The sequence below is a fragment of the Eptesicus fuscus genome, chromosome 12 (assembly GCF_027574615.1).
Source record: "Eptesicus fuscus isolate TK198812 chromosome 12, DD_ASM_mEF_20220401, whole genome shotgun sequence".
Classification (NCBI taxonomy): Eukaryota; Metazoa; Chordata; class Mammalia; order Chiroptera; family Vespertilionidae; genus Eptesicus; species Eptesicus fuscus.
In genome coordinates, this window is record NC_072484.1 from 12,565,788 (window position 1) to 12,708,439 (window position 142,652).

General features: G+C 44.7%; 5 protein-coding genes and 1 long non-coding RNA gene across 10 annotated transcripts; 2 read left to right on the top strand and 4 right to left on the bottom strand.

Moving 5' to 3' along the window:
* The first annotated feature begins 6,529 nt into the window (after positions 1 to 6,529).
* CST11 (cystatin 11) lies at positions 6,530 to 9,317 on the top strand. The gene is made up of 3 exons (XM_008141302.3): positions 6,530 to 6,751; positions 7,367 to 7,471; positions 9,234 to 9,317. Exons 1-3 carry the CDS (start codon positions 6,530 to 6,532, stop codon positions 9,315 to 9,317), a joined length of 411 nt encoding a protein of 136 aa, XP_008139524.1.
* Positions 9,318 to 10,773: 1,456 nt separating this feature from the next.
* CSTL1 (cystatin like 1) lies at positions 10,774 to 20,124 on the bottom strand. Its single transcript, XM_008141301.3, has 3 exons — positions 19,763 to 20,124; positions 11,592 to 11,705; positions 10,774 to 10,897 (listed from the first exon to the last, which is right to left on the bottom strand). The coding sequence occupies exons 1-3, from the start codon at positions 19,979 to 19,981 to the stop codon at positions 10,811 to 10,813; spliced, it is 420 nt and encodes a 139-aa protein (XP_008139523.2). The 5' UTR covers positions 19,982 to 20,124; the 3' UTR covers positions 10,774 to 10,810.
* A 410-nt stretch (positions 20,125 to 20,534) lies between these two features.
* On the bottom strand, positions 20,535 to 25,318 carry LOC114231416 (uncharacterized). Of its 2 annotated transcripts, none has more exons than XR_008557610.1 (4): positions 25,213 to 25,318; positions 22,845 to 22,917; positions 21,146 to 21,213; positions 20,535 to 20,660 (listed from the first exon to the last, which is right to left on the bottom strand). It is a non-coding gene; the product is annotated as an uncharacterized LOC114231416 (long non-coding RNA). The 2 variants fall into 2 exon arrangements; XR_003617374.2 differs by having other exon boundaries at positions 21,128 to 21,213.
* NAPB (NSF attachment protein beta) lies at positions 24,857 to 62,089 on the top strand. 4 transcript variants are annotated; one of them, XM_008141144.3, is made up of 11 exons: positions 24,857 to 25,014; positions 36,903 to 36,982; positions 40,604 to 40,720; positions 43,836 to 43,882; positions 44,023 to 44,100; positions 50,954 to 51,009; positions 51,183 to 51,267; positions 59,284 to 59,388; positions 60,051 to 60,119; positions 60,487 to 60,537; positions 61,495 to 62,089. In XM_008141144.3, exons 1-11 carry the CDS (start codon positions 24,917 to 24,919, stop codon positions 61,603 to 61,605), a joined length of 897 nt encoding a protein of 298 aa, XP_008139366.1. In that variant the 5' UTR covers positions 24,857 to 24,916; the 3' UTR covers positions 61,606 to 62,089. The 4 variants fall into 4 exon arrangements, with proteins under 4 accessions (XP_008139366.1, XP_054579755.1, XP_054579754.1 ...); XM_054723780.1 differs by lacking the exons at positions 36,903 to 36,982; positions 43,836 to 43,882 and having other exon boundaries at positions 24,966 to 25,014; XM_054723779.1 differs by lacking the exons at positions 24,857 to 25,014; positions 43,836 to 43,882 and having other exon boundaries at positions 36,950 to 36,982.
* Positions 62,090 to 68,084: 5,995 nt separating this feature from the next.
* GZF1 (GDNF inducible zinc finger protein 1) lies at positions 68,085 to 76,109 on the bottom strand. Its single transcript, XM_054723777.1, has 5 exons — positions 74,738 to 76,109; positions 73,248 to 73,342; positions 71,687 to 71,854; positions 70,132 to 70,289; positions 68,085 to 69,730 (listed from the first exon to the last, which is right to left on the bottom strand). The coding sequence occupies exons 1-5, from the start codon at positions 76,099 to 76,101 to the stop codon at positions 69,374 to 69,376; spliced, it is 2,142 nt and encodes a 713-aa protein (XP_054579752.1). The 5' UTR covers positions 76,102 to 76,109; the 3' UTR covers positions 68,085 to 69,373.
* A 16,087-nt stretch (positions 76,110 to 92,196) lies between these two features.
* On the bottom strand, positions 92,197 to 95,418 carry NXT1 (nuclear transport factor 2 like export factor 1). The gene is made up of 2 exons (XM_008141142.3): positions 95,099 to 95,418; positions 92,197 to 92,925 (listed from the first exon to the last, which is right to left on the bottom strand). The coding sequence occupies exon 2, from the start codon at positions 92,863 to 92,865 to the stop codon at positions 92,443 to 92,445; it is 423 nt and encodes a 140-aa protein (XP_008139364.1). The 5' UTR covers positions 92,866 to 92,925; positions 95,099 to 95,418; the 3' UTR covers positions 92,197 to 92,442.
* Between the last annotated feature and the right edge of the window lie 47,234 nt (positions 95,419 to 142,652).

Here is a 142,652-nt window from a genome sequence, read left to right on the forward strand (position 1 = left end):
TACTACGTGCCAGACCTTGTGCTAGCCTTTGTGCTATAAGGCAAAAATCTTGTGCAGAAAACATTGTGATCTCTTTTTTTCAAAAAAGCCCAGCCAGCGTGGCTCAGTGGTTGAGCATTGACCTATGAACTGGAAGTCATGGTTCGATTTCCAGTCAGGGCACATACCCGGATTGCGGGCTCGATCCCTAGTAGGGGTTGTTGTGCAGGAGGCAGCCAATCAATGATTCTCTCTCATCATCGATGTTTCTCTCTCTCTCTCCCTCTCCCTTCCTCTCTCAAAGCAATAAAAATATATTAAAATAAATAAATAAATAAATAAATAAATAAATAAATAAATAAATAAATAAAATTTTGTGGAAGATTTTACCACCAACCGGGCAGGTCATTTGATACAAAGAGAACAATATACACCTAAACTCCCAGGACAGGAATCAAAGCAGTGGGTTAAGAAGGGGAAAAAAAGGAAAGAAAAGTAAAATGGTGATTGCCAGGGATTGGGGAAAGAATGATTAAGGTGTTATTTTTTTTATTTATTTTTTATTTTTTAATGAATCTTTATTGTTCAGATTACAATTGTTTCTCCTTTTTCCCCACATATCTCCCCACCACCCAGTTCCTACCCCCCCCTTCCCTTACCTCCCCCCCCCCGCTGTCCTCATCCATAGGTGTATGATTTTTGTCCAGTCTCTTCCCATACTCCCCACACAGACACCCCTTTCCCCCTGAGAATTATCAATCCACTCCCATTCTATGCCTGATTCTATTAAGTTCACCAGTTTATTCTGTTCCTCAGATTTTTAATTCACTTGACTTTTAGATTCACTTGTTGATAGATATGTATTTGTTGTTCATAATTTTTATCTTTCTTCTTCTTTTTCCTCTTTTTAAAGAATACCTTTCAGCATTTCATATAATGCTGGTTTGGTGGTGATGAACTCCTTTAGCTTTTTCTTATCTGTGAAGCTCTTTATCTGCCCTTCAATTCTGAATGATAACTTTGCTGGGTAGAGTAGTCTTGGTTGTAGGTTCCTGCTATTCATCACTTTGAATATTTCTTGCCACTCCCGTCTGGCCTGCATGGTTTCTGTTGAGAAATTAGCTGATAATCGTATGGGAGCTCCCTTGTAGGTAACTAACTGTTTTTCTCTTGCTGCTTGTAAGATTCTCTCTTTGTCTTTTGCTCTTGGCATTTTAATTATGATGTGTCTTGGTGTGGTCCTCTTTGGATTCCTTTTGTTTGGGGTTCTGTGTGCTTCCTGGACTTGTAAGTCTATTTCTTTCATCAGGTGGGGGAAGTTTTCGTTCATTATTTCTTCAAATAGGTTTTCAGCATCTTGCTCTCTCTCTTCTTCTGGTACCCCCATAATTCTGATGTTGGTTCGCTTGAAGTTGTCCCAGAGGCTTCTTACACTATCTTCAACTTTCTGAATTCTCTTCTCTTCATGCTTCTCTGGAGGAGTGTCCTTGGCCTCTTTGTATTCCAAATCTTTGAGTTGATTCTTGCAATCCTCTAGTCTGCTTTTGGGTCTCTGTATAATATTTTTTATCTCAGTCAGTGTATGTTTAATTTCTAGTTGGTCCTCATGGAATTTATCGGCCTTTTCCATGAAATTCTTGAAAAACCTTATAACCGTGGTTTTGAACTCTATGTCCAGTCGCTTGTTCTCCTCCATTTCTTTGGTTTGTGATCTGTTTCCTTGCCTTCTCATATTCTCTGCTTCCCTAAGTTGGTAGGGTAGTTTTGTGTACTAGGTGTCCTATTGGTTCAACGGGTCAGCCTCCCAGTTACTTGAGGTGGACACTCTTGGTGTACCCTTGTGTACTGTGTGTCCCCCAGCAGGAGCTACAGCAAGGGTAGTTTTCTCCTCCTTTGCTTGGGCGGTTTTGGAGCAGTCTGACTAGAGCTGCAGTTGGTTAAGCTGCTCCAGAACAGGACATTTATATGCAGAAGCCACTGTGTGGAGCCGGGGCGGGTTTGTAGAATGTGCGGGGCGGGGCCTCAGGGTGGGGCCTCAGGGCTGGGTGGGGTCTCAGGACGTCACTAGGCTGGGGCGTGGCCAACGGCGATGGCTGCCATCAGCCGTCTCTGCCTTTCCACGTTTCCAAGTCCCTGTGCCCCGCGCTCCAGCGCAGTAAACAATGATTGCTGGGCGCACCACTGCAAAAGTCACTCTCACTTTCCGACCCGATGGCCGAGAGTCCAGCTTCTCCCCGTAGGTGCCTGGGTCCCCCGAGTATCCCCAGGAACTGGATTTCAGAGTGATCGGGAGCTTGTCTCCCTGCGGGTTGAAGAAAAGCCGTGCACCCAGCCGCCCGCCGCAGGCCCGCTTCGCGTGCCTCCGTACCTCAGCTTTTCAGCGTTTGTGTTCCTTTCTCTTCTTAGTTGTAAATCTTCCACTCAGCCAGCTTTCCCGTGGTTCTGGGTGGTAGACGTTTTTGTCTTTTAGTTGTATTTTTGAAATTGTTGTGTGAGGCAGCAGATTAGTTGTTTAACTATGCCGCCATCTTGGTTCCTCCGCATCTGTTCTAAGGTGTTATTTTTAATGGGTGCAGAGTTTCAGTTTGGAGATGGATAGTGGTGAGGGTTGCACAATAATATGAATGTACTTAATGCCACTGAACTGTTCACTTAAAATGATTCACGTGCTAAATATTATGTTATGTATGTTTCACCGTGATAAAAAAAAAAAAAAATCAGTGACTCGGGAAATTTAGCGTCATAAAAGAAAGAAGCCTGTGGTTCTAGAGGGCAGGTTGCTCCCATAATGCCCGTTGTCTTTGCCCTCTGTTGTCCCCCTGTCAGCAGGAAGAGCAGAAAGGAAGAGCTCCCCTTCCCCAAACACAACCCTACTTCCATCTGCTATGCCTCCTCCAGTCAGTCCCCCAGTTAGCCTGAGGGTTGCTGGCTCTTTCTAAAGCATTAGTGTTGTTCAAGAGCACTATTGGCCACTCCCAATGCTGTGTCACATGTCTCAGAACATCTAAGGCCTGCCCAGATACATGTCCAGTTTCTGTACCACATTTGAGATCATTCATTCCCAAGGAACCATCAAAACCAAGCAGAACACAGCAGAGTTACTGGCTGTTAGCAGCATGTTTTATTCTCTTGAGAGCTCTGAAAAGTACATCTAGGTAGCAAAAAATTTTTAAATGGTGCAAAGGAAAGCCTTTTCCTCAATCATTTAGCCCTAGATCAGAACCAGAATCCAGCTTCAGTGTCGTTATTTCACCATTTGAGAAATGATAGGAATTTTTTTCCAGCATCTGGCAAAGCACTTTTGTGGGTGTTTGAGGAAACGTTTCTAGAAGAAAATGTGGGTGCTGGAAAAGACAGAGATCTGGCTAACATTGTTCAAGTGCCCAAGGAACCCAGACAGCAGCCCCTAGGCCTCTGCTCTCCTATCTCATCCCACGCCTCTGACCTTGACCCTGGGATGATAAACCAGTGCGTGAACATGCTTGCTACAGGGACATTCCTATTCCTTAGCTCTCGGCTGGTCTGATTGCTACTATTTCAGATGTTGGGAGGGACCAAGACAGCTGGCAAGGCACCCACTGAGAGACCAGAGCGTCCTTTCCCAGGGGAGTGGAGCCTGGGCTGAGGCTTTGAGCAGATGTGGGAGGTGCATTCACGGAGACTGACAATGGGCACAGACCAGGACAGCCCTATGGCTAGGTTTCTGCACTGACAAGGATGCCATGTTAGTGTACACATTAGACAAATACAAATTAATGAGAATTCTATAATTAAAGACCCATCAAAAGTATCAAATTTATAAAAGTCAAGGAAAGACTAAAGAACTGTTCCAGGTGGGAGAACAAATGTAACCCAGGATTGTGCATCCTTCTGTTATAGGGGCAGTTGGGAGGAGAAAAGGCTCCTTATTCTGGAAAGCCCTCTTTCCTCCCCAGCCCACAGAGCATCCTCGGAGCAACACATTCTTGATGGTCTATCATTGGCTGAGCCTAGGGGAGGTAGGCCCGTCATTGACACTTGACCAGGTCTGAGGATAGAGCAGGAGGGATGGATGCCTCCACATTTATGCCCTGGATCCCATGGGTAGCAGTGTGGTCAGGGAGGAGAGTGTGCTTGCTTGTAGGAATTTCTCACTGACATTTTTGGGGTAATGAGGCATCATGTTGTCAACTTTTTTTCAAATGTTTCAGGAGAAAAGTTCTTTGCATTGTAACTATATTTCTGTACATTTAAGACCCTTTTAAAGTAAAACTTATTTTTAAAAATAAGTTTTTAAAAGCAGAACTGGGGCACAGCAGTCCCCTGGGCTCATGGTGAGCAAAGTGGGGAGATAAGCCCACCAGGACAGGGTATTGTCCCAGCCTTGGGAGACAAAAACGGAAGAGATAGGTGTATCCTAGTGCAGTGTTGTGACCCATCTCTCTGTATTCAGCAACAGGAAAATATTGTGTTGCTTCTGACAAAGAACCATGTTATTACAGAAGGATAAGAACTGCCAAACCAGAATTCCATATTCAGTGAAATTGTAAATAGACTGTGATATAAAGATGTTATCATATGAAGAAAAGCTAAGATAGTTCATTGCCAGCAGACCAGCTATAAAAGAAGGGTTAAAGCAAACTCTTCGACAGACAAAAACAATATCAAAAGTTAACCTGGAACATCAGAAATACAAGAGAACAACATAAATGTAAATATTTGGATAACATAATATACAATTTTTCCCCCTCTTGACTTTTTTAAAGTATATTTGAGGGTTGAAAGCAAAAATCAAACATTTTATGGAGTTTTCGGTGTATATAACTTAATAGGTAAAATGATTCTAACATATATGGGGGGAGGATAAGGGGATATCTATTATGGTAAGATTTCTACATTCCACCTACAGTAATGAAATAATGATCCTAAGTTGTCCTTTAAAGGTTGGAAATGTGTATTACAATTCCTAGAGCAACCAAGGAAAAACTATACAAAAGATATAGGTAAAATTACAATAGATAAATTGAAATAAAATGTCCTAAAAATGTTCAAATAACCCATAAGAAGGCAGGAAAGCAAAATCAGAGAATGAAAACAGTGTGTTGTTTTTGCAGGGGGCAGGAGAGGGGGTGGAAGAGGGTATAGGGGGTATAAACGGTGATGGAAAAAAAGAAAAGGATAACTCTGGTAGACTGCAAAATCCTAAGCAGCTTTTTGAAACAGGAGAATAAAAGATTAAATGTAACTTGTTATGGTTTGTGACAAGTGTTTAAAAAAAAAAAAAAAGACAAGATAATGGGTCCTTCCCTCGAGTCTCCAGGAGGAATGCAACCCTACCAACACCTTGATTTTAGGACTTCTGAGCTCCAAAACTGTGAGATAATAAATGTGTGCTGTTTTAAGCCACTGTCCTTGGTAACTTGATAGGGCAGTCAGAAAAAACTAACACAGCTGCGGAGAGAGCTGAGAGGGGGGTTAACTAACTAGCAGTGGAGGTTAGGGGAGAGCCAGGAAGGCATCAGCTGAAGAGTCAGCTTTAAAACTCCAAGTTTGGGGAGCACTGAAGCTGAAGCCAGTAGAAACTTTCCAGTCCCATTTTCCTTCGCTAGTACCAGCACTAGGAAGGTCCTCAAACCCCGGGCTGTGAGATGGTGGAGGGAGAGTAGCCAGAATAGATGGGGAAGGGGGAAGCAATTACTCCTGCCCACATGCAGACCTCTAGGAGGTTCAAAGCTCTGACAATGTGGAGCGGTTACTGACCACATGGAGTATCTCCATTGCTGGGCCGAGGCCATCTGCACTGTCTTAAAAGGTCCCAGGGGACAAACAGCATGGCTGTGTCCATCCAAAAGGACAGCAGAGAGTGAAAATAAAGCCACAGCATGACTACATCTGCAAGTGGAACGTTTCCCATACAGGGCACATCCTCAGCTTTCTGGGGACATCAGCTTCTCCAAGGGGCCCAGGCCTCCCAAAGTTAAGAATTATTGACACAGAAGAAAAGGCCAAGGATTGGGCTTGAGGGAAAGCTTGTATCCTGGTTGGCCAGATAAAGTGGGGAGGGATGACAAGAAAAATCAGAGGGAAGGTCAAGAGGACAGGGAGGACGTGGTGGTGTTCACTCAGCTCACCTGTTCATGCCCCACTGCCCTGGCATCAGCATCCCCTGTGTCTCAAGAGCTTCCTGTCCCTCCGGACCTCCCACATCCCTAGCTGAAGCGAGCTCATTGAACAGAGGGCCCTGGCCTGGCTTCCACCCAGATAATGCTGGGGCAGCAGGAGGAAAGGGGGGTGTTGCTGAGAAAGCAACCTGCAAAAGAGGAGATGGGTGTTTGCATGGGTGTATGAGTAAAAGACATGAACAGATGCAAAAGGGTAAGAGGAAGTGAGAGTGAGCTTGCCAGCCATTGCACAATCTCCCCTGCTCATCAGGTTCAGCTGCGGATGAAGAGACGGGTAGGAGAGCTGTGGGCGTCCACGATGGATGGGCTTAAATCCGCCAGGCCAGTCGGAGTCCCTGGGAACCAGGACGTGGAGGGAGCTCTTCCTAGACTCCCTGAGCTGAGGGGCAATGGCTAGACCTAGGCAGGCCCCACAGCTTCTACTGGCCATTCTGGTGGCCCTGGTGGCCTTCACCTACCAAGTAAAGAAGACCTTCATGAGTGTCCAAGAAGTGCCTGCATCAGGAGCCTACGTGGTAACCACCTTGGAGTACGTGACCAGTGAGTTCAACCAGGAAAGTGATGACAAGTACAACTTCCGGATTGTGCGTGTCCTGAAGGTCAAGAAGCTGGTCAGTGGGCTCCTCTCCCCTCTCTTCCCCGTGCCCCTACGCCAGGGGACTGCTGACACTCTGGGGCAAGTCCATTCACGTGAAATTCAGCCTCATTTAATGTGAAGTGGACTTTTGAAGAGAAACATAAGTTCACTGATAAAGTTAAGTTGCTTAAGTGGTGCCCAATACCAGAGTCAGTACATTATGGCCCAAGGGCCAAATCTGCCTGTTGCTGCCTCTATAATTCGTTTCATTGGTTTCCCAGCCACACCATGTGTGCCATGTCCTATGGGCTGCTTTTGTGCTGTAATTGCAGAGTTGAGGCCACATGCCCCCAAAGGCTTAATGTTTGCTCCCTGGTCCTTTGTAGACAAAATTTGCAGACCCTGTACAGGTATAATTGGCATCATTTGGGTTTTCCAATGGGTGGCTTTGCCCACAGAATGGTTTCTAGTGAGTTATCCTCAAATGACAAAAGGAGGCATGGGAATCAGATGGTTAGGGGAGAGAGGCGTCCACTTCTTTATCCAGGATGGAGTCCTTGCCCTTTGGCACCATGGAAAAGAGGTCCCACCCCCAGAAGCTATGGAGAAGAAGAAATCCTTTTGTCTCCTTGCCACTTGCTTCCCACAGGTTACCGACCACCTGGAGTACCACGTGAACTTCGAGATGCGGCGGACCACCTGTCAAAGGCTGGAGGCCAACAACTGCAGCTTTCAGGAAGGGGTGCTTTACAAGGTACTGGGTGAACGCACCTTAACTCAGGGTGAACTCGTTTTTAATGGGGTTTGCCTGTGATTTTAGGATGATGTGGGGTGGAATTATCGGGGATATATTTGAGCTTGCTTAAAAAGGAAGCAAGGTAACAAACACCTGCTTTCTCAAAACAGAGCAGTGAAGGTGAGAGTAGCCCAGATCCTGCCTGGCAGGTCCAGCTCCTTCATTGCTGGAAAAATAATGAGGAGGTCGAAAGGGTTGAGAGGAGGAAGCTAAGTGGCTGAGCTCCAGGGAACACTCTGTGGCCGAAGGAAGTAGTTAGCTATTTCAGCAGCCAGTGGGACCTCACTGGTGTGCCCTGATGAATTTCTGAATATCAGCCTAATGTTAACACAAAACCATTGGGCTACTGGCCTCTGTCCCTTTCGTCCAGCAGTGTTGGAGACAAAAATGGGAGAAGAGATAAGAAAATGAGTTCAGAGATAGTTTAACAGGTGGTAGGAGTGGGTTGGGGTAAGAGAGGTCAAACCTGTATATGTGTGATCTGCTGAGGAGCCACCAACCCCAACAGTGGCTTAGTTCCCCACCCCCGCCCCCGGCCGCCCACGCTTCATTCCCACCCAGTGTTGTCACATCCGAGAGAGGCTGGCCTGACATTCATAGCTGCAGTGTGCAGTCAGGATGGGCCCACTTGCATAGGGCCTTGAAGGACTCAAAGCCCAAGGCCCTGCAAATCACTTCTCTTTACCCAAATGAGTTAGAATGAGGATGATCCTATGCCTGGAATAGTCCAGATTTGCACCTAGTTTCTTAGTGACATCACTAATGGCATCCCCATTTGCTTACAACATGTCCTGGTTCATCAATTATATGGTGACCCTAGTTATAATGGCCTGGGGTGTTCTCAATGTAGAAACGTGTGATCAAGAGCTGCCTCTGCACTTTCGTCACAAATAATTCTTCAACATCTAGCAAAATAGACTTTTTTTAGTTCTTCCCTGGAGAAGATCATGAAATCTATTAACAAAGTAATTGAAGATAGAAGTAAAGTAAAATTGGAGGGTCTTATTAATATGACAAATTTAATTGGTGGAATTAGTATTCTGATTTTTATTTTAGGAAAAATGTAAATGCATAGTTAAGCCTCCCACCACCACCACATCCCCCAGCCTGGACTTTCTAATGAAGAGCAGGAAAACAAACTGACACTAAAAAATGATAATATGCAAAATTTATTTATTTATTTTTCATTATGGAGGAAGAAGGAAGTTAAAAAATAAAAGAACATCTTGAGAGAGAATAGGGGCAAGGGAGAGAGAGAGGGAGTAAGTATATGGATGGATAAATAAAGGATGGGAGGAAGAAAGAAAAGATGGAGGGACTGGATGAAAAAAAAGCGAAAGAAAGGAAGGCTAGATTGATGGAAACAAGGATGGATGGAGATGGATGAAAGGATGTATGTATGTATGGATGGATGGATGGATTGATGAAGCCAGTACAGGTCAAGTAAGAAAAAGCGTGAAGTAAACAACACGAATAAAAATGAAGAGGGAAAACAATCAGTGAATATATGCAGGGTGGACACTTTATTTCTATTCTCTAAGTTTAACTACAAATAGAAGAACATTTTCTGGAATGATTTCAACTCTACTACTATCAAGTGATTAAAGTCACAATAAAGAATAAACCATCCACAAGTATTATATCCTCTTCTTTCCCCTTTAAACTTTCCACCTTGATTGTTATCTTTTTAAAATGTTTTTTTTTGTTTTTTGTTTTTTAGCAAATTGAGTGCTTTTACTCAGTGTTTGTTGTTCCCTGGTTTGAAAAGTACAAAATTCTGCACAAAAATTGCACCAATGGCTAGGTGTCCTGGAGAACACACCTGTGGTCACTATATGTGGAAGTATCCTGCAATAAGCAGTAATTCCCTGTAAAGAAAATAAATGTTTGTCCACCTGTTCTCTTAAGGTTCTTAATGTGTAAAACTCCATTTCCCTCCCCCCCAAATTCTTCAGTTCATAATAATATAATCTGAAGATCTTCTGGGCAGGGCAGTTGTGGGGTCCAAATGAGATGACTTGAATAATTTCCGGCCTGATAGCCTTCATAACCTGCATGATAGCAGAACTTCAACACTATCCTCGCATCCAGGAGGTTTCTTTAAATTAAAACAAAACGGAGAAAGGGGAAAGAAGAAAGAAGAGGAAAGAAGCTCTAAGCCAATAGATGTTGGCAAGTATGACCTATGATGGCATCTCTGAGGGGTCCAATAAAGAGTATCTCTTTTCTTGTCTAAAATGCAAAACACAGGGAAATAATATAAGTAACTACAAAAGCTAAAAGGCCTTTGTCGCTGATAAGGACTAAGTTGGGAGATGTGCCTTATTTTTATAGGCAAGTGCACTTTCTAATACCAAATTCTAGAATTAAACATATACACCCAGCATCAGCAACATTGGACCAGAGCAGGTCTCTTCACAGAGAGATTCCTCTCCTGGAGTTGACAAGGAAAATGCGTGCCCCAGGTGGGAAAGAGTAGGACCTGGACTACAATGCCCAGTTTTTTTCTTCCCAAATAGGCCAATTCGATTAAGTTCTCCTGGAGAGAAGTGATGAGGACAGCAAAAGCAGGAATGCTATGTAAGGGGCTCCTCTTCCATGGATGGCAATTAGCAGTGGAGAATAAGCATCCCCCAACAGCGTGATTCAAGATTTTAAACAAAGCCACCAGGCTATTCTCTCCACTCTACTTCTCCCTTTGCAAATGTTGCTCTGTGTCCTTTCACTATAATGAACCCCAGCCATGAGTATGACTCTATGCTGAGTCCTGGGAATCCTTCCAGTGAATCTGATACTGGGGGGGTGGGGGGGGGGGTTGGTGTTGGTCTAGGGTTCTTGGACACACTCAAAAAGACACGTGTCAGTCACGGAGTTGTATGTGCATTGAGAAGAAACAGAACTCCCTCAAGCTCAGGTCAGAGGTCAAGATGTGCCTCAGAGATACGGGCTGATGTAGAAAAAGTTATGAGATTCCTCCAAATACGTAACAACCTCCTGCTCAGATTGAACCAGCCCTCTTAAAGACCACTGTCTATGTACATGAATGAGTGTGAATGTGAGTGAGAGTGTGTGAATGTGTGTTTGGGTTTATGTGAGAGTGTGTGTATGTGTGTGTGTGCACTGTGAGTGTGAGAGTTAGTGCATATGTGTGTACATGTGTGGGTGTGTGTGTAGTGAGACCCTGTTGAGGGGGATGAGGTCCTTCCAGAAGTCTGTAATAGAAAATGCACACACACAAAAAAATGCACAGCACAGCCATCTAAGGTTTCATCGAGGATCTTTGCACAAACCCATTTACTAGTAGGCCTCTTGACAGGAGTTGTTCCAAAGCTCGTAATAGTTGATCCAGGGCACAGTGTATATCAAAAAATCGCAAATGAAACTCTGTGGAAGGAGAAAGACACAATCAGCCTTCAGGGAAATCTCCTGCCCCGAGACCCTCAGTGGGAGTTTAGAACCATCACTGAGGCTGCACACTGGCCATGTCGGTGGGGAGAATCTGTTCAGTCATCAGGAGGGGGCAGAACGGGTTCAAGGCCCAGAACAGGAATGTCACCTGGGGCTCCCTCTGCCCAGCTACTTGGCAGCTGGAGCAGGCACAACTGGAAAGCCCTCCTCAGACCCCAGTCCCCAGGCACATGCACTCAGGCACAGGGAGACTCATATTTGCCAGTAGGTGGCGCCACCAAGAGGAACCAGGAAAAGAGTGAGCAAATTCTTGAAGACAAGGAGGCAATTAAACAATCCTCAGGGGCCTGGAGAGTGCAAGCCATGACAGAACAAGGTCCCCACGGAAAGAAAAATGCTGTTTCCACTGAAGGCTGGGAGTGGGCCAGGAGACCTGGAGGCCAGGGTCCAGGCCTGCGCCATGCCCAGGGTGGGGGGACTGTGCAGTTAGAGAGCCCCCCTCCGACCCCCAGCACCTCTGGTGGTTTCAGCAGCCCTGGGGTGTACCCTGGCTATGCCCCAATGCACACAGCTGTAAAAGCTGTCAATGTCCCATTTGTGTGAACATTCAAAGTTTTGACTTTTCTCCCTTTGATTAGGAGTCTCTTTTCAGATGACTGCCACCACACACCTTCTTCAACTTCTTCTCGCTTTGTCGGGGGCATGCATGACTCTTTGTGCTGTTCTTTTTGCACTTGGTCCGGCTAATCTTTACGGTGGCCAGATACTCCACTCCGGTTGTCAGCTGCAGAAAAGCAATAGCACTGTTAGTTTTGAGTCAAAGTATCCAGTCGCTGGCTCTCTCCAAGGAAGGCTAGAATGGAGAGGGAAGCCCCAGGAGCCACATCCCTGTGCCTGGCTCACCCACCCAAGCACGGCCCCCTCCTCTCCCTCCAGCCTGAGGATGCACAGTGGCACTAAGGCCCCTGGTCAGTGCCCAGCATGTGCACAACCCGTTCCCTGGCTCTGCACTGCACTCGCTGCGACAGGCACAGGTGGCTCGCACCTCTCCCCCCTGCATCCTCAGACAAGGTAGGCAACACATTGAGCTTGGCTGGCTGGCAGTGCCAGAGCACCCCCAGGTCTGCACACATGGTCCTCGGAATGCGTAGAGCCAGGCACACCTTATCCCTCTGCTCTCCCAGCCCCTCCAGCCATGTCCTCCTTTCCTTCTCTCCTTCCCTTCTCTCCTTCCCAGCCAACCTGATGGGAGGCGGTCAGCAACAGCTCAAAACATGAGTGTGGAGGATTCAAGCGGGCTGCAGTGTAACTTGGGCTGCGCTCCCTTGCTCGCAGCCAAGAACTGGAATTACAGGTCAAGTACTTCGCAATCAATTTGAAAAGCCGAGAGAAGTGCCGCTGATTGGACATATATCTAAGGAGCACTGAAGAAACAACATAGAGACTGGTAAGAGAAGGGGAGTCACGCAAAGCGGGAGCCCCCTGGAGCAGGTGCTTGGCTGAGAGGCCGAGCAATATCAGCAGCATTATTTACAACAGCCAAGATCTGGAAATGGCCCAAGTGCCCCTCAGCAGATGAGTGAATAAAAAAAGCTATGGTATATTTACACAATGGAATACTACATGGCTGTAAAAAAAAAAGAAGAAACTCTTACCTTTTGCAATAGTATGGATGGACCTGGAGAGTATTATGCTCAGCTAAATACGTCAAAGAAAGATAAACGCCATATGATCTCACTAAGATGTGGAATCTAATGAACACAATAGTCTGATGTACAAAATAGAACTGGAAACATGGACATGTGGATCAGACTGGCTGCTGCAAACAATAGTTTGGTGAAGGCCAAGGGAGGGGTAGGTGCCTGTGGGTGAAGCTGGGCAAAGGGGGCGGAGAGAAAGGGGGATACCTGCAACAATGTCAACATTAAAATTTTTAACAAAAAAACCATAAGCTTGGGAATCTAACTGGTTTGGAACATGTGTTCTCCATACAGTAATGCTGTGACCTGGAGCCTAGCAGCCTTAGTTTCCTCACCGCCAGAGTATAGATAATAATTATGCCTATTCTAGGAGTTGTTACATGGGTTAAGAGAAGCATGCATTTCACTGAATGCACAAAATACATTTCAAAGTAACTACATAATTACGAATTATTAAATGTTTTAACAAGTGTTGGGAACATTACTCTGAAGCAGCAATGGAGTTGGGAGAGTGTCAAAACAGAAGACAGAAGAATTGAGCTCAAGTTCTGGCTTTATCCCCTGCCAACTTTATCTGATCAAGTAGAGTCCCTCCACCTGGCTGAGTCTCAGTTTCCTCATCTAGAAAATGTGAATAATAGTGCCCATTTCCTCTGATGATGTACAGAAATGGTGAATATATAAACCATGGAGAATGCACACAAGAGCCACTTCCTGTTGTTGTGACTTGTCTTCTTGTAGTTCTCATGTTCATGTGCAAGATCCGAAGATGCAAGGGCAAAAGACTGGGAGAGCCTTTGGTGGCAGGTAAGCCCCACACGCAGAGGTGAAACTAATACATGGGTTGTGTTGGAAATGGCTGAATTTCCCAATATCTGTGTGGACTAGTCACTAGGGAGTTCTGCCTGGGGAGGGGAGAAGCTCCTAGAACAGTGATGGGCAACCTTTTGAGGTTGGTGTGTCAAACTTCGCCAAAAAACTGAGCATAACTCGGGTAGTGTGTCACTTTGAGGAAAAAACATTATTTCGCAAATGTTTTATCCTATTCAGCGGCCGCGTATCATCAGAAATGGCTACGTGTGTCAGTGCTGACACGCGTGTCATAGGTTCGCCATCACTATCCTAGAAGGTCCTTCTTCCTTGTCCAAATTCTGTGGCCAACCACATAAGAAGGCTGTACTCCCTGGCGTGGTGATAGAGGGAGAGAGTGCTCACACCGCCCAAGAGGAAAGGCCTCAAGGAGTGCAGTGTGGCTGGGGGAGGAGGCCTGAGGGCAGTACCAGCACCCTGGTCCCCACAGCTAAGGGAAGAACCTCAGGATGCAGGGCTCCTGAGTTCTTTATGAAGGGACAGTTTCGTCCAAGTCTTGGCAGCTTGCAGGGCGTGTGCCAAGCACTGCCGCACTGACGTTCAGCGCATTCTGCATGCATGAAGAAACTAAAACATTGGCCATAAATTTAACTGACATTCCAATGAATGTAGTGCTTTCTTATCAATAGATTTGACTGTTAAATAATATAGGAATAATCATAACAATACAAATATTTTCATAAATGCTGCTTCACTCTTTTCTGCTTACTTTGCAAGTGAGTAAACTGAGGCTGCAAGCATGGATGGCACTTGACCAAAATCCCAGGATTAGGAGGATCTGGACGTCAAACTCAGAAGGTGCCCACCTCCTGTATCCCTCTGTGAGGTGTTAGAACAAACACAGCCATGCCGTAACAGGTGTGGGGATGCCTAGGGATCCTTGCCCCAGATCACCCGGCTACCAACAGGTATATTCACTCTGTCAATTCATCCATTTGAATGACATCACACGTTTACTCACAAACAACTCTGTCAGAGGTAACTGTTAATGACAATGGATTGATTCCATAAGACAGGCCTCCTGAGATGGTCAGATTTATCCTTGGGAAGACAGGAGGCGAACAAGCCAACTTCCACAAGAAATTTGGTCAAGGGCTGCCACCTTGTGGCCAAGTCACCTCAATGTCCTAGGCTTTAACAAGCCACAATTTTGTGTCAAGGGTGAGCTACTGAGAAAGAACAAGCTGATGCCTATGAGGCCCAGTTGTGTCTCATTAACACTGCGCATCCCTCTCTGCCCTCTGCCCTGGCTGTTTTTCTCATTCCCACTGCTCCTCTCTAATCAGTCCAGCGATTTCCAATCCATGTGTCGCAGGAGGCACACTGGTGTGTCGTAAAAAAAAAGCAATACCTGACTATTTAGTCAAGGGCACTAATTTCTTTTCCATTAGATTGTCAAATAAAAAAATGACAGCAGCCAACACAACAATAGCCATCTGATGTGAATGAATCAAAATTATACCTATTTTTGGTCAGATAGGCAAAAAATATATTTTTTGATGTGCCACATGATGTTACTAATTATTTTATGTGTGCCATGGTATGAAAAAGGTTGAAAATCACTGTTCTAATCTATTAATTTTTCTTATTAGTTCAATACTACATAATAGAACTAAGATGTAGTATTGCCTTTGACCTAATTTACATATTTTACTGATAAGGAGAAAATTCTGAGATGTTCTAAATTAAATTACAGAGGTCAGAGAGTGAGAGAAAAGAGACAGAACTGTCCATCTGTTAATGGTTGAAGGTCAGCTAACAAAAGACTGCTCTCATTCCTTCTGTCTGTTGGAATTTCGAATTAATTTCCAGTTGGCTATTTCTACAGAGTCTTTTAGCCAGGAACCATCAAACTCCAGGAGGCTCCATTGTTCACATGTGGGCTTTCCAGAATGCTGCCCATAGCCCATCAACAGGAATAGACCTTTCTTTTTGCAAACTCTGCACCTACTTCAGAGCTGGCCCCGCTTTCTCCCACCATTTTGCCTATAGCTAATGTAAATTTTTCTTTCCCCTTCCCCCACTTGATGTATAAAAATGCTTGCAGAGTCCAAGTCAATGGGTTATATGTGTCTTTTCCTTCAAACCATCTGCTGGTGGTTTGGACTTTATGCCTCAAGATCAATCTTCTTTTTGACTAGCACTTTTAAACTTTCAGTCATGAAAGTTAAAATTTTTGTTTTTAACATTACTATCTGACCTTGAGGAGAGGTTAGACAAACAAAAGTGATTTTAAAACAACTTTTTTCATCTTCTATCATCCTTCAATTGATATCAGAAAATTTTACACAAAAAACAGAGAAGAGATTATCTGACTGAAGCCTAGCCCTCACTCCCCTGGGTCTCCTCCTGCTAAAACAACAAAAAACAAACAAACAAAAAACCCTCTGTATAATTCATTTTCTATAGAACACAGCTAGAAAGTCCAGACTTAGATTTTACAGCCCTGGACATTGAAATACTATTGTTGAGGAGAACCTACAGAGAACACTTATATTTTGCCAAATGAGACTGTTAGAGAAAACAGTCTGGACAAGATGGTGGTGCAGGTAAATGCGGTACTGGGAACCTCCCACAACCACATCAAAAATTACAACTAAATTACAGAACAACCATTATTCAGAATGCCTGAAATTTAGCTTCACAGAAGTCCTGTAACTAAGGATATAAAGAAGAAGCCACGTTGAGACTGGTAGGAAGGGTGGAGACATGAAACGAACTGGTTCCATACCCACATGTGCTGGTTAAAAATCCGGAGGGATATCTTGACTACAAAAGCTAGAGGAGCAGCTTTCTCCCAGACAGAAGTGCTGGCAGATATTGTTCCTTTGCTGCGCCTTTTGCCCAAAGAGCTGGCAGCCAGGTGCTATATCTAAGTCTCCATCAACCTGGCTAACACTGTTCACCCTGCCCTAGTAATTCCCTGAGACACTGCCCCACCCAACTTTGGGGCCAGTGGTTTTTCCATACAAATGACCTATTTTGGCTCATGCTTCAGATTTTTCTAGAATCTCTCAAACAAGCAGTGTCTGGCTTCTGCATACCCTGTATATAATGCTAAGTGGCCCCAAGGCCAACACTAGTGGCAGCCAGACTTGGTTCACAGTTTGGCTTTTTCTGGACACATCCTAGTCCAGGAAAAGTAGCAACCATCTGCAGATTGCTCTGTAGCTCATGCTGGGTGGGCCCAGGCAGGGCACAGGTGGTGGCTGACCTTGTACCTTCCAGGAGGTCCCAGAGCCAGTGCATATGGTGGACAGCTTCATAACATGCCAGATTACAACCCAACAACCTTCATGAGTAACACACTAAGGGTGCAGCCTCAGCAGGCACCAAAGCCCCACTGAAGAAAGTCCTGCTCTACGGGGTCAACCCTGCAAGCAGCTCCCCCATTGTAGTTGCCGTCAGTTTGGTCAGCAATCAGCCTGGGGTCAGTCCCTCCCAGTGATGTTCCAACAGCAATCAAGGCTCAACTACAACAGGACAGTGCCTACAGCCCATACAAGGGCCATACGTAAAGCACCCAACATGGGTGACTGGGGAGGCTGTGCCCCTGGACCCTGCAGGACACGTACTACATTAGGCCATTCTACCAAGTCTAGGAGATATAGCAGCTCTATATAATATATAGAAATAAGCACAGGGAAGCAGCCAATATGAGGAAACAAAGAAACAGGTCCCAAGTGAAAGAACAGGAGAAATCTTCAGAAAAAGAACTAAATGATGTGGAGGCAAGAAAGTTACCAGATACACAGTTCAAAACAGTGCTTATAAGGATGCTCAGGAAACTCAGTGAGAACTTCAACAGCATAAAAGACAGGAAAATCATTAAAAAAAAAAGAATCAGCAGAAATGAAGAATACACTACACAAAATAAAGACTAAATTAAAGGGAATCAACAGTAAAGTAGATGAAGCAGAGTATTAAATCAGTAATTTGGAATATAAGGAAGCAGAAAATACCCAATCAGAACAGCAAAAAGAAAAAGAACCCAAGAAATGAGGATAGTGTAAGAAGCTCCTGGGACAACTTCAAGCATACCAACATTTGCATCATAGGGATGCCAGAAGGTGAAGAGAGAGCAAGAAATTGAAAAGCTATTTAGAAAAAAATAATGATGGAAAACTTCCCTAACTTGGTGAAAGAAATAGACATAGAAGTCCAGGAAGCACAGAGTTCAAACAAGATGAACCTAAAAAGGCCCACACCAAGACACATCATAATAAAATGCCAAAGGTTAAAGACAAAGAGAGAATCTTAAAGGCAGCAAGAGAAAAGCAGTTAGTTACCTATAAGGGAACTCCCATAAGTTTGTCAGTTGCTTTCTCTACAGAAACTTTGTAGCTAGAAGGGATTGACATAAAATATTCTAAGTGAGGAAAAACAAGGACCTACAACCAAGATTACTCTACCTAGCAAAGCTATCATTTGGAATTGAAGGACAGATAAAGAGCTTCCCAGACAAGACAAAGCTAAAAGGAGTTTATTACCACAAAACCAGCATTACAAGAAATTTTATAGGGTCTTCTTTAAGGAGAAAAAGATAAAAAATATGAATAATATGGGGTATTATTGAAATATGGAAAAATATGAAAAAATGTGGGGTAGCAATACTTATACCAAACCAAATAGACTTTAAAACAAAAGCTATAACAAAAGAGAAAGAAAGACATAACATCTCTATTTCTGGGTATTTATTCAAAGGAACCCAAAACACTAAATCAAAAGGATGTATACATTTGTATGTTTATTGCAGCATTATTTACAGTAGCCAAGATATAAAAGCAACCTAAGTGTCCATCAATACATGAATGGATAGCCCAGCCAGCATGGTTGAGCATCAGACTATGTCCTGGTTCTATTCCTGGTCAGGGCACATGCCCAGGTTGTGGGCTTGATTCTCAGTGGGGGGTGTGCAGGAGGCCCCCAATCAATGATTCTCTCTCATCATTGATGTTTCTATCTCTCTCTCCCTCTCCCTTCCTTTCTGAAATCAATAAAAATATATTAAGAAAAAAATAGATGAATGGGTAAAGATAAAGATCTATACAATGGAATATAATTCAGCCATAAAAATGAATTAAGTCTTGTCATCTGCAACAGGGACAGACCTAGAGGATATTATGCTGAGTGAAATAAGCCAGTCAGAGAAAAACAAGTAACATACAATTTCACTCATATGTGGAATTTAATGAACAAATTGAACTACCAAGCAGAATGGAGACAGACTCATAGATAGAGAGTAGGCAGACAGCTCAGGGAGGGGCGGTGGTGTTCCAGTGGGGTTGGAAGGATTAAGCAAAACAGAAAAAAAAAAAGGCTATAATAAAAGACAAAGAAGGACCCAGCATTTGCATCATAGGGGTGCCAGAAAGAGGAGAGAGAGCAAGAAATCAAAAAGATATTTAGAAAAAGTAATGATGGAAAACTTATGGACAACAATGTGGTGATTGCTAAGGGCAGGGGAAGAGAGGAGGTGATGGAAGGTATGGGGCGGGGATAAATGGTGATGGATGGAGACTTAACTTGGGGTGGTGAACACACAATACAGTGTACAGATGATGTGTTGTACAATTGTGCACCTGAAATCTGTATCATATTGTTTACCAGTGTCACCCCAATAAATTCAATGTAAAAAATGGGCAAGATTTCAGCATAACCATTATTGCTTGTCTCATTTTCGGTTCTTATAAGTGTATTTCTAGTAGCACATGATCTCACTCATCTAGGGGAAATGATGAACAACATAGACTGATGAACAAGAAAAGACCCAGAAACAGGGAGGCATGGATCAGACTGTCGGGCCTCAGAGGACTTGTGTGCATGCATATGAGCCTAACCAGTGGGGGCATGCGTGGGGAGGGGTATGGGATGGGAACGGGGGGATGAGGACAAATATGTGATACCTTAATCAATAAAGAAATTTAAACAAAAACAAACAAAAAAAGGTATAAATAGCCCTGGCTGGTTTAGCTAAGTGGACAGGGCATCAGTCTGGGCACTGAAGGTTCCGGGTTCCATTTTGGTCAAGGGCATATGCCCGGGTTGCAGGCGCAATCTCTAGTAGGGGGGTGGAGGGGGTGGGGTGCAGGAGGCAGCCAATCAATGATTCTCTCTCATCATTGATGTTTCTATCTCTCTCTCTCTTCCTCTCTGAAATCAATAAAAAAAAATTTTTTTAAGGGGAAAAAAATTTAAATAAATAAATAAATAAATAAATAAAGGGCAAGAATGAGAGTACTACCCATATTCAGAGAAACCAGATACAAACCTGCATATAACTTTGAAGTAGCTTGTCTACTCGAAATAAGTAGGTGTCATTGCTCACATTGTTGTAGTTTTCAATAAAGAATTTGAGTGTTGAATTCATGTTTTTCTTGCTTGTAGACTTCTCCTGGAAGCCTCCCCACCTTTGAAAGTGACCCAATTTGGCCGTCAGGACCAGAGCAGCCAACAACAGCAGAAGGTTTCTCCAGCATTCAGCTCCCATGTCTGCAGCTTCAGAAACCTGCTATCCACTGCGCCTTCAGGCTCGCTCACTGCTCATCCACAGCCCTCGCCAATGCAGACTTTCTCGAAGACAGCTGCCTGCATTTAAACAGAGACTGAGACCTGGACCTCTTTCTTTCAACACCCTGCCCACAATTGGACGGAAGGACCAGGCAGAGAAATCTCTCTGCATGGCTGTCCAACCTACTCTCAGGTCATTTTCCACCCCATTCGGTTCTTTGGTGTTTCAGACAGGCGTAATTTCTAAACACCTGCCAAGATGGGTAAGACCTTCTCCCTGCCTTTACACCTACAACGGAAGAAAGACCCAAAACAGAACTCTACAGTGCTGTGCAATAAGACCTGGTGTATTGGACAGAGGAACACCATTCATGGAAATAGGGAAAGGCTTATGGAGACCATGATATTTGAACTGGGATATAAGAAATCAGGAGCATAGAACAGGGTCAGGGACATTCCAGTTACCTACTTTGGGTTCCAACTATCTCACCCAGCCATCAGCTATTTCCTATGCTTCTCTAGAGGTTCTCTGTACTCACCTGCCAGCTACTCACCACCGATTTCTGCCTGCTGGATCTCACTGTGCCTGCAGGCCCTGGCACTGGCTTGGGCTATCTTAGTATGACCCCAGCAGAGCTTTGTGAGGTAAGCCCCACCTCCTTGTGAGGGAGGAATACATTGTGAACTTAGCTTATTCAGAATGTAATCATGCAGTTGTGATGGTTGCCAAGTGGGAGGGGCCATGGTGGGTGAGTGAAAAAAGGGGAGGGATTACATTGAATAAATTGCTGGTTATAAAACAGTCACAGGGCTGTAAGTACAGCATGGGGAATATAGTCAGTAATACTGGAGTAACTATGTATAGTATCAGATGAGTACTAGACTCATTGAGGTGATTACTTCATAAGTGACATAAATGTAAAATAACTATGTTGTACACCTGGATCTAATATATGTCATCTGTAATTGAAAAATTAAAAATAATATTTTTCAAAAAAGGAAGCTGATTTCTAACGTTTGGGTGTTGCTTATAAAAGGGAGGAATTTTTCCTGGACCCTCTTTGGGTCTCTGGGTTGGCCTAAGAATTAAACTGGTATAAGACAGACTAACCAGAGAAAAACACACATTTAATTGAATTTTTACGTTTATGTGGGAGACCTGACAAGAGAATGGCAATCCAAAGAAGTGATCAGAGCAGAAAGCTTGTATGCCTGTAGACAAAGAAACAGATTTTTAAAGAATTGACAAGACAAAGGAGTTTGAGCAGGGGTAGTAAGTGGTAAAGAAGTCTCAAGGTTTGTTTATAAAGCCTTCATGACGCTAAATTCCCCACCTCTAGTGATAAAGATGTTTTCCTTCCTTCTGGTACCTGGAGGGTACTTTACACAGGGGACATTTGTCTCTTCCTTTCAAAGGAGAAGGGTATGGGGAGGTCAGAGTGTCTTTCCTGCTTCTGCTGTTTTCTCAAACTCCTTCAGATTCCTCATCTGTCCCTTTCCTCAGTCCTCACTCTATCAGGTTTGTCTCTCTGCCCTGTCACGTCTGCTCACCTAGCCTCTGGGTGTGGACTGGGGGACAGTGGGAGTTCCTGTAGGTTTACTGAGAGAAAGAGAGAGAGAGAAGAGAGAGAGAGAGAGAGAGAGAGAGAGAGAGAGAGAGAAATACCCAGAAACAAAAGAAATTCTAATATATATCCCTGAAACCCTTAACTCACAAGTTCTAATTTAGAGAAGGCAGTCCATTCCACCTCCTTTCCAGCTGACTAGATGGGAGGATCTAGAATTGTAAGTTTTAGCATAGTTGTGGAGAGTTCTTACAATGTACACTCCCTGGACCCCAACTCTAGGAGCTCCTGATACAAAAAGCTAGTGACTTAGGAATCCAAGAATTTCTTGGACATTCTTTAGAGTTTCCACATTGAGCCAAGTTTGGGAACAGTTTTAATCACCATTCTGATGCTGCACTTCAGAGCTTTTGAGGTGGCCCTGCTCCATTAAATCCCCATGTTATTGGGCAGGGACCATCCAGAACAGGCATACCTCTGGCCGGCCTGTAGTGTGTGGGTTCTAGACTTCATGCAGGAGAGATTTCACAGCGTAAGTACAGGTGATGTAGACAGTACTTTGATTAAAGCTAGGGACAGTGAAACAGGAAGAGCCTAGGATAGAAGCAACAGGAGAGAGAGGCGGGGCTGCTTCGGCTCTCTAGAAATGTTACAGGAAAGAAGTGAGCCAAGGTGAGGCTCATTGGAAAGTCAGAGAAAAGGGATCTTGGAAACAAGTTCAAGGGGTTAGCCAGGGGTGGGCGGCCACTGCCCATTGCTCCTCTGGTTGCAAGTCTCCTGGGATCCCTTAGTAGATGCATGCCTGGATGGGGACGGCGGGGGGGTGGGGGGGGGTGGAAAGAATGGTATGGGCATGCTCCTGGGAGGGAGAGCTTTGCTGGGTCCTTTGTCTTGAAGGTTTTAAAGACTGGGAATTTAGGGGAGGTCTCAAGGGAAGATCTCATACAATATTCATCAATTTTATGCTGATACACCAAAATGAGATTCATTCCCATAATTTCATCTGTCCTTGTATGTGGTTGGCAAATGGTCGTAATTGGACTTCCAATAACTATCTCTTTGAGTAGGATGATTTAAGCTATTTACCCTCTGGTGAAGTGTAAACCGTTTACTCTTGTGTCCTTGATTATGGAAGGTAGGATTTTGTGACTTACTAGCTGGCTGTAAACTGTTGGCCATTTAACTCTCTTAGTTTCCGTATTCCACGTATCAAAGTATTTTCCTAGCTTCTTACTATCCTGCCTCACTCATAAACTGCTCTGTTTTTCAAGTGCTTACGTGGTTTTTTTTGTTGTTGTTGTTCTTTTCAGTTTTCCTCTTTACCCCTGCATTTACTGCCACCTCCAATTTCCTGCCCCAAAAGTACACAAGTTAGAATAATTCATATAGTAATAGTAAATAAACTCTACTTGAAGAACTGAGATTTCCTTCTACTTTTGGAGTCCAGCTGATATGGTTGTAATAAGCTAGTTATTAATAATAGGAAAGGAGCAAAAGGGGAGGCCAGACATTATAAGCACAGCCATCTGGGCATCTTCACCAGGAAGCTGGAACTTTAGACTCCCCAGGGAATCACTGGCCCATTCCCCAAAGATCACTAGGGGTGGGGGAGATGGACACATGTGCAGTAAAGTCAGGGTGACGTAGGGAAGGTGCCTGTCAGTCAAACTTGGGAACAGAAATCGTTTGCTAGAAGGACTGGGGCCACTGCAAGCCTGTGAAAATTTGGGGATATATAATCCCAAGACAAAGGAATTCTCACTCTCTTGGCTCTTGTGACTCTCTTACATTTGCCCATGTTTCTCCATAGCCGTGTGGCCCATGCAGACCCCACATGCAATGGACTGATGGACTGCAGCGGGGAACACACACTAAGCTAGCCTGCCGGATTAGACTTGCCCCAACATGGAACGGAAACTCTGGGCAATGGCTTTAATCCCAGCCCTGCTAAAGGCAAAGCTGGACTTCTTCCTTGGTGGGACCAAGGGAAATGGAACCTGGAAAACTCAGGGATTTAATTCCACAGAAATAAAGCTTTCTACAATATCTCACCCTCCCATGCGAGTCTCAGAAAATTCCCTTTCTCATGATATCACAAGAAGCTCACTCTCCCTCTCCCCCCAGCAACAGGTAGGTAGGTACATGGAGAGCTCCCTACAGATAACATTGCAATGCATATACTCTGTGACGTTTGCTTTAGTTATCTTTCTAGGAGTTTGGGCCTTATTGCCTTGCTCTCTAAAAGCAAACTGCATTGTCTTAGATATATTTTGTGTGGCAGTAACCACAGGGTACTGATTAATAGTTTGAAATTGTCACAAGCTCTCATTTGGCAGTGATCTTTATATTTGCCTAACCACCTCTGCTTTAGCATTGCCAAATGTAAACGATCTAGACTAGGCTTTGTATTAAAAAAATAATAATAACTCCCTCTGGGACAGTCCTGGAAATCTTTGGCAGACAATGGCATCTATCTATGGATACTTCTCCTAGGAGATTAGAATTTTTCCTGGAAGTCAGAAAGTGTGTCCCAGGAGATCCACTGCCAATGGAAAACATTATGTAAAGGATAAAGAGAACTCAATGGCTCACATCCATTGAAAAGAATTCGGTCAATAAAAACAGTGGATTATGTATATGTTGCATATATGCAACTCAATTACAATCAAGCAAGAAAGGACCACTAGAAGGTTGCAATATGGGGAGACTGAAAAATAACTCTGAATTTATATTGGAAGATAATGATACATTCTTAAATGTCTTGCTCTGGAGGTAAAAATGGCTTTCTGCCAGCTGTTACTGGGTGGGTGAGTGGGTAAATGGGCATCACAGAATTAATGAAGTTATTTTTGTGTGTGGCTGCTCTGGATTTCCTTTTGCAAAACTAGACTGTAGGTTGAGCATTCCATTCTGTGATCCAGGTATCTCATCCACCCCCTGGCCACGTGTCAGTTGTGCTGAGCAGGAATTCCTGAACCAAAATAATGCTGAGTGTTTAAGGTGATCTTTCTGGAAGCCAGGGGTCATTTTCCATTTTCTGCATACTTAAAGGATTAAAGTTCACCTTGGCCTAGGACCCCACTGCCAGTGCCAGCGGTCAGGGAGATCCGACCCCACCCAGGCCGGTTCTGCACCCTGCTGGGAACTGTCCTTGACCCCAGCAGAAACAACCTACGCGCCGCGCCTGCGCTCCCGCCTCCAGGGTGGGTCCCGGACTACAAATTCCGGCAGGCTGTGCGCACCGCGCCTGCGCTCACCACGCCTGCGCTCGCCGCCTTGCCAGAAGAGAGCGAAGGCGTGGTAGGCGCACCCAGCCGGCAGAGGAGGCTGTGGCGGCGGCGTTAGGAAGTATGGACAACGCAGGGAAGGAGCGCGAGGCAGTCCAGCTGATGGCGGATGCCGAAAAGCGACTTAAGGCCTCCCACTCCTTCCTCCGAGGGCTGTTTGGGTGAGCGTCTGGCCGCGCGCGTCCTGAGGGGGGTCTCCATCCCAGGCCCATCCCCGGTCGACTGCCTCCCAACGCGTCCCTCTGGGAGCCTCTGGGGCCCCCACACCTCTGCACATCGCGGTCTCTAAAACCCTTAGCCCCAGGGGCCTCCAGCCCCAGTGCACCCTCCCGAGATTCTCTAGGGCCCACAGAAGCCACTCCTATGCCCCACTATGTCCCCTCGGGCACGGGGCCATCTTCGCGTTGGTGCGAGGATCCCACGGCCTTACGGGTCCGCGGCAGCCGGGGTGTGCGTTGGCCCTAACCGCAGTGGCTGGACCGATTAGTTCATCTCGCCCCTGCTGAACCCGGGTAGCTAGGGAGACCTGTGTGGCGTCGGTGCGAGGGGTCCCCGGGGCGTCCGAGGGGCTGCACCTTGGACCCCTGGCTCGCGCATCTGGGGCGCGTCTGGCCGGGCGATGCGCCCCGCGGTGGAGCAGACGGCCCCCAGCACCCCTATCCCAGCGTCCGTGTGCCCATGTTCATTGCGCCAAGTAGACATTTGATAAATACTCGTTGGATGGACGAATGTTTTCTCGGCATAGTATTTTTCCTTCTCTAGAGATGGATGTAATTGTCAGGGCCTCCTGTTTGATTAAGGATAACGCAGCTCCTGTTTAAGTGAGCGTCTTTTTGGGAATCACTTTCATTTCCTGTAATTCTTCCATGCTCTTCTAGGGAAGGTCTTAATAAATTCGGACTTTCCAGAAAGCAAAGCCCGCATTGACAGTTCTTGGAAGAATTGCGGGCAGGTGAATATGTGAATGATTCAGCTGTTTAGAATTAGAGAGGCAGAAATATCGCGGGTTTTTTGTTTTGTTTGTTTTGTTTTTTTTCCCTTTTGAAAGTGAAGATCCTCTGCTGACACCAGGAGCATATTTTTTATTCTTGAGAAGGGCAAGTGGCCCATACTCAGCAATTGCATTATTAGACGCGGTTTTATTTCTGTACAAATTCAATTTGGAATCTGCTTGTTTTACCAGCTTCATTCTTCAGGTTATAGTACTTGGCCGTTGTTGACACATCCCCAGGAACTGCTTAAATGCAGGTTCCACGCAATGCACAGCAGTGTGGGGTGCAATGATACAGAAAGATAAGGCTTCCTGTCCCCAAGAACCTTTCCGAGGGCATGTATCCCAGCTGGGTTCAAAATTCCTCATGTAATGTGTAGTGTGAAATATAATGAATTCTAAGTTTGTTCCCCTTTAAAAGTTACCACAGATGCATAAGGAACACTGCCCAATACTTGATGCTAACACCAAACAGTAGCGCCTTTCTCTGATTCAGAAAACGTTTAAAATTTATTTAGATAAAATTTATGTCCTAGTGTCTCAAGTCAGGAGATGTTTTAATGTCACAGCATATTTCAAGCCAGGATGTCCTTCCCTGGAAGAGAATTTGTAATTGGCAGGAGAAAAAAAGCATGACAGCACTTGATGCTTGTTTCAGGGGAACACATTGCCTTTTTTTTAAAGAGATGTTGCATTATTGTTTTTGTGAAACTAGGCCAAATATTGTCATTAATCCTAAAAGGATTTTGAAAAGCCTTTTTTTTTTTTTTTAAGGCTTTTTTGTTTTGTAAGAAACATCTGTTTTTCCTTAGCTGGTAATCACCAATTTTTTTGTTAATATTTTTTCCATTGATTTTTAGAGAGTGGAAGGGAGTGGGGCGGGGAGGGGGAGAGAGAGAGAGAGAGAGAGAGAGAGAGAGAGAGAGAGAGAAAGAGATGATCAGTTGCTTCCTGCATGCAGCCCTACAGGAACTGGGGATCCAGCCTGCAACCAAGATATGTGCCTTTGACTGAATCGAACCAAAGACCCTTGAGTCCACTGGCTCACGCTCTAACCACTAAGAAACCTGGCTAGGGCCCAGCTGGTGCTTTAAAGGGGACAGGTGATGCTGTTTTGAGGATGTGGCAGCCATTAAAATGTGCTCAGCATTTTGCAGATACTTTACATCATGTACTCAGTCTTAACTACACATTAAAACCTATTAGGAGTTCATCTTCTTCACTCATTGTTTATCCACCACCCATATTTGTGGCCATACTGTGTCCTCAAAACTATTCTATAGCTCTTCCTTTTTGTGGCTTTCAGTAAAATGAAATGAAAATATGCATTGTATATTCCCAAGAAAAATCAGTCATGTATTATTTTGTGTGCAAGGCGCAAGTCCCATGCTTGTTTTAGAAATGCCGGTGTTCCTTTCCCACATCCCTCCCATAGAAAAAGAGATGCCAAGGAGACACACCATCACAAGAAACCAGTTAGTGAGTGGTGTTTTGTGTTTCTTCTTGACTGCCAGTTCAACAGTGCTGTGTTTTGTAGTTGTGGAATTAAATTAAAACTCTTTCTGAATGGGTTACCGTAGTATAGCAAAACTGTCAGCAAAAGAGTAGAGTTTTCATTTTATGTGTTTCCAGAGGTGAGCTATTGAATTTGGTACTTGATTTTTAAATTCCAATTTAGAATCTTAGTGAACTGCTTAGAACGGGGTACGGAACGTCTGGCCATCGGGCCATATAAGGCCTGTGAAATCACTTCGTCTGGCCCTACCAGGGCATTATGGTTGAGTTAATTAAATGTTTGACCAAATATAGCAGGCTAATTTTTAAGTTGATACTTTTGTATGGCCCAAAAATGATGTTATAAATATCCAAGTGGCCCTTGGCAGAAAAAAAGGTTCCCCACCCTGGCTTACAATGATCTCTAAATGAACTGCTTAGTATGGCCTGGGTTTGACAGTAAAAAATTTTGAATGGCTAAGGCCTCTCATAATTTTCTCCATCTTGTTACTAGGAGACCAGATTGGGGATAGACTGCACAGTGCACATCAGATTGGCCTTTTTCTGTTTGCATTTTTGCAGTGTTCACCATTTATTCTCTCACTAGAGGCCCGATGCATGAAATTTGTGCAAGAAGCTCAGCCCTCGCAGCCCCGGCTTTGTCCGGAAGGACATCCGGAAGGTCGTTCATCTGTCCAGTCTAATTAGCACATTATGCTTTTATTATTATAGATTCTTGTGAGCCCTGTGAGGTGCATACTTATTTATAAAAAGTAGGGATAACCCAGAGGTTGTGTGTGGCTCTAGAATGTAAGCCCCTAGGGAGTCTGTCTTATTTTATTACTGTGGCATACCTCATTGTGGTGAACAAGGGAGCATCCCTAAAAGGAATCACTGGTTAATTAGGGGAGACCTCCCCAAAAAGCCAATAGAATCACACAGATAACAGAGACAAAGAGTGAGAGCTTATGCAACAGAAGTGAGCGGAGCAAGCATCTGGCACCAAGTCCCAGTCACTGGCAGCATCACAGGTGGAGAGGCGGGTGTCATTCTCAAGCCAGGTGGCTACAGCGGTGGCACATGTCCAGTGGAGTGGAAGTCTGGCAGGGCTCCGAGCATGACCCATGGTACCAAGCTCAAGGACTGGGTGGTCAGAGCTCTGAGTTTTATAGCCCACTGGAGGCCTGGTGCATGAAATTCGTGCACTGGGGGTGGGGGGGAAGAGGGGTGGTCCCTGAGCCCGGCCTGCGCCCTCTCGCAGTCCAGGGTCTCTCTTACAGTCCAGAACCCCTCCTTATCCCCTGCCTGCTCGCTGCTCCTTACTGCTCGGCTCACTGCTCCTTAGCGCTGCCACAGAGGTGGGAGAGGCTCCTGCCACCGCCACTGAACTCAGACTTCTGGCTGAGTGGTGCTCCCCCTGTGAGAGCACACTGACCACCAGGGGGCAGCTCCTGGATTGAGTGTCTGCCACCTGGTGGTCAGTGCGCATCATAGCGACTGGTTGTTCCATCGTTTGGTCGATTTGCATATTAGGGTTTTATTATATAGGATAAGGGATGGAGGTCCCACTCATTGTCTAGATGGAGCCCTTGTCCAAGTGTCTAGACACATTGTGACTTTGGTCATTCCAATCCCCTCCTAAGGGCATTCCTGTTGCAGCCCCTTACCTTAGTCTTGACATAGCACTTGGCATAACTGTCATGGCCAACTCCATTTTAGATGGTCAAAGGTGTCCAAAAAGTCCGATATGCTCTTGTTCTATACAGTCACTCAGCACATGGTATGCAGTAGGCACTTAGTGAATATTGGTGGAGAGGATATGTGAATTCTAATACAAATGCTGATTTTTATTTTTATTTCTTACTCTTTTGTCTGGTTTTCAAGAGCAAAAGCAACAACATGAAAGGGAGTTCATGTCACTTCTATGTTTCACTTAAATATCTGTTTATTATAAATACTAGAAGCCCGTTGCACGAAGTTTCATGCAATAGACCTTCCTTCACCTGGCTGCCGGCACCAGTTATCCGCCAGCAGCAGTTTTCCTCTGGCCACCCGCCGATCGGAGCGCCTCCCGCCAGCGCGATCGGCCACCCCAAGAGGAACTCCGATCGGAGGTGCTCCGATCGGCGGGTGGCCAGAGGAAAACTGCTGCTGGCGGAAAACTGGTGCTGGCAGCCACGCAATCGGCCACCCCGAGTTCCGCCACCGGCGCCTTCCGCCGGCTCCATCAGTCCTCCCACAGTGCCGGCCGTTGGGGCCTCACGAGTCCCCACCCCCCGCTCATCCTGTCAGCCCAATTGGCCACCCCAAGTCCCGCCCCCAGCCTGCCACCGGCCCAATCGTGGGCGTAGCAGAGTGATGGTTATTTGCATACTTCCCTTTTATTAGGTAGGATAGTAGCTATATATGGTAGAAAATTGCAAGGAATACAGAAAGATTTCAATTGAAAAGTAAAATTTTCCCTGAATCTTCTCTCTCCTAAACATTACTCCCTAGAAGTGACTTTTTATTTTTATTCTTTTATTTTTTAAATATATTTCTTACTGATTTCAGAGAGGAAGGGAGAGGGAGGGAGAGAGAGAAACATCAATGATTAGAGAGAATCATTGATCGGCTGCTTCCTGCACGCCCCCTCTTGGGGATCAAGCCAGCAGCCTGAGCATGTGCCCTGATCAGGAATTGAACTATGACCTCCTGATTCATATTCCGATGCTCAACTACAAAGTCACACCAGTTGGGCTGATTTATTAATTTTAGACAGTATCTATCAGTTGTTCTAAAAATGATGAATTTAGCATAGCTTACATGGCCTTGCATTTTCTCCTTTACTTCTGATTTTACTAAATTAATTCTCAGTTTCTAAATACTACTTTTTATATGTAAATAACATGTAAAGCTATAATTCTACTTTAAAATTTTTAAAAAAATATTTCCCGCCCTAGTCGGCTTGGCTGAGTGGATAGAGCTTCGGCCTGCGGACCAAAGGGTCCCAGGTTGGGTTCAGGTCAAGGACACATACCTTGGTTGCAGGCTCCTCCCCGGCCCAGAACCTGGTCAGGCACGTGCAAGAAGCAACCAGTCGATGTGTTTGTCTCACATTGATATTTCTCTCTGTCTTTCCCTCTCTCTTCCACTTTCTCTAAAAATCAATGGAAAATAGGCTCTGGTAAGGATTAAAAAAATATATATATATATGAATATATTTCCCTATTTCTGTGGGTTATAGAGTGGCCATGAACGTATTGTCCAAACTAGGATTGATTGATTGATTGATTTTTAGAGAGAGAAAGGAAGTGAGACAGACAGATATAGATTTGTTGTTCCATTTACTTATGCATTCATTTGTTGCTTTTTGCATGTGCCCTGATCAAGTATTGAAACCACAACCTTGGCCAAACTGGGATATTTTTGAGGTATCAAGAAAATAGATATAAATCAAGGGTGTTCATACAACCAAGATATAGGATTATCCTAGTTATAGAAGACTTTATAATCTATTTTTATGCTTTTAATTTGTGATTATTTAATTAAATTATAAAATCAGTAAAGCTTTTATACCTTCAAAATTTTTTCAGTGACTGACAGAGTTCACAGTAAGGAAACTTAGTAAGAGAATTTCTGAATGTTAGCTATTTCTGTATTTAAATGGAGCTTATTGTAAGAATGGTATTTAATTAAAATCTAATATATCACTACTTTTCTTGGGTGAAGTATATATTTTTTCATGGTAACGAAGTACCTGTCAATTCCTGTCTTCTTTAAATATATTTTATTGATTTTTTACAGAGAGGAAAGGAGAGAGATAGAGAGTTAGAAACATCGATGAGAGAGAAACATCGATCAGCTGTCTCCTGCACACCCCCTACTGGGGTTGTGCCCGCAGCCAAGGTACATGCCCCTGACCGGAATCAAACCTGGGACCTTTCAGTCTGCAGGCTGACGCTCTATCCACTGAGCCAAACCGGTTTTGGAAAATTCCTGTCTTAATGGATGATTTCATTAGGTATTGAATGAAGTTACATTTTTAAGGCCTTTTCAATATCTGTGGAGGTAAACATGATTTTTCTCCTTTGTTATTAATACGTTACTTCATGGATTTCCTCATAATGAACTGTCCTTGTAGTCCTTGAATAAACCCTCTAGGTTATAATGTATTTCTCTTAAAGGGCTAATGGATTCTGTTTTTAAATATTTTATTTCTAATTTTTTTATTTCTAACTAGAGGCCCAGTGCACAAACCATGCATGAGTGGGGTCCCTCGGGGTGGCCTGCAGAGATCGGGCCCTGGCTCTCGCCCTCAGCCTCACAGCCCCAGCTCATGCCCCCAGCCTCGCAGTCCCGCAGCCCTGCCTGGCACCCTGCCTTGGCCTGGTGCCGTCCCCTTACCTGCTCCACCATCCCACAGCCCCGGACCCAGCTCCCTCAGTGCGTGGGTGGGGAAGATATTCCTCTTTCAGGGCTTTCCAGCTCCATTTTAAATGAGGTTTTCTTTATTTAGTTTCACAAGGCAAAAACAAGACTTCAGATTATTTGATGATCAATTGGTTTTTAAAACACAAATGACTTGCCCTAGCTGGTTTGGCTTAGTGCATAGAGCATTGGCCTGCAGACTGAAAGGTCCCGGGTTGGATTCCTGGTCAAGGGCACGTGCCTGGGGCTGCAGGCTCAATCCCCAGTAGGGGACATGCAAGAAGCAGCCAATCAATGATTCTCTCTTATCATTGTTGTTTCTATCTCTCTCCCTCTCCTTCCTCTCTGAAATCAATAAAAATTAAAAAAGTAAAAAACAAACACACAAATGACTTATCTGCATGTAGATATCATCTGAGCTCTCTGAAATAATGGGCCTGTAATTTTCCCGAGCCGATTCCCTGCCAATCCTCTAAATGGGAACGAACAGGATGGCAGAGTGAAGAGGCAGGGCCTCACAGGCTGCCTTCAAGGACTCAAGACACAGCTCCCCTACTCGCTGATGTCGGTGGAACATATGGCTGTGACCAAGCTTCCTCAGCGTAACGTGGGTGGGGGTTGGACACTTTTTTCTAACCTGAAGTTTAATGTTCTTTCCTTAGCATTAAGGGGCAGGAACGTTATTTCCTGTGTTTGCTGGCACACACTGATCTCCGTGAATGATTCCTGAATAAGCATGGTCAAAAAGAGGAGGGAGTCAGCCTTGCCCCAGGAATTGGAGGGAGGGGAAAGTCCGCTGGCTGCTTGGTGGTGGGGATGGTGCTGGTGGTTCTTGCTCAGGCTGGTCACTGTTTTCTTCGTGGTGGTAAAGTGTTTTCTTCTTCAAGGCTAAGATACCATAATACCAAAAAATAGCCAATTTGGCCCAATTTAGCTTTCTTAATGTCAATTCAGTATCATTTTATACATTATATCCACTTTATAATGTAGATTCCCTCACAGAAACTTGTTTCTGTTTTCTAGACTCTTCTACCTCACTATGTGGTCTCTGGATAATAATCAGTTGCATTATTGGATTGTGAACTCTGAATATTTGTCCTTAAAACTTATAAAAATTAACTTTTATATGTAAAAAAATAGGTATTTGAAATAACTTCAAAAGTCCTTTTATTTCGTTAAATTTTAAACTTAAGTTATCTTTATGATAAGTGACTTTCTCTAGTACTTTGAAAATAAAAATACTATGTGTGTTTTTTTCTTGTGGTTTTTTTTTTTAAATGTATATTTATTGATTTCAGAGAGGAAGGGAGAGGGAGAGAGAGAAGAAACATCAACGATGAGAGAGAATCATCCGTCAGCTGCCTCTTGCAAGTCCCCCAGTGGGGACTGAGCCCACAGCGCAGGCATGTGCCCTGACTGGGAATCCAACCGTGACCTCCTGGTCATAGGTCAACACCCTCAACCACTGAGCCACGCTGGCCCAGGCAAAATACTTAAGTTTTAAGAGAGGTGAGGGTCTTGAGTCTAGCAGGGTGCACTTAATGTTTTTATAATGATCACTAAACTTGAAATCAGGTGTTCAGTTTCACCACTGACCTTGGCTGAATGAAATTGGGTAAGCTGTGACCTCCAGATACAGTTTTCTCATTTTTAAAATGGATATAGTATCTTTTATGATTGTTGCAATAGTGAAATGACATAACGTGGAAATATCCAGCATAAAACCTGGCATAGTGTAGACGTTCTATCTCTGAAAATAATAGGATGAAGTATATTTTAATTAAACTAATTCTATTTGGAAACCTTTAATAAGAATGATTGTGTTATAATTATAGTTAAAGATTCCTGGTATACTTTAGAAAAACAAGACACAAGAAAATAGCAAGCATTTGTTAGATCCAAAGAGCTATGGTCAATATTGAAAACTCATGTTGGGAATTTTTCATTGTGGAAATTAGCTAATTGGTTTTTTAAAATACATATGTGTAGATTTGAAGTGGAGGAAAAGGAGCATGAGGTGTGAGTGAGAAAACGCTTTGCTTATTCTTCACTTTCACTTTTGGTATGGCTTGTTGCCATCCTGTCATTCGCTGCATGACATAGCCCCCAAATGTGTTTTGTTTTTTACATGTGTGTATAAGTATATTAAAAGCGTAGAAATCTAGTCATTTTTAGCATATTCATGGAGCTGTGTAACCATTGCAGCAATCAGTTTTAGAACATATTCATAATCCAAAAGGAAACTGCCATTTTTTTTCAGCACTCCCACTCTAGGCAGCCAGTAATCTGTTTTCTGTCGTTATGGATTTGCTGTTCTATACCTTTCATCTCTATATATAAAAGCCAATCTACCAGAACTGGTCGCTATGATGCGCGCTGCGGCTGGCCAACTGTCCTGATCTGGGGCCAAGCTGGCCGGCCAACCTCCCTTGGCCCCTCCCCCCAGCTGGACCCCACCCGTGCACAAATTTGTGCACCAGGCCTCTAGTATAAGTGGAATTGTACAATATGAGCTCTTTTGTGACTGGCTTCTTTCACTTAACATATAATGCTTTCAAGGTTCATCCACATTATATCATGTATCAGGACTTAATACCTTTATATTGTCTAATAATATGTATATATGTGTATACCACATTTTATTCATTTATCAGTTGATGGACATTTTGGTTGTTTCCACTTTTTTACTATTATGAATAACTAGAGGCTCAGTGCATGAAATTTGTGCATGGGGGGTGGAGGGTCTCTCAGCCCAGCCTGCACCCTTGTGCAATCCGGGACCCCTTGGGGGATGTCCAACTGCTGGTTTAGGCTCGATCCTGCAGGACTAAACCAGCAATTGGACATCCCTCTCGCAATCTGGGACCACTGGCTCCTAACCACTCGCCTTCCTGCCTAATTGCCCCTATCCACTCTGCCAGCCTGCCTGATCGCCCCTAACTGCTCACCTGCCTGCCTGATCACCCCTAACCACTCTGCCAGCCTGCTTGATTGCCCCTAACCACTTGCTTGCCTGCCTGATCACCCTTAACTGCTTGCCTGCCTTCCTGATCACCCCTAACCACTCTGCCTGCCTGCCTCATCACTCCTAACTGCCTCTGCCTGCCTGCCTGATCACCCCTAACCACTTATCTGCCTGCCTCATCGCCCCTAACCACTCTGACTGCCTCCCTGATCGCCCCTAACCACTCTGCCAGCCTGCCTGATCGCCCCTAACCACTCTGCCTGCCTGCCTGATTGCCCCTAACCTCTCTGCCTGCCTGCCTGATCGCTCCTAACCACCTCTGCCTCAGCCCCCACCACTGTGGCTTTGTACGGAAGGACGTCTGGAAGGATATCTGGAAGATGTCCTGTCTAATTAGCATATTGCCCTTTTATTAGTATAGATGATGTACAAACATCCCTGAAGGATTTTATGCCTTCAGTACATAAATCCAATTATAATAACTGTACTAATTGAGTACCTACTCTGGGTCAAGTCCTGCAGTGGCAATTATTATAGATTATTTCTTTTGATCCTCATAATAACCCAGAGGTATAGATAATATTATCCTCAGTTTACATATGCAAAAATAGAGGCTCTAAGAATTAAAGAACTAGCCTAGAGTCAGATGGTTAGTTACTGTTGTCTAAGATATAATTCATACCTGGGCCTACCAGCCAAACTGCAGTGAACTCTATGCCTCTAAGCTGGAGTTTGAAGCCTGTTTGGATTCCTGGCATGTGCAGATGCCCTCATTCATGTTCATATCATACTCACTTTTGTCAGCCCTGACCTTTCTTGTCTCTTAGTCTTTTTTAAAAATATATTTTTATTGATTTCAGAGAGGAAGGGAGAGGGAGAAAGAGCTAGAAATATCAATGATGAGAGAGAATCATTGATTGGCTGCCTCCTGCATGCCCCCTACTGAGGATCAAGCCCACAACCTCGGCAGGTGCCCTTGACTGGAATTGAGCCTGGGACCCTTCAGTCTGCAGACTGACACTCTATCCGCTAAGCCAAACTGGCTAGAGCTATTCGTGTTTATGTCCATACTTCACTTTCAGTTACTCATCATGTGTACTGCACAGTTACAGTCTGCTGTGTCATGGTTTTCCTCTGGTTATTCTGTGTTTATAATATAGATAATATAGATAGATAAGATAGAGAAACATCTTTAATTGAGGGGCCTGCGCTTAGTGAAAACAAGGTTGATTTTGGTTGATTTTGAAAATTGGTGGAAGTTATAGAGTATTATTTTGGTCTTTATGTGAGAAGAAATTTCTAAGCAGCTAAAATTGTTCCTCAGTGTAATCAGCTGCCTGGTGAAGAACTTTCTAGAACAGAATGTTCTGAAAGCAGCAGTGGAGTTCCCTCCTCTAAGGATGTTAGAAAACGCGTTTCCACACAGTGAGTGGCAGGACCCTAAGGCCCCTTCCACACTGGGAAGGGCTTGTTCCCTGCCACAACTGACGGATAATATTAGCCACAGAGCAGTGTGACTCTTTCTCATATGCTCTTGCTTCAGCTTTTGTTTTTATTTTTAAGTCTAAATAAACATAGTGCCAAAATACTGGAAATTAACTTGGTAAAGATGTCTTTATCCTTCCAATATTAATCTCCTCTGAAAAAGGTACTTCTGTTTTCTCAGATTGATATAAACTTTAGTTTGCACGCATGGAGAGGACTCTGGTTAAGGGTGAAGATCCGGGGTCAGCCAGATCATTATTTGAGTCTTAGTTCTGTGGCATCCATGCTATGTGACCTTGGGCTAGCTCAGTGGTCGGCAAACTGCGGCTCGAGAGCCACCTGCGGTTTGCCGCTCTGTTGACTAATGAGTTTGCCAACCGCTGACCTAGACTCTCAATTCCAATAATTACAGGCTGTTGTTGTTCCTTGTGATTAAGCCCCTATCCCAGTAGTCGGCAAACTCATTAGTCAACAGAGCGGCGCCGCAGTTTGCCAACCACTGGGCTAGCTACTTTACTTTTGTTTGCCTTAGTTTCCTCATCTGGAAAATAGGAATAAGAGTATCCCCTTTAAGCAGCTGTTAGGATTCTATACTGCTTGTCTGGCACATAGTATGTGCTCATTAAATAATTATTATTTGAGGATTAGGGATGTGGATGGTTATTATAGAAAAACTTAATCTCATTTTTTTAAATTTTTCTCAGAGGAAACACAAGAATAGAAGAGGCTTGTGAAATGTATACCAGAGCTGCAAATATGTTCAAGATGGCTAAAAATTGGAGTGGTATGTATACAGTTTTTGTTTGCTTGGTTTTGAGGCAGATACTTTTAAAATCATTTTGAAGGAGGAAATGACTGCTGTCCCCTTAGAGAATAAGACCGTTGGCCTCAAGCCAGGTGTCAGTGCTGAATCACTGGTGTGGCCACCATGAACTGGGATTAAAGGACCTTGATTTAGTGAATGAGGTTGAAATCATGACATAAAATTTAAACATAAGGACTGGGTCTGTTTTAGTTTCTATAAACCACTTCCTCCAGTATTAGTAAATTTTTTCTTTTCTTTTTTTTTACTTTAGATAGGGAGGAAGGGAGAGACAGAGAAACATCAATATGAAAGATACATAGATTGGTTGCCTCCCAATTGCGCCCTGACTGAGGATCAAACTGTAATTTTTGCTTCTTACTAATGTACTCAAATCTATTGCCATAAAGATTGAAAGTTGTAGTAAAACTCAATGAAAACAAATCAGATAAATAAAAATGCCTCCTTTTCTTTACCTAAACATTAGTAGAGAACTTCTATTTCTTGCTCTGAGAACAACTCTGTGATAATTGATTGTGGTTCCACTGAGAAATGTGACAGTGGGAGCGTTACTTATATATACCCCAACAGACTTATTGTCATGTTTTAAAGTCATGCTTTCTACCCAGTGAAATTACACATAACAAAATCAACCGAATTATTATTTTCATTGGTCTGAGAGGGGATGTTTCTTTCTAACACTGACTTGAGAAACAAAGTTATCCCTATCCCTAGAAAAAGGGGCTTGTCCTGGTAGGGTATTTCTTTAGTGAAATGAAGATGGCCTTCAACCAGAACAAGGACATGGTCTCTGCACCCTGGCCTACAGTGAGGTCTTTGCCCTCTACAAGTTCATTTCCCCATTTCCTATTCCTTCTAACCTCAGCTTTATTAAGATACTAGAGGCCTGATGCACGAATTCGTGCAAGGGGCTCAGCCCTCGCAGCCATGGCAGCTTGCCTCGACCCTCACAGCCCTGGCTTTGTCCAGAAGGTTGTCCAGCTGTCTGGTCTAATTAGCATATTACACTTTTATTATTATAGATTATTATAAATAATTGACACAGAACTTTGTGTAAGTTTAAGGTTGATTTACCCATTTGCTTTTAAAAATCATTTCAATGAAGAAAATGCTGTTGAACTAGATGAATCTGAAAGGTCTTTTTCTGGTTTTAAAAATTTTTTGTAGGTTAAGTTTTAGATAAAAAAGGCCATGTTATGTGTTTTCAAAATACACTTAATGCCTGAATTATAAAGTACTGCAAAAAAAAATGGAGGAGAAAAGAATATTATCTCAGCATTCACATCTTTTGTTTTGTTCAGAGTCTGTAATAGTAGGGGAAGAGTGATCTTATCTAAAAAGACCACTTGTTTTATCTGGTGGTCAGATGTTCTAACCTAAGGAAATTCCATTTCAGAGAGGCTATTAACATTAAGATACCTAAAGAGGCTTTGTATTTATCCTCCCCCATCATCTCTTGCCTACTGTGATATCTCAGCTTCTGCATTTTTTTCTAGTCTGTTTTTATGAACCACCAAAGTAATTCCATTCAAACGTGTCAGCTTGTCATTTCAAATAAGAGCTAAAGTCCTTAACAGTGGCCTTCTAGGACTTACCTGATCTCTGATCCCTGACTCTTCCTGTCTCGTACCTCATCTCCTACCCACTCCCCTCATTCATCCAGCTCCCTCCTCCATCCGGCTCCCTCCTCAAAGCCCTTTCTGGCACTCTTTCCTCAAAATAGAGTGTAGCTGATTCTCCTTATCGCCTTCAAATATTGTCTTCTCAGTGAGGTCTTCCCTGGTCAACCCTTTTAAAGACTGCAATCCACTATCTAGCAAAATTAATTGAAAAATGTTTACTAATTTATATTGTGTATGTGTTTTTATTATGTGCTGTCTCCTCACTAGAATGTAAACCATAGAAGTCCAGGGTGTTTCATCTCTGCTATACCTGCAGGACCTGGACTGGTGCCTGCAACATGGTAGATGCTCAGGATACTCACGTAGTAAATAGCTAAATATTAGATTCTGTGAAATTATTTCTCTGTAGCAGTGGTGGTTATAACACCACAGCATCTCTAGTTTTAAAAGTTATAAAGATTAAGCTAATTTGATTGATACTGAGCTTTTGAGAGATCATCCTGGCAAGTGTTAGACCAGTTTTATAGGTGAAGAAATTTAGCTTGAGAAGTTGTATGACTTTAGTTTAATATCCGCTCCTTTAAATACACTTTTACGTTTGGGGAAATTGAGCTGGCATTTGTTAGCAGTGATTAGAATGAGTGCTCAGTGAAAAAGTAAGCCAGCAATTAGTTTTGGAAGCGCTAAATGATAAAAGCCAGCAATTAGTTTGGAGCATGAAATGATAAAATCAAAACACTTAATATTATCTGGGGAAATGGAGCCAGCCCTAGAGTGCCTGGAGTTGTGGTATTATACTCAGTGAGGAAAGATGGACTACCATTGGCTCTGGGACAGTCAGCATAGACAAACTGCAAAAAATGAAGTTACTGGTACAAGAGGAAAGATGTAGGTTATAAAGGAAGTGATGACATTTAAACATACCAAACCACTGGTATTGGTTGTAGGGTAGATTTGCATGTAATAATGATAATGACCAACACATGTAACTGGAGCCAGTCTGAGCACTTTACTTGGGAGATCCACGTTATTACTACACTCTTCTGAGGCAGAGCCCATCAAAGCTTCCATTTAGCTGATACGTTCCTGAACTGTCACTTAGAAGTTAGCTGCTGCCCAAGTACTTCAGGGGCCTACCCACTGCCTTGCAGTGGCATTGGCCCCTCCTCTGGGAACCCCTCATGATTCATCAAGGAAGCATTAAAGCCTGGTGGGCAGGGGTTCTCTCTTCCATGCTGGTGGTTAAATATTTTCAAAACTTCCTGGGCACGCTTTCAATCTTGCCCAGAAATACCAGCAGTGGGTACTTAGGCATCTGATACTATTTTATGTATCGTTTTGAATTGTGTTTTTGTTTTTGTTTTTAATACCAAAAGGTTTTGTGATGTTCTTAATTGTGCTTTTCCTGGTGGAATAAATCCTTTCCTCTCCATTCCTGTTAGTACTAACTTTCCTATTCCAGAACTTAAGAAAAAACTTTGGATTCCACAATTGAAGGCCTAATTATCACTCTTTGAGAAAACTTCCTTTGTCCACGAAGCCTTCATTAGCAATTTCTTCAACAATTACAACTAAGTCCAGGGGACACTGTAAGATAGAAAGATGACCTCAGTGTTTTACCTTTCTTTAAACATTAGTAGCTTCAGTCTGCCAGTCAGTATTCAGTATGCGCTGTAGGATAAAATTGAGTGGCCTGGTACTAAGCTGTTGCAATAGAATGGAAGCTGATAGCCTAGGGCCCACTTGGGAGGTCTTCTGTGGCTGAGAGAAGCTTCTATCACTATTTGACTTGATTCTGGCTATTTTTATATATACCTAAGAGGCATTGATTGCATTTCCATGTGCTTCTGACTGGAATACTTCTTTCAGTGGCATGGAACTTTCTAGCACTTAGGACATGGGCTGTTCTGTAGGGATACTTGTTCCTCTCTGTTTAATTGTACTAATTTATCTTCCTCAGCTGCAGGAAATGCATTTTGTCAGGCAGCCAAACTCCATATGCAGCTTCAGAGCAAACATGATTCTGCAACCAGCTTTGTGGATGCTGGGAATGCTTACAAAAAGGCAGACCCTCACGGTAAGACACACCTCTGTCTAGGACAGCGATTTTCAACCTGTGTGCCGTGGCATATTGGTGAGCCACAATAATTTTTATTAAACCATGTAATACCTGACTATTTAGTTACGGGCACTGAGCTCTTTTCCCTTAGATTGTCAAATTTAAAAAATGACAATAGCCAACGCAGCAATAGCTATCTGGTGTGAATGAATCAATATTATACCTTTTTTTTTTTTTTGTCACATCAGCAAAAAATATACTATATTTTTTGGTGTGCCACAGAATTTTACTAATTAGTTCGTGTGTACTATGAGATGAAAATGGTTGAAAATCGCTGCTCTAGGATGGTAGTGCTGAAGTTGGTGACCTTTTTCACAGGTTATACTGCTGGACCTTTAGAGCGCTGATAAAAATAAACTTTTGTACTTTGGAATAATAGAGATCTTGGTAACTTTTAAGAATTGTTTAATCATTTGCAGCTTTAATGAAGAGAAGATACGTTAAATTTAACCTGGCGGTTTAGTTGCTTAACAGCATTTTCTTAAACTTCATTTATGTTGCATTTTGGAGAACTTTTTGGAAATTAGCTTTAATTTTATATAAGACTTATTATGTCCTAATTTTATGAATATGTATATTGCTTATTAGAGGAAACACCCATGTTCCCTCACTCTTAAATACTTAGCACATTTTAAGATCCAGTTAATGGGAAATTAGAATATCCTATGTTGGGTTTTTTTGTTTGTTTTTTGAGAGAGAGAGAGAGAGAGAGAGAGAGAGAGAGAGAGAGACATCAATTTGCTGTTCCACTTATTTATATATTCATTGGTTGATTCTTATATGTGCCCTGACCAGGGGATCGAACCTGCAACCTTAGCATATCGGGACAACACTAACCAACAGAGCTACCCTGTCAGGGCAGTATCTGCTGGTTAAAATCAACTTATTTACACAGTATTCATCTGACTTTTTATTTTATTTATTTATTTATTTATTTATTTTTTAATCTGACTTTTTAAAGTGTTTTTCAAAGTATTTGTTTTAAGGAAAGAACGAAGTTGGATATTTAAAGTGGTAAAATTTTGCAAATGTTATATTTCTTTTAGTTAGAGGAGTGCACATTTAACAATTAAAAGCATTAATTCCTTCCCTCTCACACATGCACTGTAGCTTTGGGGCTTTTTTCTTTTAGCAGTCCATTTTAACATAGAAATTCCAACTTTTATGATTATACTAGAGGCCTGGTGCATGAAAATTCATGCACTGGAGTGGGGGGTCCCTCAGCCCAGCCTGCCCCCTCTCACAGTCCAGGAGCCCTCAGGGGCGGGAGGCAACCTGGCGATCAGGGGAAGGCGACACCCCATCACACCTCTGCTGCTGCCACTGCCAGCAATGCAAGCCTCGGCCGGCCCTGGTTACCTGAGCCTTGGGTGGCCCTTGGCGGCTGCCATCCGAGGCTTGCCTGTGCCTCGGGCTGGCCCTGGGTGGCTGGGCAGCCGACATCAGAGGCTTGCCTGCACCTTGGCTGGGCCTAGGTGGCTGGGGGGCTGAGGGGACTCGGGGACTCCGGAGGCAGGTGCACGGCAAGGCCCCAGTGGGGCTGAGGGGACTGGGTGCCACCATCTTTGAGGGCATGGCAGTCAATTAGCATATTCCTTCCTTATTGGCTGTGATTGCCACCATCTTTGAGGGTGGAGCAGTCAATTAGCATATTCCCTCCTTGTTGGCTGTGGATGCCACCATCTTTGCGACGGCGGGAGAGTCAATTAACATATTCCCTCTTTGTTAGATAGGATCATACAGAAATAAGATATTTTTAAGGGCTTTTGTGTAGAGATTGACCATGGTTTATTTCCAAAAGTAAAAAACTGAACACAGCCCTAGCCAGTGGACTAAAGGGTCCCGGGTTTGATTTTGGTCAAGGGCACATGCCCAGGGTTGTGGGCTCGATACCTAGTAGGGGGCATGCTAGAGGCAGCTAATCAGTGATTCTCTCTCATCTTGATGTTTCCATCTCTCTTTCCCTCTCTCTTCCTCGCTGAAATCAATAAAAATATATATATTAAAAAAAGAAAAAAGAAATGGTAAAGTTATAATGCAACAGTATTGTAGTATCTGATGCAGTTACTACAATCCTTGATTTCAGAGAATCTTTAGTGACCTGGTCAGTGTTTACATGGTAACTGAAGAACCACATGAGAATTGAGATCTCAAATTCATAATAAAGTCTGTGCACATAGAAATGCATCTAGAAAGTACTGGAAACATAAGTGGGTTTGAGTGGGATTATAGGTAGCTTATTTTTCTCTTTATATTTTTCTGTAGTTTTAAAGGAGTGACAATGAACTCACATTTCTTACATAGCTTAGGAGGAAATTGCTTTTAACTTTTGTTCATCTACTTTCTGATTTTTTTAGTTAGGTCTTTTTGCTCTGCCACCTCTTTTTCTAGAAGCAATAAATGTGGAGCGGTCAGACATGTGACAGAATTATAAATGCCACCATTTTGTGATGGTGTGTTGGTTCTGAACACAGCCTAACTTTTGGAAAAATAATATACTTTATTAACACTGTCACTTACTAGATTTTTTTATTCCTTTTGTGTGTATGTTAGTACACCAAACGTTAATATCTCTAACATTGTATAAAATGTTGACTTAAGAATTGTCTGAACAGGGACTTCAAAGTGCTTTTGATTTTGGCTGCACGAAGAGTAGTCTATTGAAGTCATCTTTCTTATAGAGAACTTTCTTCCAAAATTAATATGTATACACAATGTCACTGAAAAATACATTTACATTTGTGTTTTAGCAGGTGTAAATGATCGGTGTTGATGACAGTCCCATTTGTTTGCTTTGTAATGCAATCTCTCCCCTGGATGGAGTCCTCACTTGTAGATTAAGAGTAACCGAGCCAATACCACTCTAGCTCCAGTTGTACTGCAGCTGCTGCAGACAGAGCATGCTGAGGGGGCCTGGACTTGTGTGTGATTCATGTTTGTTTCTCATTAACTAATATGCCCACCCAAACGGGACCTCCTTAATGTTCTAGTAGCAGCTAGGAGAATAGGCTCACTTGAACCCTCTTTGACTGAATGGATTTTTCATTGTTTTTCTTAAATGCCTACGCTTCAGAGGCTATCAACTGCTTAAATGCAGCCATCGACATTTACACAGACATGGTAAGACATTACCTTGCTTGAGTAACTGTGGGGTGGACTCCTTGAAATGGCTTAGAGTTGTATTTTTTTTTATCTTGTTCCTAAACTGATGGCATTAAAATAGGTAAAACAGGACTGTAACTCTTTTTTGTTTTCCCCAGGGAAGGTTTACAATCGCAGCCAAACACCACATCACTATTGCTGAAATTTATGAGACTGAACTTGTAGACATCGAGAAGGTAAGCAATGGGTCAGATTCTCATAACCTTGGTGTGAAGCAGGTAGTTGACTCTTGCCTCTTCCAGCAGAGTTGAATGGAGTAGAGTGACCAGTCATGGCATGGCTACACATGGAAGTTTTAGGGGCTTGGTGGCTAAGGAGTAGAGAAACTGTTTTCCTGGAGTAAGTATCTGAGATGAGAGCTAGTTAAGATTTACTTGCTGTGTCTGCTTATGTGATTCATGTTAGAATCTTCATCTCTTTTGCTGAGGCTTCTGTAGCCCTGGGAAGGAAGCTTAAGTACTGTGGGCGTTTACTCATCTTTATCTTTAGTCCCTGAAACCTGGGGAAGAAGGTAGGTGAACACCAACTTGGCCACATGTCTGCTTCCCTCAAGCCTGGCTTTTTAAGTGGTGGTTTATACAGGCATACCTTGGAGATATTATGGGTTTGGTTTCAAACCACCACTATGAAGTGAAAAGCACAATAAAGTGAGTCACACATGTGAGTTTGCAAGTGCATATGAAAGTTATGTGTACACTATACAGCACATTCTAGTATAGCATCGTTTTTTCAGAGTTGTTCCATTATAATGATGAGATATTGTAGGAACTTACTAGTAACTCTTGTGTATATTAATCACCCTATGGTAAAATTGGTTATGTTATGTCATTTCATTTTAGGTGGTAGAACCTATCGACAACATTAAGTGAGGATTTACTGTAGCCTGTTCAGTGTGCAGTAGCATTATGTCTTTTAAAACAGTGTACATACATTTATTAACAAAAAGGTTTTATTGCTAAAAACCTCTTATTATCTGAGCATTTGGCGAGTCCTAATCTATTTGCTGGTTGGATGATTTTTTGATGTTGATGAAAATGCAGTATCAGCAAATGCAATAAAACAAGGTATGCCTCTAGTAGTAGAAGAAAAGAGGAAGAAGGAAACACTTATTGAGCAAATACGGTTTTCCAAACGTTGTCCTTGGTAGCATGCCATGAATTTTACCACATTTCAGCTTTATGGCTATGGAAAAATTAGGACTCAAAATGGTTACACTGCCTATGCTCACTCAGGCTGGAACGAGTGGAGCTTACGCAAAGCTGGCCCAGCACTCTCCTATCTCCTGCTGTCTTCTGTTAGGGGATCTCCTGCAGGGCTGGAGTGTACCGTGGTGAGAGGAAAACACATTGGCCACACTTCAGAGGCTGCCTCAACTCAGCCTGGAGACAAATGTTTATGTAAAACTGTCCTCCTGAGTGCTGTGGATGGAACAGGTGTGAATCAGAAAGAGAAAGGTAGTGGAGAGCATCACTCTCAGACTAATGAACACTAAGCAGCTGAAAGACTCCAGTTGCCTCCTATCTCAGTGGCCGTGGCACTCCCCGTGCCTGCCGTGGCATTGGACAGTTGTCACTCTTCCTCTCCTTTGTTTTACTTCTTTCTTGGCTTCTGGACCACGTCTCCCACCTGGTTCTCTGGCCACCTCACTGAGCGCTCTCTTCCTGACTCCTTAGCTGGTTCCTTTTCTTCTTCTCACCCTATAGTGTGACCCCAGAGTTGGGTCGTTGTCTTCTCTCCATCTTGCTCCCTCGGTATGTCTATCTGTACTCACTCAGCATCACAACTTTAAGTATCGTCTGTATCCCAGGACTTGCAAATCTGTCTGCAGCCTAGACCTCTATCCGAGCTTTAGATTCCTATGTCCCCATGTCTGCCAACCTCTCGACTGTAAACTCAAGGCAAACGTGTGTAAGACTGAGTTCTGACCTGGCCTTCCTTTCACCTGATGTTCCCCCTCCAGACCACAGGCATACTTGCCTTTTCTCTTTCTCCACATCCAACCTGTGAGCAATTTCTGTGGGCACTGTCCTCAGAACTCCCAAGTCTCAGCACTTCTCACTGTCCTTTTCGAGGTGGCCTCCGTCTTGAGGAGATGAGCACTCGTGTATCATCTTGCCAGCTGAAGCCACTGCATCAGCTCCTGTCCACAGTGGTCAGAAGAGCCCTCTGGAGGCAGAAGCCTGAAGTGCTCTGTGCCATCTCTGCTGCCAGGGCCTGGGCTCGGGCAACCACTTCACCACAGGGGTTTCCTTAACATTGAGGGTGGGTAAAATGACGTATGGTGCACTCCTGTTTTCTTTCTTTATAAAAAAAATTTGATGATTTGCCACGCAGCTTCTGAAACCTCCATTACTCACTACTCACAGTGTTCCTGCCATTCTGCAAGCTGGCCAGTAGGTGACGTCTTTTTTCATTGTTGTGTTCTTTACAAAAGCCATTGAAGAGGATTACTCAGCACACAGGGTAGCTCATTGTGTTCTCTGATGTCTGGCCTCCTATGTTTAGAAACGTTGCCTTCGCGTCTCTGGTGGATCCATCAGATTGTGGTTGGTGTGCGAAGTTTATGTTTGAAAAAATCAGTTACACCAAGTACACAACTGCTTTATATCTGATTTCTAACAAATGAATTTCTTTCCTTTTAATATGTCGTCTGATTCATTCACAGATTTTAGCTAGTGAACAGTGAAGTTTCATAAACTCACATTACTTCTTTGACTTCACGAAGTAAAACATGGAACCAAATAATGAATAGGTCCTTTTTAAATGGTCCAGAGGAATTATGACTCATTTCTGTCTTAAGTCCCTAGAGGACATGATTTAGTACTGTTTGTTACTGTTATGTGTAGTGTGTCAGGTTCCCGTTAGGTCCTCTCTGGGGGTATGTGTTCTAAAAGAATTGATCCCATATTTAAAGCTGTTTTACCTACAAAGTGGACCCTTACGCTTGCACCCTGGAAATTGCATTTGCCTTAATGACGATGGTGCAGTCCTAGAAAGCCTTGTGTTTCATTTCAGGACCCATGTATTCTGCGGCACTGTGCCACTTACCCAACTCTCCCAAGGAGTCTTGTGATCCCTGTGGCATGCTACTTAACTCAGGATAATCAGCTGGGTGGTTTCTGGGTTTACTGTTAAGTGTGCTATTGTTATTGGTTGCTGTGTTCTACTTCTTATATTATTGTCTTTGGGACTATAACTTACAGTGGGCTGATTTCTAGTGTGAAAGGTTCTGCGTATGCTTTATAAGTTTCACTACCTGTTAAAACTCCAAACTAGGTGGAACGTCAAAGATAACCTGTGGCCGGCCTGTTTACTCGGAAACTTCTCTAAGCCAGTGGATAAGCTTTCCTTTCAACTTCAGTCTCTGTCAAAACTTGGGAAAACCATAATTTTTTATTATTGGCTTAATTAGCATTATTAAAAACTAAATTTAAATTTTTTCTTTTATTATAATAAACCTAGCTGAAGTTCACAGTTATAACATTTTGATGAACCAGTATCGTTATTTAATAAGTATTAGGCTAAACCAAATTGTTGACATTGGGCCTCTTTTGTCTTTTTAACCTCCAAAACAGTTCAACCCAACTCTGTTCATTGAGTGTTGGGGTGCTGTAAGAACTGGGAAGAAACTAGCTACATTTCCTCCTTAGGAAGCGGTTATATAACTGATACTCTTTACAAAAAGATTTGGTCACGTTTCTTATGTTATCCTGTTTATTACAGTGCAAACTAGTGCTGAATACTTGAGAGAATGAGGACAATTCAAATAAAATTATTTCTGATTAATCATAAATTCATTGAAAAACTTTCCTGGGCATTCCAAACTAATCAAGATATTGGTTTAATAGTGGACCTTCATTTGAAATGCAGTTTGCATTCATTCCCTTAGTATCTGTTTACTGAGCACCTACCGTATGATAGGCATTGCGCTAGGCTTAGGGACATAATGGTGAGCAAAACCATCATGAAAGCTGCCTTCACAGAGCTTATATTTTAGTGGGAAAAGATGGACATTCGTCATATAATCCCACGTGTGTGCATGTGTGTATGTAACAGCTCTGACATGTGCTCCAAAGGAATATATTCTAACAGACCTTTTCTGGATGTGTCTATATATGTACTTGTAAAGAGAGGACTATATTGTACCTATCCTTCTATGGCTTTAAGATTTCATAAAGAACTTCCCATAGTGAATGTTCTATCCATTACTTTTAATCATAGCAAGGTAGCTCATTATACTTACCCACTTAAATTGTTCCCAGTTTTTCTCCTATCCTATATAATAAAAGCCTAATATGCAAATCAACTGTACAGTGGAACGACTGGTGACTGGTCGCTATGATGCACACTGACCACCGAGGAGCAGACGCTCAATGCAGGAGCTGCCCCCAGCCCACAGGCCCTAGGCCAGCCAAGGCGGGTGCTAGCAGGGGCCCCCTGGTCGCTCTGCAGAGGGAAGCAACCTGCAGCCGCGAGGGGCAGGGCCGGCCAGCGAATGGGCCAGTGCCACCCCTTGATCACCCCGTTGGTCAACTCCTGCAGAGGGAGGCGACCAGCGGCAGGGGCAGGGGCAGGGGCAGGGCCAGCGAGCAGGCGGCGCCAGGCTGGCCAAGGCGGGTGCCAGCAGGGACCCCCCCGATCGCCCTGCCAGTCGCCCTACAGATTGGCTCTGATCGCCAGCCAGGCCTAAAGTCCGCATGCATGAATTTCATGCATCGGGACTCTAGTTTAAATAATGCTGAGAAAATTTGGTGGAGGGGAGCATATTAGTTTGGGTAGGCTAAGTGGCTGAAATAAATAGACCCAAAAACATAATCATTCACACACAGAAGTGTCTATTTTTCACATAACTGTGCAAACTCATAGGTAGAGAGTAAGCATACAGCTTTGGGGGTGGAGGGAGGGTGGTGGAAGGGATTGAGCAAAAAAGGAAAAAAAAAAAAAAAAAAGAACTCATGGACACAGACAACAGTATGGTGATTACCGGGGGGCGGGGAGTGGAGGTGGAAGAGGGTATAGGAGGGTATGGTAATGGAAAAAAAGAAAAAACTGTTCAGTTTTGTCAAAAACTGCAGTCCAGACAAGGCTAATGTTGGCTCTGCCCCCTTCAGCCTGTGGCTCTGCATTCTTGGTTATAACCATTACCACCTGCAGGAAAGGGGACCATACGCTTTATGGGCCAGGTCTGTTTGCTCCCAGACAGTTCCCTGTGCCCATAACCACACCAAAGTGTTTCCTAACAGTTCCCTAGCCTGTTATATTTTATTTGTGTGTGTTTTTAGTTCCCTAGCCTGTTATATTTTATTTGTGTGTGTTTTTTCTGTCCCTGAGCCTCTCGTAACTCAGTCGAGCTGCCTCGAAGCCATTGAACTGTAGAGCAGCACCTGTAATCTGATTTTCTCACAGGTTTCTTCCAGGTTTACTGGAAAAACCTTGAAATTTAAGGCAGGGATCTACAAATCCACCAGCTGTTTATGTATGTCTGGAAGCTGAGAATGGTTTTCTGACTCTTTAATCATTGAGGGGAAAAGCATTCATAACACAAAAATTAAATGAAACTGAAATTGTATTGTCCATGAATAAAGTGTATTTGCATATAGCCACAGTCCTTCATTTATGCATCATCTGTGGTTGCTTTTGTGCTACCTGAGGAGAGATACAAAGTGAAAACAGATTGTATAGTTCATAAAGCCTGTTATTATCTGGCCTGTCACAGGAAAGTGTTTCTGACCCATAATTTAAAACATTGTTCATACTTACCTCTTGCCCTTATTGTATTGACCTTTCCAGTTTTATCCTATTTCTGGACTTTGTTTCCTTTCATGAACCAGCTAATTCCTTCAGTTCTTTTTCCTTATAGAACCTGGCTAAAAATAGCACATACTATCATCTGGCCCTTTCCATATACCTTATTTCCATAGTTTCCAGCTCCAATAGGCATGTGTGGTGTGTGTGTGTGTGTGTGTGTGTGTGTGTGTGTGTGTGTGTGTTTCAAATACAAGCAAAGTTTATTTAGTCACAGAGGTAGAACAAGCGAGCCCTGGAAGAAGTGAGCCAGCTGGACTGCGTGGGCTTAGGAAACAAGTTACAGAGGCAAAAATAAGGGCCCCTGGAGCTTAGGAATAAGAAAGGCAAAGAAAATGTGCCAGGAAGAAGGAGAGGCGGGAAGGCAGAAGTCTGCTCTAGAGGAGAGAGGGAGTAGGGAAAGGCACAGGTGTTCTCAAGAGGAAGAGCGAGCTTGCAGTGTTTTGCCTTCTGAGTTGTCATGTGCTTGACTTCACTGAATCTATGCCCCACAGGACCAGAGCTTCTAGCTTTCCAGCCTGCACTCTTTCTTTTCCACTTGACTGTTAATTCAGCACCACACATTTTAGAGTGAAAACATGACCTTTAATCTAGATGATACTTAGGTTATTAGTGAGGATAATGTGTGCTGCTTTAGCAAACCTTAAATCTAAATTTAATAGGCTTCACATATCTCAGAAATAACAATCCAGCATAGCTGTTCTGGGTTTGGCAGTGGTGGGGCATGGGGTTTGAGGTCCATTCTGCCTTTTGTATTTAGTTTGGAACCGGGCTGACAAAAGTTCTTTAGCTTGTGGCTTCCATTGTCACGCTAGACTTGGCTATTGCCATGCTGGCTCATGAGAAGGGAAAAGGCCTGGAGAAGGATGCAGAGTCAGATGTATGGACCAAGCCTGGGAGTAGTTTACAGCATGTTTGTTTATATTCCATTGGAAGGAATAGGTCTCATGGCTGCTGTAACTGCAGTGCAGGCTGGGGAAGTGGTGTAGCTGGGTATTTGCCATGGGGGAGGGGGATCAGAGATTTTGATGGGCAGCGAGCAGTCTGCTGCCAGGCTTCCAGAGGTGCATGCATTTTTGTGTTCCCCGAATAAAGTAGGCCAAGTTGTGAAAGGTTTACTGTTGGGATAGGTTTATTTATAAGAAAAAATACCCATGCAAGTGTAGTTTTTTTAATGCAACTCTTTAAACAAGTAGTTTGAATACGATATGTGTGTGTTTTCAGGCTATTGCACATTATGAACAATCGGCTGATTATTACAAAGGAGAAGAATCCAACAGGCAAGTATTACTTTTCTTAACATAGTTAAATGGATTTTTGTTAAGTGTGATAAAAGATAAATCTTTGCTGTACTCTGTTAGCGAAGTGTATTGTACTGTACCAAATGAAAGTGTACTGGGTGTCTTTTTATTTCTCTGTTTGATGCTTACTTTGCTCTGGTTCTTGATTTCAGTTCAGCTAACAAGTGTCTGCTAAAGGTGGCAGCATATGCTGCCCAGCTTGAGCAATACCAGAAAGCCATCGAGATCTATGAGCAGGTGAGGTTACTGCTGTCTGTTCAACTTCCAGCAGAATTTACTCTGAATCTTTTTTTTTTTTTACTTTTAAATTTAATTTTCCTTTTTATTAAGATCTAATTCACACATTATATAATTCATCCTTTTAAGGAGTACCATGTCTGTGTGTTTAATATATTCACAAAGGATATGTAACCATCACCATTTCCTAATTCAAAAACATTTTTATCATCCCCAAAAGAAGCCCCATTCTCTCCTCCAGTCCCTGGAAATACTATCTATTGTCTGATTAAGTGGATTTGCTGATTGTAGGCCTTTAATATGTATGGAATCATTCAGTATGTGGCCTTTTGTGACGGGCTTCTTTCACTTAGTAAAATTTATTTTCAAGGTTCACTTATGCTATAACATGTATTAATACTTCATTCCTTTTCAAAGCTGAGTAATATTCCAGTTTATCCATTTATCAACTGATGGACATTTGGGTTATTTTCATTTAGGGGCTATCCTATTTAATAAAAGAGTAATATGCAAATTGACCATCACTCTAATACACAAGATGGCTGCCCCCATGTGGTCAAAGATGGCCACCCCCATGTGGACACAAGATGGCCACTACAAGATGGCCGGCAGGGGAGGGCAGTTGGGGGCGACCAGGCCAGCAGGGGAGCGCAGTTAGGGGTGACCAGGCTGGCAAGGGAGGGCAGTTAGGGGTTACCAGGCCAGCAGGGGAGGGCAGTTGGGGGCGACCAGGCCGGGAGGGGAGGACAGTTAGGAATGACCAGGCTGGCAGGGGAGGGCAGTTAGGGGCAATCAGGCTGGCAGGGGAGGGCAGTTAGGGGTTGATCAGGCTGGCAGGGGAGTGGTTAGGAGGTGATCAGGCTGGCAGGCAGAAGCAGTTAGGGGCAATCAGGCAGGCAGGCGAGCGGTTGGGAGCCAGCAGCGGTGGGATCGGGCCTAAACGGGCAGTCAGACATCCCTGAAGGGGTCCCAGATTGGAGAGAGTGCAGGCTGGGCTGAGGGACACTCCCCCCCCCCCCCCCTGCACAAATTTGGTGCACCGGGCCTCTAGTTATGAATAATGTTGCTATGAACATTTGTGTTCAAGTTTTTGTTGAAAGTATGTTTGCAGTTCTTTTGGCTATATACCTAATATTGGGATTGTTGGAACATGTGTCAACTTTTTGAGGAACTGCCAAATTGTTTTCCATAGTTGCCACACTATTTCACCATCCTATCAGCAATGTACAGTGGTTCCAGTTTTTCACATCCTCACCAATCCTTGTTGTTTTCTGTTTGCTTGTTTGAGAACCATCCTAATGATTGTGAAGCAGTCTCTCAATGTTTCTTTGATTTTCATTTCCCTAATGATTAGTGATGTTGAGTATCTTTTTATGTGCTTATTGGTCATTCATATATCTTCCTTGGAGAAATGTCTATTCAGTTCCTTTGCCCATTTTTGAAACAGGTTACTTGTTTCTTGGTATTGAGTTTTAGATGTTCTTTATATATTCTGGATATTAATCCCTTATTAGATAAGTGATTGCAAATATTTTCTCCTATTCTGTGGGTTGCCCTTTTACTCGGTTGTTAGTGTCCTTTGATACACATAGTTTTAAATTTTTCTTGAGTCAAATTTTTTTTGCCTGTGTTTTTCATGTCATATCCAAGAAATTGCCAAACCCAAGGTCATGAAGCTTTCCCCCTATGTTTTATTCTAAGAGTTTTATAGTTTTAGTTCTCCAGTCTATTTTAAGTTAATGTTTTGTTGTTTGTTTGTTTGTTTTTTAGAATTTTTTTTAAAATATATTTTATTGATTTATTACAGTGAGGAAGAGAGAGGGATAGAGAGGGATAGAGAGTTAGAAACATCGATGAGAGAGAAACATCAACCAGCTGCCTCTTGCACACCCCCCACTGGGGATGTGCCCACAACCAAGGTACATGCCCCTGACCGGAATCGAACCTGGGACCTTTCAGTCCGCAGGCCGACGCTCTATCCACTGAGCCAAACCGGTTTCGGCTAAGTTAATGTTTTGTATATGGTCTTAGTTAAGGATTCAACTGCATTCTTTTTTACCTGTATATTTTCAGTGTTCTCACTACTACTTGTTTAATACACCATCCTTTTGCCATTGAATGGTCTTGGTACCTTGTTGAAAATTGACCAATATGCAAAGGTTTATTTCTGGGCTCTCTGTTTTAATCCATTGATATGTATGTCTGTCTTTATGCCAATATCACATTGTTTGATTACTGTAGCTTTGTAGTAAATTTTGAAGTCAGGAAATGTGAGAGTCTTCCAAGGAACTTGGTTTGTTTGTTTGTTTGTTTATCCTCACCCAAGGATTATTTTTCCATTGATTTTTAGAGATAGTAGAAGGGAGGGAAAGGGGAAGAGAGAGAGAAACATTGATGTGAAAGATACATTGATTAGTTGCCCTCTGCATGTGCACCCAGCCAGGGCAGGGAACAAACCTGCCACCCAGGTATGTGCCCTTGACTGGAAATCGAACCCGCAACCTTTCGTGTGCAGGACAACCCTCTAAGTACTGAGCCACACCAGGCAGGGCCAACTTCTTCTGTAAAGATTGCTTTGACTGTTTGGAGTTGTTGCATTTCCATATGAGTTTTAGGATCAGCTTGTCAAACTCTGCTAAGAAATCAACTAGAATTTTGATGGGGATTGCATTGAATCTATAGACCAATTTGGAAAATGTTGTCATCAAGTCTTATAGTCTGTGAACACAAGGTGCCTTTCCATTTATTTAGATCTTTAATTTTGTTCAATGTTTTATAGTTTTCAGTGTGCAAGTCTTGCACTTACTTCTAAGTATTTTATTCTTTTTGACGCTATTATAAATGGAATTATTTTCTTAATTTCCTTTTCAGATTATTAAATGTTAGTTTTATATACTGCAACCTTGCTGAACTTATTTATTAGCTCTAATTTTTGTTTTGTGGATTTTTTTATATACAAAATCATGTTATCTGCAATAGTGATAGTTTCATAACTTCTCCAATCTGAATGCCCTTTATTTCATTTTCTTGTCATTTGTTTCTGGCTAGAACTTCCAGTACAATGTTAATAGAAGTAGCAAGGGCAGACATCCTCACCTTGTTCCCATCTTCAGAAGAAAGCTTTCAGCTTTTCGCCATTAAGTATATTGATAGCTGTGGGTTTCTTAATAGATATCCTTTGTTAGTTTGAGGAAGTTCTCTTTTCTTCCTACTTTAACTGTTTTTATCATCAAAGGGTATTGACTTTTGTCAAGTGCTTTTTCTGCATCTGTTGAGAGGATCAGGTGTTTTTTGTCCTTTAAGTCTACTAAGATAGTATATTTCATTGATTTTTATATGTTGAACCAACCTTATATTCCTGGGACAAATCTTACTTGGTCATTGCAATGTTTAGGGGACTCCAAGAACATCTTCAGGTTTAATAATTCTCTAGGATTCATAGAACTCAATGCAAGGTGTTATACTCACAGTTATGTTTTATTATTAAAAAGATACAAATTAAACTCAGCTAAAGTAAGAGGTGCCTGCCATAGTGTAGGGTCCAGAGTTCCACATGTGGAACTTTCTGTTGTCCTCCCCCTGTAGAGTTGTACAGCCAGCACTTACTTCACTTAACAATATGTGAAAATATGCATAGAGTATTGACAAGAAGGGGAGCTCACTGAATGTAGTGTCTGAAGTTTTTACTGGGGCTCAGTCATGTAGATGTGGTTGACTCTTATCAGGCAGGACATTCCAAGGGTTTAGAAATTACCACCCAGGAGTCATGGACAAAAGCCAGACCTCGCTTTAGACAAATTAATCCTTAACTGTATAGTCATGTAATCCTTTTTGTAAGTTGCCAAAATTATTTTGCTAATATTTTGTCGAGGATTTTGCATTTATATTCACAAGGGATATTGATCTTTAATTTTATTTTTTCTTGTGGTGTGTTTGTGTGGTTTTGGTAGCAAGGTAATACTAGCCTCATAGAATAAGTTGGGAAGTTTAAGTGTTTGGAGATTTTCCTGTTATCTCTTTGTTGTTGAATTCTAGTTTGATTCCACTGTTGTTGGAAAACACTCTATGGTTTCAATTTTTATAAATTTGTAGGGGTTGGTTTTATAGCCCAGAGTATGGTCTTTCTTGGCATATGTTCTGTAGTTCTGCTGTTCCTGGGTGGCATATTCTATGAATGTTAATTAGATTTCCTTGGTTGATGGTGTTGAGTTCTATATACTTGCTAATTTTCCTTTCTAGAGCTATCCATTGATGAGCTTGGAGAGTTGAAATCTGCAACTATTATTGTGGGTTTGTGTATCTCTCCTTTCATTTCTGTCGGTCTGCTATGTTGCTTGCTGCATACATGTTTAGGATTGCTGTCTTCTTGGTGGGTTGACACCTTTATCACTATACAGAGTGAGGCAAAAGTAGGTTTATAGTTGTGAGTATGCAAAACACAGAATTTATTCTTGTATTACTCTTTATTAATTATTATATTATTTTCCATACAAACAACTGTAAATCTAGTTTTGCCCCACCCTGTATAGTATAATTGTCTTTGCTCTGAAGTCTACTTTGTTTGATATTAATACAGCCTTTCCTGCTTTCTTTTGATTAATGTTTATATATGTCTTTTTGCATACTTTTTCTTTTGACCTGCCTATCCTATCTAATAAAGAGGGAATATGCTAATTGACCATCATCCCCTCACAAGATGGTGGTGCCCAAGCCAATAAAGAGGGGATAGGCTAATTGACTGCCTAGCCCTCACAAGATGGCGGCACCCACAGCCACAAGATGGTGGCACCCAGTCCCCTCAGCCCCACCTCATCCAGCTGGAGTCCCCCAGTCCCCTCAGCCCAACTGGGGAAGGCAGTTGGGGGCGATTGGGCTGGCAGGGGAGGGCAGTTGGGGACAATCATGCCGGCAGGGGAGCAGTTAGGCGTCAATCAGGCCAGCAGGGGAGCAGTTAGGGGACTATCAGGCTGGCAGGCAGAGTGGTTAGGGGCAATCAGGAAGGCAGGCAGGTGAGTGGTTAGGAGCCAGCAGTCCTGGATTGTGAGAGGGATGTCCCAGATTGGAGAGGGTGCAGGCTGGGCTGAGGGACACCGCCCCCCCCCCCCCCGCCTCCCCGTGCATGAATTTTGTGCACCGGGCCTCTCGTATCATTATAATTGAAGTGAGTTTCATATGGACAGTTTATTGCTTTTTCATTCACTTTGCTAATTAGCATATTTAGACAACATTTATTATAATTATTGTTATATTAGGGCTTACGTTTACCATTTTATATTTGTTTTCTATTTATGTTATTTTACATTTCTCTGTTTTCTATTTTCCTGCCTTTCAGTGGGTGACTTATCTGTAGTGTTTTTGAGTATGGCTTTTTTAGTGATTGCTCTAGCTGTTACATTTGTATAACTTATCATAGGCTAATGGGGACTTCATTTTGTTACTTCCAGTGAAATATAGAAATCTTACCTTTCTTTTTACTGTCTGTTCAATATATAACTCTTAAATGTTTTCTTTATGTACTTTTATAACTACAGTTTTTGCTTCAACCATCAAACATAATTTAGAAAACTCAAGAGAAGAAAAGCTTATTGTATTCACCATATTTTGTTTGCTGTGTTCTTGCTTCCTTCCTGATGTTTTGAGATTCAGTCTTTTATTGTTTCCTTTCTGCTTAAAGAATATCCTTTTACCATTCTTTTAGGTTGGCAACATACATTTTTGTTTTCCTTTATCTGGGAATGTTTTGATTTTCTTTTCCTTCCTGAAGCATATTTTCCTTGGGTATACAATTCTGGGTTGATGTTTTGTTTTGTTTTAGTACTTGAAAAAGTGCCACTATGGCCATTGTGGTTTCTAGTAAAAAGTTGGCTCTTATTCACATTGATTTTCCCCTGTAAATAAGAGGTTAGTTTTCTCTGGCTGCTTTCAATTTTTTTTCTTTAACTTTTAGTTTTCAGAAGTTAATGTGGTCTGGCATAGATAGCTTTGCTTTTATCCTGTTTGGGTTTCAATAAACTTCTTAAATCTGTAGGCTCTTGCTTCTTGCCAAATTTGGGAAATTTTTAGCCATTATTTCTTATAATATATTTTTAGCTGCTCTCTTTTTCTCCTCCCCTTCCAGGTCTCAGAGGATGCTAATGTTAGACCTCATTTCATGGTCACGTAGGTCCCTGATGGTTTGCTTATTGTTTTTTGTTGTTTGTTTCTTGTTTTTCCGTTTGTCTTCTCTCTGTTGTTGAGACTAATTTCTAATGTTCTTTCATCAGTTTGTGGATTCATCTCTCCCATTTATTCTGCTGTGGAGCCAATCTTCTTTTTATGTGGTTTTGTGTTTTTCGGTTCTGAGATTTCCATTTGGTTCTTCTTTATGTCTTCTGGGATTTTTTGTTGTGAATTTCTTTTTTGTTGATGTTGATTTTGCTTTCTGTTTTTTGTTTTGTTTTGTTTTACTTTCAGGTGTTTTTGTGTTACTATTTTGAAGCATTTTTATGAGGGCTCTTTCAAAACCTTTGTTATATAATACTAACATTTCTGCCATCTAAGAGCTGTCATCTGTTGGTTGTCTTTTTTCATTCAGCTTAAGATCTTTCCCTTTTTTTGTATGGCGAGTAAGTTTCCAATGAAAACTGAGCATTTTTACCCTAACCCTAACCCTAACCCTATTACTTAAACCTTCTCTGTCAGCTGGCTTTCTGTGACATTGCTCTGGCTGGGGAAGGGTGTGTTGCCTCATTACTGCCAGGTGGAGGCTTCCCAGTTGGCCTCCATTGACATCTGGGGGTAGGCCCTCGTTTCATTCCAGCTCCTGCTTGCTGTCCAGCACCTCCATGGTGGGGTTGTCCTTGTTACTGCCAGGTGATGGTGAAAGCCGTAGCCCTCCACTAGGCCTCTTCTGAAACCATGCCTGCTGGGAGATGAGAATACCGGTTCTGCTGGGCAGATGGAATCCAGGCTGCCTGTGTGGGCTGCACTGCCTCAGCTGCAGGGGAGAGGGTGGGCTCATTACTAGCTGGCGGGGATGAAGGCTGCTCCCTTCTTGGCCTTCTCTCAAGTCACCTTGGCAGGAAGGTTGGGCTCCTCTTTGCAGTCTCGAAAGGATGGACATCTTGATTTCCTCTTTGGCCTTTGATGATGTGAGTGAGGTTAAGGCCACAGTTTTCTTGTGGTATTTGGCTAGAATAGAGCAGTTATTGTCTAAACATTTTCTGTCTTACTATGCTAACCTGCCTCTTCCCTAGTCCTTTGGCTAAAGACAGCAAACTTTTGTCTAGTCTTTTTTTTTTTTTTTAATCTGTATCCAATGACTTTTATGCCAGCTTTTTCTATAAAAAGTCAGGAGTATATGAAAGAAAAAGAAAACCCAGGGAATTCATTGTCATGTTTTCCATTGTGTCTTAAGGTCCCTATCAGTCTTCAGTTTTCTCTCCGCCTTTCAGTTTTACATTTGTTTCCTATAAAATGACGGGGGCTTTAGTCATACTTAGGAGGAATAGAGGACAGGATGTCTGTTCCATCTTCCTACAGGTCACAGTCTTCTGAGTTCATTTTTAAGTGGTTAACATTTTATGTGTTAAATATTATTTCTTCTAGTAAAATTTCTAGTTATAATATTGGATTAAAAGAATGTATTTCATAGCTAAACTAACATAAGATACAGAATTATTTTCTAAAGGCAATAGATGATAATCAGTTTGCCTAATGTAAGAAGCCAGACCTTTAAAAATATATATATATATATATATATATTATGTATGACACATAGACATGGACAACAATGTAGTGATAGCCAGTTAGAAAGGGGGGTGTGGGGAGGAGAAAGTGGACAAAGGGGGATAAACTGGGCGGAAAGAGACTTGACTTCGGGTGGTGAGTGCATGATGCGCTATGCAGATGATGTTTTATTGAGCTGTTCACTTGAAACCTGTATGATTTTATTAACCAATGTCATCCCAATAACTTCAATTTTTTAAAAAAGCAAAAAAACCAAACCTTTTACATCTAACTGCTTTCTGTGCCTAGGTTGGGGCAAACACCATGGATAATCCTCTGTTGAAGTACAGCGCAAAGGATTACTTCTTTAAAGCAGCCCTCTGTCACTTCATAGTCGATGAGTTGAATGCCAAGGTATGGTCAGTCCCTCAGTACTCGTGTTCTGATGCACACGACCCATGAGAGCGGGCCTCACTCCGGTACTCTTGTTGTTCTTGATATCACTTCGTTTGGGTGATATTCGTTAGTTGCAAGACTAAACTGGGTACCTTAAAAAAATATATAAGACACCTGTTTATGAGTTTTAAGAATTAGATTTGGTTTACAACATCTTCTCTACAGCAACCTAATTCTGGAAAATTGGTTTAGAAATAGATTCTTAACTGAAATTGAAAATCAAAATAGATAGGATTCCTGTGATTTTTGATGAATTAAATACATACTTATACAGTTAAATAGGATATAGATGAATCTTACTGAAGCTAATAGAATGTTCAGCCCTAGCTGGTTTGGCTCAGTGGATAGAGCGTCGGCCTGCGGAACAAAGGGTCCTAGGTTTGATTCTGGTCAAGGGCACATGCCTGGGTTTGCAGGCTCTATCCCCAGTAGGGGGCGTGCAGGAGGCAGCCAATCAATGATTCTCTGTCATTATTGATGTTTCTATCTCTCCCTCTCCCTTCCTCTCTGAAATCAATAAAAATATGTTTAAAAAATAAAAACATTTTAAAAAAGAATGTTCAAAGCTTTGTTTCCTGGTTTAGTGAGTCAGACACTAACCAGTGTTTTTTCTCTCTCAGCTTGCTCTTGAGAAATATGAGGAAATGTTTCCAGCATTTACTGATTCAAGAGAATGTAAATTATTGAAAGTAAGTAATATTAGGACTTCGAAGAAAAAGCCTTTGCTGTCAGGTGGAACTGGGTGTGAAGTGAAGGATAAATCTGCAGAGTCTGCGGAAGAGCCTTTCCTACTTTTGCATATTAGGTTTCAAATGCCACTGAGAGTCAGGGACACAGTGTTGTGTTCTGCAGGCAATTCAGAAATGTTAGCACAAACACTGGACCCAGGGCTTGGGGCAATTCTTTATTTGTACTTGAATATTTCTCCAATTTTATAAAGTATTTGCAACATCAATTAATGTGATACTAAGGCTACTTCTGTGTTTAAAGTATCTCTATTCACAGATGGAACTTTCTTAGCCTACCAAACTAATTTTTCCATATTTATGTTACTAGAAACTTCTAGAAGCTCATGAAGAACAGAACAGTGAAGCTTACACTGAAGCAGTAAGTTATGTCTTTGAAATATAATAAATACTTCGAAGGTTTATTACTGAAACTTTTTCTTCTTTTCATTTTGTAAATGTGAACATTTATTTGAACATTATTCCAGTATACCTAATTGTATTTTCCAATGGTCATGTTTTTTTATATCCCGCAAACCTATACAATTATATTGTTTCATTAGCCATGGTAAATTTAACTATAAGGCAAATTCAAGAAAAAAAAATCATATACTGTTATAATTTGCTGTTTGAATGTTTTCTTTTGAAAATAATATGCTCCGTAAATAAGTGTAAAGTAAAATCAGTTCAGTACAATTTAAAATATAAAAACAAAGCAGTGAGAGTTTTCTATATTCCTGGTATAACATAAATGGAAGATTTTTTCTTTATATTCATCTACCTTCTGTTTTCCCATCTTTTGCCATCTTATGTTTAGAGTCAAACAAGTTTCTCAGTATCTGCCATTAATATATTTATCATGGCTTTTGCTGCAAAACCATTTACATCCTATTGAAGTCTTATTCTTTATTAATGTGTTGCAATGAGTTAAAGGAATCCTGCTTCCATACATCCTGTCTCTACAAATACCTTTTTTCTTGTTCAGTGTGTATTGGAACACTGTTAATTTTCCATGTTCCCTTCTAAGTCTTATACATGGTCTAATTTCCTTTGTCATATTAGTTGTGCTTTTTTTTTCCAATTATAAAGGCTGTTAGGGATTTTTGTCATCACATGTTATATACAGACTAATATAAAAGGCACAGAAACTTGTTAATAACTCCATCAAAATAGGCAGAGAATAATGAAAAAATAAACAATTTTTAATGACTGTTATGAACTGGAATGAATAATTTTAAATGAAGAAAGTTGGTTGATTATCACTATTTAAATTTAAACAGCTGCTTTATTTCAATTACATTTCCATAGACTAATTCCTGTTCCTCTAACCTTAAACTAGGTGAAGGAATTTGACTCAATATCTCGCTTGGATCAGTGGCTTACTACCATGTTGCTTCGTATCAAAAAGTCCATCCAAGGGGATGGAGAAGGAGACGGAGACCTAAAGTGAAACATTTATATGTCTTTGTGGCATGCAGCTAACTCCTTTTTAGTTCCTCTTAGGGCCAAGTGATCTTTATGGGATGCCCATTTAATGGCTTAGTTTTGTTGCACATGAACTAAACGATGCGTGTGTGTTTGCCGTGTTTATATCACTGTTAAGCAAATGGATAAAAGAATCTTCTGTATCTTCTGTGCATATTGTGGGTGTGAGTGGATATTTCATGCTTGCCAGAGTCCCCAGAGTTTTCTGACTACTACTTCAGAATTTTATTCTTATTTGATATTTGCAGAGTCATGTTTAATTTTGCCACATATTCTGTCCTTTTTCTTGGACTTGAGTATCTAACCCAATTTGCTCTAATCGATGCTTTGCATACTCTGTAAATTTGCATCTGGATGTATTCTCTAAGTGTATGTATTTAGTTTAGGGTGGTTGTTAGGAATCAGTTGATGACTTTCTTTATTATAAATTTGTTGTTGTTATCTTGTGATTTTTTGATGATACTAATGACCAGTTTCTGCTTTTGATATTGTTCCCTATGCTAACATGCATGTGAAAATTCAGAACACAGGTCTGCCTGCATCTCTTACACTTGCTTATGTGTGTGGATGAATGTCAAGGTGGGTTTGACTGCTTTGTATTTACACACACACACACACACACACACACACACAAATATATAAGATCTGTGAGAAATGGAAATTTTCCTTTTCCTAGACCTGGTTTCCACTTTTAGTTGGCGGGAAATCCTTTTCTTTATATTCACACTAGAGGCCCAGTGCACGAAATTCGTGCATGGGGCAGGGGGTGTTCCTCAGCCCAGCCTGCACCCTCTGCAATCTGGGACCCCGAGAGAGGTGTCCGACCGCCCGTCAAACGGGCCTAAATGGGCAGTCAGACATCCCTCTCACAATCCAGGACTGCTGGCTCCCAACTGCTCGCCTGTCTGCCTTCCTGATTGCCCCTAACCACTTCTGCCTGCCATCCTGATCACCACCTAACCACTCCCCTGCCAGCCTGATTGATGCCCAACTGCTCCCCTGCAGGCCTGGTTACCCCTAACTTCCCTCCCCTGCAGGCCTGGTCACCCCTAACCGCCCTTCCCTGCAGGCCCGGTTGCCCCCAACTTCCCTCCTCTGCCGGCCTGGTAACCCCTAACTGCCCTCCCCTGCAGGCTTGATCGCCCCCAACTGCCCTCCCTTTCAGGCCTGGTCCCTCACAACTGCCCTCCCCTGCTGGCCATCTTGTGGTGGCTATCTTGTGTCCACATGGGGGAAGCCATTTTTGAGCACATGGGGGCAGCCATCTTGTGTGTTGGAGTGATGGTCATTTGCAATTACTCTTTTATTAGATAGGATAGAGGCCTGGTGCATGGGTGGGGGCCAGCTGGTTTGCCCTGAAGGGTGTCCTGGATCAGGGTGGGGGTTCCGTTGGGGCGTGGGGTGGCCTGGGCGAGGGGCCTGTGGTGGTGTGCAGGCTGGCCACGCCCCCCGGCGACCCAAGTGGAGGCCCTGGTATCTGGGATTTATTTATCTTCTATAATTGAAACTTTGTAGCCTTGAGTGGAGGCCTAGGCCGGCCAGGGTGTGCAGAAAGCTTGGCTTCCTCCATTACCAGGGAAACCCAAGCCTCCTGCTCACTCCGTGGCTGCAGCCATCTTGGTCAGGTTAATTTGCATACTCGCTCCTGATTGGCTGGTGGGCATGGCTTGTGGGTGTAGCAGAGTGATGGTTAATTTGCATGTTACTCTTTTATTAGATAGGATAAAAGTGTTGTAACTGGCACACCCCTTCTCTTTACTTTCATGGTCATACTCTTTCCCACATTGAGAAGCCTGCCTTGATGCCACAGTCATGCACATCCTCATTAGGGCCCAGAGATTAGAAGTCAAAGCTTGAGAAAGGGTTTCAGTAACTTTATCCATTTATTGACCATGATGGGTTAGGTAGGATATATATTGTACAGAGATTTACTATATGCCTCCAACTAGCTTCTCAGGAGACTGTATTTTCTTCTTAGCTGATGGGATTGTTTTAGCTTTTGTATTTGAACTTTGAATTCTATCCTTTTGTGTTACATGATAAGTGCTCTATTAATTTATGAACTTGACCCCTACCCATTATGTTACATGCTGACATTGTACGTTAGACGTGGTCTTGTTTTTTGAATCTCCTCTGTACATATTTTTTTTTGTTAATCCTCATCCAAGGATATTTTTTTCCATTGATTTTTTTTTTTAGAGAGAGTGAATGGGAGGGGTGGGGGGAGAGAAACATCGATGTGAGAAAGACACATCAATTGGTTGCCTCCTACATGTGATCCAACCAGGGCCTGGGATCAAACCTGCTACCCAGGTATGTGCTCTAGACCAGGAATCGAACCCGTGACCCTTTGGTGCGCTCTAACCACTGAGTGAAACTGGCCAGAGCTCCTCTGTGCCTATTTTTAGGCTTAAATGATTTACGTTTGATGTGCATTTGTTGCCATATATAGCCTGTGTTTTTTTCTAACTTGTGCTGCTCTCATTAATGTCAGGTAATGAAATTTCCCATGTTATGTTAGATAGTAACTAGTATTTAAATGATGTTTTCATTTTGGGGTGGCCCTCAACTGGAATTAATAGGCTTTGTTGGATAGAACTAGAGTGTGCCCAAAGAGCTCAGTGAGGAAGAAGGTTTGGGGATGATGACTGGGTTAATCCGGGGTGAAGGAGAAAGTAGCAGAAAAAGAAAAGGGCAGCTGAGGCCCAGCTGTGGAGGCTGTTTCTCAGGTGGCTGTGAGGATTCCTGGCTGTACTTGAGAGTGATGTGTGCAAGGTGGGCTGATGGAGAGAAAGGTGTCGTACTATCCTCTGAAGGCATAGGAATGGACCAGAAGACACGGGCACTCTGGCGATGGGCCCCGGAATCTGATAAGGATTTATTTTTTCCTTCGAAAGTCAGGGATTCTTAAAAGAAAGCTGGCTATTACAGTACAGATTTGGAACGTAGCTTGTTTGGTACTTGATTTCCTGTTGGGCTCTCTTATGAAAATATTATAGAAAAGTGGGGTTTTGTTGCTTTATCTAATATATTCCACAACCATTCAACTGTGCTTTTGTAACAAGCTTTTTTCCAGATGCACTTTGTGAAAGTGAGGTGTGGGGAGTGCTTTTGCAGCCCATGTCCTCTGGCCATAGGTCTGCCCATCTGGAGAGCATGTAAATCCCAGCCAATCAACATGCTTCTTCCATCACTAGTTTAGAAAGTGTGTTTCTACTCTTTAAAAGAGCCTTCTGGTCTGACCACTTAAAAGTAAAAACTAAATGCTTTGTTTTAAGGCAGCTCCATTTAGCTTTATCATGATTCCTTAACAAACCCACCTGAAAAAGAGGTATGGTTTTTAAAAAATAATATTGGTAACATTTTGTGATGTCAGAGACTTGCTCTTTTGAAAGAAACAATGGTATCAGGGCCTGAGTTAAGAATTTTTAAATATTTCACATGAAAGAGTAAAAATAACTGTGATGACTAGAACAGACTGACTAGTGGGTGAAAGGAAAAGGAGAGGGAGAAAACCCCATTAACAGTATCCAAACTTCCTTCCTTGAAATGTTCCATTGTTGAATGTAGGGTAGTGCTGTGACACAGAGGCCCAAGGTATGTTCTCAGGATCTAGAGAATGTTATTTATGAACAAAATGTAATGACTGTTACGTTATAGTTCTTGTATTTTAGCAAATCTCGGGTTAGTTTATAGTCAAAATCAGCGGTGGCAACGTTTTTATAGCTTGTGCGAGTTCCTTTTTTATTTAATGATTTGAAAACAGTATTTTTGCAGTTGTGACTGTGTGCGATGATGTCACTATAACCACAGTGTGTGCATTTATTGTTTCCTCTGATGCTGTGCATTTAAAATATTCAAATGCAAACCTCTGTGGCTTCCTTTGGAGGGTTTGGCAGCACAGCATGCTGCCCGTGACCCACCACTAGTGGCGTGCGTGCAGGGTCCTGCCTGGGAAGTTCTGAATCGGTCACTGGTGTTCTCCGGTGGAGGATTGTATTATGGAAACTAACCATAAATCTACCATAGCAGAAAAGTGTATGTATGTTTTATGTGAACTTGTACAGTAAATAAAGTGGAAATTATGAGTAATATTTTTGACAGGTCTTTCCTACCTAAATCTACACAAATCACAAGTAGCTTCCTTTTCTTGAACTTGTTCCTATTAAGTTGAAGACAGTGAACATTAATATTCTCTAGGCTCTTTGTATATCCATTGAAATATAAGTGTGACTATGTTAAAATCTCTTATTACTTAGTGGAAATTCAGGGCACTGTAATGGTTTCGGAAGCTGAGGATTTACAAAAGAAGCCCTGGTTTTAATCTTCATACAGTCCGCAAAGTTTGCAGTGACTGTAAGCCTCCCGTTCTCATCCCTTTCAGCTGCCCCCTTAAGGAATGTTGGGCTACAGTCACTTGCAAAGTTAAGGATTGGTTCACAGAAAACTGCTGGCGGGGCGGGGGCGGGCGGGGAGGGATGAAGGAACCATGAAGCCACTCAACTCTGTTGGCAGTGTGGGCATTTATTTACCGTTGCAGATATCTGTACAGGGTCAGCACATGCCCCTGGGGAAGGTTGAACCCCCTGGCCACTCAGGCCCCAAGTTCTATGGAGGAAGAGGGTGCCATGTGGGGTACTGTGGATCAGCTCATCCCATCAAAGAGCAGTATTATAGTCTGTGAGTATATTTACAACTTAAAGATAATTCAAACTAAATTTTGAAAAAAGAATGGTATAACAGGCCATCCCAACCTAGGAATCCTGAGAAGTTGTTGATCATTCAAGGTTAGTTTATCTCACAAACATTATTTCCTAACAGAAAGAAGCCACAATGATGGCTTAAAAACCTGGTTTTGCCAGCCTTGGTAAGAGTCCCTGTAAAATTGGCAAAGGTAAGTGGGTGGTTTCTGGGGCTTGGCTAGGTGACATGCCGTTTGGTCCTCTGACCTGTCTTTGAAGCTTGCTCAGTCATACTGCCCCCATCTAGATACTAGTACATGTGAACAAATGGTCCTTCACACAAGTGTCCTCCCGCCACTGAAATCATATGGTTACTTCAAGTTTCACACTGTCAAGTTTAATTAAAGGGATAATCACTCATTTTGTCTCAAAAAATGCCCCTGGATGACAAGGTATAAAATTTAACAGGTTAGGATTAAATTATAATTCATACTCAAATTTGTTGGTTTGGATTATCGTCGATAGCAAAACCACATTTCTCTTAAAAGTTACCTTTAATAAAGGTCTCCCACCACATGACCCATTTTTTCCAAATTGTAACACAGAAGTTTTGGTAAAACCAAAGGCTGTAGAGGTCTTTGGAGTTCAGGCAGAGACTGTTTCCCACAACATGGTTGGAAGGCACTAAATCACCTCGTAATTGCCTGCCTGCTGCTCTAGGAGAAGCAGAGACAGCACCAAGGGCACTTTCCTAACCATGGCATTAGGACTCACATGGTGAGGCAGTAGCTTGCTTTCACTCCTGGAGGCTGTACTTGGATTAAGAGAAATAGGGGCAGATATCCCACAAATCCCTCAATGATGAGTCTTCCAGTTTTCAGTTCTGTTCTTAGAGGCAGCTTTACCCTCCTGGGAAGCAGACAAAGAAGTAGATATATTGAAGTCTCTATGATGCAAACTTAAACATGACATTGAAGAAACCAGTCCATATACACTCCACAGCACCAGCTGCACAGGGTACTTCTACATAAGCAGAGGGTAGTGTTACTTACCACCAGCCCTTTTATTCCTAGAGCAGTAATGTGAGTCCACATGGTTATAACTGAAGAGATTACGCCTAAGACTATAACCTTGATTTTAAACTTCAGTATCCATGAAATTAAGGAAATTATACTTGTTTCTACTATTTACAGAGCCTACATTTTAATAATGGAGGAAAAACTTAAGACTTGCAAAACTGTTTTACAAAGCAAACGTTTATTAACAGTAAACGATTTTTTTGTATAATTTCTAAAGAAACGAATTCAAGACAAAAATTCTTCTAGTAGGTAGCAAAATAATCTATTATTTAAATTCCTTCTCATTAAAATGACTTTACTCCATGAAACAGTACATCAGTTGGCCAATTCATTCTCTTACCAAGAATAAAAGGGTTGTGTGACAGTCAGTTTTTTGTTACTGTTGTTCTGTAAACACAACTAGGATATGTTGTCATAACTGTATTTGAAGTAGTTAAGTACTGCTGTCTTTAAGAGCAGGTGTGAAACATGTTGTCAGCACCTAAAACACTGTATAGTGGCTTTAGTATTTAACATGTCACAAACTAGAAAAGAAGCACATAGGAAGAAAGTCTTCTCTCATTAGTTTCTGGCATGGTGCAGCTATGTCTTCATCCTGGAACTTATGAATAAGTTGTTTCTCTCAGAACTTTTCTCAAAAATTAAAGTGTTTCACAGCAAGTCAATAAATTAAAATGTAGAAAAACTGGTAAACAAAAGACTTTAAGGTTGTGGTTAAATTAATATGTTTAGGGTTACATATGAGTCACGACTATATACAAAAGCCACTGGAACCAAGAATTAAGCTTAGCAAATACAGCAGAATTACTTCTTCATTGTAAAGTCCAGCATGAGACAGCCAAAGGAGCATTTAAGACAAGTATTGGTTCTTCACAATCTACTTTTAAGGCATAATCAAGGATGCGTGCCAAGGCTTTTGGTCCCTTCTGCTCTATTCTCGCATACTCCCAAGGAAACAAATGTGTGACCTTTACATGCCTGTTTCTAGCTCTTGATTTGGCCATGAGAAAGTTCTGATTTTCTGAAAATCACGAAAATTAAATCAGAAAAAACAGGCAGAAATACTAATACTCTGTGCTCTAAGGTTAGCCACAATCACCTCATTGCTATTCGTCAGTAAAATAACTACGTAAGTTTCAAGTGTTCTAAAGCCTCTTGCTTAATTTTTCGTACCTCTTTGCAAAAAGAAAAATACTAGTTTGCTACTAAAATCTTTGGTAGGACAACTTTTACCTTATCAGGTTTTTAGGAAGGAAAATGAACAGCCTCATTTCAAAAGCTATTTTATGACAAATTTCCTAGCCACACATATGCTGTTAGTAGGGGCTATACTAAACTATTTTGTAGGTGTTCAATTTGCCATTCCTTTATTTTAGTGTGGGGTTGGGGGAGTAGAAGGGGTGAATGCAATAATTCATTTCTTCAGTTCCATTCAAGGGTGCTTAGAGCAAATCTGATTTGCTTCAATTCGGCAGGAAAGAAACAATTAAAAATACGTGGCCCCAGTTTTATTTCAGCTTGGTAGAAAACTATCTTAAAAGTATCAGAGAAATACACCCACCTGGAAGTATAAGGCAGGCTGAGAGACTAGAGAGACCATTAAAAGCAAGTTCTTGAGTGGATCAATGCTGTGTACTCAGGTAAATAATTAAGCTTCATAAACATCAAGACAATCAAGCATTAGAATGATTAACGCATATAGCAGCCTACACCAGAATTAAGTGAGGTTATGTTAATTGCCTTATGTGTTGATAAAGTGTAGCTGAGGTCGTGCAGATCAGGATTTTTAAGGAAAAGCTTCAAAAATGCTTTGTTAAAAGCGTGCAAGTTATCAGGAATTGTGGAAAATCAGAAGCCGTTCTTGAATACCCACTTCTTTGCCTACAGATGGTTCTTTTTCGTGGCTCCTGACATATCACCTTGCACACACTATCACACGAGATGCAGGATGGGGCCTGCCTAGCAGGTCACTTCAAGCATATTCCATGCTGGTCAGTGAGTGAAGTTGTGTGGGCATCAAGTCTGTCTGTGGTGTCAGCTCACTAAGCTCACTGATGGTGGTGGCCAGCAGAGCGTCCTGGGACACCACAGAATTGTCCGACTTGCAGGCTGTGTTGGCAGAACTATTCTCATGCACAGTAGATACGCTGCCTGGGACTGTGGCCAGGTTGTGAAAATGGTTATTTTCAGCAAAAGACAGCAATTTATCTGAAAGTTTGGATGATGCATATTCTTCATCAGGCTGTTCAGTCTTATGCCCTTCATCATTCTTGGGTGAGCCATCCACAATAACAAGGAAGGACTTCCATGGCGTATTCTTGTCATGAACCTACAAATCAAACACAAAAGTCACCAAATGTGTCTGAACAGATATCTGTAAATCTTCCAATTCTAGTTACTTATTAAATACATCTTTTAAAACAATAGTCTCTCTTCAATTTAAGTTTCTACTGCCGCAATGCCTTTTACTAATTGCCAAGTATCTTTCTACCACTGCTGTCACTGTTGGAAAGTGTTTATCATGGATTGTGCCTTCCTGGACCTCAAGATTTGGTTCTTTACTTCATTCACACTATGAATGTGCTCACTGCAGACAAAACTTCAGGAAGAAAATACCTGTTGTTTGTCTTCTATAACCAGCTTATGGAATACCAGGCATTTCTTACTGTCTAGGATTTTGCATACCTAGGAACCAGCAATTTGTCATTCTTAAGCCATACTGTTGCTTACTGAGGTGTGCCTCCGGAGAGTGGACTTGTCAGTAAATGTCCTTCCACATGCGTTACACATGAACGGCTTCTCTCCCGTGTGGATCCGATGGTGACGCTGGAGAGCATTGAGCTGGGTGAACTGCTTACCACACTGGTCGCAACAATAGGGACGTTCCCCTGAGACAGGAAGAGAGGAAAACTGGTTGATCTCTTATCCTGGTGTATATAATTTTGAATAAAATGTGGAATAATGCTGTTTGTATACCACTGGGAAGTGTCAGTATTCCACCATAAGGATGATCAGTGGAGGGTCAACTGACAGGTTCAAACCACCTCTACACAGGTTTCCATGATCCAAAGTAGTGTTCCCATGAAACCTTTTGTAAGCCACAATGGTATAAAATGAAGAGTATCCCCCACATTCTGAAAGTTCATGTCACACTTTTTCCAGTTAGTGAAAATAGAAATTAATGTAGGTCTCTTGTGAAAACAAAGTGGCCTAATGTGAACTTTTGGAAGGGAGGAATACTTGTAATACCAAGAGTTATTGCCTGTACACTAAAAAAGAGCCAAAATCCATACTTGTAGTTCATATTACATCTATAGAAATTTTACCTATTTCCATAGTAATCCTCCTATATAATAAAGAGGTAATATGCAAATTGACCGTCACTCCAACACCCAAGATGGCCAGCAGGAGAGGGCAGTTGGGGGTGATCAGGCCTGCAGGGGAGGGCAGTTAGGGATGACCGGGCTGGCAAGGGAGGGAAGTTAGGGGTGACCGGGCCAGCAGGGGAAGGCAGTTAGGGGTGACCAGGCCAGCAGGGGAGGGCAGTTAGGGGTGACTAGGCCGGCAGGGGAGGGCAGGTAGGGGCAATCGGGCCGGCAGGGGAGCAGTTAGGCGTCAATCAGGCTGGCAGGGGAACGGTTAGGGGGTGATCAGGCTGGCAGGCAGAAGCAATTAGGGGCAATCAGGAAGGCAGGCGAGTGGTTGGGAGCCAGCAGTCCTGGATTGTGAGAGGGGTCCCAGATTGGAGAGGGTGAAGGCTGGGCTGAGGGAACACACACACACACACACACACACACACACCGTACACGAATTTCGTGCACCGGGCCTCTAGTATATAATAATAAAAGTGTAATATGCTAATTAGACCTGATGACCTTCCAGACGAAAGCCAGGCTGTGAGGGAAGCCCGGGTCCAGGTGCCTGCCAGCGGCCGGAGGGAAGCTGGTGCTGGCAGCTGGGGGAAGGAAGGCCTACTCTTGCATAAATTTCGTGCATCGGGCTTCTAGTGGAATATAAAATTCCCAAGTCCCACAACTGAATTTGTATGCATGTATATATACACTGATATATATAGATTATCCTTGATTTTAATCTGAAAGTGGCAAAATGTTCACATATCCATACCTTTTCAGTTTCTCAGAGCCAGAAACTAAAAATTTTAAAATGCTATTATGACACACAGTTTGTCCTAAAGCTAAATTCAAGTTCTCCAGTAAGTCAAAAACCTTTGGGTATTTTTTCTTGGCACACTGAACTCCCTTCTCTGGTGACATTCCAGCCATACCTGTGTGGACTTTAATATGCTGGTAAAGTGAATTCCGCTGGGCAAAAGTCCTGAAACAAACTTCACATTTAAAGGGTTTGGATCCAGTATGGATTCTATTGTGATGTTTTAAATACTCCTTAGAAGCAAAACTCTTGCCACATGTTTCACACATAAAAGGTCTTTCACCTACATGAAAAGATGAAACAAAAAGTTAGAAATAACAGACACAGAAACACACAGGAAGAGTGGGTCTAATCTCTAAAATCCATATGAATTCCAAAAGCGCAGGCAGTCTGCTGTCATAAAATGTCTAACCATGTAAGATGCTTACTGTCTGCTGCAAGTTGGTGTAAAATATACTTGGAAATCCCAAAGAAGAAATAAGAGGTAGGCCAGCCAGCTCACATTTTGGAAATTTGTACAACTTGTTTAGAGAAATTGTTGGATTTTTTTTTTTTTCTCAAAGAAGCACTGCTATTGATCTTTTACAGAATAAAAGTCCCTTGTTTATTGTGTGGTTTGAATCCTTTCATTCTACAAATCAGACTCATCTGATTAGGTGTACCCCTGATTTCACAAACATCAAAAATACTGGGTTTAATAAAATCTGAATATATTAATATGTTCATCAAATGATTGATTCTAAATCCTTCAATGTAACCTGACTTCATCTCTACTCTCCTATGCATCCATTCAACATCAATTCTGCTGCTTACATTTTACAATCTAGTCATTCATATCATTAAATGACTCATGTCTGTCTCACTTGCATTTGAACTTAAAGATCATATGACAGAGTTTGGAAGTAAAAATTTAAAAATACAAGCAAATAAGGAACTGAGCATGATAACTACAGTATAGAGCAGATTCTGTATACTCTTGTGTCATAAACGGTAGAGTTTTCTGAATCTCAGGGTTACTATGCTGAATCAGAATAAGCCAACTTAAATTTTGTCCCTCAAATAATAAAATACTATCACAAAATTTTTAGAAACTGGAAGTAAGGTAATTCCACCACCTTAATACATTATATAGTTATTTTCTAGTCTTCTGTACAGGAAGGAGTTCAATATAGTTGGGATTCACTGTGTACTTTTCAAGTCAATATCCAAGTACAGGTGTTTTTCATAATATTCAGAGCCCTCAGCCCAAATGGCCAGTGGGTGAGCCAGGGGAGGGTAGATTTTTCAATTTACTAAACTACTGTGATTGGACAATCAGGTTGTTTCTAATGCTTTTTTATTAGAAATAGCAAGAAGGAAAATAGAGCTTTTCCCATATTCTGAACAATCTCTTTAGGACAGATTCCTGAAAATGGAATTTCGAGCTAAGGCAGTAGAAACTATTTCATACCTTTTTGATACCTAAGACTCACATGCCAGTTCGTACTGCCAAGTATGCAAAAGGCCATCACCAAAGCATATTTTATTTATTCATTTTCGCTCACTTTTTAAATGGGAAAGCTAGATCATGGCTTTAACCTGCACTAGTTTGGTAGATGCCAACTTCTAAATTAACAAACTGCAGTTTCCTTCTACAGCTAGGAAAGACATTCAATCACAACAGCAGGAGTATTTACCTGTGTGACACCTTTTATGATAAATCAGCATGTGGTTCTGAGTGAATCTTGCCTCACATTCATCACAGACAAAAGGTTTTTCCCCTGTATGAATTCTGAAAGTACAACATTCAGATGGTAACTTAGGATGTATCTCAAACCTCACTTTGCAATACAATTTCCACTCTAACCTGAAAGATAGTTTGTTCAAGACCTAATGAGAATGATTGGAGTGAAAGGTGAAGAGACCCATAATCTTCATCCTCAAATCTACGTCCACACAAGGCCAACTAACTAAGATGCGTTTCCCAGTAAGACACTGAATGTCCACCCACACCTGTCTTAGGGTTTATGTTGTACAGCCCATTCAGAGACCATGCCTTGACGTATTTTTAAAAACACTAAAGAGCATTGTGTGAAATCTCTCAAGTTTCCTTATTCAAAATAATCAACTACAAACACCCGAGGAACTATTGCTATGAAGAACCACATAGCCAAAAATGAACTAGCATTGCCTAGTATGTGTAACATAACCGGTCTAGAAAGAACTGTTCTCAAAATGCTAAAGAAACCTGTTTCCAAAAATGCATATTCATTTTAATTTCACAACTGGTATGAAGTAGCTATCAACCACGGCTTACTGCGCACTTCCTAATAAGCCAAGTTTTTAAACTTGTTATATACAGTAAAAAGATGAACACCATGCGACTGCCCCAAAGACTAGCCCAAGTTTGAGGGCAGATCTAGAATAGGGTAGAAAACTGCTTATCTGGATTGGAAGCATAAATACTGAGCACCATAAGGAAATTTATTTTAAAATAGTATCACTCACCTACAGTACAAAAGTTAAGCAGAAAACACTGTCCATCCTAACTCTGGAGTTTAACCAATGGCACAGTTTCCAAGCCCGGAGATCAAACATGATCAGAGAAGCGTCCTAAAGCCCTAAAAATGTCATCTCACTGAGGCCATTACTGAGACTGTGGGACCCAGATGGTCACAAGCCCAAATTCTAAATCAAGTCAGGAAAAGAAAAATACAGGTTCTCAGCCTCAGGTGTGGTGGGAAGTGTGCACCCCAGCAGCTCCTCTGGGTGTGGGAGAGCCCTGGCCTACAGTACATGCCAGCCAAGATCTGCAGGACCTGGCATGTTCAGCAGCCGTCGGCCACCCCGGTTCTGTGTCCAGTCTTCTGCACTGTGACCACAGACAGGAGGAGCTGGGAGGTCATCAGCCCAAGGCCTATAGGAACACTACGGGGTTTCTGTAGTGTAGAACAAGACCACCTCGTAACATCTCAACCCAGAAAGAATCCGATGATATCTCAGAACAGCCCCCAAACTTTTAGAGGGAACAAGTTATGAAATGAAATGTAGCCACACTGCTCCAAATCCTAGAACTACCTCAATTTCTGACACGCATTTCAAGGAAAGTAAGCCACATTCTGGAAAAAACATTTTGAGAGGGTTCTGCTCTTCCCCACACCAGGCAGCTGGAGCCAGGTACGCGTACCTCATGTGGGTCTTCAGTGCCGAGGGCTGTGAGAACTTGGCCTCACACTCGGTGCAGCCGTAGGGCTTGTGGCCGGTGTGGGTCCGCTCGTGGAGCCGCAGGGCCGTCTTGGAGCTCAGGCCCTTGCCGCACTGCTGGCACTGGTGCCGCTCGCCACCCCCCTCGTGAACCTGCACCACGTGCCGCTTGACGTCCTTCTTCCTCTTGAATTTCTTCCCGCAGAGCTCACACGGGAAGTGGCGCTCACTGCTGTGCACGTGGCGCTGGTGGCTCTTCAGGTTGCAGCGATTGGCGAAGGTCTGGCCACAGGTGTCACAGCGGTGAATCACCTCCGTGGCCACACCGTGATGGTGCCTGATGTGCTTCAGGAAGCTCTTCTCATACAGAAAGGACTTTTCGCAGATGGTACACTTAAAGTTGCTCTTCCTCTTCTCCTCCTCCCCCTCCTCCCCTTCTTCCTCTTCCTCCCCCACCTGCCCTGCCTTCTGCAGCGCCTCCCCGACCTCCACTCCAGCACTGAAATCCTCACTTTTTGTCACTGGCTCATCCTCTGCCCCCACAGTGTCTGGGCTGGGGTGTTGGGTACACCTGTAGTCCCCCGCATCATCCTCAGCACTTTTCTGCTGCTCTCGGAGTCTTCTTGTGTATTTCTTCTTAGGAATTTCCACAAACACCTTTCTGCCTGCCAGCCGTCCACTAGCTCTTCTGACTTTGGGGTAGGAAGGCTTAACTCCATCTTTCTTCTTGTCTGCTTTTTCTTTGGACTTCCTTGGGGACAGATCTGGCAACGTACCGTTGCTGATTCTCTGCACTGGAGGAGCTAAGGAGTCCACAAGGCCATTGGTGAAAGGACTGTCCACAGCCACACTTGCCCCAGCGTCAGAAGTAGCACTGCCGTGGGAGCCACTGCTCCCTTCCACCTCCTGAGACTCAGAGAAATTCTGCAACTCCAAAAGTACCGACTCTAACATCTGTTTCTTTAATTGAAAACAAGTTTCTGATAAGTCCAAACATTTTAGCTTTTCAGCCATTTCCAGCATTCGCTGCACCCGATCTTCTTCCACCTGTACCTTTGCGGTGTAGACAAACTCAAGAAATGAAGCAAAGTCAACAACTTGCACTTCATGTAAGTAGACATTAGTCCTAGTACCATCCATAGTCTTCTCATTAAGGAACATTTCCTTAAAAAATTTGCTGGTGGCTGCCAGCACCGCCTTATGGGCCATGAATTCTTCGCGGACACCCTGGTACTCCACGCTCACGGTCACGTCACACAGGTGACCCAGAAGGCGTAGTTGATGCATTTCATGCAGAAGGTTAGCCGGTGAGGATTTGGATTCCAGCAGAACTGCACCACTTTCCATGTTTTTTCTTTCCAAAAACATCCTTGAAAACAAAAACAAGAATTATTTCATGCATAAGCAATTACTGAGGTAAAAGGATTAAAAATTAATGAGGATTATTTCCGTTCTTTAGATGACATAAACTTATTCACAACCTAAACCTAACTTTTCTCCGAAGTCCTGGTGTACCTTCATAAGATATTTGCATGAAAAAAATAGCATATTGCTAAGGTTTCCCCAAGGATAAACATGAATGATTAAAACTATGATTAATAAAATACATTAAAGCAGTAAATTTTCTAGTTCATTTTCTAATTTGCATATAGACACAGACCCGAAACTGTAACAATTTATGGCAACAACGATGTCCAGTTCTTTGATCAGGAAACCAAACCAAACACAACACATGCCCTCACTATCTGGGAACAAACCTGAGAAGAGAATCATGTCTGCCTTTGAAAACAACCGAATAATAAAAAAAAATAACTACTTTCATGGGGAAAACTTCATGGAAATGCAGTCCACAATCCATGACCATTTCCAACACCCAGACTATTTGAATTACCATTATTCTACTGAAGTAATGCAAGTTCCACAGCTTTTATTGAACAAGTAACTTCTCTGAACCTTAGTTTTGCTCCTTTGTAGAAGGCTGGCAGGCTGTTTTGAGGCTTCGGTGAGTACAAACATGTCAAATGCTTACAGCCACACCGGAGACTTGTTAGCTAGTTATCTGCTTCCCATGCACCAGGCTATCCCTATTTCACAGATGAGGAAGGAACTAACAAGGTAACGGGAAGTGGTTGGGCTGGGACTAACCTTTTACACTCGGATGTCGAGATTAAAATTACTCTTTGAATGTATCAATAATTTGAAATATAAAAAAATCCAAATAACTAAGTTTGTATGAAAAGAAACTCCAGTTTTTCATTCTACTGCCGTGCTTTGTAAAATCTGGGGTATTTAAAAAATTAAATCCCGAGTAAAACAAAGGAATCGAGAAAAAAGCAAGCGAGTGCAAAGGGTTAAGCCTGAGCCTGGTGAGACTCTGGACACTCAATCTGCTCAGCACACCCCTCACCTCAGCCTTGTCAAATGCAAAGAGCTGCTTTCGCTCCCTGTATCTGTCCACAGCGTGGGCACTGTAGAGTTCACCCCCACCCCATCCCGAGGTCTCCTCTCCTTGCTTTCCTTGGTACCCCACACCATCTTGGGTCGTTTTTTTCTGCTTGGCTGGTCCTCCTCTCACCTAAGACTCCCTGAAGATGTGTTTTCTCCTTAGGGTTCACCCCCAACCTTCTACTCTTGAATCTCCCTCCTCTTCCAAGTTCACTTTGGTTCCTAAATCTCCACCCACCCATCCAAAGTGCCCGCCTTCCTTCTAACTTTCTTCAGCCAGATCTTAGATGCCCCCTCAGGCCCCTTATGTCTACAGCAGAACTTTCTTCACCTTCCCTGAAAACCAGTCTCACCTCTCCCACTTCTCCAGTCCCATCAATGATACCTGAGGCTATGACTGGCTCCCTTCTACTACATCAGCCCCCACCACCACCATGAAAAACGGCTGCCTGAGATTTAACTGTAAAAAGGACATCTACAGGACCTGAGCAGGCACCGGAAGGAGACTCCACAGGAAACTGAGAATACTGATCAAACCTGTCAAGGCTGTACGAGGGGTGTGTGGGGGGCGGAACACTAACACATGGACTGTCGGCCCCAAAGCTGGGAGAAATGGCAGAGGGTGGCTCTCGTGGCCTCCTGCCCATACTCACCAGTAGCCCTCCACTTCCCCAAACTTGTGTGGACCGGACCCTTGAGCAGATGTGCGAACTTACAGGGCGGCCTGATGGTGACTTCGAAGTCAAAGTGGTTTCTGAGCACGATTTCCCATTTTGCCCGAGCAGGCAATGGGAAACAGTGATCACGCAACACAAATATTTCTGCTTGGGGGACAGCGGCATCTCCCACTGTAATTGGCTGGCACCCTGGCAGCACCTCTGCCGCAGGGCATCGCCCTACTTCGGCCGCTCTCTGAGGTCCGCCCTTCCACAGTAGGGAGCCCGCGGCTTTCCAGCCTGGCCGAGCCTGAGTGGGCACCCCACAGCGCCCGCCCCGGGCCCTCCGCAGCGAGCTCGCTGCCGGCGCACGGCTGCCCCTCGGCCCCTCCAACCCTCACAATTCCCAAGGACACACGGCCCCAGCGGCGGGCGGACCCGGGTGCCTGCAACGCCGCACGCACACACGGCCCGCGCGATCGGGCCTGTTCCTGCCGCCTGGCCGCGCCTGCCCCCCGGCTCCTGCAACCCTGCGGCCCGCCGCTCCTCCGGGATGGGCCCGCGCGGACAACCGAGAGACAGCGGCTGGAAGGAGGACTGGGCAGGCCGGTGGGCCGAGTACTCACCTCCCAGCCGCCGCCGCCGCCGCCACCGCCGCGCGTCCGCTGTTCCAGGCCCGCGGGGCAGGCCCGCCTGCTGGGCGGGGCACGACACCGGCTCGGGCGTCGCCGATTGGCCGCCTCCGGTCCCGCCCCTTCCCCTCCCTGCCCCGCCCCTTCCCCTCCCTGCCCCGCCCCCTCGCGGGGCTGCGGCAGGACTTACGCACGCACGTACGCCTGAGAAGGCCGTTCAACCAGAGTTACGTAGTCCGACGTTTACTGGGGTCCCGCATCCTGCGAGCCAGGCAAGATTGCGTCACTAGCCGGAGGCCAAGGTCTGCGCCTGCGCAAAAGGCAGCAACGGCGGCAAAGCGGCTGACTCGGGGAAGGCGGTGCTGGAAGCCCAGAAGGTCACGTGAGAGGCGGGGGCGCGTTGTTCTGTTTGGGTCTGTCCCAGCTGCTAGCCCGCGGTGCCAGCAGCTTGCGTGATGTTCGTGGCCCATGCCTGTCTTAGAGGGGGATCAGCAATGAGGGCCACGTTCCTCCAACAAGGTACTGGGAAGGGGCAGGCGCCCTGCGGGAGTCGGCGGGCCGGCGGACAGCGAACAAAGCGCCTCCTCGCTTGGCCGGGCGCCTGCTTGGTTGCGGACATCCTTTCACTGGGATTGCGTGATTGTTCCGGGAGCCCCCAGCCAAGCACCCGGCTTGATAGCTCATTATGGAACTTCCCCCAAAGACCCACCAGCTTCTCAGTGGAAAACAATCTATGCCCTAGTAATCTTTGAATCCTTCAGCTCCAAACCTTGTTGCTTCCACCCATTTGTTTGCAATTATAATAAAAATCCCGTTTTGCAAAACTCGGCTGGAATCAAACTTCGAGTTAATTCTGACCTTAGGTCCTGCTCCTAGCAACTGCTAAATAAAGCTTTGCGCTGGTGTCCTCCTGTACTGTGGGAACAACCTGTTCACCCACCAGGAAACCACTGACTAATGTATGATACAGCCATGCACTGATTTATTATGTAGTCATTAAAATAACGTTTAAAAACGTTCAGTGGGACTTGTAATTATTTCACAATGTAAATGCATACCAAGTACGTTGCACATTTTTAAAAATACTATTTTATTTGTCAGCTATACTTAAGTAAAGCTGGAAAAATTTTAATGACGGGGAAATGCTTACCATATAATGAGTAAAGAAGGCTACATTATTTTATTTGTATCTCATCTGAGGATATGTTTATTGATTAGAGAGGGGGAGAAGGGAGAGAGAAACAGTGATATGAAACATCCATCAGTTGCCTCCCATACTCGCCCTGACCTGGGATCGAACCCACCACCTTTCCATGTATTGAACGAGGCTCCAACCAACTGACCCTCCCGACCAGGTCAAGAAGGCTACATTCTTTTACATGGGGAATGATCTAAGTTAAAAACATCAATAAACTAGGCTGGAAATAACTATAACAAATTCTGAACTGCCCTGAGGGTGAGCGCACAGGAAACTTGCGCACTCCAAGGCCCATCCTACCTGCGCCAGCCCCGCCCGGCACGACCCGCCCCACCTCTCCTCCTGAGCTGCCCGGGGTTGGAGGGTTGGAGGGCAGGTCGGGCCACGCCCTTCAAGGGCTGGTCAGAGAGCTGCGGCGGAGCAGGGCCTAGATGGGCAGCTCAAGCCCGAGGGAAGAGGATGGGCTGCAGGGGTGATGAAATAAGCCTCCATCCCGGATATTTGATGTACAGCTAAGCCAGCGTGCGTGGGCGGAAGCTTCGGCCTCCCAGGGGTCTGGTGTTCTGGTCCACCCCTCTCCCCTGCCCTCAGGCCCGCAGAGGCGCTGGGAGCAATCAGCAGTGCGCTGTGAGTCCAGAAGGCCATTGCTGCGCGCTGGTGTCCGGGTGGGTAACCTCCGGGACTCCGCGAGGGGAGAGCAGCCGCTGGGGACCAAGGCCAGGCTACCTGCAGCCCGGGCACAGAGTGGGCTCTAGTAGAGGAATGATGTCTCCCCCTAGTGGGCGGTTTTCTTAATACGTGGATTCCAAGGCTCTATAGTGCTACAAATTAGGTTATATTGCAGTAGATCAAATTAAGCATATTTAGGGAAGTTTGGGATTAATCAAGACCTTATTTGAACTTCTGCACGTGCGTTTAATTTGGGCAAATTAATAGAACAGTTATTTCACACAAGGTTACTTATAATTTTTAAATATTTAGAATGTATATACAGTAAAACCTCTATATAACTGACTAATTTTGGGCAAGGAGGTAGCCAAAATCCATTATATAATAAAGTAAATTTTCCGAGTGCATATGTTAAAAAATATGACAAATTAGTTTATCTGTTTTTACTTATGTAGACATGTTTGTGCAATTAAATTAAGTATATACGAAAAGTTTAATTTCACAGAAAAGTGTTCTATATGTGTTAGTGCTTATGTACTCACCATAATTTTGAGACTGTAATAAACATGTATATATATATATATATGGCCTCATATATATAAAGAGCTAGGTGGTGTCACGACCGAACAGGCGACCCGTCACCATGAAGTGCATGGAGCACCTCTCTGTCTCCCCTCTCCCCCAACCCAGAGCCGCTCACCATGAGAGGGGGCTGGCAGCAGGGGCAGGACTGGGGACTGTTGAGCGGCGGTGGCGGGCTGCTTCACGGGGTGCTGTGAGCTTAACGGAGCAGTCACCCAGGTGGCAGTGAGTTTCACGAAGCAGTCGCTGAGCAGGTGAGTTTCGCAGAGCGTCCAGCAGGGAGCTTCACAAGGCGGCAGCAAGCTTCGCAGAGCAGTCGAGGGGCGGGGGGAGCCTCATGGAGCAGTTGAGGGGCCGTGAGCATCACAGAGCATCCTGGGGTGGGGAGCTTTACGTAGTGTGGCAAGGCAGCAGAGGCCATGCGACAGAGGCCAGGCTAGGCCTAGGGACGCTAACCACGCACGATTTCCTGCGCTCTGGGCCTCTAGTATATATACAAGCCTAAGTGACTGTCCGACCATTTGACCGTCTGACCGGTAGCTATGATGTGCAATGACCACCAGGGGGCAGACACTCCAACCAGTAGCTATGACATGCACTGACCACCAGGGGGCAGATGCTCAACGCAGGAGTGACAGCAACTTTGCAGAGTGCCCTCCCGCACTCTGAGACCCCCCAGGGGATGGCAGACTGCCAGTTTCGGCCCCATCCCCGCAGGCCAGGCCAAGGGACCCCCCGGCTCACTCCACAGGTGCAGCTGGCCAGGGAGGGACTGAGGGAGGTTGGCTCCAGGGCATGTCGGGTCCATCTCACCCAGTCCTGCCGGCCCCGCCGGCCACCTTCTAATTAATTTCTTTTTAATGTGCACGAATCAGTGCATCGGGCCTCTAGTATTTAACTAAACAAATAAACTATGTTTTTAAAAACAAAACAAAATTTTATAAAAACACAAAAAAATGTTTTTATTAATCATCTCCGGATGATGATATATCCAGACACTCTTACTGTGGCATGAAATGTTCAATATTGAGGCACTTGCTTTAGGCCAGTGGTCGGCAAACTCATTAGTCCACAGAGCCAAATATCAACAGTACAACGATTGAAATTTCTTTTGAGAGCCAAATTTTTTAAACTTAAACTATATAGGTAGGTACATTGTTATTAACTTAATTAGGGTACTCCTAAGCTGGCCTTTGCTAAAAACTCAAGGGGCCAAAGAGCCGCAATGTAGCTCGAGAGCCGCAGTTTGCCGACCACTGCTTTAGGCAATCCTGTTTTGAAAAAACTATCAAGTTTTGTTTGAACTTTTGAAGTCTGGTATTTTTTTATAATTAACTCCCCAAAATTATGAAAATGGGTATAACAAAGCTGAATTTTGTTATCTGATGAATTGTTAATAAATGTTAATTAGAATGTTGAGGTGCAATCTCTGATAATGTTATTTTTGGGTGTGTTATTTATTTTTCCTCATTATCTTCACTCCCATCCTCATCTTCCAAGGTCATCACCTCATCTATTTCACTTTTTCACGATGTGATACCCAGGGTCACCTTCATCTTCTAACCACTGTACAACATCTTCCTCAACTACTTCTCCACCAATATTCTGTATTGTCCTACAGTGTCAGTCACCTCTAGCCCGTCTAAATCCAAGTCTGCATCTTCATCGTCAAGCAAATTCTTCCAACCATTTTGCAGTGTTTGCACTTTCACTCCTTTCCATGCTGCAACAAAATTTAAAATTGTTGATTTAAAACTGTAACTCTTTAAGTTTTGTAAGTTACACTGTCCTCTTGTATCTTCTTCATTATCTTCCTCCTGCAATACAGCCATTACTTCCTCTAAAAATTTTTTGCGGTGTATTTGTTTAGTTGCCAGAATTATCCCCTGATCCATGGGCTGGATAAGTGCTGTATTTTTTGGCAAAAACATACATCTAAATTTGGCATCTTCTGAACATGAAATATTTTCCGACGGATGAGCAGGAGCGTTGTCTAAAAGCAATAAACATTTTGCATCTTCTGTTGATATTCCACGCTCTTTGCCTTGAAATTCCCTGACTCCAGGTACAAATAAATTCTTTAAAAAAACAGACTTGTTAACATCTGAGTTGAACCATGAGTTTTTAGAGTTACAATACAAAATGGGCAGATGATTCATTACCTTTTTAAAAATTCTAGGTTTACAAGATTTGCCAACAATTACAGGTGTCAGTTTATTTATTTTTATTTTTAAATATATTTTTATTGATTTCAGAGAGGAAGGGAACAGGAGAGATAGAAACATCAATGATGAAAGAGAATCACTAATTGGCTGTCTCCTGTAAGCCCCCTACTGGAGATTGAGCCTGCAACCGGGCATGTGCCCTGACTGGGAATCGAATCCTGACCTCCTGGTTCATAGGTCAATGCTCAACCACTGAGCCACATTGGCCAGGCAGGTGTCAGTTTATGCGATCCATCTGTATTGGCGCAAAGCAGTGCCTAGATCCTGTCCTTGCTGATTTTTCTTCCAGATGTCGATTTTTCATATTTGGAAACTTGTGTGTTTTCAGGCACAGAATGCCAGAACAAACCAGTTTGTCACACTGTAAATCTGAGATTGTAATAGCATTTTGTTATTTATACATTCTATTAATTTTGGCCTAAATGGTTCGGTATCTTCTGTTGGAGCACTATGAACAAATTCCTTTGTTCATAATTCCGTGCCTTTGAGAAAGAGCCAAAGCCATCCATCACTTCTTTGAATGATGTGTTCATATGATTTGCTAATTTAATTGCTGCGGATTTCAACTCAACTGTCCGAATAGGAACCCCACAAGAACGATGTTGTGGGTACCATTTCAACAGTGCTTCTTCAACTGAAGTTTCACGTGCCAATTCATGATTTCTGGAATTAGTGTTTGCACCTACATCACATATTAATGCAATGTTTTTATTTTATCTTTGTTTTTTTTAATGTCTGATACAGTTTGCTTTTTTATGCCATATTGATCACATATATGAGACACAGACACTTGCAACTTCAATGTTTGTATGGCTTCCAATTTTTGATTTAGCATTAAATTAACTTTTTCATTTGTCCATATTTTAAGGTTAGGGTTACAACTATGTGCTTTACTGTACATACATAATTTTAAATTTATACTTAATTTTAAACTTACACTGACTAGGTCTAGTAAATGCATGCATTCACTAATCACTGGGAGTAAACAAATACACACGGCTGGGGCATGGCTTAGCGCACTTCTGAAAAATCGGCCAGCACTTGTTAAAACTGCGGCAGAAAGTCACGCCACTCAACAACAGAACCAATTACTACTCGAAATGCAGTATGATCACGTGCTAATCATTCACCAAACATTGTTTAGGAGTGGTAACTCTCGGATTTAAATATGTAGACTATAGTTATAGATATGTAATATTTATGTCAGAGAAATTACTACAGTGTTTTTTCCAACCTATGGCCTATTTGCTAAATTTGTTAAAAGTAACAATGAATTAATAACAAAACAATAACCTGTTAATTTAACAATAAGCAAATCTTGCTTGAAAGCATTTTAAAATTCACAGGGCGTTACTTTTCACATAGGACACACGGACTGGAAATTTTGTCCATTAAGCCCCTGGTTTGTTAAACTGAGGTCCGAAAAATCAAGGGTTCACTGTATTTTTGAGCGACCCCACCCCCAGCATATTTCAGTGAAACTTCTTTGGAGACTTCATTGCTCAGGTTGGGCTATTCTGTGGGAAGAAGTGAGACCACTTCCCGCATTTCCCAATAACTTCTGCCCTTTACTTCTGGCGACAACACTTCTAATTCATAAATACATTAAAAAGCAAGATGTGCCCGCCATATGAAAAAATGAAGTCTAAGACAGAGATTTTCAACTTTTTTCATCTCATGGCACACATAAAATTCAGTGGCACACATATGTATTTTTGGTGATCTAACAAAAAATAGGTATAATTTTATTGATTTACCAATAACAATAATAATAGTAATTACCTTTGTACTCCAAAGTGACTTTTTAAAAAATCAGGTGCCTAGTGCTGGCCAGGTAGCTCAGTTGGTTAGAGCTTCATCCTGATACAACAATGTTGCAGGTTACGTCCCTGTCAGGGCACAACAAGAATCAACCAATGAATGCATAAATCCATAGAACAACAAATTGATGTTTCTCTCTCTCTCCCTCTCTCTCAAATCAATTTTTCAAATAAACCTAAAAAATTAGGTGCCTATATGTGTATATAAAGATATCTGGTACCAAGAATTAACCAATCAGATGCCACCTTATTATACGATGTGACCAATAAGATGCAACTCTGTTATATATGTGACCAATAGGAGATGCAGCTCTACTATGTTACCTATATATTTATGGTTCAAGACAGGGCATTCACACCAGGAGGGCTATTGTTGTGTTGGCTGTTGTCATTTTATTATTTTACAATCTAAGGGAAAAAGAGGTCAGTGCCCCTGACTAAGTAGTCAGGTGTTGCATGTTTTAAAAAATCACTGGTTAAAAATCGCTGGTCTAAGAGGATATATAGCAACAAATGCCTTGTTCCCATACTAAAACCCTAAATCCAATCCCTAAGGACAGCCATCATTAAGTTTTTGCCAATTTCTCCAGAAAATCCGTGCCTACATAGCAAGCCTATACTATATGGAATCTCACCCCTCTTCTTTTTTAAAACACAAATCCATTTCCTCATCTGTAAACAGTTCTTGAGATATTCTTACTGCCTGTAACAACTATTGTTAATATTCTAAAGAGTTTGAACTTTGCCTTTCTGACTATCAATGAATCTCAAAGATCTATATATATAAAAGGCTAATATGCAAATTGTCCCCTCAGGAGTTCTACCAGGAGACCGGGAGTTCGATTGCTTGCTATGACATGCGCTGACCACCAGGAGGTGGCGCAGAGCGAAGGAAGGCCCCAGCTGGCAGCTGAAAGGCTCTGATTGGCTCTGATCACCCGCCAGGCCTAGGGATCCTACCCATGCACGAATTTTGTGCACCAGGCATCTAGTTGTTTCATATGCATATCATGGACAGGTCTGCCTCTTGTTTTCAAGGCTACACAATAATCCATCTGTGGAAACAGTGTAACCTGTTTAATCGCTTATTGGTGGACTCCTGGGTGCTTTTACTATTATTAGAAAGTCTGCCATGATGAATTATCTTGCATATGGGCAATTGCATTTGCAAAATACATATAGGAATGGAACTTCAGGAATAAGAGAGGTGAGTTTTAAATGCCACTTTCCCTCTGAAGAACTTGCACCAATCAACCCCCCAAAAAACAGAGCAGGAATGCTCCTTTGCCTGGACCCTGGCCAACAGGGAGTACAGCAAAATGTTGTGGTCCATTATCACTATGATAAATGAAAAGTGGTGATTCATATCTGTTGGACAACTTTGCAAGTTGCAGAAAGGCCCATCAAACTGTCTTACCTGTTAAAAGGGATGTATTGACTCCCAGGAGACCTGGAGGTGGAGTACATGGGCTTTGGGGTTGGTTTAGTCACATAGTGGACCAAAGCTTCCTTTCCCCTCTGCTCTTCCATCCTGTTTGCTGGGCCCAGGTCCCTGAACCTGCCATTCTTGCAAGGACAATAGGATTCCTCTTCCTGAGACCCAGTAGGAGGTCTACTCAAAGATGAGCAGGGGTTCAATCCCCTGAAAATAAGTTACAAAGTAGGATTTCAAAATTGCCACAACATCTACTATAGTCCTCCTTTATAATGTGCATTTAGAAAATTAGGCTGACTAAGCACCTTGTTCAGTATGAATAGTCCATCTGTATTTTTGTGATCTGCATGCATTAGTCCTTTTCCAAGGTCTCTGTTTTGCTAAGCCTTACTGATTTATAGAAACTTATTAAGTGTTAAACTATCTTTGTCTTATGTAACAGATACTTCCCCTCATTCACTGGCATCCTTCAGGATGGCATGAACATCTCTTTCTTCACAAGCTTACCTCCACTACCACTTCTACCCCCCACCCCACACCTAACCACCACGTGGAAATGGCAGTAGAAAAGTTGGTCACAGATCGTTTCCACTGGTTTTCTAAACTGGGCTGAGAGTAGGTGAGGGGAGTGGGGCACTGAGGCACACAGTGAAAGGAAGGGCTCACTGTCAGGTATGTTCAGGTGCTGACCTTGGACCTGTGTGGTCCTGAGAGCAGCACCTCCTTACATTTTGCACACTAATCAGCTCTTTGTTGCACCAAATGCCTTGTCCCCACATTAAAACCCTAGAATCCAGTCCCTAAGGACAGCCATCATTAAATTTTTGCCAATTTTTTTCGGAAAGAGCAAGCCCATCTGATAGTGAAACCAGACCATCAATGGGTCTGGGCTGCCTGTCACTACTTGAGCCAGTTCAGTAGAGTCAGGGTCGAATCACATATGAACGTTTATTCCAATAATGCCGGCAGTATGGGAGAACAGCAGGTCACCCACAAAAATCTGCTCTCCACCTCCCTTCCTCATAAGCCAGCTGCTGATATTGGGGTAGAAGGACAAAGATTACATGGGGAAGTAGGCAAAAGGGATAAGAATGGGTATGCAAAATGGGCAGTTTACAGGCAATGCGGGCTGGGGGTTGCAAAGGGCTGGCGCCTCTGGTTTCTGCAACGAGGTTGTTAATCTTATAGGCAGTTCTTGGATATGGAAGATGGGCTGAATTTCCAGGTGAGCTCCCAGGTCCTGCGTGCAACTCCCAGCCAGGTTAGAAAGTGCTTTCTTTAATCAGAACAAAATAATCATGGTTAACAGAGCATGATTAATATTTCTTATAATTATAGCTGGTCCCCAATATTCTATTTCTGCCCCTAACAGAATCTCACCCTTTTCCTTTTTTAAAACACAAATCCATTTCCTCATCTGTAAAATGCGGTTGAAAATAGGTCAACCAAAGCAGCATCTAATCTCTGGACGTCCCTAAAGACACCAGGGCTATGTGCTCTAAAAGCAGCTTCTACCAGGCTCTGCTTCCTAATCTAAGAATAAGCTCATCTTCACGTGATTTTGGAGAGTTTAGGATTCACTGGTCCTGATTCTCTGGTGTCAGTTGCAAGGTCAGATTCCTAAAGAAAGCCCATCCCATTTTTTACTTGATGCTTTAAGAGTTGGATAGATTGTATTATGACTGATGGTCACCATTCTTCACCCACGTGTCCACCCTCTTTCTCATGAGTTTCAGCTTCTCCCATTAGAAAGGGCATCTATTTTCATATCCATTAACCTTGACCTCGGCCATGTGACTTGATTGGGTCAATGGAATGTACCGAAGTGACAGTGTGCCAGTTCCAAGCCTCGGCCTTAAAAGGCCAGGCTTTTTAAATGAACCCACTCAGCCCAGGCTAGAAGAGCATTCGGACAACCTACAATTTCAAATGTCACCTAAACGAAATAAAAGCTTCTGCTATATACTGCTGAGGTTTGGGGAATATTTGTTACCCAGCGTTATTGGCTTCATAGTTAATTCACTCAGAATCCTGCAGAAACATATGCTATTCTCTTTACTCTGTATTTACACGTTGATCCCCCATTTCAGACAATAAACTACTAGCATACAAATCTTGCTTTATAGACATGTATATTTTCAAATACTAGCACAATGCATGGACATATCATATTAGCCAAATTCACAAACCTTTATTCTGCTGTAACCTGTATTTTACCTTACCAAAGACAAAAGATGTTTTAAAATACTGCTATGCTGCTGAAAACATTGTTTACCCTTAATTGTGAGAGTAAATAATTAACACTTTGCCTGGTTGTCCTTAATCTCAGGAATGATGGGAACAAGTTAAAGACCAAAACCCTGATTTATATGTGCAGGTCTCTGGGACACCTCAGAATCCCCAAGAACGCCTCTCTGGCCCCTCTTGCCTCCCCACCCCTACCCCACAGTTGGGTGGGATTTACACCCTGGGAAGAACCTAGAAGCAGGTGAGCTCTGGGAGCCGCTCTGAGGAGGTGAGTTTGAGGCAAAAACTCCAGAGGTTGCAGGATCGGCCTGGGGGGACACCTTGGGGATGAGCTCCTGGCAAAGGAAACAGGTGCGGGGAGGGCGAGAAGGCCTGGCAACCAGCCCCTCTCCTGCCAGCCTCAGAGTCTTAGTCAGACCCCATGCCCAAGGATCCCTGCTTCCCATGCCCAAGGATCTCCTTCTGGTGTGCAGAAGGCAGGCAGGGTTCCTTGGTAGGCTCAGCCCTGACCCCGCCCTTGACGCCCTGAAGCCTGGATGGACTTGTGCGCGGGGCCCACTCCTCCTGGGCACCCCCAGATAGAGCACCTTACAGCCTCAGATGGTGTGTACCTGCTGAGCTTGGAACTGACCATGTAGATGCTTCCTGATTTCTGCCATTTCCTGAATATCTACTCTGAGTTTAGGCAGGAATGCCCACCTGGAGGAAGCTTTCCTGTCTCCCATCCACTCAGCGCTCTGCCCCCAGGCTGGACCTACCAGGGCCTTTGGCTTCTCAGCCGTGTCTGGGACAGAAGCCCCGCCCCACCAGGTGGGGGTTGGAGGAAGCTGGTGGGAGCCAGGGAGGGGACCCTGAGCTGGAGCAGGGCAGGCAGGATGGGAAAGGAACCCAGTTCCGTGGCCCACCTCGGCCCCCACCTCCATCATTCGAGATTACAAGACATTCAGGCAAAGGTTTTCACAAAGTTGGGAATGAAAGTCTGAATTTTAATGTTTTCTCATCCTTCCCGATCCATTCCCTTCATCCCAGCAAAGGGACCTTGAAACAAAAGCTGTGGATCCATTTATATTTTCGGCCTGTGAAAACGGATGAAAATGGACACAAATTTCTAAACCTGGTATAGAAAATTAATTGTAAGGCAAATCTAGATGCAGTAGTCACTACTTATTTTTGCAGTTTTTTATACATTTTAAATTATTTTAATACTAAGTATTTAAAAATTAATTGTGCTGAGGAGTGATGTTAATCCCTGTGTGGGTTCTTTTTTCTATTCTGGCCCAAATCCACAAACCTTATGGTGTGGAGAAGGGGAGAAGGGGGTTCGCTTTCTCTGTTTCACTCTCTCCTGATGATGGCTACTTCCATGTCCCTGAGGCAGGTCAGCTCTGGGGCAACACTGCAGCTGGGAGGCTGTGACAAAGCAGGTCTGTTTGTTTCAAATTGGTTTTAATTCTATGAAGGCCACAGCAGTAGAGCAGAAAGGTGGGCAGTGAGCAGAGGGAAGTCTTGGGTGGTCTGAGGGAGAAGTGGTGAGGCCCTAACTGAACAGAGGTGGGAGGGGCAGGAGCTGGCCTAGGGAGGGGAGGTGGTGAAGGGCAGAGTGCTTGGAACCTCTGGTAGAAGTGAAATGGGGGGTGGGAGGTGAAATGGACAGTGAGCAAAGCTGAGGGGGTGCTAGTGGACCATTGAAACTCGGAGTAGATATTCAGGAAATGCCAGAAATCAGGAAGCATCTAAATGTGGTCAGTTCCAAGCTCCGTAGGTCCCCACCATCCTGCTCACCTTTGTAACCGTGATCCATGTAGCAGGCTCTGTCCTAAGAACACTGCGCACATTTATGCCATGTAAAATACTACCCCACTGTGCAGATAAGGAAACTGAAGCTTGCAGATGCTGAGCAGCAGATGAAATTTGACCCCAGTTGGTGTCTCCATAATGCCCATTTTTTAACCTTCACACTTCTCTGACAGATCATAGTCTCCCAGCAAGAGAAAAGAGTGGATATTCCAAAAATTCAGTGGTCCTCCAGCCTTACTGAGCACCAGGACAGCTTGTTTGGTCAGTGGTGGGGCCCGAGAAACCGAATCCTTAGCACATGCCCAGGCGATGGTCCAGAGAAGCACTGCTCTAGGTCTCTAGAGTGCCTGTTCCAAACCTTTTTTCTCGCCTGGGAATAGGTTTTGTACAGTACGTGACACAGGCCCTGAAGCAATAATGGCTTAAAGATAGGATTTACTTCTAAGTCTGGGGGTAGGCAAACTGAGGCCATTTTGGTGGTCTCACATGGTCACCAGGGACCCAGGCTCCTTCCAGCTCAACATAAACCTACCTCTAGAGCAGGGGTGGGGACAGTCCAGCCTGCAAAATCATTGTCTGGTCCTGCCAAGGCATTAGGGTTGAGTTAATTAAATGTTTGATCAAATATAGCAGGCTAATTTTCATGTTGATAATTTTGTATGGCCCAAGAGTGATGTTATATCCAAATGGCCCTTGGCAGAAAAAGGTTCCCCACCCCTGCTCTAGAGTATAGCCAAGTTGTCCTCCTGGCCCAGAGCCAGAGCCAGTGGTCTAGCCATCAAAGCTGCCTTCCAGGCAGCAGGGCACAGGAAGAAAGTCTTTTGAAGCAATATTCCCCTACAAGCCCAACCATCCTACTTCCACATTAGCTGAGACTTGGTCATGTCAAACCTAGCTATAAATCGAGTGGGAAGTCCTCTTTTAGGTGGGTTCCTGTTTCGCTCAACATTGGGCTTCAGTAACTAGAGAAGGGGAAGGGTATTAAGAGGAAACTGTCATCTGTGCCACCATACACATCCGTCTTTTCCTTCTCAAAGGGAAATCCTACCTACTCTACCCCCAAACTAGCACACTTATCAAAGAAAATTTAACTGGGGAAGCTACTTGGCCACGAGATCTCCTCTATTGGTTCAAGGATGATGGAACTTTCTAGGTTTCTATTTATTTGTTTACATTGGAGAAATGCAATTAAGAGTTGGTCTCCAGGGCCAATAAAACTAGCTTCTAATTCTAATGTCTCCCCCACCCCAACCTCAGTACTTCTTCCTCATAAAAGCAGTTATCTTCTGTTTATAAGAGTAGTTAATATAGTTGCTTCATTTACAAGCAATTAGTAGTTCTTTAGTATTTCACCTGTACTCATTCATTTAACTCTAAGCTAAGGTTCTAAGACAGGACCCAGCTATTACCTTCATTAGTATGATGTTTTCTAGAGTAAACTACACACTGAGACACCAAGGTGCTTTTGCAAAATGCCAATGCCCAGCACTACCTCAGACATTAGGGTACAGTTAGTCTGGGATGTGTAGCCTGAGCAAAGGTAATTTCAAAGTGTCGCAAGGAATTCCAGTGTGGAGGTGGCTGTGAAGCCCAGCTCCAGTACACCTGTGTGCACACCTGTGCCTGGGCAGGTGCTTGCCCCTGGGCCTCACACCTCTGCAGGTGCCTTCTAGTAAGCTTACTGCCTTTAACCTACCTTCTAAAAACCTGTCAAACACATTAGGCAAGAGAAAAGAAACATGTAATAATTATTTATTTGTCAGGATTTCCAGAACCAGGGTCTCTACTGGACAAGTAGAAAAATAGAAAACTGTACTACGAAAAGGCAACTATGACAAATAAGTATACTCGTAAAGGGGGTCCTTGGACTCAAGCAAATGCAGAGTTCACCTGGGCAGTGTAGCCCACAACAGAAAGGAACTGGTGTCCCCACATTCTGAGATCTGTGTTTCCCTGCAGCGCTGGGGCTGGCGCCTGCTCTACTAGCTGGCCCAGTCCTGGAAGCGGAAGCAATCACTTGCTATCTTCCACACCGTGTTGCTAGGTGAGGCCTGGGCAGTCAGAAGGAAGTTCTGGTTGAAGTCCCGTTGTTTGTTGCCTTCAAACTTCACTGATCCACAGATCACAACGAGGACTGTGGTCTGGCTTGGGGTGGCTTCATCATGGACAGGCTGGCAGTCAACCACATTGATTTGGAACTCACTGGAAGGCAACATTTCGAAAAACTCACTCAAGGACTCTTGTCCTGAAACGGCGTTTCCATTCCACACCAGGGTGGCTGTGCCCATGTAGAGGCGGGACAGCAGACGCCTCCGCTTATCCATGGTGGTGTAGTAGACGTTGACAAACTCCTCAGCGGCCCTGCAGGCTTGATCCACGTAGGTCTTGAAGTCTACCGATGCCATCTCTGGCTCTCCTGAAGGAGGCCTCCACCCAGGTGCTTCCTGCACCTGAGGGAGCCGGGGCTGTGGGGCAGGAAGGTTGAAGAGAACCCAGGTGAATGCCAAACTTCGCTCTATCCTGACAAAGAACAATCCTCCTTTTCCATTGGTGGTAAGACAATTACATACTATAGAGAGATGACACTAGTCTCAAATGGCTGCTGATACCTAATCTTACTAAACCTCAGTTTGCTCATCTTAAAATGGAAATATTACCACTTGTGGCATAGTTGTAATATGAGAAAATGCTTAGTTAGAAAAGCCTGATACCTACCTCTCAGAAAATAGTAGCCATTATTATGAATTTAAAAAATCTCATTTTATAAAACAATATACATGACTATGGAAGGCCAGTTTTTCCCGGAAGTGTGGAAAGTGAGGAAAATTTATCCGGGGTAAAGACAGTGGACCGTGTTGAAGGGAACAGTGGCCCAATGGAGGCCAATCAGATGGCATATGCTCATCAGTTGGTGTCAGACAGTCTTCATGGGTTCACTCCAGAGACGAAAAGGGTTTAAAAAAAAAAGTCAAGTTTCTTAAGAGGGTAAGAGAACAAATGCCACAAGGACAGAACCAAAATGATGGCCATAATTCTCAAGATAAGCTATAAAACGCAAACCTGGCGGCGGGCTGGGAATAAGAATGGAGAACACCTAGCATCTGTGAGCACAAACACCCACCACCAGGGAAGTCCTATAAGCCACAATGGCAAGACAAGATAGAATCAAAGAAATTCTATGGGGGTGGTGGTGAGGGGTATGAGAGTGGCAAAAATAATTTCAATTGTAGCTGAGATGCTACATTTCATTCAAAAAAAAAAAAAAGTCCAAAAGCATAAAGAAATAGTATTATTTGTGTGTGTGTGTTTTTTTCAGGGTATGGTACAACTGTTATAGTTCCCTGTTCTTTTTTGCATGATTAAAAAAAGAATCCAACACTAAAAAAGAATCCAACATTACTGAAATAGTGGCTATGTTTACATTTACAAAATTAAATATTAAACCTTTTTTTTTTTAATTTCTCAGACCTTAACTTTTTAAATGAAATGCATGAAATACATAAAATTCCAGGTCCTCTGTGTAATACATAAAAGATTGCACAGAGGACCTGGAAGAAGTCAGGGCTGAGAGAAGTAGAGGCCACTGCCTCCTGGAAAGAACTGGAAGGAGCTGGGAGGTAGCATGGTCCTGGGAATGAGCAGTTCCGCGGCCGGATGCAGACCTTGGTCTTTCCACTCCCGCCAGGAACCTAACGTCAAGCCTTCTCAACACTCTCAGCTGGTATTTGCTAAATGCTTTGCACGCATTACCTCATTTAATGGTCGCCACAAATGGGTGAGAGGGTATGAGTAACACTAAACAACAATTATACTTAAGAAGAAAAATGAAACAGGTTTAGTCAAGGTCTTGAAAGTAAGCACACTCCTAATTTATCATGTATAAGAACGTGTGTAGCCCTTAAAAATGTTGTCAAGATTATGCTGACCTTTTACTTGCCTTTTTTTTTTTTTTTAAGTTCCTGCATTTTGAAATCAATCCTATAAGAGCACAATTCCCGGATGCCAGTTTGAAAATTCCTTTCAGGCGCCCAAGTTTCTGTCTTGCTGGAACTCTGAACCTCGCAGGGTCCACATTCATCCCCTGGACATACCTCAGTCCCTCTACCATCTCAGGGATCCCAGATACCCGCCTCTTCTCCCCACCCCAGCTCCCAGCTCCTTGGGGGTTCCGCAAGTGGTCTTTCCAAACACAGGTACCAACGTGCCCGCCCCAATGCTTAACAAAACGACCCCTGCAGCTGAAGGCCCGTCTCCACCAAATCGGGGAAAATGAGACGGAAAAGAAGTAGGACCCGAGAGGTCTGAGGCTCGCCGCTTCCGAGGTCCCCGCCCTCTCGGTCTTTGAGGCTGGACCTGAGATGAAACAGGCCTCGTTTCTGGTGGCGAGTGGCTTTCAACCAAACCAGTAAAGCACGCTCTTCCTGGACCCAAACCTGCTCCAGTGCACGAACACTTCCATCGTCAAGCGAATTTACTGCCCAGCTTTTCGCACAGGCCGAAGCCTGATGGAGAACCGCAACGCTGCCGCCCGGCAGGGACAAAACCCGGCTTAACCCTGACAATGGGGGGAGGGCGTGGGGGACACACGTGGGAGAGGTCTCGTGAGTCCCTCCGACTGCCCGCCCGGGGATCACCTACCTGCGCCGGCGCAGGCCGGGGTCGGCGACCTCGGTCAGCCCGGGTAACGAGGGCGGCGGCGGCCCTGCTCGGGCGCCCCCCGCGCAGACCACAGCTCCTCGGAGAACCGGCCCCCGGAGGTCGCGGGGCGGGCCTGCGGAGGCTCCGCGCCCCTCCGCTGCTCGCCAAGGAGGAGGCGGGAAGAGCCGCCCTCCGCCCCTCCTCTTGTTCCCGAGAGGCCCCGCCCGGGCGCCAGGACCTCGGAGCCGGAGACCTGAACCGGCCCCCGCGCGGCCCGCGGTGCGGCGAGCCTACAAGAGCGCCCCGGCAGCGCCGCCCACCTGCCGTGAAAGGCAGTTGTGCCAGCCAGTGGCACGGCGAGCTCGCAGGCTAGCTCCGCCTACGTGTGGCTCAAAGGAGAGGACGACTTCCGGGAGAGGCGCTTTCCCCGAAGACCGCGGCCAATCTACGCCGAAGTTCTCATTGGTCCAACCGGATCATAGAATCCCGCCCAAGGGGCTAGTGGGACCTTTGATTGGATAAAACCTCCAGGTTCCGTCCTGGGACGCGGGAGTGGGTGGGCTCTCCGGCAAGAGGAGGTCCTTTAGTAAGAGGATGGGCAATGTGTGCGCGGCGTGCTGCGACTCCCTCCCCAGGTCCCCCATTTGCCAGCAACTGGGGTGATTCCAGTTAAGGCTGATGAAGCTTCACTGCTCGATGCAGTGACAGTGAACCAACTGAAGGCTTTCAATCAGAGATAGCACGTGGGGGGCGGCGGTGGGCCGGGAGAGGGGGAGTCAGGCAGCACCGCGAGGGCGCCAGGAAAACCCCGCTGAGATTGTGAGGGAAGCCCGCAGAACCTCTGCTGAGCTCCACCTGATCAAGTACCTGAGCTGGTCCTAAAGGATACAAAGAGGGAAACCAATTTATGTTAAGCGGGGAATTAAACTAAAAGTGAGGCAAGAGTTGAGGGTGTGGGTCAGGCTTGAAGTGACAAAAGGATGCCAAATAGGGAAACTTACCTTCTTGTGTCCTGTGAATTGAGGGGCTAGGAAAACCGCCGGGCTCCAGCTCTGTCTGGAACTTGGTTGATATTTTGATTCTTTCTGTTCTCCAGCCTTGAAACTAGCTGCATTTCAGCTAATCTGGAACCTAAGCTGATTTTTTTTAAACTGAATTTTTGTTTAAAACAACAGGCTCAGTAGAATGTAACCAGTTAGCCCCACCGGTGTGGCTCAATGGTTGAGTGTGGACCCATGAACCAAGAGGTCCCAGTTCAATTTCCCGTCAGGACACATGCCTGGGTTGCAGGCTGAATCCCCAGTAGGGGGCATACAAGAGGCAGCTGATTGATGTTTCTCTCTCATTGATGTTTCTATCTATTCCTCTCCCTCTTGCTCTACAAAATAAATCAATAAAAACATATGTTGATTTTGTGTGTGTGTGTTTTTTTTAAAGAATGGAACCAGTTAGCATGGGCTTTGGGAAATTTAGAGTTTACAGCATAAATTTAAAAATTTGGTTTCTTCAGACAGAAGATTCTCAGGTCCATCCACTGCTCTGAGGGACTGAATAATTCCTTGCAAATAAATCTCTGGGGCCCTCTGGGAGTGCGAGGTTTACTGACTTGCCCTATCTTTAGAATGTGCATACATTCAGCTCATACCTTGTTAGCTACCTACACTATCGTGTGCCTTTGCTTGAATTCCTAAGGGAATCCTTGCTCAGATTTCAGGACAAATTTAGAAACTGGTGGGCTCTAATGTAGGTATCCCCCTTTCCCCCACCTACTTAATACAGTAGGTGAAAAATACTATCTAATAAAGACGGACTATACAAATTGACCATCACTCTGCAACAAAAATGGCGGTGCCCACAGCCAATAAAAAGGGAATATGCAAATTGATGCAACAAAGATGGCAGCGGCTGGGCCTGGATGCTTGTGTTGTCGCCATGGCGACGACACAGGCATTCCACCCCACCCCGGCCACTCTGGACCTCTGGGCAGTGTACACGCGCAGGTGTGGAGCGGCCAGGGCGGGATGCCTGCTATGAAGGGGGTTGGGGGGTGAAGGGAGCTACAGGAGGGTGGCAGGGCCGGAGAGAAGGTGGAAGGTGACTCCAGCTGGAGCGAAGGCAGAAGGTGGCTTCGGCCGGAGCGAAGGCCTGGGTCCCTGGTGCTGGAGGGAAGCCAGTGCCTGCAGTCAGGGGAAGGAAGGCCTATTCTTGCACGAATCTTCATGCATCAGGCCTCTAGTTTGGATTATAAAAAGTTAAGTTGTAGACTGAGTAGAGAGGGTGAACTAGCATCTATGGAGCAGTATTCACACTAAAATGTCTTTATAAAGCCTGAGACAATAAAATTAGGATGTAATGTACAGAAATCCAAATCATAGCATCAGTGGAATGAAAATGAGAGTTGACTTACTGGTACTACACGGCCACTAGGTTGGATGTCTACTGCTTTAAGTTTCCTCACGTTTCCCACCGAAGCCATTTTTATTTTGTTAACAAATGGTGTCTGCCACCAATCCAATGCCAACAGGAGTCCACACTCTGGGGTGGTTAAAAGGAGAGACTGTTTTTGAACCAGAGAAACACAGCTTGGGTGAAAACCGAGGGTGTGCTCTCCCACTGGCTCCCCAAAGGGGAGGCCCGCTTTATAAAGTCCCTGCCCTGGTGCCCTGATTGGTCTATTTCTATGCAAATGCTGAGTCCAAAATTTACACATTTTAATCGGTCCACTTAGCATTGTCCTAATTGGTTAGAATCATGCATCCACTTGGTCGTTATGGAGATGCTTTCTTTGATTGGTTGGTAAAGATGCAAAGGAGGATGTAGCACATAGTTCCAAATGAACAGGATATATCTCAGTAGAAATATGATTCCAGAAACTTCTTTATAAGGGTTGGCTCCAATGGCAAGAAGTCTTGGCAGCCTGACCTGTTGTGCCTCCCTAAGATGCATTGTGCATGAGAGGCCTGGGTCAGCAATGGCTGCCAGGTTCTGGTTATGAATTTGAGTCCAAGTAGCCAGGAGGAGCCCGTCCTGATAGGTATATTTCTTCTCAGAGCCCATGGATTCATTCTTATAACTTTGGTGGAGGTGTCATTACTCCCAGTTTCACAGATGAGGAGCTGAGAGACAAATTAAATGGCCAGCCTGGAGCCACAGAGCTGCTTCAAACCTAGAAAAGCTGGTTAGGAGGACATTTGTCCAGCTCGAAGGTCTCATGAAAACAAGGCTTTAGCCCTGAGAGCCAGCAGAGCCAATAGCAGGAGAGTGAGAGGACTGGTTTGTGCCTCCATCATCTAAAATTGTGCCTGACCCATAGCAAGGACTCAATAAATACTGTGTGAATAGACAGACAGGTCTGGGTTCAAATCATTGCTCCACAACATTCTAATGGTGATGATTCCCCTCTAACAGTCACTTCCCTACTCTTAGAAGCAAGCCTGGTATTTACCTCCCCTGTAGTCCTTGATTTGGGGAGGTTAGAGACACTCCTGGCTCTAAGGCTCTGTCCTGAGGTGTGAAGTAGTGGGGGGCCTAGTTTGGACCATTGAGTCTGGAGAAGGATTTCATAGGAGATTTTGGGAAAGATCTTTTCCCGTTTTTCCTTCTGGACATGTGATATGTGGATGGTGCTACTGCAGCCATCTTATCTCCTAATGGGGGAGCCCCTTAGGATGAGGCAGACAGGAGAGATAAGGAGAAATCAAACTTTTGATGACTATATCGGGAAAGAAATCAGCCCTGAAGTTTGGGCCTCTTAGTTTTAATAGCCAGTTAATTACTCTTTAAAGTACTATTTAAAATTGGGCATAAATATAAAGGTACTTTTGTAAGTTAACTACTATGACTTAGTGTACTAGCGGAGTGATTGTGGCAAGTGAGTTAACCTCCTGAAAGCTCGGCTGCCTCATTGTAGAGTGGGGACAGTAATAATAGCCATCTTCTAGGGTTGACGTGAGGAGCTAATCAAACAACATGTGCTAAGTTTTAGCACAGGACTGAGCACAAAGTAAGCATTTAGAAAATGTTAATATGCTTTGACATTTTGCATTGATAGCAACTTCCTTATTTGCCAACAATTCCTCCAACAACTGGCTTTTAAACTTGGGACAAGTGTACTGACAAATTGCTAGGATTTGTCACCAAGTCACATGATCACCTTCTGGAAGATGAGCCTGGCTTCAGCAGTGGAGCAAGTGGTCCCATTTGCTGTGTGGAGTCCATCCAAGGAAGAAGGCCACATCTGGTCACACTGAGCCTCTGGCAGCTCTGAAGATAGACGACTTTTGGATCTTTAAGTCTGTAAACATAGGACTGAGCTTTTCCTCATTTTCAACATAGTTTTCTGGTACAGGGTCTAATATTTGTTTGCCAGGAGAGGTTGGAACCAGGCAATCCATAGCGATGATTGGGCAGTTGTACCTCTAATGCATCAGCAACAAAACTAAATGTGTGTTGTTTTTATCTTCCTGATAAAAGGATTATGAGCTACAGCTGGATCAGAGTGAGCTGGGACTACATTTCTGGGAGGTCACTTGAGGACCTGCCTTTTGGGGCGATTCTGGGAAGGCAGGAAGAACTGAGGCCCTAATCTTAGGAGGTGAGGTGTGGCTGTGAGCACAGAGAGGAGATAATGAAGTAGAGGAGAAAAGCCTTGTGACTAGAGAGAGAGAGGGAAGGAGAGGAAGAGCTAGAGTAAAACACACACACACACACACACACACACACACACACACACACACACACTTGTGAGCTATGGAGAGTGGCTGCCTTATTCCTATTGGTTTCTCATTTCTTAGTGTGGTGGGTTATACTTTCCAAAAATGGCCACAAAAATATTGCAGTCCCGTATGCTTATCCAGAACCTTGCTCATCAGGAGATGGTGTAAAGCCCCCTCCAATGGCTCAGGAAGGCTTATGGGACCATGTGAGGCCCTTTACAGACAGAGTTCAGAAGAAACAATGCTGTGTAACTTCTGAGACACAGCCTCTGCTGGGCTCTCTCTGTACTCATGTCCTTGGGACCCAGTCATGCTACATGTTGTGCACAGCCCAGGCTACATGGGTAGGCCCGTGTGGAGAACCAGCTGAGCTATCCTGGAAGCCAGAGTTGTGGGAATGGGCTGCCTTGGAAAAATGGATGCTGCAGTTCTGGCTTGGGCTGCTTGGACTGCTGGGGCATAGAGCAGAAATGAACCTCCCCTGTCAAGCCCTACCCAAAGTGCAGATTGGTCGGTGAAGCAAGTGACAGTTGCCCTGTTAAGCCCCTAAGGTTCACGGTGGTCTGTTATGCAGCAAGTCAGCTAGAATTCTTTCCATTATCAGCCTTGGAGTCCCCTTGAGGCTCCAGGAGAGAGCCTCCAGCCAATAATACCCCCCTTTGAACCGTATGAACTCTATGAACTGGGTTTGCTACTTGCTACGAAAGGATCCCTGAAGACAGCCTTCCACTCCCAAGGCCTTAGAAGATGACACCACCTCAAAGTACTCAGTACATTCCTGAGGCTGACTCCCTACTGATTTCTGAAAATGAATTACAAGACTGTGCTTCTGATGTGTTTGTGTGTGTATGGGGTAGTGGTGGTGGTGGGTCAATTTGTTTATCTACAGTCAGAGCCAGCTCCCAGGGGACTAGAACACCCCCTTTGCAAGACAAGCATATTCTCCCTGTGTCAGCAGATGCGGTGAGAGCCACAGCAGCCCAGGGAGGTGGCTCCAGGTCACAGAGCAGAACAAGGAGAGATGGTGGGTGCATGATTCCAGAAGTAAATGGCATGGAGCTGACAGGCCTGAAGATCTATGTTCCAGAAAAGAAAGTGTCACTAGGGCACATACTGAGTGCTGTGAGCACAATGCCCTCCACCAATACCACCCATTTTTGCTCCTGTGAATTTCACCCCTCCCTTTTTTGTGCGTTTCTGCACTCTGCTAAGATCTTAATCCCTTCATTGACAGAGCCAGGCAGGTGTGAGTTTCCTTTCCTCTTAAAGATGACATTGTATATGTCTGTGCCAATCAATGTCTCGCTGACCTTTAAATTTCAGAGGACCATCCTACTTCTTTGCTTCTAAGCAGGTTCCATGAACTAACGTGTATGAAGTACCCCATGTGTGGTAGACTTATTTGGGATTCTCCAATAAGGGCATCTAGAGCAGGGATTCAATGCAAATTGTTGATTTTGGTAAGTGCAGGAGCACAGGTCTAGGAGTGGGGAATTGAGATAAGGAGAGCGGATGTCCGGATGTCGTACTGTAATTTATCATAAGAAATACTGATTTGGTCTCTATCCTCTTCCTAGCATAGAACTGCTAAAACACTAGGAATTTCCTAAGGGCTGAGAGGGATCATGGTATCTTCTGTTATGTTAATGAGGTGGCTTTGAGAAGCACCTAAAGACAGGGGTAGCTGCCAGGAGGCTCAACCAAGTGATGAAAGAGCTGGAACTTTGAGTTCTGCCCCTGTACCTCCCAGGAGGGGAGGGGAGCTGGAGGTTGAGTTCAATACCAATGACCAATGATTTAACCAATCATGCCTAAGTAATGAAGCCTCCATAAAACCAGCAAGACAGGGTTTGGAGGGCTTCTAGGTTGGTGAACACACGGAGATTCGAGGAGAGTGGTGCGCTTGCCCTATGCGTCTCTTCCTTCAGGCTGCTCTTGAGTGTGTGGATGCAGAGCGGCCACATACTGAACCTGACAAGCTCAGGGGAGGCCTGTGTGGCGGCCTTACAAACTCAGAGACCTAAAGTAACCACATAGGCTCATCTGAAATTAAAACTTTTTAACTAAGGACAGCTTATGGTGGGTAGTCATGCCCTAGGCTAGAATCTTCCTAAATTCTCAGACAAAAGTCAATCTTTACCGTAACTGAGCTTATCTATTGTCGTTTTGCATCTAGGATAACATATCCTTGGAATGTCGAAGTAATTTTCATTTTTCCAGACGTCTTGAAGCACAGGCACTGCTCTGCGGAGACCACAGACCCCCTCATTGTTATTGAGTTAATAACTATCCTGCGCCCCCCCTATGTAAAAGATGTATGAGTCTATCATTTTACTTTTTTTCCAATCCCAGAGTTTTTCCTGCTTTGCTTTCTCCAACCTCCCAAATCTACCACTAACGGATTTCATGTAACCCACATTCGTCTCCTCTTTTGATTGCAATGTATAAAATGAAGTGCAAAACTGCCATTCTCTGGAGCATTATCTCAATCTGTTGAGATTTTGCTTCCTAGCAATTGTCGACAGTTTGGATCAAATAAACTTACAACAATCCTCTATACGTTTGAGTGTTTCTTACATTAATAGGCTCAAATAAAGTCATACAAGTTCTCCATAGGTTTGAACATTTCTTATGTTGACAATTATGTTGACAAGTCTTCACTGTTAATCTAATAAGTAAAATGTTTCTGTGAGTTCTAAACTGTCATAGCAGATGAATCGAATGCAAGGAGGGGATCACGAGAACCTAATTTATAGCCAGTCGGTCAGAAGCACAGGTGATAACCTGGACTTGTGATTGTCATTTGAAGTGGGGACAGTCTCGTGGGACAGATACTTTAACTTCTGGGATCTGACTGATGCTTTCTCCAGGTAGATAGTGCCAGATTTGAGTGGAATTGTGGGAAACCCAGCTGGTGTCTGGAAATTGCTTGGTGTGGGGCAACAGCCCACCAATTGAAATGGTGTTGGAATAGAATATTATCAGATTACTCAGCCAGCTCCACTGTGGGCTACCGGAGCCTAAGGATGCTGCGGGTCTCAGCACAGAGCGGCAGCACCTCGGGGTCCACCTGGAGGGCTGGAAAGGGGATGGGGGAGCCGGAACATTCACACACCAATTCCTGCCTGAGGGTTGAGGGCATGAAGGGGGTCATTTTGTTATTGGTGGGGTGCCCTCTGTGTCCCCATCTGTTACAGTGGAAGTGGAGTTCTTGTGATGTCACAAGAAAAGGAATTTCCTGTGTGGATGAAAAGGAGCCACATACTAAACCTGACAAGCTCAGGGGAGGCCTGCGTGGTGGCCCTACAAACTCAGGGACCTAAAGTAACCACAAAGGATGGCCTGAAATTGAAACCTTTTCACTGAAAGCAGTTTATGGCAGGTGGTCATGGCCTAGGCTAGAATCTTTCCAGACAAAGGTCAATTTTTACCTTAATTGAGCCTATCGTTTTTTTTGCATCCAAGATAACATACTTTTGGAATGTCAAGGTAACTTCCCTTTTTCTGGACCCATCTGGGCACAACAACCATGCCAGAGCAGAGACCACAAATCCCCTCATTGTTATTAATTGTTGACTTTTAACTACCCTGCAACCACCTATGTAAAAGTTGTATGTGTCTATCATTTTACTTTTTATCCAATCCCAGAGGATTCCCTGCTTTGCTTTGTCCCTCCTCCCTAATTTATCACCAATGGATATCGTGTAACCCACTTATGTCTTCTCTTTTCATTGAAAATAAGGTGCAAAACTGCCCTTCTCTGGAGCATTAAGAACAGCAAAATGCCTCCATATCCACACCTGGAATCTGGACCTCTTACGTCTCTCGTGATTTTGAAGTATTAAACCAAACATTCCTTTCCACTTCCCTGACAATTAGTTCAGAACTAACCACCGAGCGTAGTTTTCTCCTGTTGGAAGTTGTCCGGACTTCTGCTCTTAGCTTCTGAGTTGCTATTCGAAGCAACTGCCACATGAGTGTGGGCTAGGCTTTGGAAAGAGCTGTTTCCTGCAGCTGGTTGGGCTTTTCTCATCGTGAAAGGAAAGTGTTCCGTTTCTACATCAAACATTTGAAAATGTTGCAAAGTCTAAGGATATCTCTTGTGTCTTGACAGGTGGGTGTGCTGAGGGGCTTTTTTTTTTGTGTGTTTTATTTCACTGGGAGGAAGTCTTAGAAGCTTCGGAAAGTAAATGTTCTCTGCCTTCACAAAGCAGTGGGACTTACACTTCGGGTGCTATTTGGAATCTCTGAGCTGCTATCTCAAAATGCTGCTTTTGTTAGTGTTTTTGTAAAATGTTTGGCATTTTGAACTTTGGCCCAGGGGTGGTTTCAAGGCAATGGATGAATAGTATAGAATGGGAAAAAGTGACAAACCGATGAGTGGGTAGAAGGAGCAGCTCAGTATGACAATGGGGTTCCTAGCCTCCTAGCCTCATTCTCCATAATCTTTGGAGGGCCTGGCTTTTAGGAGTGAAGAAGGGGGATGTCAGTGAATGTCCAGGGGATTCTGCCTACTTTCTAGTAACTCTTCTGTCCTCCACCCTAAGAGAAAGCAGGGGCTGCCTTTAACTTAAAATGTTAAGTCCAGCCCTGGCCGGTGTGGCTCAGTAGATTGGACATCATCCCATGCACCCAAAGGTTGTTGGTTCGATTCCCAGTTGAGGCACATGCCTGGGTCACAGGCTCGATCCCCAGTAGGTGGCATGGAGAAGGCAGCTGATAGATGCTTCGTGCTCACACATGGATGTTTCTCTCTCCTTCCTTCTCCCTTTCTCTTTCTAAAAATAAATTTAAAAAATTTTATAATGTTACAGTAAGTCCAAGTTCTGATCCATGGTATACTTATCAAATACTATTAAAGAATTTATAAAGAAAAGCTACTGCCTCTTGTCCTGCCCTCCCATCCCCCTGCTGATCCATGCTACTGTTTATATTTTTTGTTTGACTGTTGCATCTATAATTTTGAATACTAAACTTGTGATTCAATTGCTTGATTCATTAACTTTAGATAGTCCCCAATGACTCCGTTACAAGAAAGCTCACTTACAAAATAGATTCTTAGTCAATTTCATTGTGTTTAGTTCCAATGGCTACCTTTATAACTTTAAATAAGTACTTACTCCTCTGCTTTCTATTCTATCAATGATAGAGAATATCATCTCTTTCTGTTCTCTTGGATGAGAATAGCAAGTTCTTTCAACTCTCTTCCTAAGTCCCGTCTTTGGACACAGTCTACAGTAGTCTGTACATGTAATGTCACACATGGCCAACCAGTCTGAAGACCATGCTTCCTCTTTTCTCTCACATCCAGCTGTGACATACAACTTTTCTGGTTGATAAGAGGTAATTTGCAGAGTTGGGACTTCCTTTAGGAGGCTGGGCCATCTTTCCCTCTTTCTCCATTCTATGGCTTGAAATGCAGATGTGATGGCTGGTGCTTTGGCTGCCCTTTGGGACCAGGCAGATGTGGGCTATACCCTAGGGATGGTGAAGTGCTGGTAGAAGGACTTGGCTCCATAGTGATTTCATGAAGCTGCCACAAGAGCTCTGGATTGTTTACACAGATGTCTTTTACATGACTGAGAAATATAATTCTATTTTGCCATTTTTGAGTTTATTTGTTAGGTGCTATCAAATCCCAATTCTAACTAATATAGTCAGGAATATCGAAGTATTTTCACAGTCAAGTCTGACTACATTTACCTTCTCTTATCCTTTGCCTAGTCTGAACCTAAATGTTGAAAACCATTCAGCAGAGTTTACATTATTATGTAAGTGTTGATCACCACAGAACCACACAGCGTGTGGGCTGGCTGCTGGCATGGCTCCTGGGCTCTGGCAGGGTGGGAGAGTAGAGCGATAGGGGACTCAGGTGGATGGTGTCAGCAAACTTGATGATCTGTAAGGCAAAAGCTGGTGAAATCTGCAAAGGGTGTGCCAGCTGCTAATATCTTCCAAGGTAAAATCTTCTGGGTTTGTTTGCAGAGCTGATCACTGTGAATCACAATTGCTCCCACTGTGGGCTGATGCATGTATCCCCTCCTGCGGGGGCCTGATGCAGCAGGGGCCAGACATGGCGGGGATCACCCTTTTCCGTGTCCAGCACGGAAAGAGAGATGAACGAACCGGTTCTAAGTGGAGGTGGCCAGGGATTGAGAAGTAATAGTAAGAAAGCAAGCAAGACGCAGAGATAGATTTAAAAGCTGGGAGCTGGGTGGTACGCCATTCTCTCTGATGGAGAGGCAGGACGATGATGACTCACACATCACGTTTATTTTTATAGGATCAAAGGAGCTTATTTGCATTCTTAAGTAGGCCCTAGCATTCCTGGAGGTTGACTGGATTTACATATCTAGACCCGCCCCTGCCGACACCTGGGCTGATATGAAGGCCAAGCTGATTACACTGTCTGCCATCTTGGGGAATGTGTTCTCAGGGCGTGGCTCTGCCTATTGCCCTGAGTTCAGCAGACGATAATTAAAAGAAATGCCCATGTGCCTTTCCAGGCGGCCCTCTACACCCTCCCACCCTCCTCCCCCCAAGGTTTTTCTATGCACTTCATCTTTGCTGGCTGGGTAAGCTGAAGCTGATATGGGACATTGGCCCCTCTTCCCTTCCTGAGGAGAGGCTCTTTCTAGTTGGGAGTGCCCTATCGGTGCTGGGCATGCTAGCCTGGGGATGGGATAATGCAGGCAAAATGTAGCTGCCGTCCTTCTCTTCTTGTGTGGTTATTCTCATGTTCTCTGTTCTGATGTGTTGCTGAAGTTTCTTTCTTTAAAAAATATGTTTTTATTGATTTTTTTTTTTAAAGAGAGAGGAAGGGAGAGGGATAGAGAGATGGAAACATCGATGAGAGAGAAACATCAATTGGATGCCTCCTGCACGTCCCTTACTGGAGATCAAACTTACAACCCAGGGATGTGCCCTGATTGGGAATTGAACAGGGGACATCTTGGTTCCTAGGTTGATGCTCAACCACTGAGCCACACCGGCTGGGCTGAAGTTTCTTAAGTGGACTCTGGAGCTCTCTCAGAGCTGTTTGTGTTCATGGATAACTGTCTGTTTATCTTTGTGGAGGGAGTGCAGAGGCTGTGGCCTCCTATGTCACCATTTAGTGACACCACCAACTGCCCCTAATTTCCTCTTCTTAGAACACCAGTCAGATTGGAATAAGGCCTACCCTAGTGCCCTCATGTTAACTTAATAACTGATAGAAACCCTGTCTCCAAATAAGGTCCCATTCCAAGATTCTCGGGGTCAGGATTTTGAGGGGTCACGATTCAGCACATATCATGCACCTTGGCACAGCATCTAGCTTTGTGGGAGCAGGACTCCAGTTGAAAGGCATCTCATGTCTCTGCTGGCCTAGATGGTGCGTGTCAACCTGGCAAAGCTGAAGCTGCTTCCCAGACCCTTCCCTGCACAGTTCCAGGTCATCCCTAAAGGAGGAACGTGCCTGGGATCCTCAAGGTGGAAGCGAGGCAATGTGTCCTCTCCAAGGTGGTTATCATGGGAGGTGGTGAAGGACAGGTGCAGAGGGGTCCACTGCCCCAGCTTGGTCTGGCCTCCTCTGCTTTGTATCAGTGCATCTTCCTGATGCCCACCTGCTGACCAACAGCCATCCAGGTGTGGGCGAAGTGCCACCCAGGGGAGATCTAATGAGACCACATCTCCCTCCCTGGTCCCCTTCATGTGCCCCCACATATCCCCCATATGATGGGTCTAGAACCCTGTGACCTCCCTACAGCTTCCCCATGGCCTCCCTCAGCCACGGACAAGTGAAGGGGCAGGTGGGTGTTTCTGCTGGTCTTCTCACACTGCTTTTTTTTTTTTTTTTTTTGTAAGAGAACATTTATTAGGTAAATCACAGAGGTAGAAAAAGTAATTCCTAGAAGAAATGGGCTTAGGAAACAAGTTATGGAGGTAAAGGAATGGCCCTTGGAGCTTGGGAGTGAGGAAGCTAATGGTAAGGTGCCTGGGGGAGGGGAAGGTTGAGGAGAGGGGGGAGTGAAAGGCAAGGGCCTGCTCCAGGGAGGGAGGGAGAGCCCTCACACTGCTTTCTGACACCTCATCCCCAGGGTCCAATCCTTTCTAATCCTGTGAAGTTCTAATTTTTTTATTGACCCCCTCTTCCCCTAGAACTTGGGGTTCTGCTACTATGCATGAATCTAACTACACACAGTAGCCCTGCATATTTAGGGTTAAGGGGATGCCACTCATCCTATCTAATAAAAGAGTAATATGCAAATTGACTATCACTCCAACACACAAGATAGCTGCCCCCATGTGGTCAAAGATAGCTGCCCCCATGTGGACACAAGATGGCCACCACAAGATGGCCAGCAGGGGAGAGCAGTTGTGGGCGATCAGGCCTGCAGGGGAGGGCAGTTAAGGGTGACCAGGTTGGCAGAGGAGGGAAGTTGGGGGCGACCAGGCCTGCAGGGAAGGGCAGTTGGGGGGACCCAGGCCTGCAGGGGAGAGCAGTTTGGGGTGGGGGACCAGGCCTGCAGGGAAGGGCAGTTAAGGGTGACCAGGCCTGCAGGGGAGGGCAGTTAAGGGTGACCAGGCCTGCAGGGGAGGGCAGATAGGGGCAATCAGGCTGGCAGGGGAGCAGTTAGGCATCAATCAGGCTGGCAGGGGAGTGGTTAGGGGGTGATCAGGCTGGCAGGCAGAAGCGGTTAGGGGCAATCAGGAAGGCAGGCAAGCGAGCAGTTGGGAGCCAGCAGTCCTGGATTGTGAGAGTGTTGTCTGACTGCCCGTTTAAGCCCGATCGGGCCTAAATGGGCAGTCAGACATCCCTTGAGGGGTCCCAGATTGGAAAGGGTGCAGGCTGGGCTGAGGGACACCCCTACCCCCCTGTGCACGAATTTTGTGCACCAGGCCTCCCTCTAGTTTCACAATAAGATACTATTTCAAAATAATTATTAAAATTAAAATAAATTAAAAATTAAAATTATTTAAACAATAAAATTACATTATGTTAAGTGTGGCTAAACTCTTTGCAATTGCATCCATTTGAAGGAAATATGGTAAGTGTCCACTGAATAATTTTCCTCTGCTCAAACTGCAGTCCCAAGTCCCTTTGCCCATGAGAAAGAAAGTCCATTTTACTCCAAGTTCCTAAGAGTAATGTAACTACCCACCATAACTGCTTTTAGTGAAAGTTTAATTTCAGACCATCCTTTGTGGTTACGTTAGGTCTCTGAGTTCACAAGACTGCCATGCAGGCCTCCCTGAGTTTGTCAGGTTAGCATGTGGACCCTTTTGTCCACAGTAAGAAGGAGGATAACTAAACAGGAGAACTCTTTAATCTAGAGCCTGGGGCTGCAACTCTGCCCTTTGGCCAAAAGAGAGAAAACAAAGTCTCAGGAGCCCATTGCAGCCTGGGGGACCCAGTGCAAGACTCTGTGCTTCTTGGTGCAGAGCCCACACAAAGACTAGTTGAGAGAGGCAGGGGCCCTCAGATGGTGGAAGAAGTATAGGGCCATTGGGTGCAGATGCGCTTGACGCTGCAATCCCCAGCCTGGCCACCATCCTGTCCTGTGGCTGCCCCTTCCCTTCCCTGAACACATTCCTTTCCAAGTCTGGAAGTGGTAGCTTACTGAGATCCCCTGGGTAGAAGAGGGTGTTTACAACACCTATTGTGGAGTAGTTGCCCTCGCTCAAGCCATCCCACCAGACCTGTCCCTTCCTGCACATCCTGGCCCTTGGCCCTTTGCCTCCCTGAGCTGTTCTCTCCTGCGGCTCCTCCACATTCCTCACTGATCTCCTGAACCTTCGCCACTGTAACTTCATGACGTTGCCCTGTCAAGCCTGTTTGTCACGGGATGACACTCTCCCCCTGTGGGGATGTTGTAGTAAAATATAGAAAAGTTTAAAAATGCTTAAAAAATGTCAAAAACGTTAGGAAGGTTTTAAAATGTTTGAGTTAATTTTCTTTGAAACTTAAAGTGTGATATTAAGGACACATTCCCCACTGCCCTGAAGTGTGTGTACTCCAGAGATAAGGATTTGAACTGACTCAGAGTGACTTGTCAAGATAACCATCTGTGTGAGTGATGTATTCTCCCTAAATAACCACATGTAGCCCCTTGCCGTGTTTGAGATTAACATGTGTGCATTGACGGAATTCACTAATAGCCATCTGAACTGCGCAGGTGCGGAGTAGGCTTTAAAAATAAATCCTGGCCAGCTAACGACGCTCGCCTGTCGAGACAGCCACAAAGGCACGTCCTTTTGTCAGTCTGGCAAGGGACGCAGCTCCATGCTCCTCTTCCTGCCAGACGACAGAAGAACGGCTAGTAACTCCCGATTGAGACGCGACCGAGTTCTTGGGTGAGGAACGCCAGCCCCCTGCATCTGGACCAGCCCAGCCCAGCTGCTGGACCCCAGAGGATAGCACCACCGGGATCCCCAATTAAGCTGGTACCTGCAGCAACAGGTATTTGTGTAATAAAATGCTGTGTGATTTGCAACTGCATATGTTTCATGTGGTGTAATTCCTCTGGCAGTTAGTTGAATTATTTTGCGTACACTTAAAATTTAAAGTAAAGCTTCTGGTCTTTTTGGTCCTAAGCCTGCCCTTGGTCCTGCTGGTGTAGAGTAGCCTCTTCACTAGCAACTACTTGAATGTCCCAACTCCTGCTCGGTTAAAGTTTATCAAGAGGGACGCCTTACATAAACGCCCCAGATCCTTTTCCGGGATCTACTTGGGACAGGGGTTTTGCAGGATGAGAGGAGGGAGTGTTTCAAGGTGCTCTGAACACGTTATGACACAGAGCTGTCTGTCTGTCTGGTTAGTTCCCTTGGAGAGAGGCCCTGAGGTGGAATTAATGGGCCAAAGTTTGTGCAAGAAGGGCAGGGAGCAGAGTGAAAGGTTTCCGACTCAGGAAACAAGATACAGAGTCTAGGCAATTAAAAGGGGGGAGGTTTTAATCTTGCGCTCCCCTCCTGGGCGAAACTCAGGGGTCCAAGGGTGGGCCAGGGAAGTTGACACCAAAAAGGGGGCTTAGGTACTTCCTTTATACAGCTGTTTAGTGAGGGGAGGGTGGAGGGCATGAGAGGTGTAGAATTCCTGCCTCGGGCAAGGGTCTGGGAAGGCTGGCAAGGGTCTGGGAAGGCGCCAGTTATCTTTGTCACCATCTACCTTGCAGATGCTTGCATGGCTCTGGACTTCCCCGCTGCCTCAACCTAACACAGAGCAGGCGGAGAAGCGGGGCTACAAAGATGCATTCCCATGATGCCTCAGTCAGCCCTAGGGCTGCCATGGCTCTCACCAGTTGAGGCAGTTCCAGGGAGGGCTGACAGCTGAGAGTCTTGCTCATAAACTTCCCTGCAGCTGGAGGAGAAAACCCCTCAGTTCTTAGAGCATCCAGCTGCTGCCACTGTCAGTGCAACAGGAGGGAGGACACTGTCCATTTCCCTTGGGTGGGAGCTATGCAAAACCCCGGGTTTCCAGTGACTACGCTGCCTGACCTGGGAGGTTGGAACCAGGAATCTTGGTGTCCCCTGGATATTGGGCCAAGCTCCCGGGAATCTGTGTGTCCCTTCTTCCCCTGCCTGATCTGTTTGCTTGGAAACAGGATTCATTATGATCTAGATTTGGTGACTCTAACAGTGACCCCAGATAAGAGGGTCTTAACAAAGAAGTTGCATTCACACCTTGAAACAGCCCAGGGCAGGTGAGATGAGCTGGTGGTATCCTATTCCTCCTTTTCCACCTTCCCAGAATCCTCCTTCCTCATCTTCCTGATCCCAGATGGCATGCCACTAGGTGTACCCAACCAAGGAAGGGAAGGGAATGGGGGGCGGGGGGGGGGGGCAGTTCCTCTTCTTAAGGGCAGTCCCAGAGGTTGTGCCATCTTTCTGTTACTTCTTTAAAAAATGTTTTTTAAATTGATTTTAGAGAGGAAGGGAGAGTGAGAGGAAGAGAAACACAGATTGTTTGCTTCCTGTTCACACCCCCACATGGAATCAAACCCGCAACCTGGGTGTGCGCCCTGACCAGGAATCAAATTGTGACTTTTCGGTGTACAGGATGACGCTCAACCTCTGAAGAAATATTTAGTTCCTCTGGGTGTCACTCTAAATCAGTGGTTCTCAAGGGGGCGATGTTACCCCTTAGAAGACATTTCTTAGTGTCTGAGACATCTCACAGCTGTGGGAGAGGTGCCACTGCCATCTAGTGTGTAGAATTCAGGGATGCTGCTAAATAATACGGGAATCACAGTCTCCACAACCAAGAATTACCCAGTCCCACATTTCAATAGTGCGAGGTGGAAAATTCTGGTTTAAATGTATTTTGTAAAACAGAAGCATTTAAGTCATATTCAACTGGTCCTGGAGACATAGTTCTGTGAGACTCTTCAAGTTTAGGGGAAATGAAAGTAGGACTGTTTTGCCTTCTGCATACTCAATCCTTAGCTATTTACAAGCGTTTCCATCAATAGATGAATAATCCAACAAGGACTTACTGAATATTCAATGTGTGCCTGCAACCTGGTTAATTACATTCTTATTTCTTCCTTTCCCACTTCCAATTCCTGCAAACCTCATCCCCCACCCTTGTCATGTGGATGAAAAGCGGCCACATACTAAACCTGACAAGCTCAGGGGAGGCCTGTGTGGTGGCCTTACACACTCAGAGACCTAAGATAACCACAAAGAATGGCCTGAAATGAAGACTTTTTACCGAAAAGCAGTTTTTGGTCGGTATTCATGTCCTAGGCTACAAATAGTCCCTAAGGTCAATTTTCATCTTAACTAAGCCAGTCTGTTGTCTTTTTGCAGCTAAGGTAACATATCTTTGGAATGTCAAAGTAATTTCCTTTTCCTCACAGCACAGGCACCACCCTTCAGAGACAATAAATCTCCTCATCGTTATTGAGTTCATTGTTGACTGTTAACTATCCTGTAGCCATTTATGTAAAAGAAGTATATGTCCCTCTGGCTGGTTTGGCTCAGTGGATAGAGCATCGGCCTGCCGACTGAAGGGTCCAAGGTTTGATTCTAATCAAGGGCACATGCCCGGGTTGCAGGCTCGCTCCCCACTGGGGATCATGCAGGAGGCAGCCAATCAATGATTTTCTCTCATCATTGATGTTTCTATCTCTCTCTCCCTCTCCCTTCCTCTCAGAAATCAATAAAAAATATTAAAAAAAGAAGTATATGTCTATCATTTATTTTTTATCCAATCCTAGAGGTTTCCTTGCTTTGCTTTCTTCTGCCTCTCTACTCATGAATGGACTTCATATAACCCACTTACGTCTCCTTTTTTTATTGTAATGTATAAAATAAGGTGCATAACTCCATCCTCTGGAGCATTATCTCAATCCATTGAGATTTTGCTTCCTGGCAATTGTCACCAGTTTGGCTTAAATACACTCACAAAAATTCTTCACAGGTTTGAATGTTTCTTACGTTGACAGTCACCAGATTTTTGCAGGCTCATCATACATTGGAACCTCTTCTAATGATGAACCAATGACTGACTGACTGACTGAATGAATGAATGAATGAATGAATGAAATACATATGCATAGAAAGGGAGACAACTTGGAACTCATGGGAGATCTTAGGACAATGTGGCTGTCCTTGGGTGAGGGAGCTCAGCAAAAGCGGACTCAGCAATGAAACCTTTGGCAGCCAACCCTGGGCTGCTGAAGAATGAAGGGGCGTCTGGGGGACACACAGCGTCACCCCATGTTGGTTTACTTAATTGGTGCTCCAGTCTCTAATTTTCTGGGGAAAATCCAAAGGTGAGTTTTTCCCAGTTAATCCCAGATATCAGTCTCTCTTGTTGGACTTCATCTTAAAAGATGAAAAAACCAAAAGTGAGGATTTCAAACCGAAGTGATGATGTGAAAACTGTGGCCTCTTTGATTCTGGTGACCAAGGACTTAACATCATAGAAAATCAAGATTTACAAAACAAAGCCTGGCTGGGTGGGGCAGGGACAGGAGGAAGACTAGGAGCACATTAGCGTAGCTTGATTCAGCTTGGCTGCCACCACCACTCAACACCTGTCAGTAACCTGACTGTCCATAATTTGATTTTCAGGTGCCTTTAGGAAGCCAAAGACTGGGCTTTGTGACAGACGATTTCATCCCCTCTGCCTTCTTGAGTATATGCCACCCATAGCACTGTGGACATCAGAACTGTCTGAAATTTGCAGACAAGAACAAGTCTGTGTGGTTAGCCTTGCCGAAACTTAATGAAAACCAGAAGGCCCCACCCGCCTCAGCTCTCTGTGTGGCCTCAGCTTGCAGAGCAAGGCAGCTCGGGGTCTCTGGGCCCACCTGCGTCATCCTCTCACCATGAGGGAGTAAGGGTGCAGCTGGCCAGTGCTTGGACAGAATGAACAGTCAGACAGGTGCGGTGCCTGCGAGATCCGGATGCACCAAGAACATGGAAAGAGGCTTCTGGTTTTATACTCTTGCACTTGTTAGCTTAACTGATGCTTATTTAGAGAAGTAGAGCAGATGGGAAAAAGGTTGGAGGTGGAATCAATTCAAATACAAGCAGTTTGCAGAACAAACGCCTCAGGTGTTTTGTTCTCCTGGCTTCTCAGGAGGGCTTGGGCTGATGTGAGCGGGTTTTCATGTTGGGCTTAGAACACAAGCAGAGATATTGTAGAAAAATAATGAAGGTCCCTCTGGAATAGGTTAGTAAGAAGCTAGGAGAATTTCAGGGCAGGAGGAATAGGGAAACTGAAACAGGAAAATGAAACAAAGCCAAAAAGATTTCCTGGCCACTTATAGCAGGACCTTATTTAAGAACACAGGGTTAAAACCTCTCCTCACACACAAAAAAAATGCAGGATCGGAGGGGTGTGTGTGTGTGTGAGATCTTAATTCAAGCTAATCAGAGCCTACTACAGTGTACTAGTAAGCGCAAGTCATCTTGATGCTGTTAAAACAGCAGGGAGGAGAGGACAGAAGAGGGCAGCCTATCTCATCCCCTTGAAGCCCGCAGTCTTGGGTTTCCCTAGATCCGTGGTCGGCAAACTGTGGCTCACGAGGCACATGTGGCTCTTTGGCCCCTTGAGTGTGGCTCTTCCACAAAATACCACGGCCTGGGCGAGTCTATTTTGAAGAAGTGGCGTTAGAAGAAGTTAAAAGTTTAAAAAATTTTGCTCTCAAAAGAAATTTCAATCATTGTACTGCTGATATTTGGCTCTGTTGACTAATGCGTTTGCCGACCACTGCCCTAGATGAAGTTGCCAGGTGCTTCTCGTAAATTGTGAAAAAACCTTAACAAAGGGGAACCTTCAGAGTTACTCTGTACCAGGCTATCTAGCAGAGGAATAAAAAACCCCTACAGACAGGAGGGTATATAACACCTCGAACCCTTATCCCACTTGCTCTTCAGATTAGCTGAGAGCCTGTCTGCGCTTCTTAAGCCAGATAAATAGATTTGTTTGCCTTGCTTCTTCAATAAATGTGCATGCTTTAATTTTTTGATAACTTCACTTTCTTTAATTTTTTTAACAAATTCACTTTAAATAAATTCACAACGCAAATATTATCTGAAGTCTCTCATTTAAATTCACTTATAGGAGAAGAGCAGAATAGAGGTTGGGGTCAGCCCTCTCCCACTGCCTGAGGGGGCTGTCTAATAGCACCTCTCTGGTGTCTGTCACACTTCCAGAATTATCTGTCCTGTGGAGGTGTGGTAGGCAGTTAGACATGAACAAAGCAAGGACAACGGGCCAGGTACAGAAGGTCACCAGGGCGGTAAGCCCCGGGTGCCTAGCAATAAGCAAAACAGGGAAAACAAGGACCTCATCCCAGGGTAACCTTTCTTCCCCTACATATCACTGTCATGGGATTTGGACCCCCTGACCTTTCCTTCCTAGAGATAACATCTAGGCCTCAGTTATATTTCAGCACCAGGCTCACAAAAGCAGCAAAACCAGATAAGCAATGCCATGGCTGACCTCAGGACCAGCTGCATTGACTAATGAATGTTCCACTTTCCTGGCGCCGACCAATCAGTGGAGACCACAACCCTGAAAGGACACACCTGAAAAACTGATGAATATTCTATTGTGACCTTCCCCTGGATCCCCTTAATATCTTCACCCTTAAAACCCTTAGGACAGAGGACCCAGCACATTCCCCTTCCACTGCCCACCCACCCACCCCAGGCATGAACCTTTACTCTTCTTTTGCCTCTCTAACTTGTTTCCTGAGTCCATTTCTCCTACCACTCACTTCTTCCACCTCTATAATTTTCTAAATAAATGTTCTCTTAGAGTTTGAGTCTTCGCTCTGAATTCTTTCCTAGCCAGAACTCAAGTGCAAGGTTACTGAACAAAGAAGGTCCAATCTGACCCCACAAATCTAACACCCGATGCTGTTCTCATCACTGCCAAAGAAGAATTTTACCCAATATTCAAAGGAGAACTAACTCCTACCCTTCTCAAACAATTCCAAAAATTTCAAGAGGAGGAAAGACTCCCACATTTATTTTATAAGGCCAACATTATCCAAATTCCAAAACCAGATAAAGACACTACAAAGAAAGAAATTAATAGGCCAATATCCCTAATGAACACAGATGCTAAAATTTTCATAAAATATTAGCAAACCAGATCCAGTAATACATTTTAAAAAATCATGCACCGTGATCAGGTAGGATTCATTCCAGAGGTGTAAGGCTGGTACAATATCCACAAATCAATAAACATGATACAACACATACACAAAATGAAGGATAAAAATCACATTATCATATCAACAGATGCACAGAAAAAGCATTTGATAAAATCCAGCACCCATTTATGATAAAAACTCTCAGCAAAGTGGGAATAGAGGGAACATACCTCAACATAATAAAACCATGTATGACAAACCCACAGCCAACATCATATTCAATGGGCAAAAACTACAAATGCTATCCTTAAAAGTCAGGAACAAGACAGGGATGTCCACTTTCACCACTTTAATTTAACATAGTACTGGAAGTCCTAGCTACAGCAAACAAACAAGAAGAAAGATTAAAAACTAAAAGGCATCCAAATTGGAAAGAAGGAAAACTGTCATTATTTGCAGATGACATGATACTGTATATAGAGAACCCTAAAGATTACACCAAAAACTACTAGAACTGAACAATGAACTTAAGTAGCAGGAAACAGACATCAAACTAAAAAGTTTTTGCACAACAAGTTTTTCATCAACAAAATGAAAAAACAACCCACTCAATGCGAGAACATATTCTCCTATGGTATGTTTGATAAGGGTTTAATATTCAAAATTTATATATAACATAAAACTCAACACCAAAAAACACAAACAATCCAATTAAAAATGTGAAAAGGACTTGAATAGACACTTCTCCAAAGAGGATTTACGGATATCCGGTCAATAGACAAATGAAAATATGCTAAATGTCACTAATCATCAGAGAAATGCAAATTAAAACCACAATGAGATATCACCTCATACCTGTCAGAATGGCTATCATCAATAAATCAACAACAAGTATTGGTGAGGATGTGGAGAAAAGGGAACCCTCATGCACTATTGGTGGGAATGTCGATTGGCGCAGCCACTGTGGAAAGCAGTAGGAAGTTACCTCAACAAATTAAATTGCCATTTGACCCAGTGATTTCACTTCTGGGAATATATCCAAAGAAACCCGAAACACTAATTTGAAAATAATAATATATACCCCTATGTTCATGGCAGCACTATTTACAATAGCCAAGATTTGGAAGTAGCCCAAGTGTCCATCAGTAGATGACCGGATAAAAGAGCTATGGTTCATTTACACAATGGATAGTACTCAGCCATAAAAAAATGGAAATCTTATGTTTTTCGACTGTACTGATGGAGGTAAGGAGCACCATGCTGAATGAAATAAGCCAATTAGAAGAGAACAATTACCATATGATTTCACTCGTATGTGGAATTTAATGAACAAAATAAACTAACAAACAAAATAGAAATTGACCCATAGATGGAGAACAAATTGACAATTGTCTGAGGAGAGAGTGTTTTCAGGGCTGGGTGAAAAAGGTGAAGGGATTAATAAAATAACTTTTAAAAATACATGTAATACCTTAATCAATAAAGAAATTAAAAAAATACATAGACACAAACAACAGTATGGTGATTACTAGAAGGACTGGGGGTTTGGGGGAAGTAGAAGAGGGTAAAGGGGAGATAAATGGTGATGGAAGGAGACTAGACTTGGGGTGGTGAACATACAATACAATATACAGATGTCGTATTATAGGATTGTACACCTGAAACCTCTATAATTTTATTAACCAATAAATTAAAAAAAGAAAGTTTAAAACAACAACAACAAAAAACTAAAGCCCCAGGAAGAATTTGTTACACAATCTTCAGACTGAAAATGTGTGGACCCTTGTTCCAAATTATTAAGAATTCTAAGATGGCAACCTCAAGCCTTAACCAAAGTGCACAGGGGCCCTGTACATTGAATCAAGGGTCAGGCTGGAAGCTGACCTTGGCTCACACCACCTGCATGGACATCCACAGGGGTGAAAGGTTCCTCAGGGGCAGTTTTGGGCACCAAAATGCCCTATGACACAAAGATGGGGAAACCGAGGCACTATTGTTACAGAGAACCGGAATAAATCAAGCAATGCTCAGAGAGTTTGGAGTTACACTTTATTCACTGCGGTGAGCTTAGAGAAAATGAATTCAAATACTTAGCAAAGCTACAAGCAGAACTTCCCTTTTTATTAAAGAGCCAGCCCTATGTGCTCTTAGTGGTTATCTCGCTGCTGGCCTTGAAAACAACACAGTTATATCCAATTAAAAAATACACCTGGCATGGCATTGAGAGTATGGGCATATCTAGTCTCTGGCCTACAAGGTCAGACAGCTAAGTTTATCTTCCTCATTATTCAAGCAGGCTAAAGCAGGCTAGAAAGCAAAGTTATTTTTTAGAATAAGAGGCTGTCTAAAAAATAGCAGAGAATTCCAAACAGTAGTTTTACAAAATAGGGGTTAGCCTTCTCACTATATGTTGTGCAACTTGCCCAATGCTTTTTTGTAGGCTATGGGAACAGCATCAGGTGTTTGAGCCCTGTGGTCAGACCAAACCTCGGTACTTGGGTTATGGCTAGGAAAGAATTCAGAGCCAAGACCTAAAATGTAAGGGAACATTTATTTGGTAAATCACAGAGGTAGACGAAGTAATTCCTAGAAGAAAGGGCTGAGGAAATGAGTTCGGAGGTAAAGGAAGGGCCCTTGGAGCTTGGGAGTGAGGAAGCTAATTGTAAGGTGCCTGGGGCAGGGAGAGGGAGGGAGGGTGGAAAGGGAAAGGCACAAACAGGCTTCCAGGAGGGAGAGCACAATGGGTCCGCAGTCCTTTGTATTTCTTTGATTACTTCTCCTCTTTCATTTCTGATTTTATTTATTTGGGCCCTCTCTCTTTGTTCCTTGATGAGTCTGGTTAAAGGTTTGTCAATTTTGTTTATCTTTTCTTGATGAGTTTGGTTAAAGGTTTGTCAATTTTGTTTATCTTTTCATAGAACCAGGCAAGTGGGAGCGAGGGGTGGGGAAGAGGCGGGGAATGGCCCCTGCTTCAAAACCAAACAATTCAGTCATTAACACCCCCTTTAATCTGTTCAGTCTCTACACCCTGGCCAAGGCAGCTGACTCCTAGTAGAGTGTAAGCTCCCCAGGGTAAGGGAGAGGGAGACCAGAGGGTGGGGCTAATGCATTCCTCCAGGCTGATGCCATATAGAGTAGAGTGATCCACCCAGGAAAGATGGCACCTGCAGTGGGAGAATAAGTGAGCACAGGAATTCTGGAAACTATTCCTTCCACTCTCTTCCAAAAGCTACAAGCTCCAGACTCTCATGGGACTCTAGTTTGCTCTGCCCTCCCTCTGCTGGAACTCAGGGTGAGTGTCTGTGAATGAAATCTTGTGCATTGGCCCTTTAAGAGGGTACCTGTGTCTCTAAGGACTTCTGTCTCTCCCTGACATCCAGAATCCCACTGCTTTTTACACCCCGATATTATGTGTGTACCTCTTCCCTGTTCTGATGCTCTGAGGTGGGAAGTCTGGTGTGTGGTTGATACCCATGCTTCTCAAGGAGAATTCCGCCCCCGCCGCCCACACACACAGCTGAGATATCCCTCTGGAAACTCAGCTGCGGCCCATATGAGCAAGGCTAGTCTTTTTTGGGCCTCCGTTTTTCCTACCAGTCTCGATGTGGCTTCTTTGGAAAAATCCTAGGTTATAAAACTGTTCAGCTAGTCTTCAGTTGGTTCTTCTGGATGTTTGTTCCATAATTTAGTTGTAATTCCAGTTTGGTCCTGGGAGGAGGTGTGTGTAGCTCCCACCTAATCGGCTGCCATCTTGGATCCCCTGGGGCTTTGGTTTTTCAACCAGGGGAGGAAGGAGGAATTTGATTGGCGGATCTTAGAGAAGAGGTCATGACATCTGAACTCAGTCATGTGGACCCAGTTTGAGCAAGGCCAAAAGCTGGGGAATTCTCCGCTACAGTAGATCCCTGTGTAGAATGTGAGTGAAGGCAGAGAGCCTTTGGGGACCAAGTGACCATGTGCATATAGAGTTGTAGAGTTCAGTTTATAAGGGCCAGACCCTGCTCCAGGTCCAGATAGTGTGGGTCTACAGGGTGTGTGTGTGTGTGTGTGGGGGCGGGGGAGTATTGAAACCATTTTATTGGGACATTTATATATTTGTAGCCTAAGAGTTTTGAAGCCCAGAGACATTTGGGGGGACAGGCTAAAGGGGAGTTGGGCGACCTCTGGCTTAGGATTGCTGTAGGACTCAGGAACCTTAGTGTTAAGTTCATTAGGATATGAGCTAGGCTTTATAGATGCTCAAGAAACAGCTGCCACGAAGATTGCTCTGCAAACCTGGCTATCCTTTCATGAAGCTGCAATCAGAGGACAGCCTGAATCCTCTGCTGCTAAGTAGAACATAAGACAGAATGTGTTTTTAAGTTAGAATAGCTGCTTCCTTATCTGGAAGGACCTGAGGCCCAGAGCTGTTTGGTGTCATTCTTGGGGCTCTGAACAAAAATTCCCATCTATCTCCTGACTCCCGAAGGAGTGCTCTTTCCACTAGACAGCTCAGCCACCCCACATTACACTCAGACCTGCCTGTCTGGTTCCCTATCGCTACCAGAGCCTCGTGCAAGAGAGCTGGTCAGAACTGAAGGAGGCCGAGGTGAGGGGAGGGATCTATTGGATCTTCCTAACCTCTCTTCAGCTGACCATGCTTTTCACCCTCAGGTCTCAGTACAGGTGTCATTAATCAGGAAGGCTTCCCAGAGCCTCCCAGCTGCATCAGTGACCCCAAAGTAGCACGTAAGACAGTGGTTCTCAAACTTACCATCCATTCTGGGGCTTTTATAACCATCCATTAAATTTGCCTTTCTGCCAGGGTTGGCCAATTTCTGATTCTGTTGCTTGCAAACTGAACCCCCTGGTGGCGGGGATGACCTGGGAGGAGATGGGAGTGTATGGCTTTGGATGTGTGAGTGGCCATGCAGGAATGTTCTAGACTGGACATGTAGGAAGGGTCTTGCCAAGTAACTACAGGTGAACGAGACACCCACTCTTCATAACTAGTGAAGATGTTATGAATTTAGTATGTTTTCTTAGGAAGCAGGGCGATATCCCTGAGTTCGCAGGGTGGTTGGAGGGATGGATGCTGCTCCTCACCTGGCACACCTTCCTTGCCAGATGAACTCGAGTTATTAAGATGGGAACGTTAGTGCTGATCAGACCCCTGGTTTTTCTGCAAGTTTGCTCAAAAGTCTTGAGCAATTTCCCCTGTGAACCGAGCCTGGACATGGAGTTTGAAAACTCAATTCCAGGGAACAATCCTGCAGAGGCAGGAGTTTTGGGTTCACCAAGAACAGCATGTTTGTTTGGGTCAGCCAGGATCCGCAAGAGCCTTGGGTGACCCTGTTCTTTCTTTGAATAGCAGTGAATAATCTGACCTTTAGCTTGAATCGAGGTCAGGAAAACACACTTTCTCGTGGATGGGTTCACTAAGTGAGCAATTGACGCATGCTGTCTGGACTGGATCTCCTGGCTGAGTGCTGCTTTGCAATCGGACTTCTGAGGGAGACAGTGCCTCCGGCAAAGGCCATATAAGGACACCCCCACACATCATTTCTTCAGGAGTTTAAAGGAAACACATGAATAAGCCCAGAAAACATGTGGCAAATGTGCAGCTTTGACATCAGGCCAGACTCACCTTCCGGGTGTTCAGGAGGTACTAGGCCTTCATGATATTGATCATGGTAGCGATGGAACAAATGACAATGTAGCTGGAGATGCTCCATAGGTGGACAAGGTCTAGTGGCTTCAGCATTCAGGGGACACCCTGCCTGACCAGCCAGGAGCTTGGGGAAAAGCTCTAATGAAATTCACTTCATGGGAAGCACCTGCTGGCAACCATATGTAAGGGAACTCTCACATTTGTTGTGGCTTCACTTAAAGACATGTGGGTGGTCTGGTCTGACACTAGCCTCATCATTCGGAGAAATCTAGGAGAGGCAATAACCTTGGCTCAGCACCAACCTTTGCCCACTTGTGTCTGGAAGAACCATTTTGTGTTTTGAATCATGCTTCACCATCCCCCGGCCCCCTCACACATACACAATTCCCCAGAGAATTGAAGTATCTAGTATCCTGAAAGCCTCCAGCGTTTCCTGGGGAAAACGTTTCCGAGTGTTAAGCAATGCAGTCATGGTCCAGGTTGAGCGTGGCAATGGAAGAATGGACCTGGGAAGACGTATTTGCATGTGTGGCTGAGCCTTGGTCTGTGAAGGACATTTTGGGCAGAGAAGCTGGCTCCTGGTCAGGAGAAATCCAGCCCACCAAGGGCTGTAAGCATCCTAGAGTGTTATCTGCTCATGGGTGGCCTGGGAGTTCGGTCAGAAGGGTGTTTGTTAGGGGACTCAACATTTTTTGAAAACCTGCCCATGCCAACGTATGCCAGGTGCCAGCACTACAGTGGTGGGCACACATCCTGCACCCAAGAGGCTCAGAGTCTGGGCGTAGAGGTAGGAGTGATGAGATTGATACTCAAAAGGGCACTTCAGAACAGGTGCTGGGGTACGGGCAAGCCGTGGCTGCGATGGGGCACAGACCATGCACCCCCATGCAGCCTGGGGCATTGGGAAGGCTGCATGAAGGAAGGGAGGTCTAAACTGAGACCCAAAGATGAGTGGGAGGTAGTAGGAAAGGATGGGGTGAGAACGTTTCCACAGGAGAACCGCAGAACAAGTGTGGGTCTCTGAGGTGGTTGGAGTGTGAAGTGATGACAGTTTCACGGTAGGCCAGGTACCTAGGGTCTGAAACCCATGAAAGCCCCAGATGGGTTCACACAGTGGGAGTGATATACCCACAGAGTATTGTGCCCCTCAAACTGTTTACTGCTGCCACAAGCCAATAAAAAGCATACAAAGCCATCTCATCTCCTTTCTCCATCTTTGGAGAAGAATTGTAAGTATTTTTAGCAAAGTAAGAAAAAGAATACTCCAGTTACTGGGATTTTAGGACAATACAAGGTTCATATGATTGAAGACACTTCTAGTTCAGAAGTAATATATTAAAAAAGAAAGAAAGAAAAAGAAGTAACATATTTGAGAGAGATGAATGAATATTGCTATGGAGACACATGCCCTGTGTAGAGACCTCCCCTTCATAGACATTATTAATAGTATGGCAAGTTGGAGTCCCAAGAAGTATTTCATTCAGGCTCTGGGAGAGAGGGAGGCAGGGAGAGTGAAGGGGCTGCTTCTGTGGGCAGCAGCAAGGCCCGTGCTCCCAGGGAGGGCACAGGCTCTCGAAACAACAATGTATGGTCCTTCTCAGGTGGATCCACATGAACCTGGGCTAGAGTGAGCCTATCAGTTGGCCATGAGAGGGCACACGCGAACAAAACGCAGTATAGACAGTAGGCTGTGTGGACCCAAAGGAGCCAAAGATAAATGGCGGGCCTCAGGCATATTTTGTGAGTGCCATACTGTAATATGGCTTCTCTCCTCACTGAGGGTTTTCAGGGAAGTCTGGCTAGTTGACCATTCCCAAGGCACAGAAAACTGTGTGAGTGATGCATGGGCTATGCTTCATTAGAGTTACTATTTAGGAGAAAAACTGCCCACTGACAAGCATATTTACACTTTGTCTTTGAATTTTGGGAAATTAAAATTTCCCTTCACTCTGGAAGACCCATCTAGGAGGTGGCTGCTCTTGGCCACTGCATTTATTAAAGAGATGTTGTTGGCGAAAAGAAAGGACCAGCAGATCAGGGATCACACCTTGTGTGTGCAGCTTCCTAGAGGAGGTGACATTTGAGCAGAAGGAAGGGAGCAAGCCTGCCATGCAAATATCTGGGAATAGCTGAGCAAGGGCCCCGAGGTGAGACCCTGCTTACATTATCTGAGAGTCAACAAAGACTGACACCATGTGATTGGAGGTGGGGAGGAGGGAAAGCAAGGAGACAAGGTTGGACAGTCAATGGGGCCAAATCACCTGCTAAGGAACATGGCATTTTGTTTGTTTGTTAATCCTCACCTTTTCTCATTGATTTTTAGAGAGAGTGGAAAGGAGGGAAGGCAGGGGAGACAGAGAAAAACTTCGATGTGAGAGAGAGACATCAATTGGTTGCCTCTTGCACGTGCTCTGATGGGGCCAGGGATCGAACCTACAACTCAGGTATGTGATCTTGCCTGGGAATTGAACCTACAATCCCTTGGTTTGTGGGCTGACACTCTAACTTCTGAGCCACACCAGCCAGGGTGGAACATGGCTTTTTTTCTGAAGGAACAATTACCATCATTGCAAGGCTTTGAATAGAAAAGTTTAAGGGGAACACCCGGTTGCTGGGAGGAGTCTAGACTTCTTGGTCAGGTGACTAATTGGGGGATATTGCAGGAATCCAGGCAGGGGAGGATGGAGCTGGAGCTGGTGGTCACAGTGGATGTGGTGGTGGTGCTTGGACATAGAGAAAGAGAAGACTCAAGATCGCGCCAAGCTGCAGCAGTGATGGAGTTGCTGCCAAATGATGGGCGGGGGTTGAGGGAGGCCAATGGGATGAGGAAGAGTGAGGAATGAGTTTGAGCTGCTGATGGACACCTGTGTGAGGAGGCTGAGCAGGCAAGTAGAGGCTTGTGCAGAGCTTAGGAGAGAGGCGGACTGGAGAACAATTTGGGAGTCACGTATGGATGGGAAATGAAGCCATAGACTGGGGCGAGAGAGCAAGCAGAGGAGACTGAGCCTGGTGCTCTGATGTCAGGGAGGATGAGAGAGGGCAGTGGGCAGATGAGACATGAATGGCCACAGGGAAGTGCAAGAGGGCTGAGGTGCCCAGGCCCCTGGAAGTTAGATACCTCCAGTCCACACAGGTGTTCCAGCCCCTCAGCTTCTCCACCTGTGGGTTATTCTGGACTGAAGAAAAATTGGAGAGACTCCCTTGGGGAAGCGCTTGCTAAGGAACCATGTGAATCTCCCAGCCAGAACCCAGAACTGTGCTACTCTTGATCATTTCCTAGGAAAAGAAGTGGAGTTTTCATAGAGAAAGGGGCATTTCCATTAGCGTTCAATTTCCTTTTCTTTGGAAAGTTGTGGTTTGTGGTTTGGACAACATCTTTTTCCTTTCCAACATACTCAGCCATGAGGCCCTAGCCTGTGGCTCTGACCCTGGAGACTTAATTAGACATTAAACAATTTTATGGGAGCAAGGGCGCCACCTCTGGGCAGGAAGCACACTGTGAGGCCCCCAATGGAGCAGCTCCATGAGAAGGACGGTGGTGGGTGGGCTGGGATGAGGCCTGGGGAGGCCATGAGAAGCATGAGGCTCATGAGCTGAAGGGGCTTGTGATGTCCACCTCCAACGCAGTGTGAGGTGTCCACGGATGGGAGGCTGGGGCACCGTGCCCAGGCTGTTTTCCACCTGGGACACAAGTATGTTCCTCCCATCCCACATCCCTGGACATTGGCACAGAACATTCTCTCACTAGCTCTTTTTTTTGAAAATCACAGCTAACTCTATCTGTGGGTTGGGAACAAGTTCTATGCAGGAGAAATGTGCTGAAAGTGCAATAAAATATCATGATAAGCATTTTCCTCCCATATTTCGGAAGACAGGAGGTCAAGTAGCTGGGTTAAAGACAGTAGTGTGTTTCCAGAGCAGTCCTGATTGTTTGGATGGGCTGTGTCTTACTTTTATTTTAGTGCTTGTTCCCAGAGTTAGGAACAGATGGTTTCCTTAGCTAAACAACAGTTTGCAGCAGGGTTTAGCAAGCGGCACTGTCTCTTGCCAAGGACTTTCTGGAAGTGGGTGACCTGCTCATGGAAGGCCATGTGTCACTGGCCCTGCCTTCCCAGCCTAAAGGGCATCCCCTCCCATACTGGGTGAGAGGAAAGGAAGCTGGGCCTCTCTAAGCTCCTGGCAATGCTCAGTCCTGGCAGGAGCGGGAGGATGAACACAATCCCATTGCTCTCGGTCAGATGGCAGAGAAGCGACCCAGTAGCAAAGAACCTTCTGACATGGGAATTACCAGATCTTCTCGGATGGGGGTTCATGTCAGCTAATTCCAGGGTCTCTACTGGGAAAAGGCCCAGGAGAAGTTGATGTTTCCCTCCAACCATATTGTTAGTGTAGTTAGCTAATTTATTTTTTTTTTCTTTTTTTTTCTTTTTTTTTTTTTTTTTAAATTTCTTTATTGATTAAGGTGTCACATATTTGTCCTCATCCCCCCATTCCCATCCCACCCCTCTCCCCACGCATGCCCCAATCCCCTGTTGAACTTAACCGTTGGATAGGCTTATATGCATGCATACAGGTCCTTTGGTTGAACTCTCCCCCTCCCCCCCACCCTCCCCCTACCCTCCCCTATCCTCCCTCTGAGGCCCGATAGTCCGATCGATGCCTCCTTGCTTCTGGTTCTGTTCTTGTTCCTCAGTCTATGTTGTTCATCATTTCCTCTAGATGAACGAGATCAAATGTCACTAGATATATACTAATAAGAACTGAATGTGAGACGAGCAATAATATTTATGCTGACAGGCAAATGAATCAATCTGTAGCGAGCTTCCCCCTGGACCAACAGTTCTTTTGAGACCCAATTTCGATGTCCAGTAGTTCCTTATGTGTACATGTCAGCACTGACCCCTCAGCTCTGGATGGTGGACAAATGGTGGTAATGGAGGTCCGACTCCCTCTGGTTTGGTCTCGGCCGAACCCAGGGGCACGGCGTCACCTGGACTAAGGGGCACGTGGCCTCACCCATACCCAAGGGGCGCGTGGTCTCACCCGGGCCTGGGACCCAGCCTCACCCGGATGGATCCAGGGGCGCACGGCCTCACTCGGACCCAGTATCTGGCTTCACCCGTACCCAGGGACGCTTGGCCTCTCCCAGACCCAGGGGCACGTGGCCTCACCCGGGCTTAGTTGCACAAGGCCTCACCTGGATCCAGGGACACATGGTCTCTCCCGGACCCAGGGACGCTTGGCCACTCCCAGACCCAGGGCCACTTGGGCTCACCCGGGCCTAGGTGCACGAGGCCTCATCCGGATCCAGGGACACATGGTCTCACCCGGACCCAGGGACGCTTGGCCTCTCCCAGACCCAGGGCCACTTGGGCTCACCCGGGCCTAGGTGCACGAGGCCTCATCCGGATCCAGGGACGCATGGTCTCACCCGGACCCAGGGACGCTTGGCCTCTCCCAGACCCAGGGCCACTTGGGCTCACCCGGGCCTAGGTGCACGAGGCCTCATCCGGATCCTGGGACACATGGTCTCACCCGGACCCAGGGATGCTTGGCCTCTCCCAGACCCAGGGCCACTTGGGCTCACCCGGGCCTAGGTGCACGAGGCATCACCCGGATCCAGGGACACATTGTCTCACCCGGACCCAGGGACGCTTGGCCTCTCCCAGACCCAGGGCCACTTGGGCTCACCCGGGCCTAGGTGCATGAGGCCTCACCCGGATCCAGGGACACATGGTCTCACCCGGACCCAGGGACGATTGGCCTCTCCCCGACCCAGGGCCACTTGGGCTCACCCGGGCCTAGGTGCACGAGGCCTCACCCGGATCCAGGGACACATGGTCTCACCCAGACCCAGGAACGTTTGGCCACTCCCAGACCCAGGGCCACTTGGGCTCACCCGGGCCTAGGTGCACGAGGCCTCACCCAGATCCAGGGACGCATGGTCTCACCCGTACCCAGGGACGCTTGGCCTCTCCCAGACCCAGGGCCACTTGGGCTCACCCGGGCCTAGGTTCACGAGGCCTCACCCAGATCCTGGGACACATGGTCTCACCCGGACCCAGGGACGCTTGGCCTCTCCCAGACCCAGGGCCACTTGGGCTCACCCGGGCCTAGGTGCACGAGGCCTCATCCGGATCCAGGGACGCATGGTCTCACCCGGACCCAGGGACGCTTGGCCTCTCCCAGACCCAGGGCCACTTGGGCTCACCCGGACCTAGGTGCACGAGGCCTCATCCGGATCCAGGGACACATGGTCTCACCCGGACCCAGGGACGCTTGGCCTCTCCCAGACCCAGGGCCACTTGGGCTCACCCGGGCCTAGGTGCACGAGGCCTCTCCCGGATCCAGGGACACATGGTCTCACCCGGACCCAGGGACGCTTGGCCTCTCCCCGACCCAGGGCCACTTGGGCTCACCCGGGCCTAGGTGCACGAGGCCTCACCCAGATCCTGGGACACATGGTCTCACCCGGACCCAGGGACGCTTGGCCTCTCCCAGACCCAGGGCCACTTGGGCTCACCCGGGCCTAGGTGCACGAGGCCTCATCCGGATCCAGGGACGCATGGTCTCACCCGGACCCAGGGACGCTTGGCCTCTCCCAGACCCAGGGCCACTTGGGCTCACCCGGACCTAGGTGCACGAGGCCTCATCCGGATCCAGGGACACATGGTCTCACCCGGACCCAGGGACGCTTGGCCTCTCCCAGACCCAGGGCCACTTGGGCTCACCCGGGCCTAGGTGCACAAGGCCTCTCCCGGATCCAGGGACACATGGTCTCGCCTGGACCCAGGGGTGTGTGGGCTCTCCCAGACCCAGGGGCGCTTGGCCTCGCCCGGGCACGGGATCCAGTGTCATCCGGGTCCAGGGGCACTTGGCCTCACCCGGACCCGGAGTCCGGCCTCACCTGGACCCAGGGGCATGTGGCCTCAGCTAGACCCAGGGACGTGAGGCCTCACTTATACCCAGAGGCGTGTGACCACACCCGAGCCCAGAAGCGCGCAACCCCGCCCGCACCCGGGTCTCAGCGGGGCCCCGTCTTCCCGATCCCAATTCCTGCCGGTCAATCCCCCCTCAGCAATTCCCCTGGCCATCCTTCCGGAGCTCCAGTATGGCTGCTGCAGAACTCGTCGGGCGGCGGCTCGGCGAAGCTCCGGTGCACCCGGTGCATGGCGGTGGGCCAGTCTGGCGTCGTTGCGTCGGCCCTTGGGTCTGCATCGGTGGCCGGTCGCCGAGCATGCGCACCTGGCCGTTTCCGGGGCGTTGAGATTCTTGACGGACTCAGAGGTCAGCAAGCGCGGAGTCTCCCACCCCATGTCTCATAGGGGCTCGTCTGTCCGTGCTTGGCTGCCAGTGGAGCCGTCCCCTCAGCCGGAGACCGCCGGGGGAACTGCGCCGAGCACGTTCCAGGCCGCTGTTGTATCGCCTGAGCCATAGTTCTTTTGTGTCGCCTGAGCCGTAGTTCTTAAAGTGTGGTCTTTGGGTCACCGGCATTAGCATCATCCCACATACCCCTCTTTTATTCTAGTTGTAGAGCATCTACTCAGCCAGCCCTATGGTGGTCTTGGATGGTGTCTGCTCTGCTCTCTTGTCGTAGTCTCAAAGTTGTTGTGGTAGGCAACAATCAGGCTTCCGCCCTATGCCTCCATCTTGGTCCTCCTTTGTATAGTTAAGTCTTGATTGTTGTTGGTGTCACTGGGGGGGCTCTCTTTGTCTATAAAGGAAGAGTTGCTGTGCAGGAGACACGTTTATGGGCCGGGTCTTGGTGCAGCAAAGCTTTGGCGCTCACTGAATATTCCCGTTGAATGTGTCCCTTATGCACGTGGTTGAAATCTGGTGTCATCTCCCACAGACCACTAGATGCCCTCGTTTCTGGGTCTCCAATGGGTTGTAGATCAGCTCCTGCCTTAGGCACTCAGCAAGGATTACAGCAAAAACTGTAGTTTCTTCCTCCTGTCTGAGTGGCCCTGGAGCAGTCCGACTAGAACAGCAGATCATCTGGTCCGCTGCCAGAGGGCAGGCCACCCACATGCATAAGCCGTTGCTTGGGGCGCAGGTGTGCCTGCAAGACTTGCGGGGCAGGTCTTCAAAACGTGCAGGGCGGGTCCCAGGGCGGGGCGGGGTCTCAGGGCGCCAACAGGCCATGGTGCGGCTAGCCTCAATGGCTGTGAGTCTGGTCCTTCTGCCTTCCATGTATCTAAGTCCCCTCGTTCCGCACTCCAGCGCAGCAAACACTGATTGCTGGGCGTACCTCTGCAAGAGTCCCGCCTCTCCCCGCAGGCATCTGGGTCTCCCGGGGTTCACCAGAAGATGGGTTTCAGGGTGATGGAGAGCTAATCTCCCTTAGGTTTGGAACAAAAGCCCCTTTCCCCCGCCACCAGCCAGACCCACGCACCTCCACACCTCATCCCCTCCGATTTCGCTGGGTGCGAGGCAACAGAACAGCCTTTAACCTCCGCCGCCATCTTTTTCAAACTTCTCAATTTGTACTTCTTAATCCCTTCATTTCAGTCAACTCTACTGAAGTCTAGCGCCGCCGGGAGGTGCACGGAAAGGGCGCCCGGGCCTCCGTCCGGTGCGCGGTGCGCGCGAGGGTCGCGCGGCTGGGACAGGCGCTGGGCGGCCGCCGAGCTCCAGGCACCGCCATCGCCGTGTTCCGGACGTCGCCGCCGCGGGGTCCCTTCAATTTATACTTCTTAATCCCTTGAATTCAGTCAACTCTACTGAAGTCTAGCGCTGCCGGGAGGTGCACGGAGAGGGCGCCCGGGCCTCCGTCCGGTGTGCGGGGCGCGCGGCCCGCGGCACCAGGCGCGCGGGGGGCTGCGCGGCGGGGACGGGTGCTGGGAGGCCGCCGGGCTCCGGGTGCCGCCGCTGCGGCGGCGTCCCCAGCGTCCCGGGCCGGGCAGCCTGCGGGGGCGGCGGAGTTGCGAAAGTGAGTGAGTTTCCCAGGGTTTCGCCCGGAATGGGGTTCAGTGCAATCGGAGCTGGTGCTCAGCGCACTCCGGAGCCTTTATCTCCTTCCTGCCAGTGAACTCCGGCCAGGTCATCAGCCGCCCCCTCCTCTCCGGTTCCATCCTCCCCGCAGGCGCGTGTGCTCGTGTCTCCGCCCGTTTCTCCATACCTCAGGCTTTTACAGGCTTCCCCGACTGTCCCCGTGGCCTTCTCCTTCCCCCCAGCTGTGGGCATTTCAGTCCGCCAGCTCTCCTGTGGTTCTGGACGATGTCCGTTCTGACCTCTAGTTGTATTTTTGAAATTGTTGTGCCCGGCTGCAGGTTAGGTGTTTAACCTATGCCGCCATCTTGGTTTTTCCAGCTAATTTATTTTTTATTGATTTCAGAGAGGAAGGGAGGAGAGAGAGATAGAAACATCAATGATGAGAGAGAATCATTGATTGGCTGCCTACTGAACACCCCCTACTGAGGATCGAGCCCACAACCCAGGCGTGTACCCTTGACCAGAATCGAATCTGGGACCCTTCAGTCTGCAGGCTGAACCGTCTATCCACTGAGCCAAATGATCTAGGGCTAGTTAGCTAATTATTAACATAAGGAAGGAAGCAAAGGGAAACAAATACTAAACTTAATAAACTAAGGAGCTGAATCAAGTATTAATCTTAATAAACTAGGAAACAGAAGCAGATATTAGGACAACATTCCTAGGAAGCTATAGCATAAATGGACTCATTCACACACTAGGGCACTGCCACAGAGGAGACTTAGTCCCCAGAGTGGACAGGAAAATCTCTCTTGGGTGCTGCGGGTTCAGTACCAGATTCCCGGAGAGAGAAGAAAGGGAAATTCCTCCGCTGGGCACCTGTGCAGTGGAAACCAGATAACTTTCCAGGACTTTTTGACATGCACAATGGAAGTTAAGATAGCACAGGGGGTGGCGTTTCTACTTTTAGACATGAGCAGTGAGATCCAGGGGGAGGACCTAGCGAGGCAGAGACCAGCCAGGGCAAACCTGGGTTGGCTAAGGGGCGTGGAACCCTAGTAAATCCAGGAAAGGGATTGGTTGGGAAAAGGGCCTGACTTAAGCCTGGGTAGAATCAGAACGTTGGGTTGGATGGTTTGATTGGCACTTATTTTTTTTTTTTAACCAAGAATCAAGAAAATAAATGGAGGATGGATTAATAGGAACTCATGAGACTTGCTGATAGAGCCTGCCACCCTCCATGTCCCTGAGGGTGTATTAATTCCCTTAACCCCAACAGAATCTTGCCATCACATTTATTTTTATTTTTTGTTTGTTAATCCTCATGTGAGGATATTTTCTCCATTGACTTTTAGAGAGAGTGGAAGGGAGGGAGGGGGGAGAGACAGAGAGGGAGAGATGGAGAGACATCGATTGGAGAAAGACATGTAAATTTGTTGCCTCCCGCACGCACCCTGACTGGGGTCGGGGAGTGAACCCACAACACAGTTACCATGCTTTTGACCGGAAATTGAACCTGTGACCTTTTGGTGTGCAGGCTGATGCTCCAACCACTGAGCACATTGGCCGGGCAAAGCTTGCCATCACATTTAAACTTCTCCACACTTGTCCTGTTTGAAATTCTTTTCTCTCAACACCACAAAACAACGTGTTTCAACAGCAACAATATTAAACTTATTCTAGAATAGCATTGAACCAAAAATATAACCCACAGGAGTGATGTTCCCCATGATAAAGACCTAGATTAAGCCCTAACCGGTTTGGCTCAGCGGATAGAGCGTTGGCCTGCAGACTGAAAGGTCCCAGGTTCGATTCCAGTCAAGGGCATGTGCCTTGGTTGTGGGCACATCCCCAGTAGGGAATGTGTAGGAGGCAACTGATCGATGTTTCTCTCTCATCAATGTTTCTAACTCTCTATCCCTCTCTCTTCTTCTCTGTAAAAAATCAATAAAATATATTAAAAAAAAAAAAGACCTGGATTAAGTCAAAGCCACTCAATTTCAAAAAATGTAAATTAGAAGAAATGAAAGAATATATGTCCACCTCCTGGCACAGTGTCCCACATGTATTAGGTGCCACAAAATGTCAGTTCCTTTATGTCACTTAACAAAAAGTGTGAAAAATAAAATACAACAGTTCCAAGTAGAACTGGTGTTTATCTAGGACCTGGAATGTGTGCACCTTGATGTTTATGCATATGTGTATGTGCCTGTGTGTATGTTTACAAATGTCTATGTGTATGTATATATGTGTGTGTGTCTGTGTGTATGTTTATACTAGAGGCCCGGTGCACGAATTCGTGCACCAGTGGGGTCCTTTGGCCTGGCCTGTGGGGTCAGGCTGAAACCGGCTCTCCGACATCCCCTGAGGGGTCTCGGATTGCGAAAGGGCACAGGCCAGGCCGAGGAACCCCACCAGTGCATGATCGGGGCCAGGGAGGGATGCGGGAGGTTGGCCAGCTGGGGAGGGATTGTGGGAGGGCTCCAGGACATGTCCAGCCCGTCTCGCTCAGTCCCGATTGGCAGGATCCCAGCAGCAAGCTAACCTACTGGTCAGAGCGTCTGCCCCCTGGTGGTCAGCGCACGTCATAATGAGCAGTTGAGCGGCCTTAGCATATCATTAGCATATTACGCATTGATTGTTTGAACGGACGATCAGTTGACTGGACACTTAGCATATTAGGCTTTTATTATATAGGATATGTGTATGTGTGTATGTATATATATATATGTGTGTGTGTGTGTGCCTGTGTGTATGTTTACGTATGTGTATGGTTCTGAGCACATCTGGGGAGCAGGAGGCCTCTGCCTGGGACCCAGCAGCAGGCTTTAGAAGGGAGAGAGGCTTCACGTGAGCAGGGCTGTGGAGAGGTGAGTCTGGCAGCAGTTGTAAGGGACTGAGACCACAGGGGAGGTTCCTGACTGCAGCCCAGCCAGCCCCGGGCCAGAGAGGACAGGGAGGACAGGGCTGGGCAGGGGGCAGGAGGCAGGGGGCAGCGACAGGCAGGCTGCAGAGGATCAGGCAGTAGGATTGGGAGAAACAGGTGTGTGGGGCGTGGCAAGAAGCAGAACACTTGCAAGGGAAGTAGATGGGTTTGAGTTGGGCCCTGTGGAGATTGACCCAGTTTGCACAGATGTTTAGCTTCCTCTGGACATGCAGCCTATTCTTGGCCAGAGAAAGGACGAAGGGAGTAGGGAGATGGTCCGTGGGCTCTATCGGCAAGGGGGTGAGTGTGGAAGCTGTGGGTGGGGGAACTTCCTAATGAATCCCTTCTCTTCAATGAGATGACTTTGATTTAGTTTAAAGGTCACTTCAGCATCCTATTAATGAGTGAGATTAATTCCTGTTTCTGTACTTAACCCTTGCTATCAGGCACTTTCCTCTGACATTTTCTAAAATCAGATGAATTTCTAAAGTACTAATGAGAACTTCAAAGACTTTTTAAGATGTGGATGTACTGTAATATTTCCTTTCCTCACCCTGCATCACAATTTACATAAAATTGTGTAATCATATGCATAGTATTTGGTTTAAAGTCCATTATGGGGGAGGCTTTCATTCATTCTTTTGTCCTTTAAAAAAATGCTATGGACCAGTCCTAGAGCACAGAAGATATTTGGGGTGTTTCCAGCCCTGTCCCTGCCAACAAGAGGCTGAGTGATGGTTAGGAGGCCCTAAGCTTTGCTGGTCTTTTCCAAATGTGTCAAATGAGGGCGAGTGTGGACTGGCACGGGATTGCCCTTCTGCTCCACACACACACACACACACACACACACAGACACACACACACACACACACAGAGAGAGAGAGAGAGAGAGAGAGAGAGAGAGAGAGAGGGAGAGAGAGAGAGAGAGAGAGAGAGAGAGAGAGAGAGAGAGAGAGAGAGAGAGGATTGAGGCTAGTCCTTCAAGGAGGAAATGAGCCTTTAAGAGGATGCTCCCCTGTTTCCCTCTTAAAACAGAGAAGTACCCTGTTATGGGTTCTGTATAAAATTTTATTTGGCAGAAAGCAAATATTACTCAGTGTGACACCCAATTCTGATTTTCTTTCTGGTGAGGGCCCATGGTCTGGTGGAAGTCATCCCAGGCTATCAAACCCCAATTAACCTTCCATCTTTTCCCCCAACCATGGCAGCCATGGAAGGGGCTGCAGGTAGAGATGGTAGAGCTACTGAAATACCCTCCCTGAATGTTGGGTCACTGCACAAGGACAGTCCCCCTGAAGAACTAAGTGAGCAAGAAATAAAAGCTTTCTGTGTTAAGCTTCTGAGATATAGAGGTTGTTTGTTTCTGCAGCATGGCTTAACCCATTCCTACTATTAACACTATTAAAAAGGGCTTTACCCAGGCCAAAGTCCTTTCCAGCTCTATGAGCCCATGGCATTCTAACTTTTGTTTCCACATACAGAGTGTTGCTATTCTTAGAGATAGCCCAGGGCTGTGGAGGCAACAAAATGGTACTGAACAGAGAGAACAAAACCAAGAGCTAGAGGGACCTGTAAAGCCTGGTGGATGATCAGAATCAGTCCTGGCTGAAGACCTTGGGGGTGTGAGGAGTGGCTAGGGGTCTTTGAGGGAGATGCCAGTGGCGGTCTGGGCCTTGCAGTGAGACCTGGTGGCAGGTGGTGGAGGTCTGAGCTGGGGACCAGTACTTAGCAGCTCTATCCTACAACCCAGGTTCTATGCTAGAACCCCCCAGAGGCTCCAGTCACAGTCTTCATTTGCTACCACATCCTTGCAAAGGAGAGAAATGAGCTCCATTTTACTCACAGGAGAAATGCTGCTTGGAGAGCTTAAATGGTTAATTTAACACAGGTCTGACCCCAAGGTCCCTACCCTTTCCTCCACACCAGGCCGCTTTCCAAGGAGAACCTCGAGAACAAGCCTGGGGGTGGAGGTCTGTGAGCAGCAGGATGGAGCTGAGGTTGTCACCTAGGTGTCCTGCTTAGGGACTAGAAGACACTGGGACAGGAGCCTTTTTCCTCCTGTGGTTTCCTGGCTGGGGACTTTGAGGCTATGCCTGAGGGGGTGGGCGGGGGGGGGGGAGGGCTGCCTTCTTCTCTATCAGTGTCCAAATGACCAGTGGCTTCAGTGCAGCTACAGGGAGCGGCCAGCTCACTTTCTTCTCATTTGGCAGACACTTCTCCTTCGGAACAGGTGTAAACACCACCACCAAGTTCTGATGGTGAGCAGGGCTGGGCTCACAGAGGCCCAGCATCCCTTCCCCCACCCTGGGCTCGCCTCTTCAGCTGCTCTGGAACCACCTGGTCTCTTCTTCAGGTTCCTGGTGTTGCTCTGCCTGCCAGCACGGAGGCCAGGCTGGGCTCTTCCGTTCCCTGCTCCCAGCCCCCCTGCAGCCCCCAGCAATGCCTGACTCTCTGGGAACATGGAAGGCCAGTTGCTGCGCCTGGAGTGGTTCTTTCTTTCTTTCTTTTTTTCTTTACTCTTTTAGAGCCTTCTCCCTATTTCCTCCACTCTCAGGTCCTGGCAACCACTTTTCTACTATCTGTTTCTATGACTTGGACTTTAGATTCCACATATAAGTGATAACATGCAGTATTTGTCTTTCTCTGTCTGACTTATGTCACTTAGCACAAGGCCTGAAGTGTTATCCATGTTGTCGCAAACGACAGGCTTTCCTTGTTTCTCATGGCTGAATAGCATGCTGAGATGTGCATCACCGCTTCTGAATCCATTCGCCCCCTGACAGACAGGGAGGCTGTGTCCATGTCTTGACTATTGCGAGTAATGCTGCCATGAGCATGGGATGAGCTCTCTTGGAGATCCTTATTTTCCTTTCTGTTGGATAAATACCCAGAAGTGCTGGGTCAGATGGTGGTCCTATTTTTAATATCTTGAGGCCCCACCATATGTTTTCCACAGTGGCTGCACCCATTTACAATCCAATAAAATGGCATTCTTTAAATGCTTATGTGGCATTTATTGCATGTGGGTGGGATGGGAAGAAACAAGTCTCTTGCTAATAAAAGCTGAACCAGAAAGCAGCTTTGCTGGTGTGGAGCAAGGTTGTGTCCCACCCAGCATGCACTTCCCACTTTTCTGTGCGTTCCCTTCTCTCTTCCACTGTCTCCACAATTCCTAAACCAAACAGCCTCTCTGGAGGTATACTCAAGGGGTTAAATAGGTTGGGTAAAAGAAATAACTATTTGCTGACATACAGCAGTAATCAGGCTTTACTTGCTGCCAGAAATGCAAGGATGGTGACAGATGTTTTTTCTTATGACCATGGCTCTGAAGAGCAAGATCTGAAAGAGACATGAAATTTCTTCACACAGTGATAAGACATAACAATCTCCCAATGGCTATCATTTTATACGAATTTGAGAAAAGCCTCATTTCAAAGAAAAAATCTAATTTGTTAATTCAGGGCTGATGTTCTCTGATTTAGTTGCTTTTCTGGCCTGGCCCTAGGAGGAGGTGCACGACACTGCTGCCTATTCGGCCGCCATTTTCTATTCCTCAAAGGAAAACCTAAAGATAACAATAAATTCATATAGCTAGGTACACGTTGTTGTTTTCTTCTTGTTGCTTTTGGCATCCACTCACCCAGTTCAGGTAATGAAGTGGATTCTCGCCCAGCCACCTGCCTTCCTCATGCGCCTACCTTACTCCCCTCTCTGGAGGGTACATTTCCACAGAAGGAGATGGGAAACAGCCTCTTGAAGGCCTTGGTTTCTGCGACTGTGAAGCACACTAATAATAGCACCCATATCCCAGGCCACAGAAGATGCAGCGGAAAATTCCACGAGGTCCTCAGAGGGGCCCGCATGTGGTAAACACTCATTGCTGCTGGCCACTGGCGGTGAGGGGGATGGGAAGTGGAGACTGCAGATTCCTCTCCAGCTTCCAGGAAAGGTCTCATATTTTTTTCTGTTTTGTTTTAGCTGGTGATGTGCAGCAAACACATCGAATGGTATGAGGAATGTTTAAAAGTCCCCATCTCAGTTCAGCACATGAGCCCTCAGTGGAGCAGTGTGGGTTTGAGACCTTACTCTGCTCACCACCCATGTGACCATGGAGACATTTGAGCTTCTCTAAATCTTGGGCCCCTCATGTGGAGCCCTGTGAGGGTAATTGTCTACACTTGGGGTGTTGTCAAGGTTCAATGAGACCAAGCACTAACTGGGTGCTTCTTGCACTTGCCAACATCCCATAAACATGCTCATAAATAAAGCTTTTCTTTGAAATAAATGTACCATATATGAGGCTGCTAGCTGCCATAACAAAGTACCACTGACTGGGTGGATCAAACAACAGTACATCTATTGACCAATAGCGGCTGGAAGCTGGAGATCAGGGTGTTGGCCTGGTTGGTTCCTTCTGAGGGCTGGGAGGGAGAAACTGTTCTGTGCCTTTCCCCAGCTTGCTGGAATCCTCAGCATTCCCCCATCACGTCCCCTGTGTGTGTGTTTCTGTGTGTCTTTGTGCCAGGGTTCTTGTCCCAGCCTTACAAAGGGTTCAGCATTCTGGAGAAAGGGTCTGATGCGTAGATTCAAGAAGGAGTCCAAGGACGAAAGATAATTTTGAAAGGCATTGGGGGTCAGAGGATCTTCAGCTAAAGGAACTGAAGACTCACCCTTGTCTAAGGTCCCCGTGGTATTTGTTAACACAATTTGTCCTAAGGCAAGGTGGAGATAATACACTTCAAAGGGTAGGGTATCAAAGAGTATTGTCAGTTTGGGGAATAGCCTACAGCTGTTCAGGTGTTTGGCAAACAGGAGGCAATAAAATGCCCTGAGCTGTCTGGCAGCAAACAATCCTATTCAGGTTTGGGGGAAGTGCTGTTTAGCCATTTCCAACAGGTAAATTACATTTGACTCAACCCTTGTTGAGCTCCCAAGCTTCACCAACCTTTTGATGGAACTCTTGTAACTATATGACATGTTGGAATTGGTTCCCAGCATCTTTGTGTCAAAATGTTCTCTTTTATAAGGATGCAGAGCATTGATTTAGGGATCCATCCTCCTCTAGTATGACCTCATCTTAAAAAAATTTTTAAAACTGATTTTATAGAGAGAGAGAGAGAAAGAGGGAGAGGGAAGGAGAGGGAGAGAGAGAGAGAGAGAGATCGATTTGTTGTTCTACTTACTTATGCATTCATCGATTAATTCTTGTATGCACCCTGACCAGGGATTGAACCAGCAACCTAGGCATATCGGGATGACTAACCAACTGAGGTAGGGCCTGACCTCATCTTAACTAATTATATTTTCAACAGCCCTATTTCCAAATAAGATCACTTTCTGAGGCGCTGAGGGGTAGGAATTCATCATATGATATGGGGTGAGGCACAATTCAATGCATAATAAACAAGTTATCAAAATCAATCTGTTTCTCTCTTGGTTTCTGCTGAGGTCCCCAAGGCTGAGAATAGAATCCTGGTATCAACACCAGGAAGTACCTAGATCCCTCACACCGGAGATACAGGTGGCATTGTTGGGAGCACTCATCTCTAGCCTATGAGAGGCAGGCTTTCAGAGGCCGGGGTGGACGGCATGTGGAGAAAGAATGTTGGAGTCTGTGGCACTCCCCCACCACCAGCAGGGGAAGTAGTGTTTCTGTCTCACCTCGACCAAGTGGGACCTTGCAGAAGGCTTGATATGTCCCCATGGAGTTTGGAGGGGATGTAAGAGGCTGGTGTCTGACACCTCTGTAGTAAGGGCAAGAGTGAAAGGTGGCCAATGAAGCCAATGGGGGGGGGGGGGCAGGTGAGAGGGCAGTGGGGTGGGGGGACCTGTAGATTATCACTGCTGAGTAAGCAAATTTATGCTTTCCTTGTGGTTTGGGAGAGAGAGGGCACCATAGCAGGTGTAAACCCGCAGGGTTTGAGTGAGGAGTAGTCCATTAGAGGTGGAGAGAGATTGGCCAGCAGCAGGATAAGAGCTGGACCAGGCCAGGGTTGGGCAGGGACTTCCCAGGAGTCCTTCCTTCCACCTCCATCCCCTGACATAGCCATGGACCCTCAGCCTCTTAGGGAGGACTATGTGCTGGTACCCCCTATGCCTGCTACTTGCCAGACTCTGGAGTCTCGTTTATTGACCGATGCTGGCCAGATGCAGTGCTGGCTTCCCTCCTCACTGACATCTGGCAGAACCTGGACCACCAGCCAGCTGGGCAAGGAGGAGAAGTAAAGTAGGCATGCATGTGGGTTCTGATAAATGAATGCGTAGACTGAAGTTGTGGGAGGAAAATACGGATAAGATTTATTACCTGAAAATGATCGGAAAAGCTCTGCCCCAGATGTCCTCCAGAGGTAGGAAAAACACCAACCTACAGGGAAAGCTTAAAGCTTCTTACTTTTTAAGCAATTGTGTCATGGAACCCATTGGCATTTGTTGAATAATCTTTCTAAGGTGCATAAAATGAAATACAGAGTGTGACAAAGGAAACCAAGCATATTGATTATCAAAACATTTTTAAAAATACAATTTTGTGATTAAGCTGTATGTGTGCTTCTTTTAAATAATACATGAAACAGTACGATCAGCAGCAGGTTAAACGACTAGCACTGTGATGTAGTGAAGAGTAGAAAGGATATTTTGAGATCTCTGCCATAATTGCAATATGATATAAAATTATCTGTGGCTTCTAATGGGTGACACGTCAAAGTACTCTTAATATTGCTGTGGCTTATTGCCTACATTTAAAATGGAAAGAAATGCAAAATGTTAGTTAAAAGTTAGTAAAATATAGATATAATTATTTTCTTATTCAAGTTTATGGTCCCCTGAATTTAATGTTTGGTCTTTGGGGATAAACTGTAGCACAGGAAAAGAAATCCTAATTTAAAGAGCCAGTGAAAGACAAAAGATTGAAATTCTGTTATAATCACAATACATTGAGCCTCATTTATGTGTGAGGTGGTTACATGGTGTTGCAGAGTAACTCCTTTACAGACATCAATAACCAATGCATTGACCTTTTAGAAGAAAAAACCAGTTTCAAAACCTTAAGAAGACACAACATACCAAAACTTATGGGATGCAGAAAAAGCAGTGCTAAAGGGAAAGTAAAAGAATGAAGCAAAAAACAAAACCACTCAAAACACATGGTCATCTCCATTGATGCAGAAAAAGCATTTGACAAAATTCAACACTATTTCATGATAAAAACACACAACAAACTAGGCGAGGAAGGAAATTACCTTGAAATAACAAAACTCGCAATAATCATTACTTGCAATAGTCAAGGTACTACAAGCTTTTCCTCTAAGATAACAAGCAAGTCAGGATGCTAGATTTCATAATTTCTATTCAACATAGTACTAGACGTTCTGGCCAGAACAATTAGGCAAGAAAAAGAAATAAAAGTTATCCAAGTAGGAAGGAAAAAGTAAAATGTCTTTGTTTATAGATAATAGAATTTTATATGTGAAAAACTTAAAAGATTAAATAGAAAACTGTTAGAATAAATAAATGAATTCAACAAAGGAGCAGGATAAAAAATGGACACACCTAAATTAGATATAATTTTATATACTAACCATAAACAATCTTAAAAGAAAATTTAAAAATAATTCAACTGAATAAACATAATAAATTCCATTTATTAAATTATTAAATAAAATATTTTACTAGCATTTAAAAGAATAAAATACTTAGGAATTTACTTATCCAAGAAGGCAAAGGGTTTGTACATTGAAGACTATAAAGCATTGCTGAAAGACATTAAAGAAGACATAAATAAATGGAAAGACATCTATGTTCATGGATTGGAAGACTTAACATTGTTAACTACAGATGTCTATACTAACCAAAGTGACTTGTACAGTCAAATGAATCCCTATAAAAATCCCAATGATACTATTTTTATGTAGAAATAGAAAAATTAATTTTAAAATTTATATGGAATCTCAAGGAGCCCCAAATAGCCAAAACAACTTTGAAAAATAATAACAAAGCTGGAGGACTCACACTTTCTTATTTCAAAACCTACTACAAAGATATAGTAATCAAAGTCATATGATACTGGCATAAAAACAGATATACAGACCAACTGAATAGAGCAGAAAGTCTAGAAATAACTATTGCAAATATGGTTATTCTGATAAAGTGTGCCAATTTTATTCAATGAGGAAAGGACAGTCTTTTCAACAAATGGTGTTGGGAAAACTGGATATACACATGCAATATACCATTTACATATCTAATATCATATACAAAAATTAAATCAAAATAGATCAAACACCTAAATGCAGGAGCTAAAACTATAAAACTCTTAGAAGAAAATAGAGGGCAAATACTTCATGGCATTGGGTTTTACAATGATTTCTTGGATATAACACCAAAGAAGAAATCAAATATGACTTTACGAAATAAAATTTTGTTCATCAAAAGACACTATAGATAGAGTAAAAATGGAAACTCACATAATAAGAGAAAACACTTGCAAATCATACATCTCATAGGGGATTAATATTCAGAATATATAGAGAACCCCTAAAACTTCACAACACAATCGAACTACCTGATTTAAAAGGAAAAGGACTTGAATAAACATTTCTCCAAATAAGGTATAAATATGGCCAACAAGTACATGAAAAGATGCTCCCATCACTAATCATTAATGAATTGCAAATTAAAACCACAATGAGATACCATCCCACACCAGTAGAATGGCTACTATCTAAATAAACAAATA

Excerpts from the sequence above, each read along its gene's own strand:
- CST11 (XM_008141302.3), top strand. The coding sequence starts at position 6,530 with ATGGCTAGACCTAGGCAGGCCCCACAGCTTCTACTGGCCATTCTGGTG. Across the intron at positions 6,752-7,366 it reads TCCTGAAGGTCAAGAAGCTG|GTTACCGACCACCTGGAGTA; the intron begins GTCAGTGGGCTC and ends TGCTTCCCACAG. Across the intron at positions 7,472-9,233 it reads AGGAAGGGGTGCTTTACAAG|CAAATTGAGTGCTTTTACTC; the intron begins GTACTGGGTGAA and ends TTTGTTTTTTAG.
- NXT1 (XM_008141142.3), bottom strand. The coding sequence starts at position 92,865 with ATGGCATCGGTAGACTTCAAGACCTACGTGGATCAAGCCTGCAGGGCC.
- CSTL1 (XM_008141301.3), bottom strand. The coding sequence starts at position 19,981 with ATGGGAGCTGAATGCTGGAGAAACCTTCTGCTGTTGTTGGCTGCTCTG. Across the intron at positions 11,706-19,762 it reads TACTTCAAAGTTATATGCAG|CTGACAACCGGAGTGGAGTA; the intron begins GTTTGTATCTGG and ends GCTTTTCTGCAG. Across the intron at positions 10,898-11,591 it reads GCGAGAAGAAGTTGAAGAAG|AGTTTCATTTGCGATTTTTT; the intron begins GTGTGTGGTGGC and ends CTCCTTCCACAG.
- GZF1 (XM_054723777.1), bottom strand. The coding sequence starts at position 76,101 with ATGGAAAGTGGTGCAGTTCTGCTGGAATCCAAATCCTCACCGGCTAAC. Across the intron at positions 70,290-71,686 it reads GCATATTAAAGTCCACACAG|GGGAACGTCCCTATTGTTGC; the intron begins GTATGGCTGGAA and ends TTCCTGTCTCAG. Across the intron at positions 69,731-70,131 it reads CTCTCCGGAGGCACACCTCA|GTTCATGACAAGAATACGCC; the intron begins GTAAGCAACAGT and ends TTTGATTTGTAG.
- NAPB (XM_008141144.3), top strand. The coding sequence starts at position 24,917 with ATGGACAACGCAGGGAAGGAGCGCGAGGCAGTCCAGCTGATGGCGGAT. Across the intron at positions 60,120-60,486 it reads GAGAATGTAAATTATTGAAA|AAACTTCTAGAAGCTCATGA; the intron begins GTAAGTAATATT and ends TTATGTTACTAG. Across the intron at positions 60,538-61,494 it reads GTGAAGCTTACACTGAAGCA|GTGAAGGAATTTGACTCAAT; the intron begins GTAAGTTATGTC and ends ACCTTAAACTAG.